The sequence below is a fragment of the Hemicordylus capensis genome, chromosome 3 (assembly GCF_027244095.1).
Source record: "Hemicordylus capensis ecotype Gifberg chromosome 3, rHemCap1.1.pri, whole genome shotgun sequence".
NCBI lineage: Eukaryota > Metazoa > Chordata > Lepidosauria > Squamata > Cordylidae > Hemicordylus > Hemicordylus capensis.
In genome coordinates this window covers 354,577,401-354,720,003 of record NC_069659.1, presented here as the reverse complement: position 1 = coordinate 354,720,003, position 142,603 = coordinate 354,577,401, and the positions used below count along the sequence as shown (strand labels likewise).

At 49.8% G+C, this 142,603-nt stretch overlaps 1 protein-coding gene across 5 annotated transcripts; it reads left to right on the top strand.

Moving 5' to 3' along the window:
- Positions 1–21,529: 21,529 nt before the first annotated feature.
- Positions 21,530–141,410, top strand: TNK2 (tyrosine kinase non receptor 2). 5 transcript variants are annotated; one of them, XM_053307731.1, is made up of 17 exons: positions 21,530–22,130; positions 39,891–40,161; positions 86,652–86,829; positions 87,249–87,319; positions 93,542–93,748; positions 97,391–97,543; positions 98,943–99,220; positions 102,516–102,642; positions 103,076–103,222; positions 105,688–105,782; positions 122,190–122,384; positions 123,913–124,004; positions 127,878–127,922; positions 135,383–136,764; positions 137,434–137,529; positions 139,850–139,977; positions 141,036–141,410. In XM_053307731.1, the coding sequence occupies exons 2-17, from the start codon at positions 40,138–40,140 to the stop codon at positions 141,040–141,042; spliced, it is 3,225 nt and encodes a 1,074-aa protein (XP_053163706.1). In that variant the 5' UTR covers positions 21,530–22,130; positions 39,891–40,137; the 3' UTR covers positions 141,043–141,410. The 5 variants fall into 5 exon arrangements, with proteins under 5 accessions (XP_053163706.1, XP_053163707.1, XP_053163704.1 ...); XM_053307732.1 differs by lacking the exons at positions 21,530–22,130; positions 39,891–40,161 and adding an exon at positions 48,891–48,910; XM_053307729.1 differs by lacking the exons at positions 21,530–22,130; positions 39,891–40,161 and adding an exon at positions 58,407–58,701.
- Positions 141,411–142,603: the final 1,193 nt, after the last annotated feature.

Below are 142,603 nucleotides of genomic sequence, written 5' to 3'. Positions count from 1 at the left end.
CAGGTAAGTACAATGTTCCAATACCTCTTTTCAACAAAAATTCCCAAAGTGGTTTACATAGATATAAATAAGAATGAAGATTAATATAAAAATTAAAGGTTATTAAGAAAATGAAGCAAGATGTGAAATGGGGAAAATGTCCTTTTCTACCAGACTGGCTATAGTTAAAATGCTACTCCCCCAGTTTAATTTCAGAAAACCGATTGATTGAAATATTACCAGTAGCTAATTTAAGGTTGGCAAAATAAACCAGGAATAAAAGAGATTATGCAGGATGATAAAAGTACAGGGAGTTGGGGCTACCTGACTTTAAATTGTATTCTGAAGCAACTGCATTACAATAGATGATGGAATGGGCTGCTATAAATCAAAATCAGAAATCAGGAGTACATATGGAACAAAATTATGTAGTAATTAATACTCTGGCTTCATGAGTCAGAAATGGAGAAGAAGATATATGGAGCAGCAATTTCTGATAAGTTCCTCCAATTAGGGATGGGAAGAAAACAGGGATGCTGGCTGCCTGTGGCTGCCTGGCCAGAAACCGCAGGTGAGTGGGGAGAAGCCGGTTGCTCCTGCCAGCGGTTGGCCGGCTGCTGGGAATTGGCAGGTGGGTGGGAGGATAAGGACCAGCCAGAAACCGCAGGGCGGGGGGGGGGGGGAGAAGCAGGCCGTCTGGGCCAGCGGAAGTGCAAATGCTCTGCGGCCGGCCCAGCTGGTTTTAATTAACAGCCTAGGGAAACAGGTGTGTCTTAAGGGACTTCTAAAAATCATTCAGAGATGGAGAAGCTCTTATTTTGACAGGGAGTGCATTCCAAAGCCCCTGGGGCAGCCACAGAGAAGGCCTTGCCTTCTGTTAAAATTATTTTAACATTACTTCTCTCCAGACCATTTTTTTAATTGTGCAAGTTAAAACCTAAAAAGGGAACTGCAACAAAGAACAAACATTTTGACGTATGTACATCAGCTTCAGTGTTCTGTGTCACACTGTTTAAAACTAACATTCCTATATCCTCAACTTTCACCAATGCAATTAAAGACCTGGTTAATACATAACAGGGAGTGGAGGAGGGGGAGCAGTTTGATGACTGACAGCTGACACTGAGAGAGAGAAAACCTGGGAGAGGGAGGGTATGAAACAAAAATGTTACTTGCACCCTTTAATGGCCCAGGTCCTTAAAGATTTCCTTCATTTCTTCTTCGTTGCCTTTGACCTCAAGCCAGCTCATAGTCCAAGTACCTAGAACCAGGGCGGGGTGGAGAGGAGGGATGAGGATAGGTTAAAACAAAATGGCATTCTGGGGGCAAATGGCTGGGCTGTCAGTGCTTTGAGTATGCAGTTTCCAAAATCAAAGGATGGGGGGTTGGGTGGGCTGGGGTGGGGTGGGCTGAGCAAAGTCTGTAGCTTGGCAAAAGTGAGGAGGCTCTGCTTCCCCTGGCTTCATCCAGGGGTTCCCTCTCTCTTCTTCCCTCCCCCCCCACCATTTTACCATTGCTCTCTTTGTACAGTTTTCCTCCTTTGAACATGTTGAAAATTCCATATACTGTGTGGGGCACTCCACATAAGACTAGCACTTGCATTTGATTGGGGGTAGGGGGCGGGCGGGAGAGAGAGAGAGAGATATCCAGGAGCGTAACAAGGTTGGAGTGGGCCCAGAGACAAGATTTTAAAATGCCCCCCCCCCCGAAGCTCAGCTCATGAAGTAAAGAAATCTTAAATGAGGCTGAATAGTGGTAACAAAAAGCATCGTAAAAATAAATACACACGCACACACACACACATGCCACAATAGAACATCATCCTAAATTATTTTTGCAAAGGTTTTGTAAATGGTGGACGATGCAAGTCATTGAATGGGACTAGAGAAAGACGTGCTGTTCTGGTAGCTCCAGGTCTTAACACTCACATCAATTTCGGAGGATGAATACAACTGAAGGAAGCCTGGGTGGGTGCGCAGCTGGGGGAGTCAGTCATGTGACTTGCCTCGGGGGGGTCCCCAAGGCAGTGGGCCCCCAGACAACTGTCTCCCTTTGCCCTATTAGAGTTACACCCCTGGGATGGGTGATTATTATAAGTGGCAGAGAAGGAAAACAGCCTCCTACACTTGTGTGTCCATGCATTTAAGTCTAGAGACCTAGGATTTTGCTTTTATATTAATTCATTTCTTTTCTGCATTTAATTCTGCATTTTCTGTATTTATTTAATTCTATAGACTTGGTGGGAGGTGGGCGAGCAGGCTGAAACTTTAGGAATGCCAGCTTCAGTGATGCACACTAACAGAATGGTTTGAATTTAAAACATCCCACAAATCCCTGCAACACACTCTAGGAAGCATGTCATACAAGGGACAAATATTTAAAAACTAAAGACAGTTGGACCACATGAGCCTCATGTGATTGGAGCCGACACACCCAAGTTCTGCAGTCACAACTCCAAAGTTCTGTCGCTGAGGTAAATGGTAGCTCTTTGCAACATGAATTGTATAACTGCCTCAATACAGTATGTATAGACTGGGAAGGGTTGTGTCTCAGCAGAACACGTGCTGAAGGCCTGAGCCCATCCATGCCCCAGGACTGTCAAGCAAAAGGATCTTAGAAGGGCAATGAATGGGCATTGCCTGTTGGCTTTTTGGGACATTTCTGTGCTCACAGAAGGGATCTCCAGAAACAGTGCAGATTCAGTCCTCGTAGCAAAGAGATCCCCTTTTGGAGCACACAGTCAGGGGCGTAGCAAGGTGGGAGTGGGCCCAGAGACAAGATTTTAAAATGCCCACCACCTCCCCCCCCACACTGAAGCTCAGCTCATGAGGTAAAGAAATCTTAAATGAGGCTGAATAGGGGTAACAAAAAGCATAGCATGATATATAATTTTAAAAGGTTTCGTAAATGGTGGACGATGCAAGTCATTGAATGGTCCTAGAGAAAGACGTGCTGTTCTGGTAGCTCCAGGTCTTAACACTCACATCAATTTCGGAGGATGAATACAACTGAAGGAAGCCCAGGTGGGTGCGTGGCTGGGAGAGTCAGTTATGTGATTTGTCTCTGGGGGGGCCCCCAAGGCAATGGGCCCCCAGACAACTGTCTCCCCTTGTCCTATTATAGTTACGCCCCTGCACACAGTTGCAGATGGTCTGCTCTCTTGCAGGAGTTCATTCTTCTGACATTACTGCTCAGACTAGTAGGTCATTCATTTTGATGTGTTTAGAAAACCAAAGCAACTCCATGTTTACTTAGAAAACTTCATTCTAACTTAAAGTAACCCCAGCCCAGCTCAGGGACATCATGGCCTCTCATGATCAATGTCATTATCTCTCTCCACTAAATTGTATCTAAGAAACTTGGTTCTCACAAGGTTCTCACTGTTCTTGGCTGACAGTTAAGAAAACAGGATGTAACCAAATAAGGAGTAATCACCAGATGAACATTGAATCATTCGCATGCGTACTAGATACTTAGTCCACCATTTTGTTGTCACGTATACTGTGTTTAGGGTGTCAGCATCATTCAGATTGTATAAATGTGAGATGCACCTGTAACCAAACTGTAATTGGTTTGTGAGCGTAAGCTCACTGATTACCTATTGCTAAACTGCAGTAGCAATAAACACCTCTAAATGATTCCCACTGAGTCTTTGATTGGCTAAAAGGTGGACCCAGGGACGAACCGAACACATCAATTTGAAGCAAGGCGTTAATAAGGTTACAGGAGCTCAGAGAACAGCAGCCATTAGGGTAACGGCAGAGATAGATCTCTCCAGGGGCGTAACTATAATAGGGCCAGGGGAGACAGTTGTCTGGGAGCCCACTGCCTTGCTACACCCATGACCCATCCAGACAGTAAATTTTGCTGGATGGATTTGAGCTGTGGCTATTCTAAACAGTCAGATTTTCCTAACAGATAACATTCTGTTATGCATTCTTAGGAATTTATTTTTAATTAATCACAGTTATAACACAGCAGTAACACCAGCTTAAGTGGCGCAGCGGGGAAATGCTTGACTAACAAGCAGAAGGTTGCCAGTTCAAATCCCCGCTGCTACTATATTGGGCAGCAGCGATATAGGAAGATACTGAAAGGCATCATCTCATTCTGTGCGGGAGGAGGCAATGGTCAACCCCTCCTGTATTCTACCAAAAGAAAACCACAGGGCTCTGTGGGTTCCAGGAGTGGAAATTGACTCGATGGCACACTTTACCTTACCGAACACTGGCTATTTCAGAAGCCACAGCAGGACACGCTATTGCCAAGTAAATGAAGAGCAGGTGGAGGTAACCTCTGAGGTGAGAGAAAGCTGCTACCACACAGGCAGAAGGGACGGAGTTTGTTTTCAAAACCAGAACATTTCCAAAGTGTCCGTGCAGCCATGTAAATGCTGCATCCTGCCGAAGAAGCTGTTTGAGCGAATTACGCTGACTTTCGTTTGAACAAGGGCCATGTTTACCCTCCAAGTGTTTTAAGCCTGTATGTGGGCAGAGAGTGCCTAACCAGACGAGACATCTGCTCCAGGCAAGTGGATTGCTTGGCGGGCTCCTCTGCCGTCACAAGAAAGCAGAGGAGGAGAACAGGCCCAGTCTTGTGACGAAAGAACCCTCAAGGCCAGCCTGTGCAAGGAACAGGTTTGTCGAGGACGTGTGCCTCTGCCACCCCGCAGAGGCACGCACACTTGGGATGTTGTTTTGGCTCTGCTTCTGGAGGCATTGCAAATGCAATATATCTCTTCCACTTAGGAAGCTGGAGACACCAGTGCTGCTGCCTGAAGAGAGGCCCTGAGCCTGTCCTCAGCTGGCTGTCGCTCAGGTAGAGAAATCAAGCACAAACTGCACGTGCGACCTTGTTCTTCTGACTGCACAGCTATTGAGCAGATGGTGCTTTCAGAGCCTCTTCTGCTTGATTTAGGGGAGCTGTTCTCTGCCGTGTCCATAATTGTGTGGGCACTGCCCATAATTGTGTGGGCACAACCAGGAATCTAAGCCCCTGGCAGCCTAAAGCACCGGGGTGTGTGTATGTGTGGTTGTTGTTAATTGGGTTCATTAGGAAAATGTTGTGAATATTTCCCAACTGCTGAAGGCCCCAGCAAGATGGTTCATTTCACAGGACTCACCCTGGGATGTGAAACTGGGTTTGTCTCACTTGGAATGCTTATGCCTCCCTTCATAACTTTCTAAGACTGGCAGGACATTTTATTTTTATCTTATGTAATGGTGGGTGACTTCAGCCGCCCTAACTTAGCCTAGCTCAGTGCAGGTTTGGGTCACAACAAAAAGACAACATTTGTAGATACAAACTGAAGTCCGTGCTTTGGGCCCGCGTGGGTCATGAAATCACTGGGTATTTGGGTCTCCATGAATCTGCAGTTGCTGCTCTGAAATCCCACAGGCAATCGATGAAAGGATCTGTTCTGACAGCTTTTCTCCTGCAGATGACACTATAGCACTGCTGGTTGGCTTCTCTCCCTCACCCCTGGGATTAGACAAAGTACAAGTAAACACATCTGCAGCAGGGGGAACTCTGGCACTGTTATGTTTGCAGCTAAAAAGTGCCTACATGAAACACCTTTTCCTGCATAATATCCTCTTCTGACACGAAGCTGTCCTCCTCCTATACAGAAAAGAAACCTCTAATCCAAGGCTGCACAGGTGTTCGCCCTCCAGGTGTGTTTGGACTACAGCTCCCGTCATCCCCAGTCACAGTGATCTATAGTCAGGGATGATGGGAATTAAACTTCGACTTCTGCCGGAGGGCTGAAATTGTGAAGCCCCATCTTTAATCTAACAGCATATGCATCCTTCATGTCTACCCTCACCTCCTTTTCAACCTCCTTTCCTGTAGGCTTATGAGATCACCCGGCATTCCAAGTGTCCATGTGTGTGTATCCCCCACTATCAACTTTGCAACGCCTGGACCAATATGAACCAAATTGGGTATAGTTGTAGTGAGTGACACAAAGGGACACTTCAGTGGCCTAGTTTTTATGATAATGTCGCCCAGATTCCAGATGGCAGATGTGTGAACGGTTGAGGTGCAAGTGGGCTAACCTGTGAACTGCCTAACCAATTTGAACCAAATTTGCTGCAGCTGTAGGGACACATAAGGATGCCCCAATGGCATAGTTTGTGACGATGTCATTCACCCCAATTCAAGATAGCAGATGTGTGACCATTTGAGGTGCAAGTGGGCTCACTTGTGGACTGTCCAACCAATTTGAACCAAATTAGGTACAGCCTATTTATTTTTATTTATTTATTAAATTTATATCCTGCCCAAGCATAAGTCTCTGGGTGGCTAACCAGTTGTAGTGAGTGACACAGGGACACCTCAATGGCATAAGAACATAAGAGCATAAGAACAGCCCAGCTGGATCAGGCCCAAGGAGGCCCATCTAGTCCAGCATCCTGCTTCACACAGTGGCCCATCAGATGCCGCTGGAAGCCACAGACAGGAGTTGAGGGTGTGCCCTCTCTCCTGCCATTACTCCCCTGTAACTGGTACTCAGAGGCACCCTGCCTTTGAGGCTGGAGGTGGCCCACAGCCCTCTGACTAGTAGCCATTGATAGACCTCTCCTCCATGAAGTCATCCAAACTCCTCTTAAAGCCATCCAGGTTGTTGGCTGTCACCACATCCTGTGGCAGAGAGTTCCACAAGTGGATCACGCGTTGTGTGAAAAAGTACTTCCGTTTGTTGGTCCTAGACCTCCTGGTAATCAATTTCATGGAGTGACCCCTGGTTCTAGTGTTGTGTGAGAGGGAAAAGAACCTCTCTCCACTTTCTCCACACCAAGCATGATTTTATAGACCTCTATCATGTCTCCCCGCAGTCGTCTTTTTTCTAAACTAAAAAGCCCAAGGTGTTGTAGCCTTGCCTCATAAGAAAGGTGCTCTAGGCCCCTGATCATCTTGGTTACCCTCTTCTGTACCTTCTCCAGTTCAACAATGTCCTTTTTAAGATGTGGTGACCAGAATTGTACGCAGTACTCCAAGTGTGGTCGCACCATAGTTTTGTATAAGGGCATTATAATGTTAGCCGTTTTATTTTCAATCCCTTTCCTAATGATCCCTAATCCCCTTTCTAATGATTTAGAAAGTTTGTGATGATGTCATCCACCTCCATCCAATATGGCGGACACATGAACGTTTGAGGCACAAGAGGGCTAACTTGTGGACCATCTAACCAATTTGAACCAAATTTAGTCCAGTTGCAGGGATAGTCAAAAGAAAGTAGGCAGCTTATTTCTTACTAGAACAACTTGTTCTTGATTGTATTCCCTCTGCCAATTTTTAGATTGTATTTTCCTTAGGGCAGGGACCTGTCTCTTTGTTTCTACTTTGTTAAGCACCACACACACTATTGATGATGACAGCAGTGGCAGCAGTTTCCAGCTATTGTTAGCATGGTTATAAAGCAGGGGTGTACAACTCAAATGCCCCAGTGGGGCCAGAAAACCATGGCTTGGTGTGTGTGTGTGTGGGGGGGGTGGAGTGCCAAGCTCAATTTTTAGTGCTCTAATTGTTACAGTAAAATTAATGATAAAAGTAAGTATTAATTAAGGCAATTACTAGTTACTTGTGGGTCTTCCCTCTCCACCAAGGGGCCCACAATTTTAACCAAGGATAGTGGCCAGAAAATAAGCCTTTGCCCTGCTCAGCCAGTGGGGCACCTCTCCTGGATCAGGCCCAGCATCCTGTTTCGCACAGTGGCCCACCAGATGCTGCTGGAAGCCACAGGCAAGAGTTGAGTTCATGCCCCCTCTGCTGCTGTTACTCCCCTGCAACTGGGACTCAGAGGCATCCTGCCTTTGAGGCTGGAGGTGGCCCACAGCCCTCCGACTGGTAGCCCTTGATAGACCTCTCCTCCATGATGTCATCCAAACCCCTCTTAAAACCATCCAGGTTGTTGGTTGTCACCACATGTTGGAAAAAGTTGAAAAAGGAAAAGTTGGAAACTGGCGTATGACATAAGCCTCTCCAATGAGAGAGACCCAGCAGGGTTTATTGTACGCTTCTTTTTCTACTGCACAAGAAGCCAGTGCAGCTCCGCCACCACCAGTTTGTGAGTACCTCCCAAACTTCTTCTAACTGAAAAAGAAAAAGACAGCAGAAGGGAAGGAAAATGAGAATGAATAGAGAACCTGGAGACAGAGAGGGAAGAGGGGAGGGAGGGCAGGAAAATAAGAGGAGGGAGGAGAAAGAAGGTGCCTTGCACAGAATGGATGAGGTTCTCTTCCTTCCCAAACTATAGCTGAGGGCCAAGACCTTTTTTTCTCATCTATTTCTACAACTCTTTTCCTTATTAAACCCCCAAATTCCCAAATGCACACAAGCCTAGTTCCCACTGCACAACATGCATCCAGTTGCACATTAGAATAAAACGGACAGCCAGCAGGGGTGGTGGTTAGAACAGAATGAGGGCCAAGGAGAGATGAGTTCACGCCTTGACTCATCCATGAAACTTGTCACATAGCACGTTCCCTTACACCCAGTCAGACCCTTGGTCCATCTAGCATAGTAAGCTGCCAGGGACCCAACTTCGGCCCATTGGCCTGCAAAGCAGATACAGTACTCTTCTACTGAACTATGATCTTTCTCCTGTGATTTGTGTGTGTGTGACCTGGCACAACTGCAAGAATCACTGCAATCCTGTGAGCTGGTAAATGTGTGAGTATAGTTTGCAGGGATGTTGATTCCAAACCTGTTTGGCATCAAACTGGTTTGGTTCGATGGCTTGATATCAGATCGAAACCTACCCCTGGATTCAGTTCAATATTGAGCTCCCCCCCCCCACCAGCTGTTCAGGGGGTCCCAAGTGCAAACACAAAAATTTAAAAAATTTACTCACCTCCTCTGGTGGGGGGACACTGCTGTGGCTTTGGCAGCACCCCACCAGAGGCATGAGTAATTAAAACAAAACAAAAACGTGACACACACACACACACACCCTGGACTGGAGGGGTTGGGGGGGTGCCAAAACCAAACACGCCTGGTCCGGGCTTGAACCGAACTGGACAAACCGGTTTTGTGTACACCCCTAATAGTTTGCACGTTGTTTCCTGTTCATTAATGTGGGTGTGCAAGGCCAAAAATAGATGTCTGCAATCCTGAGACAATTGTCTAAAAGCATAGGAACATAGGAAACTGCCTTCTGCGGAGTCAGACCATTGGTTCGGGGCGTAGCAAGGTTGGCATGGGCCCAGAGACAAGATTTTAAAATGCCCCCCCACACACACACCGAAGCTCAGCTCATGAAGTCAAGAAATCTTAAATGAGGCTGAATAGTGGTAACAAAAAGCATAGTAAAAATTATTTTATATATGTTAACCTATGTGCCACAATAGAACATAACCCTAAATTATTTTTTAAAAGGTTTTGTAAATTGTGGACGATGCAAGTCATTTGATGGTACTAGAGAAAGACGTGCTGTTCTGGTAGCTCCAGGTCTTAACTCTCACATCAGTTTCGGAGAATGAATACAACTGAAGGAAGCCCGGGCGGGTGCGTGGCTGGGGGAGTCAGTCATGTGACTTGCCTCGGGGGGGCAAAGCAGTGGGCCCCCAGACAACTGTCTCCCCTTGCCCTATTATAGTTACGCCCCTGCGTTGGTTCATCTAGCTCAGTATGATCTACACAGACTGGCAGCGGCTGCTCCAAAGTTGGAGGCAGGAGTCTCTCTCAGCCCTATCCTGTGAGATCTTCCCAGGAGGGAGGAGGAGGAGTGATAAGATGGCCGAACCACCTGTCCACTCAGAACTGTATTCTGAGTTTAGGGTAAAATTTGTAGCTCATGCCGATGTTACATTACTGTTATCGGACGAAAATGAAATCTCTGTTATACTGGACCTCTTCTGGGAAAATGGTAAAATATCGGGCTCAGAATTAAATGCTGACAAAAGTGTATTTGTTAAAATGGACCTCAAACGCCAGCAACTCTCGTGCCTACCCATCTCTAAATGTAAAAGCAAAGGGGCCCCAGAGTCCAAAGTGGATAGATACAGTAAATATTTGGGGGATTGAATATGGGATTAAGGAAAAAATCTGGGGGGGGAATTGGACAGATTGGGAAGAAAAGTAATGCTTAATATCACCATGTGGAAAAAATTAAGCCTTGCCATGTACCAGAAAGCAGTCTACATCCGGACTTACCTGATACCCCCAGTGCACAACCTGGCGGTAAGGGTGTGCATGGACCAGTACGGGGCCATGCAAAAGGCCTCCGGATCGGTCCGGAATTTGGCCGGTTCGGCGTGGTGTGTGTGTGTGTGTGTGTCTTTAAGGGCGGGGGGGTAGTACTTACCCCCCGCCTCTCTTCCCCTGCCCCCCGCCGCTGGACTTTTCTAAAGTGCTCTTGGGGCGGCAGAGTTCCTCCCTGCTGCCCCTGTCCCCGTCATTGTCTTCTTTCCAACAAGCCGAAAAAGCTGGCACCATGCATGCGCCTGCCGCATATATACATCATTGTGACGTATGCGGCATGCGCGCCGCGACGGGCGTATGTGTGGTGCCAGCTTTTTCGGCTTGTTGGAATGTACTACCCCCCCCTTAAAGACACACTCCCCCCAGTCCCGGACCATGCCTCCGTGGTTCCGTGCACATCCCTACCTGGCGATAGTCTACCCTTCCCTGCTCGTTCTCCTTCGGAGAGTTGAAAGCCAGGTCTTCCATCTAGTATGGCACACGGCGTCCTTCCCTTTGGCCCGTGTGGTAGCATTTAAGGAGGTTGAGCGGGGAGGCCTAGCTCTACCAGCCCTGCAACCCTATTTTGTAACTGAATTCATGTCCTACAAGTTTGGAAACTGGATTTTCATGAATGTCCATAACATGTCCAACCTCCTGCAAAAATCCTGGGTTTTGTTTTTTGCTCTATGGTGGCGAAAGTCACCATGGGGCATAGTGTGGTGGGGGAAAGATTCTTTCAATGGCAATATCACACAACTATTGAAAAGAGAACACCCGGACTACTTGAGAGATTTGTTATTCACACTAGAAAAATGGATGGTTGAACCGGATCTATTTAAAGGATCCTCCTCAGTTAAGCAGCTAAGGAAAACAATTTATGGAGAGATTCTAGAAGTGGGTTTTTTAAAACCTGATTTAGAACGTAAAAACTACAAACACCGCACTTCACAGTACTTGTTGCAACCCGATCACCCTATCACTCTCTTTAAGGAGAAAAAGGTCCCTTTCCATTTATAGGGAACGAGGTGGCGTTTATACCACCAAGTACTACCGCTTAATGCGGCTAAGCCATGGCTCCCAGAGGACTAGCAAGAGTGCCCTAAAATCACCTGCAAACAGAAAGCTAGTGAGCTAGGCAAAACATTCAGGGAAACCCACTCACATTTCTTAAGAGTGTGTGGTAGCCAAAAGAGTGTGGCAGGGAGTAAGCAAGTTGTTAGAGTGGCCTGATTTGGAAAAACAGACTTGGGAAGAACTAACCTCGGGTTTGAGTGATAGAAGCTCTTTTCGAGGTCTCAGAAAGAAACCTTCAAGGAAACGGGACGGAACGGGTGCCCTCATACTAGGGAACTGGAACGTTCCCCTTCTCGTAATCAGGTTAGTAAACCTGTATGTCATTTATGCAATGCTCCTGCATAGGAATAGGGAGGGAAGACGCGACCAAGAGGTTCACGTGGATGAGACAGTAAATCTCTTCTGGAAAAGTTTGTATGGTTATGTGCAAAAAGACAAATGTATCTCTTCTAAACAGCAATGGGACAAATTGTGGAAATGGACGTTGGATGTAAACCCCCCCCCCATTACCTGATGTGCCTTTTAATCCATCCACACACACAGACACACACCCGAGTTACAGTACTGCCTGATGGGTTACCAAATCCTTGCTTGTAAATCTTTGTAGATATATGATGTACAAACAACCACTTTGTATATAATTGTGCTTTGGTAACGTACTGTGTGCTTTGGTAGTTTGTTGGTTCAATAAAAAAATCTTGTCCTATTTTAAATAAATAAATAAATCTTGTCCTATCTTGGAGCTGCCACCAGGGAGAGAACTTGGAACCTTCTGCATGCAAGCAGGCAGGTGCTCTCCCCAGAGCAGCCCCATCCCCTGAGGGGAATCTCTTACATGTAGTCTCCTTTTCAAATGTAAACCAGGGCAGACTCTGCTTAGCAAGAGGACAATTAATACTTGCTACCACAGGACCAGCTCTCATCCAAGCAATTGAGCAACACTGGCCGGCGCAGCTAGAAAGCAAAGAGAGCGAAATCCATTCCAGCCCTCTGATCTGCAATACATGAAGATTAAGAGTAGAGGAAGGCTTTCGGCTCTGCAAGAGCGCCTGCTATGCCAGCTTGCCACTCCTGCCACTAACCACACGGGGGCACTTTCCAGGGATTTTGGCTGATTTGCAACCAGACTTCTAAAGCAGCACTGCCAGATTCAGTTCTTGAGTGTGACAGCCCAGGTCCCTCTCTCCATGCCGCAGAGGCGAGTCCGGGCACAGGGATGAAATCATCCCAACTCTGTTTTTCTCTTCAGAGGCTACTGAAAGAAATGCCTTGTCTTTGCATCAACGTTCCCGTCCATAACAGAGACAGAGAGAGCAACACCCGGGACACTTGGCTCGTCTCTTGACGTTCCCAGTGTGGAGCTTATTTGCCTGTTGCAATGCAGTTTAGACTTGGGGGGGGGGGAGTGAAAGGCTACGAAGTCCAGAAGTCTTTTTACTCATGTACCCGAATACAGATGGAATGCGAAGGGACATTATTTGTGTGCAGAGCTGGGATTTTACATGATACATACGAGAGAACAGATAAGGAACTGGAAGTGGCAGGCTGAAGAGCAGAGGGACTCTAACCCCTGGACCTTGGGGCCCCAGTCCATGGCCTCCAAGGTCCGGGGGGCCCTCCAAATGGCCGGAGGGCCTCCTGCAGCCCACCCCGCCATGCCGAACCTCCGGGTTATTTTTAAATTTCGGCCAGGGGGTGGCTGCTGTGTGGGTGTGGGTGTGGGTGTGGGTGTGGGTGTGGGTGTGTGTGTGTGTGTGTGTGTGTATGTGAGAGAGAGAGAGAGAGAGAGAGAGAGAGAGAGAGAGAGAGAGAGAGAGAGAGCCGAGCAGTCCTCCCCCACCACTGGTGGCGGCCGGAGTGAGAATTGGGCCTGTCTGTTCAGCCCAGTGACTCTTACTAAATGTGAGGCGCAGCTACTCAGGTGAGAGATATCTGATGTCACAGACTTGTGACGATATCTCTCAACTGCCTAGGTGCACCTCACATTTAGTAAGAGTCACTGGGCTGAATGGACAGGCTCAACGCTCACTCTGGCCGCCGGCGGGGGGGGCTGCTCGGCTTGGCCATATGGCGGCTGAAATTTTATTTTTTAATGGAGGTTTGGTGTGGCAGGAGGCCCCCCCAAAGTAGGCTCAGGGAGGCCTCACAGCAGGGGGGACCTTGTGGTAGGGGCAGTCTGGGCCCCATTATGACCTAGGTGCACCCCTGCTGAACAGCATGCGGATAAGGTGTATAGGCAAAATTAACTGCATATATTATAATGCAGGAAGGCCAGCCAGATAGTCATCCATTCATTTATTTTTAGAACATTTTCATTTCTTTATTGCCGATACTGGAGGAGTAAGTCTTGTGGTTTTGTAATTTTGTGCAAGCTTTTGAAATGTTGTAATGCCGTTTGATGCTATGGAATCAATAGATTTAAAGAGAGAGAAAACAAAAGCGAAGGGCCACAATAAACTGGGAAGTGCTTTATGAAACCCGCTGAAACGAATAGGAGCTGTGCAAGAGCAGCTCAGTGGTCTTATGAAGCTTTCCTGGATTTTCTAGGGGCAGGAGAACTGCTGACAGGTTGTGTTCAAAGTCCTCCTTGCACAGGAGATGCTTCCAGTGGATTGTGCCCAAAGCTTCTCCTGAGCTGCAACAGTTTTGCAACATGTCCGCTAAGTGCCCCTCCGTATTGCCCGTGTAACGACATCGCTGTCGTTACGCCGTCAGCAGGGTGCCGTTAATATTTCCCATATCGTGTATCAGATTTTATTGATGTGCTGTTGTAAATGCATTGCGGGAAAGTAGCTGTATTTTTTTTGTTTTAGGAGACTTGCCCCATTTTTCATGTGTTGCAGTGTGGTCAGGTGTGGGATGGTTCACTCGCAGTTCAACGATTTGCTGTTTTTTACAGCCCCTTTCCACCCATTCCTGAAATAATGTTGCCACTCATGTAGAATGATTTTTTTAAAAAAATTCCACAAGGGTTCTTGCACAAGGGTGTGAGTGTGCAAGGCACATAGGTTGATTGAGTATATGGTCTCTTCAAGTAAACCCAGAGACCAATCTGTCTTCTGCCTTCTGTACCAATGGTAGTTTCCGAACTACATACAAAGGCAGCCCCACGTAGAGTGCATTACAGTAGTCAAGCCTAGAGGTTAATGTCAGCTGTTCTGACTAAAGTCAAAGCTTTAGTGGGAGTACTTCCAGGCCAAAGTTCATTCCAAGCTAGGTGGGTCATGTGTTCCTGTGTCTCTGGCTGGAGGGAAGAAGAGAAGCAGCATCCAGTGACTTGCCTGCCTGACTTGTCCTCCTGCAGTTCGCAAGAAGCGAGGTCAACCCTGCCTTCAAAAGGGTGCTGGAGTGCCCTAACCAGTCAGACCCCATATTTCCCGTCCACCATGTGACTCCTCCTGGCAAACAACAGCTTTATAAGACCAGCTTCCTAAACAGCTGACATTCGTTTCACAAACACTAAATTACTGGTGGGTGCATACTGAATAGCTAATTAGCTACCCAGAGGCCGGCTTATGCATTAATTAATTAATTAATTAATTAATTAATTGTCTACTGGCTTACCCTGACCCAGAGGGTTCAAGTGGGTAATGAATGAAAACATAGCAATGTATTCCCAGATAGACAGGTCTTACACTGCATCTGACAACATTTCCCTGAAGATTCTGCAACCCTCCAGGAACATATTTTTAGGAGGAGCAGGTGGCTATAGAGGGAAGGGCGGTTCACCAAAAACCACTCCTCCATGTATGTGTGGAAGTACTCCGTGCGCACAACTCTTAGTATGAAAGGAGGCCACTCTGCTTGCTGCCAGCATCTGGTCCTTGGAGAAAGTCTGTCTCTAGCCCTGTTCAAACACTATGTTCAACACTTGTATGAGGAGTGTACAGTGTACACAGGTACAGATCTGTACACAGGCACAGTCATTCACATGTATGCTGAACGCAGGTACAGAAGTACACTTCCTATCAGGGGCATAATCAGAGGGGGGGGCAGGCAGGGCACGTGCCCTAGGTGCCACTCAAGGGGGGGCAAAATGCCACTGACTGCCCCCCATGCTGGGTGGCATCCCCCCCAACTTTTGCCTGCCTGATGCTGCTGCTTGACATGCCGCGCCTGTGTCCACTCCGGCAGGGAGCCCCACAGCTGCCTCTCAGCCAGCCTGCTTACTCCTCATTGGCTAGCCAGATGCCGGTCCCTCCTCCTGGCTGGCACTCCCCCCCCCCCGTCGTGCTTGTGCACCGCACGGCCGGCAGGCAATGAGATTTATCTTTCTTCTCACACGTGTTCTGCTGCCTGCTGTCTGTACCATGTATTTGAAAGGTCTGTATCTAGGCTCACTTTTAAAATAAACACAGGTTAGGTCATTTACATTAAAGCATGTACAAGTGTACAGACATTCGCACACTAATGTCTGACTATGGCACATAACTTATATAGCCATCATGAGTAACCACCATTGCTAAGGTAAAGTCTGCCGTCAAGTTGATTTCAACTCCTGGCTCCCACAGAGCCCTGTGGTTGTCTTTGGTAGAATACAGGAGGGGTTGACCATTGCCTCCTCCCACACAGTATGAGATGATGTCACTTTTCAGCATCTTCCTATATTGCTGCTGGAAACATACCAGCAGGGATTTGAACCAGCAACCTCTGGCTTGCTGGTCAAGTCATTTCCCCGCTGCGTCATTAGGTGGACCTCCTTTAATTTGTATATTTTCCTTTAAAAGTCATCCAGGCTAGTGGCCATCACTACCTCTTCAGGCAGCAAACTCCATATGTTAATTATAAGTTGTACAAATTTGTCCTTCTTTTTGTCTGTCCTGAATCTAGGCAGACTGAGCAGGGTGGGGGGGTGGGGGGTGGACTAGAAGTCCTCTCGAAGACCTGAGGTCTCTCCCAACTCTCAAATTCTATATCTCTTGCTAGTCACTTTCACAGGATGATGACCTCCCAAGTTATAGAGTTAGTGTCTCTTTCCACACTAAGCATTAGCTTTATAACCATGTCTATCCCCTTTTGTTTTCTGTTTGTTTGATTGTAAACTCCAAACACTTTAGTTTCTGTAATTGTTATATATGACATTACTAGGTTTCTGTTGCTTATTGTGTTCTATTTCATATAAAATGCTTCTAAAATATAATAATAATAATAATACATAAAACAAGAAATAATGATAATGATAATGATAATAATGACCATCAATCATGCTCTGCACCCCCGCAGTGATGTAGATAGGCTATACCTCCCTCGCAGCTCAGGTGGAAGAGGAATGCTGCAAGTCCATCAAACAGTAGAGGGGGAGAAAAGAGGCCTTGAAGAATATATAAAGGACAGTGAAGAAGAAGATGCACTTCAAATGATCAATAACGAGAAACTATTCAACACCAATGAAACAAAGCAGGCCTACAAGAAAGAACAAGTCAAGAACTGAGCAGAAAAATGGAAAAACAAGCCACTGCATGGTCAATATTTGCACAATATAACCGGAAAATCAAACATCACCAAGACCTGGCAGTGGCTTAAGAATGGCAACTTGAAGAAAGAAACGGGGGGGGGGGGTTAATACTGGCTGCACAAGAACAAGCACTAAGAACAAATGCAATAAGAGCAAAAGTTGAAAAATCAACCACAAACAGCAAGTGCCACCATTGTAAAGAAGCAGATGAAACCGTGGACCACCTAATCAGCTGTTGTAAAAAGATCGCACAGACTGATTACAAACAAAGGCATGACAAGGTAGCAGGGATGATACACTGGAACATCCACAAAAACTACAAGCTACCTGTAGCCAAACATTGATGGGACCATAAAATTGAAAAAGTTGTCGAAAATGAAGATGCAAAAATATTATGGGACTTTCAGCTACAAACAGACAAACATCTGCCACACAATACACCAGATATAATTGTAGTCAAGAAGAAAGAAGAACAAGTCAAAATAATCGACTTAGCAATACCAGGTGATAGCAGATTAGATGAAAAATAAATAGAAAAAATAACAAAATACAAAGATCTACAAATTGAAATTGAAAGGCTGTGGCAGAAGACTACCCAAATAATCCCAGTGGTCATTGGCGACCTAGGTGCAATTCCAAAACAACTTGAAGAGCACCTCAGCATCATAGGGGCCACAGAAATCACCATCAGCCAACTACAAAAAACAACTTTACTGGGAACAGCCTATATTTTGTGACAATATCTGTAATAATAATAGCAATAACATTGACAATAAAATTCTGGCATCTCAGGTCCTTGGGAAGGACTCGGTGTCTGGATACCAGTCAATAACACCTGTCTGACTGTGTAAACAAGAAATAATAATAATAAATTCATATCATGATCATCCCCACCGCATGTAGGTCATCAGGGGAGGTCCGTCTCCAGTTGCCACTGGTTTGTCTGGTGGCGACGCAGAGGTGGGCCTTCTCTGTAGCTGCTCCTGGGCTGTGGAAGGCACTCTGAGCAGAAATTTGTAATTTGAGATCATTGCTGTCCTTCAGGAGAGCCCTTAAAACCTACCTATTTGGCCTGGCCTTCCAGGGTTTTAAATGATTAACTGTTTTAAACTGTTTTAACAGTTTAAATTGTTTTAAACTGTTGCCCTGATTTTCAGGGCTTTTAGCTGTTTTATTGGTTTTATTGTGTTTTAATAGTTTGATTGTAATTGTTAATTTGTTTTTAACTGTTTTTATCATGCTGTGAACTGCCCTGAGCCATTTTGGAAGGGCGGTATACAAATCTAATAAATAAATAAATAAATAAATAAAGTAAATTTCAACAATATATTCATTTTCTTGCTGTTCTGCTGTTTTTTAAAAATAAAAATATTCTCTTTTCTACTATTGACTGTTTGTTCTTAAATCATGTTGTGATAAGCCACATTAAGTTGAAAATAGCTAAATATGTAGATCACTGATATTATACCCTCTGGCCCCCCGTATGTGCATCCGGGATGGACGCAGAGGACTGCACTGAAAGAGGGACATAATTATTTCAGATCTGAGGTAGTAGGGTAGATCCTCAGCAAAGCCTAAAGGCCTGCTTCACTCCTTTATATCTATCGTAACTAGCTGAAAACCAAGCAGTTTAAGAGAAATGGTTATGGTGACGTTTTTATTCCTCGTGTTAATTATCAGTGTTATCATCATGGAGCACCCTCATTAAAGAAGAGGAGGTTCGTGCCTGAACACCTTGTAAGAGTCTGTGTGAGGGACTCGTGCATTGGCCAGAGATATGGATCTTTTGGAGGACCCGTGTGTCATCTTGGCGACGTGTGAATGGCTCTGCTCAAATTTGTGCAAATCTGCTATTTAGGTCGGGAAACATCGCCCTCCCCGTGAAGAACTGGACGTGCCCCGCACCACTGAAGGTTGCCCAAACCTCTGAAACCCCTGAACAGAAACAAACAAGCCAATAAATAAAGGAGGAGCCCTCGTGCCCTTCGACAAGCGGCTCGCTTCTTCATCATCCCAGGAGCGCGCCGCGCATTGGGCGCCGGACCTGCGAGCGAGTTACTGCGCTCAAGTGCCCAACTCGGGGGATGCAGGAACGGCTGGACCACTCCGGCCGGGCGCATCCTCCTGCGTCCTGCGGCTGCCTGCGTCCTCCTTGCCCGGCGGGCCGCTGGTCCCGAGGGCGCGCTAATGTCTCCCGTCTGGCGAACCTGCGCAGTCATCGCCGCGCCTCTTACATAACCCGGGGAGTGAATTGATGAATGGGGAGATCTGGCTTTCTTGCCGGGCACAAACTCCGTCCGCGCTCTCCTGAACCCCTTGCGGCCTGAGCGCAGCCGCGGCAAGGGGCGGCAGAGACCCCCGAGCGCGCCCCCTTTCCCGGCGCCCAGCCCGCCCCGCCGGTCCGGCGCCCAGCTCCCCCGAGCCGCCGCCTCCGGCTCCCGGCTTCGCCAGTCCCAGGGCCGGGGCTCCTTTAAGGGCCGCGGCGAGGAAGGCGGCGGAGGCGGAGCGAAGCGAGAAGAAGGGAAGCAGCCGAGCCGAGCCGAGCCGAGCCACGCTCCTCCGGTCGACCCGCGACGAAGCCGGGCCGGGTGGCGCAGAGGCTGGAGGGGCACTGCGGCGCCAAGGGCGAGGGGGCCGGGCCGGGGGCCGGGCGGGGAGGCGGGCAGGAGGCGGGCGCGGGAGGGCGGCCAGCGGGGAAGGGGCTGCCCAGGGAGGGCGGCGGGGAAAAGTTTGGGGGGCCACCTTGAGCGGGGGCTGGGGCCGCGGGAGGCCAGCGGCGGGGCGGGGCTGGGCGCTGGCTGGGGTCCGGCGGCAGAGGCTCGTCGTGCGGGGCTTGGCAGGCTGGCAGAGGGGGGGGGGCGCGGGGGGCGTCTCGTTCCCGGAGGGGGCCGCCGGGGGAGATCTGCGAGGAAGGGCTCGGGGGTGCCCGAGCAGGTGAGCCTCCGGCGGGGGGACGGGGGCGCCGCCGCCGAGCTTGACCGCTGAAGGCGAGGGAGCCCGGCCGCCCCGCAGGCTCGAGCTTGGGTCCCCCGGGGCGTCTCCTTCCCTCGAGGCAGCAGCAGCAGCCGGCGGCGGCGGCGGCGGCCCCAGGGGTGGGCAGCAGAGGGCGCCACTGCCAGGAGGCGCTGGGCCTCGGCTGGGGGGTCGAGGAGGCGTGGGGCTTGGCGGTGGGGGTCCAGGAGCAGGACCTGAGCCCCGGCGTGCAAGAGGAGGCCCTGCGCTGGGGGGTCCAAGAAGGGAGGAGGGCCCAGGCGGCAGCAGCGACCCCCGGGGGCTTGGCAGGGCAGGAGGGGTGGGCAGCAGATGGGCCCCAGCCCAGGGTGCCTGCGGAGGAGGAGGAGGAGCAGCAGCTGCTCCAGTGGGGCAGAGAGAAGGCGCCAGTGAGGGTCCCGAAGTTACGGCTGGGGCAGGTGCAGTGGGCCAGTGAGCGGCTGCCCCCAGGGGGCGCTGGAGCGCAGGAGGCAGAGGCGGCTGGGCAGCAGGGCCGGGACCGCCTGGGGGTGCAGGAGGAGCACCCGCCTTGGGGGGAGGAGGAGGGAGCCCCGCGGCAGGAGCAGGAGGAAGAGGAGGCGGAGCCGCCATTGGGGGGCCCCGTGGGTCCCGGCTTGCTGGAGGAGCAGGGGCTGGGCCAGGGGGCGCAGCAGGAGCAAGGCCTGAGCCTGGGGGGCCAGCAGGAGCAAGAGGGGAGGGCCGGGGTGGAGCAGGAGGTTGGCCTGCGGGCCCAGTGCCAGCCCCAAGGGGAGGGGGATGTGACTAGCCCCAGGCCCCGGGGGCAGCCTGGCTGGGGGGCCGAGCAGGCCGTGCCACATTCGGCCTTGCAGGAAGGCAGGGGGTGCTGGGGGGTGCAGGAGGAGGAGGGGGGCCTGAGGCGGGGGGTGCAGGAGGAGCGGCGGGAGCTCGGAGGCTTGGGCTGGGGGGTGCAGGAGGGCTTGGGCAACGCGCTCCGGCAGCAGCCACAGCAAGGGTAGGGCGAGCAGGGCAAAGGAGGGGCCCGGAAGGCAGCCAACCTTGACGCTCCGGAGAACCGGGGAGCGCCCTGCTGCCGTCGCCCGTGGGAACCATCCGGGGCGCTGTGTGGTGACCGCTGCTTCCCTTTGCAACGGGTCCGCAAGGCTTCTGTGTGGGGGCCGTTTCCCCAGGATCGTGCCGGGAAGGCAGCTCCTTGCCTGCTGTGCCCTGGCGACCTTGAGGCCTGCTGCTGCTGCTGCTGCTGGCCCGGGATCCCGGCTTGTCCCCCCGGCACCACGTGGACCCACCTTGCACCCAGAGGCCCCTTCGTTGCGGCTGTTCCTCCTGGAGCCTCCTGCCCCTTCTCAGCAGTCGCAGCCACAGCTCTTCCCCCTCATGCATCGTACAATCGCCACCCTGTGCCGTGGACATGCTTAGCAGCCAAGCAGGGCCTGTTCCAGCCTAGTTCCAGTGGCGTGATGCAACGCACCTTCCCTGCCTCTTCCCAAGCCGCACGCCTCCGGGTGGAGCTTTCCTAGGCCGCCTTGTTCCGGCGCAGCTGGGCAGCATCGCCACTCGGAGCCCAAGGAGTTGCATGCCGTGGGTCGCAAGCTGCAGCATCGCCCCGCCTGGCCTGTCTCCACCGGCTTCCGTCTGGATCGCAGTCGTTGCCCCAGTCTCCCCCCACCCACCCCAGTGTGGTGAGGTCCTAGAAGTGGCGGGCAGTGTTAAGGGCCTACAGTGCTTTGTACGTGGCAGTGTCGCCTTGTCTGGTGTGCTTCTGCCTGCTTCCGTCTGAATTGCGGCTGCAGCCTCTTCTTCCCCATGCTTCGTGGCAGCGTGAAGTTGCCGTGAGTTCTGCAGTTGCACTCGGGAGTGGACTTGCAGTGGACCATAAACCTTTGCACCGTCTGGCCCTAAAGTATCCCGCCTGGTCCTTCTGGAGTATTACAGCAACCCCCTCGATGCCTTCATTGCTTGGCAATCTGTGCAGTGTCTCATCTCAGCCAGGGAGCTTGGCAGCCGAACGGTTGCTCTGAGTCAGCCTGACGGTCGGCCGGAGCTGCCCGCATGTCTCCGCTCTGCCAGCTGCAGCAATGTTGCCTCTCCACCTGCCTGCTGCTTCTGGATTAAAGCGGCAGCAACTTTCCCCAAGTAGTAGCAGCAGCAGCGTTGGCAGCGCATAGCCACAAGAGTGCGCGTTGTCCCCGGCAGTGTGCAGCAGCCAAGCTGCCGCATGCAGTGAGAGACTGCCTCGGAGTGTGTGTGTGTGTGTGTGTGTGTGTGTGTGTCAGCAAAGCCCGGCCCTCCTGGCATATAAGATCAACAGCAGCAGAAGCGTCAACGAGGCCAGGAAAATAATACCGCCACAGAGTGGAGCGCGCACAGCAACTCTGGAGGGTGTCGTTGCTCTTCGCTTGGGAGGGGACGTGGCGTGTGCGTCCAGAGGCAGAACGTGGTGACGGGCGGCGAGAAGCAGAGCCGGCAGGTAAGCGGAAGCTGCGTGCATCTCCTCTTGTCCCACGTTCCTTGCTGTGGTCATTCCTGTCTGGAACTCGGACAACATGCAGGACCTTCTCATGCTGAGCTCAGGGCTGGATCCACAGGGTCAATACCTAGGATTTGGTTTAGGGCTGAAGCAAATTCTGTAGTCCCAGGGAGGTGTTGAAACACTAGTTAGCAACATTCTGATTTGGGTGGTTTTTTGAAGTGCAGCGTATACTCTTCAACCATGTGTACATCTATGAAAATTAAAGCGCTCAAAGCACCCACCAGTTGCAACAGCACGGGAAAACATTCAGTGCAAACCATCAGTTATGAAAATAAGCTGTGGGGGAAACAAAAAACAGGCCAGATCTCAGCAGATCCCCCAAAGCAGTTTCCTTCTGTTACAAACAGCTTTGGCGTGAGCAGATAATTCTTCTGCCTAGTAGAAGCAGAGCTTGGTGCATGTTGTGTGTTTATGGGCAGTATCACACGCGTGTGTGCGTGTGAGATACTTGTGTTAGGACAAAGCGGGCAAAGAAGGGGGCCTGGGGAAGAGGGGTCAAGCAGGGCATCAGAGTACCAACCTGATTTGCTGGCTGCTGGCCATGGACACCTCCTGGAACGTTCAGGAATGTTTTTCCTGATGTGCCTGGGATTCTTTCGTTAGGGCTTCTAGCCAGTTAGGGTAGGGAGGATCCCTAAAATAACAGAGAATGGGTAGGAAAGTTCTACCACTTCCCAGATTTTCTGTGCTGGCTGGTGACAGAAGCCTCTGACTTTAGACCTGATGAGACCTGTGCAAGCTGGCTTCTGACGTTGTGGAGATGATAAGGGATAGGCCTGCCCACACAGAATCTGGAAGTCTGGCCAGATAGTTGTAAAATCAGGCATAAAAAAGCAAGGCTGTAGTCCTCATTTTCACATGTAGTTTAAACACACACACCCCCAAAAACTTGCAGCTGCAGACTGTGGAGGACGTGTGTGTCTTTAGTATAGATTCTTTTAAAGGAATTGTGGATTTTGGAAGTGCCTTGTTTGGACTGGCCAAACTCTCACATGCTCTTTATCTGTGCACCACTGTTGTTGACTACAACTCCCATCATTTCCAGCTGCAATGGCCTTTGGCTGGGGATTATGGGAGTTGCAGTCAAAACATATGGGAATTGCTGTTACAGGGAACACTGCCACAGAGCAGAGAGCGAGCGCCAAGAGGCGGCTTGTTTCAGCTAGTAGCTCTGGAGGGCTCAAGCTAGTGAGCCAAGCTAGAAATGATGGAGCAGCCATATTTGTTGTTCGCATACAAAGTGGGAGTGGGCTTATCTGACTTGTACATCAAAAGGGGAGTTGACTCCTCATCCTCTGACACCCCAGGTGCTTCTGGTCCTGGCTTGCCTCACTTCTGGTAGCTAAGCCAACTGGGAGGAAAATGCCAGGGGCCTTGGAGTTTGGAGCCCGGGGGGGGGGCAGTTCCCCTGCACTTCTCCTTTGATATTAAAACCAGAGCTGTTGCTCCCTGCATCATACACAAAACAGGGCAGGCACATCAAGACGCAACATGGCGGCTCTCATGTCTTGTTCAATCCACACACTGCAGGGGAAGGCAAGGACATTGCTGCTCAACTCAGCTTCCGAAGGGCATGGTTGCACTCTTGTGATTTGGGAGGCAGTCTTGTGATTGCAGCACCCAGGGGGGGTTTGTGGTTTGGTTAAATCTTGCATTTAGCCCCTTGGCTTTGGAATGCCCTCCCCAAAGAGCTTCGCCATGCTCCCTCAGTCACTGTTTTTTTTAAAAAAACTGTTTTAAACCCATCTTTTAAAAGAGGCCTTTAAATGTTTTATCTGCAGCTTGTATCTGGTAGGTTTTTTAGTGCCTACTTCTCAGTTTTTAGTTTTCTATTAAAGGTAAAGTGTGCTGTCAAGTCGATTTCGACTCCTGCTTCCCACAGAGCCCTGTGGCTGTCTTTGGTAGCATACAGGAGAGGTTTACCATGGCCATCTCCCACGCAGTAAGAGATGATGCCTTTCAACACCTTCCTGTATTGCTTCTGCCCAATATAGGTGTTTCCCATAGTCTGGGAAACATACCAGCGGGGATTCGAACCGGCAACCTCAAGCTTGTTAGTCAAGCATTTCCCCCACTATGCCACTTAAGGTGTCTAGTTTTCTATGAATAACTTTTAATTTGAAACTTTAAACATTTGTAATTTTAAATATGGTTTTAGTCTGGTCTTTTGACTTGTTTAACTTTATGAATGCTTTGTTTTACATTGTATGTGTTCTGTTGATATTGTGAGCCACCCCCAGCAGTTGTAGACTGGAGAGGCGGGGTATGAATTTCAATGATAGTAAAATAATAATCATAACAACAACAATATTATTTATTTATTTATTTATTTATTTATTTCATACAGTACCCCATGTAGCTTTCTGGGTTCTCTACCACAGAGAGGGAGCTTCTGTAATACTGTAAGTGGGGGGCAAAGACTAGGGAAGGATCACACTGAGTTATTCCGAGCTACAGTCCTCCTCTTGTAAGTGGCTTGGTGATCATTATGTTCTCTGGGACTCACAGACATTCTGAGGACAGAACTGCGGAGTGGATTAAATGCCTGTATTTAGCTCCCAGGTTAATGCAGCTGCCTGGCCCTTGGCACGGCCTTATGCCCTTGGTGCAAAGGAAAAGGGAGATATATAAGAATCTATAATTAGGGCTCATTGGGTCCTTGGTTCTGCAAGACCTCACATTTTGCATAGCTGTACATGATCCCTGGGGATTGTAGCACAGTGGTGCTCCAGATGTTGCTGCACTAGAGCTTCCACCATCCCCAGCTACAATTTATTGTGGCTGGGGATGTTGGGGAGTTGTGCAATACAACACAACAGATATTATATACCACTTTTCAACAAAAGTTCCCAAAGCAATTTACATAGAGAAATAATAAATAAATAAATAAAACGGCTCCCTTTCCCCAAAGGGCTCACAATCTAAAAAAAGTCACATAAGACAGACACCAGCAACAGTCACTGGAGGGATGCTGTGCTGGGGATGGATAGGGCCAGTTGCTCTCCCCCATCTAAATAAAGAGAATCGCCACTTTAAAAAGGTGCCGCTTTGTTTAGTTAGCAGGGGGCTGAGTTCAGCAACGTCTGCAGTGCCACAAGTTGGGAACCCCTGCTTTACAGTAGACTAGTAAAACGGACTTGTCTTTGCAAGCACTCCTGCTGCACCACAAAATGATGATGCACTCTCCTTTCACTCGTTGCTGGTTGATGTACAGAGTTTATCTATTTGGAGAAACCTATTTCTAAATCCAGTACTTAAGCTTTCTCGTGTTTTGTTTTGTTTTTTAAATTTCTTGAGCAATTTTCATGAAAATCTAACATGGACTGAAATGCAGTGAACTGAAAAAGATGTGGCTTGTTTGTTGCTTCATAATTCAGTGAAAGTCCAGACTTTCTGTCTCGAAAAGTACCTGAGAAAACTGCCAAAGTTTGCCGGAAGGCATAATTCCCCATGCTTTTCCAATGGGAGAGGTTTTTTTCCGCATTTTCTGGGAAATTAATCCATTTATCTGGGATTTTTTAATTTTTCTTGTAGTCTGTGCAAAGTCTGGAATCTACCTGTAAAACGGCATGTTTCTATCTTGAGAGGAGATGTTTCTTTCAGGAGAGGAGAGCTGGTTTTGTGGTATCAAGCATGACTTGTCCCCCTAGCTAAGCAGGGTACACCCTGGTTGCATTTGAATGGGAGACTAGAAGTGTGAGCACTGTCAGAGATTCCGCTCAGGGGATGGAGCCGCTCCGGGAAGAGCAGAAGGTTCCAAGTTCACTCCCTGGCAGCATCTCCAAGAGAGGGCTGAGAGAGATTCCTGCCTGCAACCTTGGAGAAGCCACTGCCAGTCTACGTAGACCAGGGATTCTCAATGTTGGGCCCCCAGATGTTATTGGACTTCAACTCCCATAATCCCCAGACCCAGTGGCCTTTGGTTGGGGATTATGAGAGTTGAAGTCCAAGAACATCTGGGGCTCCAACGCTGAGAATCCCTGGTGTAGACAATACTGAGCTAGTCCGACCAGTGGTCTGACCCAGTATATGGCAGCTTCCTGTGTTCCTGTCTTTCGTGATTTGGACTGGGAGTTTTATGTCGGTGAATGTTTGAGGCCCAGTCAGCTTTATCTATCTTGAGGATGGCATAGCTGCTTCCCTGCATGCGACTGAACTACAGTCTCATGGTTTAAAAAAATAATCATGAGACTGGGGCGCAAATCATGCGATAAAGAACATGCCGTTCTGTTACATCTTCTGACTTGTAATATCTTCTGGCTTCCCATCTTCTGGCTTGTAAAGCTGGGTTGAGTCGTGAATTCTCCCCAGTGCAATGGGGGAATGCCCTTGAGATGGGGAAGCAAAACATATTGAGGAACTGATATTAGTAACATGTTGTGCTCTGGAGCCCACACAGCCATTATCTTTTCAAGCTTTCTTCTGTGACCTTGAGGACTAGTAACTTACTTTTTAGGATTTCTCAACACTGTTTGTCTTGGGAGTTGCTTTTGTTGTGCAGAGTAGCTGGAGTGGAACAGACCTCCCTTCCAGCTCGCTCTCAGAGGGCACCACACAATGTGCTATGAGTCTCAGTTGTACAGAAGGGGACGGTTTGCTCCCTTTGCCTCCAGTGGCTGACCCCCCGTTCCAAGATTCTGTCTTGTCTGGCGGGCGGGCAGTATTAATGAAGCATATTGCAGAGAGGGAGAGCTGCAGTCTGCTGGCTTCTCTTCCTCCTCTTCCGCTTGTCAGTATTCTTGGCTAGATGGGAGAGATGACGGGGGGGGGGATCGTCTCCAAACTGGACAGCGGCAGCCTGCCACTTCCAGGACCACATCCATCACCTTTCCTCTCCTCCGTCCCAAAATCAAAGGTGTCTCGCAGTTGGTCTGTCCTTCGTATGAATTTGCTTGATGCTGAGTCGAGTCATTGGTCTACCTAGGCTGGGCTGGTCTTATTGCCTACTCTGACTGGCAGCAGCTGTCCAGGGTCTTGGTCAGAGGCATCCAGAGCCAGCGTGGTGTAGTGGTTAGAGTGCTGGACTAGGACCGGGGAGACCCGAGTTCAAATCCCCATTCAGCCATGAGACTTGCTGGGTGACTCTGGGCCAGTCACTTCTCTCTCAGCCTAACCTATTTCACAGGGGTGTTGTGAGGATAAACTTATGTAGTACACTGCTCTGGGCTCCTTGGAGGGAGAGCGGGATATAAATGTAATAATAATCATCATCATCATCATCCCCAGTCCAGTTGCCTGAAATCCTGGGGATATCAGGGATGGGGACCAGCAGAGGCAGAAGCCAAAAAAGGACCCATGAATGGGTTCACATATCCCAAAACAAGACACAGGAGAATCCAAGCATATATCTCTCATGTATAAACACATATTATTTAGAAATACAATAGCTATCACATACTAAGAAGAAGTAATTAATTCAAGAATAAAGCCCGTATCGCCACAGAGTAAAAAGTAGGAATATGTCTACACCACAGTTCCGCTGATAGCTAGTCCATGCCTGGGACATACGCCAATATCCTCCTGGTGTCAGTCCGGTCCATAGAGAATCCACTGGTCCACGCCCCTTGTCAAGAAGTCCCAATGCCTTTTTCAGGTCCGATGGACAGAATGAAGTTAGGACCAACGTGGTCTGTACTTTGGAGCAGTGCCCCGGGAGAAGGCCATAGTGAGGCTGAAACACATCAGGCAGTTAATCAAGAGGCAGTTAGTTTGGCATTTGGACTTCTTCCCAGCACCCCTGGGAACGAGGACCTTCTGCATGCAAGGCATGTCGAACACAAGAAGCTGCCTTATCAGACCCTTGTCAGACCCTTGGCCCATCTAGCTCAGTACTGAGGCTGTTCTCATGTGCAGCCTAACCCAGGCTAGAGTAGCCCAGCTTTTTTGTAGCCCGGCTTTTTTGTAGCCTGGGTTAAGGGCTTGAGCGAGCCCTTAGCCCGGGCTCTGGGATCGTGTGTTGTTCACTGGGGCTGTGTCACATACGCCTCCATCCACCTCTACTTTTCAGAGGTTTGTTTCCCAAGGATTGGATGATGATGATGATGATGATGATGATGATGTGAGTCTTCCTCCTCCAAAGACACCTTCTCTCACAGCTGTGATTGCTCAGAAGACACCAGAGGGTTTATGTCCCCTGGCTGTCCACCATAACATGGAGTGCAGGATCCCTCATGGAATCAGAAGAGACAGATCCTGGGGATCTACACTGGGACAAAACACACCCAGGTACCACAACTGCAGCTTCCGCATGCAGAGTTTGGCACAGCGAACTGTCGTGTGCAAGAGGCCATCAGGCCCATGAGAACTTGAATTGACCTGGCTTCTTGTTGCGGATTGGCATAAAAGTGCCTCACCATCTCCTGAATGCGAGCGAATCTGTCTTGTGGGAGGAATGCCCTCTGGCAGTCCATGTCTAGCACAGAGACTGGTGCCTAGAGTGTCTGTCTCCTGGGGGAATGCATGTTGCACAGTGCATTGTGGGACCTCCAGAGGGTGGGATGCGTCTGCACTCTGTGCTGCAGGCACGCAGCATAGATCGTTTGGGAGTGTGGAGCGTGCTCCCAGAAACAGGCAGCAGGTGAGTTAAACCAGCCTCCCCAGCACTGCCCTGCCCGCCTGGTCATGGGAACGACCTCATTGTCTGCACTGGCTGGCAGCAGCTCTCCAAAGTTTCAGGCAGGAGTCTTTCCCAGTCCTACATGGAGATGCTGCCAGGGCACTTTCCAGACTCGACCCTGCAACGGGGTCAGGACGTGTCTCAGAAGTGTGCTTTCACACTTCCTGTGTTGTGACACCGCAGTCCTTACGCGGACGGCAGGGTGCCGTTCACGTTGCCAATGCCTTGTTTCAAATTTAATCGCTGCGATAGAGAGCTAGGACATCATATATCCGATGCAAGGAAGTTGCTGTTTTTTCGGGTGGTTCGTTTCCGCAAGACTGCTCCCCCTGCTGTTTAGGTTTTGAATGCGACTTGCCCGAATGGAGGCATTTTGCTGCTGTTGAGCAGCTAGTCTGGAAAGCGGCCAGGAATGCCACCTGGGGCCTTTTGCCTGCAAAGCAAATGCTCTGCTACAGCTCCATCCCTTAAGGGGTGTCTCTTACAGCAGGTAGTACTCACATGTAGTCATCCATACAAATGCAAACTAGGGTGGGCCCTGCTTACCCAAGGGGCCAATTCATGCTTGCTACCACAAGAGCAGCTCTTTTCTGAGAGTGAGAGAGTGCTAGCTAGCTAGCTAGCTCTGAGCTGTGCTCGGCCTGTGTTGCGGATTGTAGTTGATAGCTCCAGAATCCAGCAGAAACCCAATTCCCAGTTGGACATGCTGTACATGTGTTCAGGTGTCTGTACACAGGCACAGGTTTATATGTGAATGACTGTTCATGATGTGAGCTTGGACCGAATTCCCTCAAGTGCATGAAATAGGAAGGGTACTGCTGTGCATGTGTTCAGCATCACATGGGAATAACTGTATCTGTGTACAGATCTGTACGTATGTACACTGTACACAGATTGTATGTGTGTGAAGCATAACATAAATAGAGCTCCAGTGTGGCAGACTTAAGAACAGCCCTGCAGGATCAGGCCCAAGGCCTATCTAGTCTAGCATCCTGTTTTCCACAGTGGCCCACTAGATAGATGCCTCTGGGAAGCTCACAGGCCAGAGGGGAGGGTGTGCCCCCTCTCCTGCTCTTGCTCCCCTGCAACTGGTATTCAGAGGCATCTTGCCTCGGAGGCTGGAGGTGGCCTGTCGCCCTCCAGACTAGCAGCCATTGATAGACCTGTCCAGTGTTCCCTCTAACAGGGCTTCCCAGAGTTTGACGACTACAACTCCCAGAGTCCCCAGCTGCAATGGCTTTTACTTGAGGATTATGAGAGTTGTAGTCAGCAACCTCTGGGAATCTCGGTTAGAGGGAACAATGGACCTGTCCTCCGTGAATTTGTCTAAGCCCCCTTTAAAGCCAACCAAGCTGGTGGCCATCACCACATCTTGTGGCAGAGAATTCCAGAGGTTAATTATGCATTTTGTGTGGATGGGTGGCGATGCTCTCATACCCTTCCTCGCAGATACTCTGGTCACCCCATTCCATTCTGCCTCCCAAATCTTTAGCTGCCCATTTCCTTTCACACTTTATTTAAATCCCAAGCTTGCTGGATATGCTTTCCTCCCCCTGCTGTGAAGGAGCTCTTCCTCCTCCCCACCCCCCCGCCTGGGGCCTCTGGAACTTGCGGGTGGGGGCAGTTCCTGCTGCTTGGAATCTCCCCCCCGCCACACCCCACTGGGGACCCATATGTGGTGCAGATGTGTCCCCCAGCATTTTCCTGTCTTCCTTTGCTCTTCCTGCCTTTGTTTCGTCTCTGCTTTTTAAGCGGAGAGCTGGGAATGGGATGGTGTGACGTGACTGAGAATCTGGGAGCAGTTTAGCCATCTGGGGGCCTCTGACTGGGAGGGCGCAGATGTGGGTCTAGAGCCTTCCCTTTCTGGGATCTTGCCTGAAGGAGTTGCTCTTGGGTACAGTCCCAACAAAGAAAATCATGACGTGGGGAACATCCCTGGGTGGCTGTTTTGATCACAGCCTGGCACTGCAGCACTGAAATTGGTTAATCCAGAGGTTTTCAGCATTTGTTCCCCAGATGTTGCTGGACTACAGCTCCCATCATCACCAGACTGGGGATGATGGGAGTTGTAATCCAGCAATATCTGGGGACCAAAGTTAGGAACTCCTGCATTAAGGAGGAGGAAGCAGCAGGCTGTAGAGGTGAGAGTGCTGGACTAGAACCAGGAAGACTTTTCATGCTGATGGTTTTGGGTTCAATCCCTGGCACCATCTCCAGGTAGAGCTGGAAAGACCCTTCTCTGAAGCCACTGCCAATGAGGGCAGACAGTACTGATCAAGATGAACCAATGGTCTGACTCAGTAGAGGGCAGATTCCTCTGCATACATGGTATACAAAACAAATTTTTAAAAAATCACTCTTTGTTTTAGTGTTGGAAGCATGTGTTTATTGTGCAACCACCTTGTTCTATTCACTTTCTCCCTAATTTCTGTTCTCCCTTTGATGTTTGGTCTTGTGGTAGCAAGCATGAATTGTCTCTTGCTAAGCAGGGTCCACCCTGGTTTGCGTTTGAGTGGGAAACTACCTGTGTGAGCACTGTAAGATATCCCCCTTAGGGGATGGGGCTGCTCAGGGAAGAAAGATCACCTGCCTGCTTGTATGCAGAAGGTTCCAAATTCCTTCCCTGGCAGCATCTCCCAAGAGAGGGCTGAGAGAGACTCCTGCCTGCAACCTTGGAGAAGCCGCTGCCAGTCTGGGTAGACAATTCTGAGCTAGATAGACCAATGGTCTGACTCAGTATATGGCAGCTGCCTGTGTTCCTATGGTGTGATCAATGTTCTCTCTACTTTTTTTCCATCTGGGTGCAGAATTAGATTTGTTCTGGGCAGCCGTATCATAGGAACACAGGAAGCTGCCATATACTGAGTCAGACCATTGATCTATCTAGCTCAGTATTGTCTTCACAGACTGGCAGTGGCTTCTCCAAGGTTGCAGGCAGGAGTCTCTCTCAGCCCTATCTTGGAGATGCTGCCAGGGAGGGAACTTGGGACCCTCTACTCTTCCCAGAGCAGCTTCATCCCCTGATGGGAATCTCTTGCAGTGCTCACACATCAAGTCTCCCATTCAGATGCAACCAGGGCAGACCCTGCTTAGCTATGGGGACAAGTCATGCTTGCTACCACCAGACCAGCTCTCCTCTCCTATCAAGGCACCGTGTGCACACACACATTCAGAATGGGACCTTCCCATTTCAACCCGAGCGGGATCTAAAATTAACTGAATGGACATTTAAAAATGTGTTGGCACGTGCACACGCCTTAGAGGGAACACTGTGTGTGTGTGTGTGTGTGTGTGTGTGTGTGTGTGTGTGTGTGTGTGTGCCCCCCACACCCCATGGTGCAATTATCTCAATTTCCCCTTCTCATCTCTTGTTATCCTGGTTAGTCCTCTAGCACTTATTTATTATTAATATTTATTTATTTATTAGATTTATATACCGCCCTTCCAGAATGGCTCAGGCTTGCTGGTTCAACCCACCACCCCCCCCGCCCCAACTAGATGCAACAGGAGGAGCCAAATGCAGAAGGAGAGCTGCAGGAAGCCTCTTGCCTCCTGCACTCCATGAGCCCCGGTCATGGAGTGCTCATCACCTGCACATGGCCAAGTGCAAACCTACTTCAGAGTGACTGGAGATCACAGATTCCAACTCAAAATGCTTCTCTGAGAGAGGGCAGCAGGATGCCTCCTTGTCTTAAGCAGGCTATTATTAGACCTTCCTTGAAGAAATCTGCTTTGAATCCCTCAGAGTGAGCTAATGACAGACCCGTTTCCAATCTTCCATGGTTGGGCAAGGTGATTGAGTGGGTGGTGGCCTCTCAGCTCCAGACCCATTTCAAACCAGCTATCAAGAAAGGGAGTGTGCTTCTGCTGATCCTTTTGGATCTCTCGGTAGTTTTTGAAACCATGGACCTTCTGGATCGCCTGAGGGAGGCGGGATTGGGTGGCACTATTTTACAGTGGTTCCTTTCCAACCTCTCTGGTAGATTCCGGATGGTGTCACTTGGAGAATGATGCTCTGCAAAGCAAGAACTAAAGTATGGAGTTCCACAAGGCTCTGTATTGTCTGCGTCTCTTATGCTCTTTAACATCTAAATGAAACCGGTTTGAGAGATCCTCAGGAGGTTTGGTGCTGGGTGTTGCCAATATGCTGGTGACACCTAGATCTATTTCTCCATATCAGCTTCATCAGGAAATAGTATAACTTCCCTAAATGCCTGTCTGGAGGTCGTAATGGGCTGGATGAGGGATAACAAACTGAAGTTGTATCCAAATAAGACAGAGGTACTGAGTGTGGGGGGTTGCGACCTAAGAGATGGTTTAGGTCTGCCTGTTCTGGATGGGGTTACACTCCCCCTGAAAAATCAGTTACGTAGCTTGGGAGTGCTCCTGGATCCAAAACTCTCTCTGGTTTCTCAGGCTGAGGCAGTGGCCAGGAGTGCTTTTTATCAGCTTTGGCTGATCTGTCAGCTATGTCCATTTCTGGAGGTAAATGACCTTAAAACAGTGATGTATATGCTGGTAACCTCTAGGCTTGACTCCTGTAATGCCCTCTACATGGGGCTGCCTTTGTACATAGTCCAGAAACTACAACTGGTACAGAATGCGATAGCCAGGTTGGTCTCTGGGACAACCTGTAGGAACCATATAACACTGACTTTCAAGGAATTGCACTGGCTGCCGATATGTTCCCGAGAGAAATACAAAGTACTGGTTACTCCCTTGAAAGCCCTCAATGGCTTGGGTCCAAGAGAGCACCTCCTTTGTCATGAGCCCTGCCATTTATTAAGATCATCTGGGGAGGTCTGTTTACGGTTGCTGCCGACTGGTTTGTTGGCGACTTGGGACCAGGTCTCCTCTGTGGCTGCCCCGGGGCTTTGGAATATGCTCCCTGTCGAAGTAAGAGCATCTCCTTCTCGGTTTGTTTTTGGGAGGACCCTCAAGTTGCACCTCTTTTCTCAGGCTTCTGGCTGAAATTAATTTTGAACTATTTAATTTGTTTTTAACTTGTCTTATGAGATGGTTTTATCTATCTTCTGAAATTTTAACTGTTCTTACTCTCTCTTACATGGTTGTGTTTTAACTCTGTGCACTGGTCCAAGTAGCCCAGCATTGGCAGCCCTCCAAGGGACCAAAGCATTTTTCTGACCTGGAGAGGCTAGCGCATGGGTAGCCACTCCAAGGTTCTTGGACTACAACTCCCATCTTCCCCAACCACAATTTATTGGGGGTGGAGATGATGGGAGTTGTAGTCCAACAGCACACACACACACACACACACAGAGTGCTCAGCCGATCCTGGCTGGCCTCCCCATAGTTCTGTTCCAAGACGCCGCTGGCTGGAAGAAGCAAACTCTCTGCCTGGTCTGGCTGCTTTAAAAAGAAACCTTAAGTGAGGGAGGAAATGGCTCATTTATTAGCCATGAAAATAATTGGCTTTGGTTGCATTAGGGCTCTGGGGTGGCTGTACTGCTGGTTGGTGTCTGGCTGAGTACTGAGGCTGCAGGCGTGAAGGCAAGGGCTTGCCAGGGCCCTCCTAGGGTGGTGCTGAGGCCTATTGGTCAGGATGGAGAGGGATGCAAGGGTCTCCTGACAAAGATGCTGCGTCTCCAACAGCCAGAAATCCCACAAGTCGGGGGTTCCCAACCTGTGGCACTCCAGATCTTGATGAACTCCAACTCCCATTATCCCCAGCTAGGGGGTATCTGGGGATGATGGGAGTTGTAGTTTACCAACATCTGGAGTGCCACAGGTTGGGAACCCCTGCCGTAAGTGAAGCCTTTCCTGGTTTGGAGATATAATAATGAGGAAAGCTGCACCTGCTGAATTTCTGCCTCCAGCCATCCTCCCTGGGCAATCCTCATCTTCTTGCAACTGTCTGTAGAAGTGAAATCCTTGCTGGTCAACAACAGTTCCCTTTCCTTGTCCATCTGGGAATCTGTCCTTGCTGAGAAACTGGGGTGGGCGGAGGGAGAGGCGGTGGGATTCTGGCTCGAGTCCCTCAGAGCAGGCAGGAGCTGCTGCTGTGTCAGGCCTGGAGTGTGAGTTCGCTCGGCAGCATCTCCGCTTCGAGGACAGGCTGTCCTAAAATGTTTCCAAGAGGTGGGACAGTCTGCCTGGCCCAAGAAGGACGGGAGAGCGAGAGGGCCGTGGGAAGGTCCCCCCTCCCTCTCTCCACCCAAGGGCATGCACAGGGACCCCCCAACAGTAACTCCATTCATTGCAGGCCAAGAGCCGGACTCCGCCAGAGTGAGTGCCTGGTGGGAATGACAAGCCACGATTCGGCCAGAAGAGATCAAGGATTGGCGGGGATTGCACGTCCAAAGGCAAATGAAAAAGGCCAATTCCATGCTAGGGATCATTAGGAAGGGGATTGAAAATAAAACGGCTAACATTATAATGCCCTTATACAAAACTATGGTGCGACCACACTTGGAGTACTGCGTACAATTCTGGTCAGCACATCTTAAAAAGGACATTGTTGAACTGGAGAAGGTACAGAAGAGGGCAACCAAGATGATCAGGGGCCTAGAGCACCTTTCTTATGAGGCAAGACTACAACACTTGGGGCTTTTTAGTTTAGAAAAAAGAGGACTGCAGGGAGACATGATAGAGGTCTATAAAATCATGCATGGTGTGGAGAAAGTGGAGAGAGAGAGATTCTTTTCCCTCTCACACAACACTAGAACCAGGGGTCACTCCATGAAATCGATTGCCAGGAGGTCTAGGACCAACAAATGGAAGTACTTTTTCACACCACGCGTGATCCACTTGTGGAACTCTCTGCCACAGGATGTGGTGATAGCCAACAACCTGGATGGCTTCAAGAGGGGTTTGGATAACTTCATGGAGGAGCAATCTGTCAATGGCTACCAGTTGGAGGGCTGTGGGCCACCTCCAGCCTCAAGGGCAGGATACCTCTGAGTACCAGTTGCAGGGGAGTAAGAGCAGGAGAGAGGGCACGCCCAACTCCTGCCTGTGGCTTCCAGCGGCATCTGGTGGGCCACTGTGCGAAACAGGATGCTGGACTAGATGGGCCTCCTTGGGCCTGATCCAGCAGGGCTGTTCTTATGTTCTTATCCAGAGCAGGAGCCGATAGTGCTGCTTCCCAGCGAGGGAGTCTCTCTCTCACTGCTGCCGTTCAGATTTATTTTTTGAAAGCTTGTATTTATTTTTGATACACCTTCTGTGCATTCCAGAAGCAAAGCAGCATAGTGATAATAATTAGAGAGGTCCCTGCCCCAAGCAAGTTACAAAGTAAAAACTAGAGAGGGGGGAAGACTAACGGAGTGGGCAGCAAGGATAGGGATGGACAGAAATGAACACATTCAGTTGCATGTAACTTGAAGCTTGGCTACAGTTGAGGAGGAGGATAAAGGAGTTTCATCATGGGAGGAGAGCTGGTCATGTGGCAGCAATTGTCCCCTTTGCTAAGCAGGGTCCACCCTGGGTTGTATTTGAATGGGAGACTACATGTGTGAGCACTGTAAGATATTCCCCTCAGGGGATGGAGCCGCTCTGGGAAAAACACCTGCCTGCTTGCATGTGGAAAGTTCCATGTTCCCTCCCTGGCAGCATCTCCAAGACAGGACTGAGAGAGATTCCTGCCCGCAACCTTGGAGAAGCTGCTGCCAGTCTATGTAGACAATACTGAGCTAGATGGACCAAGGGTCTGACTCCATATATGGCTGCTTCCTATGTTCTTACCATCCTTCTCAACTGGATTGTCTGAAGCTCAATGATCCCTGGATTGTCAGACTTGGGTCCCCTGTCCCCAGTCTGATGTACTACAGCTCCTGTCACCCCCAGGATTTGGCCATTGTGGCTGAGGATGATGGGAGTTGTAGTCTAGTAACACCGGGGGAACTCAAGTTTCGCAAAGCTTGGCTTAAGCTTTAAAGGTGAATTTTGGGGAAGGACTGGGGATGGTGGCAGCATCACGTAGGGTCTGCCCCTCTACATGGCTTGTATCAGCGGACCTGCTGATGCTGGCGCTCACATTTGCTAGAATTCTGGCTCTTAGCCAGCAGAAGAGGCAGATGGCAGCGGGGGGTGAAGGGCGTTGTAGTCCAGCAACTGCTGTAGAGCCTCAGCTTGGCCACCACTCCAAGAGCCCCTTCCCTGCACCTGCTACTCGGAAGGCTCCCGCCTCTGAAGCTAGAGAGGTTCTATCTTGCCACTGGCAGCCTCCACGCATTAAAAAAAAACCCACAACATTTTAAAATGTTTAAAAAACATTTTAAAAAACATTTGAAAACCCTTTTTTTTAACCCAAGCTTTCTCAGGTTTTTAATTTTAAAAAAAATACTGTTAGTTTAATTTTATGGTTTTTAAATTATTGTATTGCTTTAATTTTATATGTGTTTTATGTTGAATTAACTTTTATATGTGTTTTGATTGCTGTTGGCCGCCCAGAGACGTAAGTTTGGGCAGGGTATAAATTTGATTAGATAGATAGATAGATAGATTTGCCTTAATCCCTTTCCGAGCCACGCCAGGGAACGCCAGTCGCCCTGTCTTGTGGCCAGCAAATTCAGCAGGCCTCGCGGGCCTGCCTGCCTTCCCTTTGGCTATCAGCTGACTCCAAGGGAGGGTTTGGGCTCCCCCCCGCCGACCTGTTCTCTCTCTTGCCCCTCTCTCTGCCACCCCCGCACACGCTTCCCTTGTTTGTCTCTCATTCCAGCCCAGCGGCCGGGCCTTTCCTGTTTGGCTTGGCACCCGCTCCTGCTGACCTCTGGGCCACCCGCTTGTCCTCCCCTCCTGGGGAGGGGCTTGGCGGTCAAGGCTGATGTTTGGGCTTGAGTGGCTCCTGCAGGGAAGGGCAGGGGAGCCTCCGGTCTCCTTTCCGAGGAGAAGCCGGGCAGGGAACACGCTTTCCCAGTGGAGTCTCTGGGACAGGAACACACGGATTCTCCCCTCCTTGTATATGACAGCAGCCACTCACTGGGGGAGAACCGGTGTGGTGTGGGGGTTATTGCATGGGGGGGGCAGACCGGGACCAAGGAGGCCCTGCTTCTCCGCCATAGGAGAGGAGAGCTGGTCTTGTGCATGAATTGTCCCCTTTGCTAAGCAGGCTCCACTCTGGTTTGCCTTTGAATGGGAGACCACATGTGTGAGCGCTGTAAGAAATTCCCCTTTGGGGACGGGGACACTCTGGGAAGAGCATCTGGATTCTTGCCTGCAGAAGGTTCCCAGTTCCCTCCCTGGCAGCATCTCCAAGACAGGGCTGAGAGGGACTCCTGCCTGCCACCTTGGAGAAGCCAGTCTGTGTAGACAGTACTGAGCGAGACGGTATGGCTCAGTATATGGCAGCTTCCTATGTTCCTAAGCTGCTTGGCACCGAATTGGACCCTCGGTCCCTTTAGCGGCACTGGCTCTCCGAAGTTTCAGGCAGGTGTCTTACTCCAGGGATTGAACCTGGGACATTCTGCGTGCAAAGCTCCCTGATGGTGATGGATGTGTCTTCTGCAGCGTCGGACTCAGTTTTCAATGCCTGCTTGGACCCTCCAGTTGCAGAGGCAGTGTACCTGTGAGTAGCAGTTGCCTGAGAGCAACAGTGAGAGGGGGCTATTGCGGGAATGGCCAAGCGGAGGCTCTCCAGCTGTTGCTGGGCTGCAGCTCCCATCATCTCCTGCCACAGCTGGCGAAGAACCAGAATCATAGCCAACGTGACTGCCAGGGCCAGAGTGTCAGCTGGCACAAGCCACAGGGGCGCAAGGGCAATTCTGGTTCACGTGGTGATGGGACAGGTAGCCCCTCCCCTCACAAGCCTTGTACGCGATGCCACACACACTCTTTTCCTTTCAATACAGTCTCAGAATCCGTCTTTCCCACAAGAACTTGGGCTTGTATTGTCGACCCTGGCCGGCAGCAGTTCTCCAGAGTTCCAGGCAGGGCCTTCCCCAGCTCTCCCTGGAGATGTCAGGGGTCGAACCCGGGGCCGCTGATATAGAGCAGGCATGCTACCACTAATCTATTACCCCTTCTTAGTGTTGGGTGGCCTTGAGCCAGGCACCCGTTTTCAGTTGATCCTACCTTGCAGACTTGCTGTGAGAATAAAATTGGGGGGGGGGATCATTCTCTGCGTGCCCCAGGAGGGCTGGATAAACGTGCAATGCCGAGTTAATGAATTTATGCACAGTTATTTATTTATTTTTACATTTGTATCCTGCTCTTCCTCCATGGAGCCCAGAGGGGTGTACTTGGGTATGTTTATCCTCACAACGCTCCTGTGAGGTAGGTTAGGCCTGGCCCAAAGTCACCCAATGAGTTTCTTAGCTGAGTGGGGATTTGAACATGGGTCTCCTGAGTCTTAGTCCAACACTCTACACCACACTGGCTCTCTAGGGCGCTTTCCAGATTAGCTGCAAAATGCTTCTGATCAGGCAAATCCTGTTCAAAACCTAAATAGCAAAGCGCCCAGCAGGGGGAGCAGTCTCGCCAAAACTAACAACCCGAAACAACAACAACTTTTTTATGCTTGACTAACAAGCAGAAGGTTGCCGGTTTGAATCCCCGCTGGTACTATATCGGGCAGCAGCGCTATGGGAAGATGCTGAAAGACCATCATCTCAGACTGAGCAGGAGGAGGCTATGGTAAACCGCTTTGAATTCAACCAAAGAAAGCCACAGGGCTCTGTGGGCGCCAGGAGTCGAAATCGACTTGATGGCACACTTTACCTTTATACAACATTATAGCACTATCTTGCAGCGATTAAATTCAAAACAAGGCAGTGGAAATATGAACAGCGCCCTGCTGTCAGCCTAGGGACTGCGGTGTCACGATGCAGGAAGTGTGGAAGCCCACTTCCGAGATACGTCCTGACCCTGTTGTAGGGTCTAGTCTGGAAAGTGTCTAGTTGAGGGTGAACGCAGAGGGAGCAGATCATGCAACCTTGTGCAGCCTGCCCTGATCTGCTGAATCTGGCATTGTGGGGAGAAACAAGGGAAGATAATGTTTCAGCCCACCTTTCCCATTGAGCCTGTCGAAGGACAAAACCTAAATACCCGAGAGTTGATCCAGTTGATGGGATTTGTGGATTCTCGTGTCCTCACAAAAGCCTCCTTGGTTCATCCCCTTGCAGGTCCTGCATTCTTCACCTCCCTTGACCACATCACAATGCAGTTTTTTGGGACCTCAGGACCCTCTGTTTGAGCCAGACCATAATACTCTGAAGAAGCTGGGTGCTTAGGCGGTTCCTCGGTGACCTCTTCTCTCGAGACAAATCCCTGTGAAGGTGGGGAAACTTCATAAGGAAAGGTGGGGATACAGCCAAAGGACCGTCCCTGTTGTGTGGACCCCGGGGCGAAAGTGGACGCTGGAATCGGAGGATGACCCAAATAACGCAGCCTCAGGTAGGTCTGCATGCTTGTCAGAGCTCTGTTGTAGTCCAGGCTTTTCGAAGCAGCTGCCTTGGGGTCCAGATCCTAGGCTTGTTTACGCAGAAGTAATTCCCACTGAGTTCCATGAAACTTCAAGGAGGACACATGCATAGGGGTTAACAGAAAGAAAGAAAGGACTGCTGCCTATAGGCGTCCACGAGAGGCATCAGCTTTAAAGGCGATTCATGCCTGGTTTTAAAATGCATCGAGACTTTTTAAATCCCTGACTTTTCTTGGAGGTTCTCTTATTCATTCACTTGTGGGAGGCGCTGTATGCATATAATTTCCGTTTAGTGCTTCAGGGAATAACACCCTAGTCCAGGCCACTGTTCTCTCTGACAAGGATGTTGTTGACTACAACTCCCATAATCCCCAAGCAAAAGCCTTTGCAGCTGGGGATTCTGAGAATTGTAGTCAACAGCATCTGGGAATCCCTGTCAGAGGGAGCACTGGTCCAGGCCCCCATATGTTGTTGGATTCCAGCTCCCATTATCCCCAGCCACAGTGGCCAAGGGCTGGCCATGATGGGAGCCCAAGGCTGAGAGCCCCTCCTGCCCTGGTATTCTGAAAGAGTTTGCTCTTTCAGTCCACAGCGATGAGGCTCAAACCCTGAAAGAGGCCCCTTTTTGAAGTGGCATTTCTCTTTGTTGAGCAGGGGGAGAGCAACTGGCCCTCTCCATCCCCAGCACAGCATCCCTCCAGAGGCTGTTGCTGGTGTCAACTTTATGTTTCTTTTTAGACCATGAGCCCTTTGGGGACCGGGAGCCATCTTTGTTTTTTTTAATTTCTATCTACGTAAACGGCATTGGGAACTTTTGTTGAAAAGCGGTATATGAATATTCGTCGCCTTCGTATTCATCGCATGACCCAGTTTCCCCAGATGCGGTAACCCTGTGCCTAAGGCTGCAGGTCGGAGCTCAGACAATCCCGCCCCTCCTGAGGAACATCTCATCATCTGCATACAGGAAACCAGATACCACATCGAGAGGTTCAAGCCTAAACGGCTTCCTGTCTTGCAGGTTTTTACATGCAGTGAATCGTCTCGAGCTCTTCGGCTGCCTTGGACCAGTGCTCTTGGCTGTTTTTCTGGTGGAGGCCACTTTGGCAAAACACCTTCCCTGTGAGAGCCATTTCCCATCGGGCCATCCTCTGCACTGGACTGTGCTTTTCTCAGTGCTGGGGGCCCCTGGAGAGAGGCAGAGCCCGAGGAGGAAAGGCCTGGGAAGAGCTACACTCTGGGCAGGCCTTCCAGGATGGGACAGAGGTTCAAGAGGGTTCTGTGTTCCTTAAGGATGCCTCCCCCCACACACACACACACAGCACCAGCACTGGGCAAAGGGAATGTGCAGAGTATTCAGCTTCGACCAAAGCTTCACACAGGCCCAATAAATCATTAGTAAGGGGAGCACACTTAGGGGGCTGCTGCTGGCTACTGCTACTGGCCCCAGGGCCTTACAATGAAGAACTTTGCCTTAGAGGGAATTAATGGCTCATTCAACCCTATGACCCGCACCTGCCTTCAGTGCAAAGTGGAACAGTCCAGACACAGATGATCTACGGAATTGAGAATGACGCCTCTCCCTCTGGACTTCTGTTTACGTAACACTTCCCCTGAGCAAGACCATCAAGCCTGGTACCTTGAGTAATGTCAGGTTTCATTTTAATCTCTAATGTTGGCTGTCTTAAAGTGGATGTGGTGGGGCGCTTGTGGACTGGAGTTAATACCTGTAAGATCTTATCCGGTCCTTTATTTTGACTGGTGGGCGGCCATGTGATTGTGTGCACTACTGCTGCACTTGCCGGTAACTGTGCAGATAACTAGAAAAGGCACTTCCGGTATGTGAAAGCAATGCTTTGAGGAAGTCCTGTGTCATAATAGTCTGGCAGAACACGGGCTTGGATTTTGGAAAAAAGCCTCTGAGCAATCTCCACGAGGGCAGGATTTTGCCAAGACGAGTGCATCATTTCCTAGCTTCAGGCACAATTGGCATGCATCGTCGTAACGGGCTGCACATTCACATGGGAGTAGATCCTACTACAGACATCGAGACGGGCTTGGAAGCCAACATGCTTAGGATTTCAGGGCACGGCAGTACGCCTAGCGCTTCCAAGTGTTCAAAACCCTTTGGGCTGGTTTGGATGATACCTTTCAAGCCCACACCATTAGAAAGGGATGTGTTGAGTGCGTGCATCTTCCTGGCACATCTTCTGTGGGTGTGCCAACTATGCCCCCTTAGCACATCTTGGGTGGCCATCCCAACATCCTCCTGGCATGTCCCTGAGTTTATTGCATGCGGGTGGCCTGTTCATCCGCTGCTTTGCGAGAACTTGGAGAACTTCAGGCAGCCATGAAGGAAGGACAGCGGGGGGTGGGTGGGTGTGAGTCCTTCCCGTTGAAGCTCACTCTGGTTGGCCACTAGAGGACACTATGTGGCAGTGGACAAGAACATGCTTGGGGACTCCCAATTACTTTTTATGGTGGAGATCATCGTCAGAATGGGAGAGCTGGTCTTGTGGTACCAAGCATGGACTGTCTCCTTTCTTAAGCAGGGTCTGCCCTGGTTTGCATTTGAATGGGAGACTACATGTGATGTGAGGACTGCAAGATATCCCGCTTAGGGGATGAGGCCACTCTAGGGAGAGCATCTGCCTGCTTGCATGTGGAAGGTTCCAAGTCCCCTCCCTGGCAGCATTTCCAAGGTAGGGCTGAGAAAGATTCCTGCCTGCAGCCTTGGAGAAGCCGCTGCCAGTCTGTGAAGACAATACTGAGCTAGATGGACCCATGGTCTGACTCAGTATCTGGCAGCTTCCTATGTTCCTTTGATTGTAATAATCCTCAGCACTTAAACAGTGCTTTTGATTGTTCAGAGAGCTTCAAGTATGTTATGGGAGTAATCCTTGCCACTGTCCTGAAGGTTAGGCCAGACTAGCACTCAAAATGCCATATAAATGCTCCTTGTTGTGATTACTGGGATTGTGGCAGTGCAAAAATGACATCCTGGCCTTGGAGAATAATGTGCTTGTGGTGCTTCAGAATGTCTTTTGCAGGCCTGGCACCAACAGCCGTGCTGTCGTCTTCCCCCAGTCCTCCAGTTCTGGAAACCTGGTTCCAGGTTCCCTCTCTGGCATCTCCAAGATAGGGCTGAGAGAGATTCCTGCCTGCAACCTTGGAGAGCCACTGCCAGTCAGTGTAGACAATACTGAGCTAGATGGAGCAAGATGGACTCTGTATGAGACAGCTTCGTGTGTCCCTATGTGGAGTATGGAGTTGTGGAGCGCTGCCAGTTTGGATACCCTGTGCTCCTATTAAAGGCTCCCCGTATCTGGCATGAGACTTTCAACCCCTCTCGTTTTCCCGTTTGCAAGGATTTCTGGTTTTTTCTCTGGCTCTCTTGGCCATGCGCCGGCTCCTGCAATTGGCCGGTGCTGGTGCAGATCTCCTCCACAGTTTCAGTCCTGCAAGGAGCCTCACTCTCAGGTGTGAGGAGCAACGACGGAGACCGAGACAGGTGCAAGTCTGTTTGCGTTTCCCAAGTGCTGTGCCTTGTGGGGTTGTGAGTTCCTGAGAATCTCAGTTTGCAAGGAAGGAAGATTCTTGAGAGAGCATGCTGTTTGGATGTCAGGACCCCCTCCAGAGGTTCCTTGATGATGGCCCCTCGGAAAGCTAGTTGTGTCCTTTCTGGAGCACTGTTGCTCAGACCGAGGAGTTGGGCCGGAATAGGCAGTCTTATCGGAGTGGGTGGAATCCTGTTGGGTCCTTGTGTCACCTGGAAATTTTTCACACCTGCCTTTTAGTTCGCATCTCCTCCAGAATGGAGGAGCACACTCCTCCAGAATTCACATATCGGCCAGATCTACCCCAAAGTCCCTGCAAGCTATCAGGGAGCACGTCACACACAATTTGGGTTTTTCACTGTGCATTAGAATGTAGTCTGATTTATATCTGGGGTAAAAATGTCCACTTTTTGCTTCAGTTGGGGGGGGGGCAACTTCGGACTCGCAGTAAAGCCTTGCAGTAAAACCTGCTGTGAGCTCCTGCCCCTTGATGAGCTGGTAGCTGCAATACTAACGTTTGTCCACTTGAAGTGGTGGTGCTGTAGTGCAGCCCAGAGCAGGCCAGGCAGCTTTCTTCTCCACCAAGCCGCCACAGTGTCAAAGAGTTCGGCACCTGGGCTCCCCTTCAAGAGTCCCTGGTTCAAGACGCCTGGCACCTTGCAGTGAAAGGCCACCAAATAGCCCTCTTGATACTGCTGCCGCCTGAGAAATGGATGTTGTGTTGGTATGTATGTGCCGACACATTTAGTTGTCCTCAGTTTTTCCGGTAACAAGGATTTCCAGATGTTGCTGACTACAGCTCCCATCATCTGCAGCTGCAGTGGCCTCTGGCTGGGGATGATGGAAGTTGTAGTCAATAACACCTGGGAATCTCTGTTACAGGTAACAGTGGTCAGCACTTGGATTTTTTTTTTTAAATGATCCGACAGATTGCTCAGGGTCATCACTGTATTGAGGTCAGGCAGTAATTTGCCCCCCAAGTAAGATTAGCTAGTGATTTTTTGCAGGGGGAGGAATTGCTTGTTTGTTTGTGGGCCTTCTTCTGTTCCCATGTAACGTGTGGCTCACTTGATTGAGGTCTGCACAAAGGGGCAAAGCAAGCATAAAGCCACTGCTCTTGCAGAGGTGGGGCCCAAAGGGATGTTTTCCTTTGTTGCTTAACATTGGGCAAAATAAATTCTGAGCAGGGAGGATTGTGTCCCTTCCTCTTAAGCAGAGCTGCACAGTTTTGGTCCTCTGGCTGTTGCTGAACTACAACATCATCTCCAGCCACAGTAGTCAATAGGGATGATGGGAGTTGTAGTCCAAAAGCAGCTGGAGGTAGGAGGTGCAGCTGCCTTGGGTTCTGCTGGCTCTCTCTCTCATCCCACCCTGCCCCAGTGTTAGCGAGAGTCGTGCTGCCTGCAGGCTGGTCATTCAACAGGTAGAAGTGTGCAGGCTGGTAAAGCATGGGATGGGATGGGGGGAGAGGGGAGCAGCCGGAAGCAGAAGCAGCCACCCTGGCTCATGAGGACTGGGTGAGTGGGAGTTGTGCAGCCTTGCCTTAAAGATCCCCCCACCCCTTCCTTGCAAGTGCTTTATTTATGTATTTAGTTATTTAAAATATGTATGCCCCGCCCCTCCAGTACACTACTGCTTGGTGCGGCTTACAGCATTAAAAACTTAGATACAACATAAAATCATTAAAGTTTTAAAAGACCAAGCTAAAACCACATTTAAAGTTCCAAATTAAAAGTTAAAAATGAAAAACAAAAAACTAAGAAACGTACCAGATATGGCAGTGGATAAAATAGTAAAAAGCCTCTCTAAAAAGATGTGTTTTCAATTGTATCTTAAACACACTGAGGGAGGGAGCATGATGAAGCTCTTCTGGGAATGCATTCCAAAGCCGAGGGGCCACAACCAAAAAGGCCCTGCCTCTCTATGCAGGGTCCGCTGTTTCACAGGACCTGAGCTACAGTAGCTGGCATGTGCTGCAGGGAGAAGGAAGGCAACACACCCAGTGCAGCAGCATCTGCCTGGCTGACGTGTGTGTGTGTGTGTGTGTGTGTGTGTGTGTGTGTGTTTGTATGTTTGTTTGTTTGTTTAACTTGTATACTGCCCAAACTTTCGTCTCTGGGCAGTTAACAATAACATAAAAACAATTAAAACAAATATAAAAAGTTAAAACAGTTTAGCAATTTAAAAACAGTATAAAATTAAAACTACACATTTAAAAGGCTGAAAAAGCTTGGGTGAAGAGATGGGTCTTCAGATGTTTTTTAAAAATAGTCAGGGATGGAGAGGATCGCATCTCAGCAGGGAGCACATTCCACAGTCTCGGGGCAGCAGTCGAGAAGGCCCGGCTCCGTGTGGCCACCAGATGAGTTGGCCCACACAGAGCGCATTACAGAAGTCCAGTCTGGAGGTGACTAACAGATGTACCACTGTTTTGAGGTCATTGATCTCGAGAAATGGACGCAGCTGGCGTATCAGCCAGAGCTGATAGAAAGCACCCCTGGCCACCGCCTCAACCTGAGAAACCAAGGAGAGGTGTGGATCCAGAAGTACTCCCAGACTCCCACCCCCCGCCAGCTGTGAAAGCAGAAAGGGAGAATGGGGTCCTCAATCCAGGAACGAGTCTTGGTTGTCCAGCTCCAGACTAAGCCGGCAACCCACCCCCCACGTATATCTGACGAAATCCTAGCTCTTTGCAGGCTGGGGATGCCAGAAGGCTTGTCGTATGGGCCATATGGAAGGGATTTGATGTGGGGAGGGGAAAATAAGCTTAAAAGCGGAGATTGGGGAAGGGCTGGCTGTTCACAGAACTGGAGGAGAGGCTTACAGGTGCCGGATTCCCGTTTCTGGAAGGCTCTCCTCTCTCTCTCTCTCTCTCTCTCTCTCTCTCTCTCTCTCTCTCTCTCTCTCTCTTTTAAGCTGTGCAACTCTAAGTTTAGAAATGTGCTTTTAAAAAAATGGGAGAAGCCAGGATTGCTGCAAGACGGACACTTGTGTGGTCATCCCGCATGTAATGGCACAAGTAGTTGCCTGCATAGAACCAAATTCTACACTTGAAGCAGTGCAGGATATGCAAAAACCAGGATGATGAATGAAAGGAGGCTCTGGCCACTGATGAACCAACCATGGGCGTAGCGTCCATTGAACAAGCAGGGACAAGTGTCTCTGGGCCCAGAGGTTCAGGCCTCCCCCAAGAAGACCTCCGTGCCACACCCCTGCCCTTACCCCGCCTCTGCTTCTTATCTGTGGGCGCTGTGGCTGGGTCAGGCCTCTCTCCCTCTCCCTCTCTTGCCGGCTGGCCAAACTGCGCACCTGCGCAGTTCAACAGTGCAAGTCACATGTCTATAACTTAACGGGCATGCAGCGTCCATAGTTGAACTGCGCAGGCGCATAATTCAGCTGGCAAGAGAGAGAGAGGCATGCCGGCTGGAGACCCCCGGCCCAGCCATAGTGCCCGCCGTCGTCACGGGGGCAAAGACAAGAAGCAGCGGCAGGGCAGGGGCGGCAGTGGGGGAAGATATTTGTTGCCCTGCTCCTTGCGTCTGACGTCAGATGCAGGGCGTGGCTTGTGTTGGGAGCACACACTCTGCACATGTGATAGTAGGAGCCCCCTGCAAAGCTTTTGTCCCTGGGCCCCCAGGGGTCTCGCTGTGCCCCTGGAACCAACGTTTTGTGGACATTGCCGTGGTTTTGTCAGCCTCTGTCGGGTCCCTTCTAGGAAGCTGTCCTGCTCTCTGAGATCATAGGAACAGAAGAAGCTGCCTTATACAGAGTCAGGCCATTGGTCCATCGAGCTCAGTCTTGTCTGCACTGACTGGTGGTGGCTCTCCGGGCCCTCCCTAGTGATGCTGACAGGCAGCCTGCATGCAAAGCAGATGCCCTTCCACTGAGCTCTGGCCCCATCCCCTGTTGGGGGGATACCTTCCAGTGCTCACACATGTAGTCTCCTATCCAAATGCAGACCAGAGGAGACCCTGCTTAGCAAAGGGGACCATGCATGCTTGCTGCCACAAGACCAGCTCTCCTCCCTTGAGACCGTTCTCCATTTCTGCCCTGGTGCAGGAGCTCCAGGCTGGTTCCAGCCAGGTGGTCACTTCCTTTGTGGGTTGGAGGTGACCAGACTTTCTGGGGAGCACTCCGGGTGGGCCAGAAGTAGGACATATTCTTACAGTTGAACTGCGGATAGAAACCGAATTGCCACCTTTATTTGGGGGGCAGAAATTCAATAGGTGCAGTGTTCCCCCCCCTCCACGGAGAGGTGAATATATGAAGTTGCCGTATGTTGAGTCAGACTCTTGGTTGATCTAGGTCACTGTTGCCCACTCTGAGTGGCAGCATTCAGGGTTTTAAACTGGATCTTTCTCAGACCTTCCTGGAGATGCTTCCGGGAATTGAACCTGGAACTTTCTGCGTGCAATGCAGGTGTGCTACCACTAAGCTACCGTGCTGGGTGGAAACACTTCCTGCTGAAATGCCATTCTTCAGCCATTCAATGCACAGAACCTTTGCAGGAGGGAAAGGTGCCAAGCTTACCTGGGCAAGCTCCCCGGGTGTTGCAGTCTCCCCATCTCCAGATGTTGATTTTGCTAGTGGGGCTTCCTCCCATCAGCTCTAGGGTCCATCCTGCACTTGATAAGGTCCAGCAACGGTCCCCCTCCAAGGAGCTTGCAGTCGGGTGTGACCCAGATCCAGGTGCAAAGAAACCCGGAGCCGACGATCCTGAGTGGAGGATCTTCCTGGTCGAGAGTGCCTCTGAATGGACAGAGGAATGTCCTGCCAGCATTCCCAAGTGCCTTCAGGGGGTGACTGTGCGCCTGGCGATGCTTTTTTGTTTTGTTGTTGTTCCTGCACTGACGTCTGAGCATGCTTGGAGGATGCCTCTCCAGGGAAACCCACAGGACCGGCACTGAGTGTGTCACTGAAACTGCCGCCACCCACTAGCTGCCTGCCTCCCTGCCTTGCTGTTGCTAATGAGTGAATGGTCACCTTCCTCCTTGCATGCCAGGATGGGTGAAGTCATTGTCATGTGACTGCCTGGCCAATTGGGAGAGAGGGAGGGAGGGAGGCTGGGAGAGAGAGAGAGAGGGAGAGACTGATTCCTGGCCAGATGTGTGTGACCGGCAAGCTGTCACCTGAGCCTTGAGACATCCCTCCGGAAGGGATGCAGGAGGTGAGTACCGATGAGGAACCTGGCATCCTATCCCTTGGTGGGATGCTGTCAGGCTCTAGCCTTGTTTGGACCTGTGATTTCAAGCCCTTCTCCTCCTCTGGGGCACGAAACTTTGCCTTTCACACCCTCTAGTGGGCCCCAAGCTGCTTTTGAACTTCCTATGAGATTGAAACTGACTCAGTACACACTCTGAAACCTCCCAGGACCACAACAGCGTGCATCGGAGAGGGGTCTGGGTCACTTGGGAGGGCTTTCCGAGAGAGAGGGAATGGGCTCGGTTCCCAGTTTGGAATTGGGTGCTTCTAGTTTTTATCTCTGGATTTATTTGTACCCGTTTGGTATGATTGGTATAATACTTTACACAGGAAGTTTGGGTTTGGATGGTAGAAACGGGGCTCACTACTTTGAAGAATCTGTTTCGTTTTCCTGCTGTCTGCAAATAGATTCAGTCTGTGGCTGTTTCACATGCATTGAATTTCCTGCACAGGTAGCGAATTAAATGCACCCTGTGTGACGAACGAGCACATGCATGTCTGTTGAGAGTGGGTGTGCATGGCAGCTCAGAGCACGAGTCTGAAAATCCTTGCCTTAAATCTTGTTCCCTTAAACTCATGAGGGCAGGGGTGGCCTGCCTGAAACTCTTCAGCTATTGCTGAACTACAACACCCATCATCTGCAACGGTGGTTGTTGAGGCTGAGGGTGATGGGAGTGCACAGTCTCTCTGCCTGTCTCTCGCCATCTCCAGTGTGGGGATGATAATACTACAATGCAAGTCTAGCTTACCAATGCAGGATTGGTAATAATAATAATAATTATTATTATTATAATTATTATTATTACATTTCTATCCCGCTCTTCCTCAAAGGAGCCCAGAACGGTGTACTACATACTTGAGTTTCTCTTTCACAACAGTCCTGTGAAGTAGGTTAGGCTGAGAGAGAAGTGACTGGCCCAGAGTCGCCCAGCTAGTTTCATGGCTGAAGGGGGATTTGAACTCAGGTCTCCCCGGTCCTAGTCCAGCACTCTAACCACTACACCACGCTGGCTCCTTTGAACATTTGGAAGTTTGCTTCACCAATGCTAACTCTGGTTACTTGGGAAGTTATTCATAGGTCTCTTCTCGGGCATTATGTGGTTATTGCTTCCACACAGAAAATTGCATGTACAATTTCCTGTGATGGGTGCTGACTTGGCATCAGTGTGTTAGTTCCCGATGGGCAGAGGGCTCCCTCAGAGTATAACCCCTGCTGACTGAGCAAAGTGGCACCTTTTTAAAGTAGCATTTCCCTTGGAACTGGATCCCACAGTTACTGCAGAGTCTACTGTGGAGGTGTCCAGCAACGACAACAAATAATTATATACCACTTTTCAGCAAAAGTTCCCAAAGCAGTTTACATAGAGAAATAAAAAGAAATAAAGATGGCTCCCTGTCCCCAAAGGGCTCACCGTCTAAAAAGAAACATAAGATAGACCACCAGCCACAGCCACTGGAGGGATGCTGTGCTGGGGCTGGATAGGGCCAGTTGCTCTCCTCCTGCTCAATAAAGAGAATCGCCACTTTAAAAAGGTGTCGCTTTGTGCAGTTAGCAGGGGACTCCTGCAACTCCTCTTATAAGATTAGATTGGATCACTTTCAGTTTGTGACTCCTGAGGATGTGGGAAAAACTCTTTGGAGTGTACGTCCCACCACCTGCTCTCTTGATCCTTGCCCACCTTGGCTTATTTCATCTGATAGTCATATTATCAGAGAGGGTCTGGTAAATATTATAAATGTTTCTCTGAGGGAGGGCAGGATGCCTCCTTGTCTTAAGAAGGAGATTATTAGACCTTATTTGAAGAAACCAGCATTGGATCAATCGGAGTTAGCCAATTACAGACCTGTTTCCGATCTTCTGTGGTTGGACAAGGTGATTGAGCAGGTGGTAGACTCTCAGCTCCAGGCAGTTTTGGATGGTACAGATTATATAGACCCGCTTCAAACTGGCTTTCGAGTGAGCTATGGGGTTGAGATGGTCGGCCTGCTGGATGAGCTCCAATTGTGTATTGACAGAGGGAGTATGACTCTGCTGATCCTTTTAGATCCCTTGGCAGCTTTCGATACCATCGACCATGATATCCTTCTGAACTGCCTGAGGGAGGTGGGATTGGGTGGCACTGTTTTACAGTGGTTCTGTCCCTACCTCTCTGGTAGGTTCCAGATGGTGTTGCTTGGAGACTGCTGTTCTGCAAAGAGAGAGATGAAGTGTGAAGTTTTACAAGGCTCAATACTGTCTCCAGTGCTCTTTAACATCTATGTGAAACTATTGGGAGAGATCATTAGCAGGGTGTTATCAATTGGGTGTTATCACCCAAATCTGTTTTCTGCGTCAGGAAATGGCACAACTTCCCTAAATGTCTGCCTGAAGATGTTAATGGGCTGGATGAGGGGAAACAAACTGAAGTTGAATCCAAATAAGATGTGTTGGGGGTTGGGACCCAAGAGATGGTTTAGATCTGCCTGCTCTGGATGAGGTTACATTCCCCATGAAAAATCAGGTGCATCGCTTGAGAGTGCTCCTGGCTCCAAAACTCTATCTGATTTCTCAGGTTAATTGTTTCTATGCTATGGAATTGTGTTGACTTTTAAAATTGTTTTTACTCTGTTTTCTATTTGTATTTGTTTTTGTTTTTGTTTTAAATGTGTACACCACCTAGAGATACACATATCAGATTAACATAAGAACAGCCCTGCTGGATCAGGCCCAAGGAGGCCCATCTTGTCCTGTTTCACACAGTGGCCCACCAGATGCCACTGGAAGCCTAAAGGCAGGAGTAGAGGGCATGCCTTCTCTCCTGCTGTTGCTCCCCTGCAACTGGTATTCAGAGGCATCCTGAGGCTGGAGGTAGCCTGTAGCCCTCAGACTAGATGGTATATAAATATGATTAATTAATAAATAGATATTTAGCAGGGAGAGAGCAACTGACCCTATCTGACCCCAGCACAGCCTCCCTCCAGTGACTGTTGTAGGCCCATTCACACCATATGTTTAACACTCGTACAGTGTACATAGGTACAGTCATTATATGTTATGTTGGACGCAGATACAGCAGTATACTTCCTATCTGTACCATGCATTTGAAGGGCCTGTATCCAGGCTCACTTTTAAAATGAACACAGGTACAGTCATTCACGCAAACACATGTACGAATGTACAGAAATCTGTACACTTGTACAGCATAAGGTCTGAATCGGTCTTGTGAGTCCTTTGGGGACAAGAAGCCACCTGCTGCTGCTGCCGCCTCCTTTTCTTTTATGTAAACTACTTTGAGAACACTTGTTGAAAAGCGGTGTATAAATATGCGTTGTCATGTATGCCATCTGTGACATTATACACATGGGATCCGCTTCATGTTTCTTTCATGGCATTAATTTCATGTAGGAACACCTAAAGATGTGCTATCGTCCATGTGCTATTTTTGTCCTAGAACACCAAGGCACAACCTCTCCCACACTAGAAGACAGTATTGGTGGTACACATATGAACACACACCATGCAGGTCAGTGTGGCAGCGTGCCATGACGTTCGATTCTCACAGAAGTACCAAGACGAGTTTTCTTCAGAACTTGTGTGACACCCACATGTAGACTGTTGTCATGAGTTCACACACACACACACACACACACACACACACACACACCCCACACACTTCAACAGTGTGTCAAAATACTTGCATGTGTGTTCATGGCACATCAGCTTACAAGCAATTTCCTATACAGAAGATAAAAGAACAGCCCTGCTAGATCAGGCACGAGGCCCTTCTAGTCCAGCATCCTGTTTCCCACAGTGGCCCACCAGATGCCTCTGGGGAGCCCAGAGGCAAGAGGTATTGCATGCCCCCTCTCCTACTGTTGTTCCCCTCCAAATGGCATTGAGAGGCATCGTGCCTCTGAGGCTGCAGGTGGCCTAGTAGCCATTGATAGACCTGTCCTCCATAAATTAGTCCAAGCCCCTTTTAAAGCCATCCAAGCTAGTGGCCATCACCACATTCTGTGGCAGAGAATTCCATAGATTAATTGTGCCCTGTGTGAAAGAGTCCTACATTTCCTGGCCTTCAGTTTCATGGGATAACCGCTGGTTCTAGTGTTGTGAGAGAATTTATCTCTGTCCACACTCTCTACTCGGTGCATAATTTGTCCTCTGACAAAAGGCAGAGGACAAAAAACCAAACAAAAAAAGTTTTTGTTTTGTTTTTTTAAATTGCTATCACAAATTTATTCCACTCTTCCTTCAAAGAGTTCAGGGCAGGTTCTTCCATAGCCTCTGGTTATGTTCACAACAATCCTGTGAAGTAAGTTAGTTGGGCTCAGGGTATGTGTGTGGCCAAGGCCACCCGACACACAGCCCAGCCGAGTGAGGACTTGAACGGGGATCTCCCCAGTTCAATGCCACCACTCCACACTGGATCTCTAACTAGATACTTTTCCCCCTGCTCTTTGCCTTTGACAGCCGGTGACCTGGAGCATAAGCCAGGGAAACTCAGGGCTATGATGTCAGGTCACTGGTTAAGCTGGGCTAGACATGAAGGGGGAGAGAACTCGACCTGGGGCTCCCGGCTTCAGGAGCAGCTTTGTGTTTCTTATGGGGCAGAGGCAGCCAACCTTCGGTCTCCAGATGTTGTTGTACTAAAGGTAAAGTGTGCTGTCGAGTCGGTGTCGACTCCTGGTGACCACAGAGCCCTGTGGTTGTCTGTGGCAGAATACAGGAGGGGTTGACCATGGCCTCCTCCCGTGCAGTATGAGACGATGCCTTTCAGCATCTTCCTATATTGCTGCTGCCTGATATCGGTGTTTCCCATACCAGCAGGGATTCGAACCGGCAACCTCTGGCTTGATAATCAAGTCATTTCCCCGCTGCGCCATTAGGTCAAACTAAGCTTGGGAGCAGGCTTGGGAAGGTGTGGTTACTAACAGGAGATGAAGCGTTGGTGGTGATGTAGTATCTCTCCTGGGGATGCTCCTTTCAACAGTGCAGAGGGGTGAATTCATCTTGGCTCCTCTGCGTAGAGCAAAATGGCAAACGTGGGGCCATTAAAAAGGAAGGCAAGCAGGGCGGGAGTGCCAGGCTGTTGAGTCCCCTCGCCTTCCAGTTAGCACCTATGGGGAAGGGAGTCTGCTGCCGATCAGGCTGCTCTGCCCTACGAAGGGATGTTGGAGGAGGCTGAATGGAGGAGGGCAGAGATTGGCCATTGGTGGGATGGGAGGCCGCTCGGCCCCCTTGCACCTAGAGCCCCTTTGGCTCTGTGCCAGGGGTGGCGAAGCTATGACTCTTGAGCTGTTGGACTACAACTTCCGTCACCCCCATCTGCAGTTTATCATGGCCGCGTATGATGGGAGTTGTAGTCCGACAACAGCTGGAGAGCCATTGGTTGGCCGCCCCACTCCACGCCTTGTATGACATTTTCCCGCTCCTCAGTCAGGCCCAACTTCCTTTCCCACACAGCAGCCGTAATAACGGCCAACGTTCTATGAATGGTCCTTCCCCCCCTCAGCAATTCAAGGACATCCACAAATGTCTCTGAAGACCTCAGCCGGTGGGCACAAGTTGCTTGCTGCCTGCAGCCAAATTTTGGCCCTTTTAATGTATAAGATAGTGAGAACCACCAACTGAGTTGGGGTGGTAGAGGAAATATATTCCCTTTTTTCACTGTTCCTGAGACAACCGATTGTTACCCCCCACCCCCAATTCCTTCCCATTGGGCACTTTGCTGTGAACAGGATCGTGGTGGTTCCAGGGAGTTAGGGCGGAACTCGGGGTTCTCAGCCTTGGGTCCCCAGATTTAAAATCGGTGTAAAAATATGATAAATAAATAAAAAGCCTGAGTGAAGAGAGAGGTTTTCACCTGAGCGCTTTCCAAGTTAGATCCTCTAACGGGGTCACTGTGTATCTCGGAAGTGTGCTTCCACACTTCCTGCGTTGTGACACCGCGGTCCCTACGCTGACAGCAGGGTGTCATTCAGATTTCCAGTGCCTTGTTTTGAATTTAATCGCTGAGATTTAGAGCTAGGACATCGTGTATCCGGAGTAAGGAAGTTGCTGTTTTTTCGGGTTGTTAGTTCCCACAAGACTGCTGCCTTACGTCTCGCATGTGATTTGCCTGAATGGAAGCATTTTGCTGCTGTTGAGCAGCTATACTGGAAAGCTCCTTGGTGCCTAAAAGAACAAAATGTCACAACATCAGGTGAGCCTCACTGGGGAAGCTATTCCATAGATGGGGTGCCATCACCGAAAAGGCCCTTTCCCTAGTAGTCACCCGCCTTACCTCATTTGGGGCCTCTGATCTCTGAATTGGGACATATGGGGCAATCTCTCTCAGGTAACCTCATCCTAAGACATTATTAATTATTTGGCTCTTGTGGCTATGGATGCTGGGAGCTGTAGTTCCAACCATATCTGAGGGCCCAAGTGTAAGAATTCCTGAAGTAACCAATCTTATGGAGCAGTCTTGAGAATGTAGCCTAAATTGTGTAATGAGGATTTCCAACTACAGTAGGAACAGACTTCTCTCTCTCTCTCTGTGCCTTTAATTCATGCATGTGGAATAAAACGCTGTGATTTTGTGAATGCCTTTCCTCCCACAAATGCACAGCAGAACTTCCTAGGGAATGACAGCCCCCCACACACGCACGTACCAGTCCACCATTGCAAGCTTTCTCCTTTATTTATTCACACGCCTGTCTGCTCCTCGTCCCCTCTGGGGCTTGAGAGACTGAAACTGGCAGCCCGCCCGGCCCGCCGTCACTTCCGCCTGCCAGAGCTTGGCGTGTTTCTGGATTCCTGTTGTACTGGCGTGGTGACGGGCATGCGTGGGCAGTGCTGATCCTCACGTGTCCCGCGCTTCAGGGCTTTTTCCTGTCTTGGCTGATGAGCTGAGCCCTGTGGTATGATGGAGAGGCGGAAGCGAATGCCTGGGAACGGGTGCCTTTTCTGCAGGTGCTCCTAGAAGACCTCAGCTCATGCTTCTCGTCTGGGATCAGGCAGTGCTCAGATTAACACATTAGGACAACAGTGTGGGAACCCCATCCCCGGGTCCTCTGCTAGGCATGAACCCCCTGCACAGGGAAGAGGATGTGCTTCCCTTCTGCATCAGAGAGCAGTGTTGCCATGGGGGGACCAGCATCATTTGCTCCGCCTTGTGCCTCCTGCACCTGGGCTGTGGGTCTGTTATGGGAGGAGAGCTGGTTAGGGATAGCAAGCATGAATGATACTTTTTGCTAAGCACAGTCCACCTTAGTTTGCATTTGGATGGGTGACTACGCGGCTAACTTAACCCCCTGCTAACTGAGCAAAGAGGCATCTTTTTAAAGTGGTGATTCTTTTTATTTAGCAGGGGAGAGCAACTGGCCCTATCCAACCCCAGCACAGCATCCCTCCAGTGGCTGTTACTGGGCTCAACCTTATGTTTCTTTTTAGATTGTGAGCCCTTTGGGGACAAGGGACCATCTTATTTAATTTTCTGTGTAAACCGCTTTGAGAACTTTGGTTGCAGGGCGGTATATAAATATCCATAGTAGTAGTAGTACATGTGAGTGCAGCAAGATATTTCTCGCAGGAGATGGGGCCACTCTGGGAAGAGGCCCTGCCTGCTTGCATGCAGAAGGTTCCAAGTTCCCTTCCTGGCATCTCCAGATACGGTCGGGAGAGACTCCTGACTGTAACCTTGGAGAAGCCGCTGCCAGTCTGTGTAGACAATACTCCCCCACCCCCCACAACTCCCCTCCGCAACTGGTATGCAATGTTGCATGCTTTTGAAAATGCTGTCTAAAAAGGTTGAAGAAGACTATTGATCTTGGCTCTGACATGACCAGAGTGATTGAGGGCGTTCATCCGTAGGGATATGGCTCCCCTGCATGACACGAATGTGCCTAGTTTTCCTTCATCACTTTTGCAGAATAAACATTTTGATGAGCAGTGCCGTGTCCACTATTTTGTTTTTGTCCATAGTGGGAAGCAGCAATTGGCCATTCCCAGTGTGTGATCACTGCACATGCATGTGCTGAAATAGCCATGTGCAAATTTGCTATGCAAGCACCCCATTCACACAACCATGTGTACCTGGGCACTGCCTCTGACCTGGGTATGCATGGTTGTGTGAACAGGTTTGTGTGTATGCCTACCCAGGTCAGAGGCGGTGCCCAGGTACATATGGTCATGTGAATGAAGGTGTTGGAAGCATCAGTTTCTATGAAGATTTCCTGCATGGGAACAATTTCCCTGTCGGAGTTGTTCAAGCACAAGGTGTTCCTCACCAATTCTTGAAGAACTGCAAGGACCAGGCACTGGTAAGATCATCAGAATTGCCCTCCTGGATCAGAACAGGGAGCTCTCAGTTCCTAGCAGTGGCCACTGGCCAGCCACTCCCCCCCCCCCAGTGGCTGTTAATGGCCAGTTTAGAGCAATTGCTCGTCTTCATCTCCCTCCATTAACGTAACTGGATTTCCTCCCTGCAGTGCGTGCCTCCCCGCCTCCCTGCACCAGTGTTCAGCGCTGATGCTTTCAGTCCCGGGCTACTCTTCCGTATCCAGCGCCCAGCTCCCGTGCAGAGCGATGGTGGCTGCGGTGCCCCCTTGTCACCGACTGAGGTGTGGGTCACCGTTCACGCCGTGGGCTGTTCTGGCAAGCATCCCTTCCTTCCTGGGCTGATGTCTGCCTGGATTCTCAATGGCTGCTGACTGGGGAGGGCAAGGTGAAGTGTGCGGTCGACTCCTGGCGGCCAGAGAGCCCTGGGGTGCTCCTTGGTGGGCTGCAGGAGGGGGGTTTAGTAGTGGGTGCTAATCCGCCACAGAGAGTAGGGAGCCGAGTCCCTTTCTCCTCGCTTTGCCCTGGGAGGCTCTGCCCGCGCAGGTGAAGAGCGCCGGCTGGTGTGCGAGTGAGTGAGAAGCGGGGCCCCTCCCCTTCTGCTTGGCACGTCGGTTGGATCAATGTTCCTAAAAGGGGGGGGGCTGGACACACTAATGCACGGAAGGGGAAGGTGGAATGAAGGGCAGCCCCGCTGGGGACAAAAGGGTGTGGAGGGCGCCACCGCCCACATGCCGGTCACCCCCACAGGCTCACCCCTGCTGCTTCTGCTCTGAGCCGCACTGACGAGCCTCGTCTTCCTCCAGCTGCTCTCGCCGGGGTCTTGAGGTTTCAGCATCCCTTGCCTGGACCACCGCATTCCCTCCGCCTCTGTTGCCAGGAAGACAGCTCCCATCCCTCCCCATCCCCCACGGCGGCGGTGGCCGTTCCTTGCCTGGCTCCTGCATTTGGACCGGGGGGGGGGGGCGCTTTTCTCTCTCGCCTGGATGGGGAATTGCCTCCCTCCCACCCCTTCTCCCTCACATCGGATCAGCTTGGGCTGCAAGCATCCCCGCATCATGGGAGGCCTCCCCGCTCGCCATGGCAACGGGATGCAGGCGAGGGGGTGACCAGCTGGATGCTTGATACCACTGCAGTGGGGAGCCTCCCGTCAGTCAGCTCGGAGCCCCCGGCAGAGCTCCAGGAGCGGCAGGGGCGGGCTGAGTCACTCCCGGCCGGTGGCATCCTGCCCTTGATCCACTCGGGGCCTGGAGGCTCGGCTTTGGGCCTCTGGATTCAGCACTCAGCCCAGCGCCATGGGGGAGAAGTCGGATTATCAGCGGCTGGCCAGCGGAGAAGAGGAGGAGGCGGCGGCAGCGGCGGTGGCGGGAGGGCTTGGCGCCCCATCTCCTGGCTTCTCGGATGCCCTGCCTCAGGTACCCAGGCCGGGCACGCTGGCGGTGCCAAGCCAGAGGGTCAGTATGGCAGCGGTGCTGGAGGGAGCCCGGCGGGAACCTGGGGGGCGGTGTGTGTGTGTGTGGGTGCATGCTTCACTTTCCAAGAGGCCCCCCTGCTTTTCGCTGGGGAGCCCAGGAGTTCAGCCCAGCTGCCACTTTTAGAAATGAGAAGGGTCCCATTAGGGACAAACATGCCCTTCTGACAGTGGGGAGTTCCTTCCAGCCTGGGAATTCCAGTGGGGGTCGAGCCACACAGCCGCTTTGGGAGCACAGCAGTCGCCCTTGTGTGACCTCCTGCGCTGCCCTGAGGCCTGGCCCTCCCTCCCAGAATGCCACTGTGGTGCCCCCCCCGTCTCTGTCTCTCTCGGTCCTGAGCCAGACCACCGGTCCATCTTAGCTCAGTATGGCCAGCTCTGACCGGCAGAGGCTCTCCAGGGTTTCAGGCAGGGTTCTTGCTCAACCCCCCACCTTTTCTCAACCCCCACCTGCCAGGGATTGAACCTGGGGGCCCCTGCATACGAACCAGGTACCCTGCCACTGGGTAATGGCCCCACCCCCGTCTGGGAAGAGTTTGACTTAGATTTTCACTCCCAACTGAAATGTAGCTTGTGTTGAATACGTTTGCTCATTGTCATCTCCTGTTGTCCCTTCCTTCTTTCTGTTGTCCCCATTTTGATTGTAAGTTCCTTGGGGCAGAGATTTCGTATTCCCCCTTCCTTTTTTTTATTTTGTCCTGCTGTTACTCTCTAAAGTATTGTCTGTGGTGTTGGTGTCATATATAAAGTGGTGGATGATGATGATGATGATGATGATGATGATGATTGTTATTTTTTTAAATTGGCAATCCCATTACTGAAGTGTGGCAATAATAACATCGGAGAGCGTTGCGAGCACTTCACAGAGATTGTTTTAATTTTTTGAAGGGAGCGCTGCTCTAGTGGTAGCAAGCATGACTTGTCCCCTTAGCTAAGCAGGGTCTGCCCTGGTTGCATTTGAATGGGAGACTATGTGTAAAATTTGTAAGATATTCCCCTGGGGATAATGGGGCCACTCTGGGAAGAGCATCTAGGTTCCAAGTTCCCTCCCTGGCAGCATCTCCAAGATAGGGCTGAGAGAGATTCCTGCCTGCAACCTTGGAGAAGCCACTGCCAGTCTGTGAAGTCAATCCTGAGCTAGACCAGTGGTCTGACTCAGTATGTGGCAGCTTCCTCTGTTCCTAACTCTTATAACAACCCTGTATGGGTGGCCAGTATTTTTATCCCCATATTGTGGATGAGGGACTGAGGCTGCACGTGAGAGTGGCTGGCCTGAGGCTACCTGGTGAGTTCAGGGCAGAAGCAAGACTCAAAGTGGGGTGTCCCTGATCTGAATCTTGCCTGGGGGGGGGGCTTCCTGTTTCTTAGCCACTCGGTGCTGCCTGGCGGCTGATCTTGGTCACTATAGAACGTTCCTTTTGCTTCTATCATGGTGATGGTTTTTTAATTGTGCTTCTAATGGGTTTGTGGTCCTTACATGTTGGCAGTGTGCCTGGAGTGGATTGAAAATGGGAGGTTATAAATCACACTTGCCATATCTTGTTTGGAAGGGACCCCAGAACGGCGGTTTGTCGTTTGGTTGTGATCCTGTTGCTGGTTTTGTGAGGGGTGGTGGGCGAGATGTAGTGTCAAGGAAGCAGATGCCAGAACCAGGGGGCTTTGTGGAGGGGAAACCGCATGAGCTGGTGCTGTTGGCGTCTTGGGCCTTCCTGTGAGGAATTCTGAGTTGCATCGGAGGCGGTCTTGGGTGGTCCTTTGTGTGAGAATTGGCCAGACTCAGGTCTGTGTTGCTAGAGAGCTCGGGCGTTATATGACAGTCGCTGTTCTGCTTGAGTGCAGAATATGGTGCTGAGCACAGAATTTGGCTTCCTGACAGCCTCGGCTCTTATTTCTTTTTTAAAATGCAAGTTTCTAGCCCTTATGGCTGGAGTGGAGAGGTGCAGGGGGTGGCTTTGGAAGTCTCGGAAAACGTCTGGGTTGGATCAGTGAGATTTCCAAGGGTCGGGCTGTGGAACTTAAGGGCCTTGCATAACTCCCCCTTCTCTCTCCCCCCACAACTAGCAAAACCAGTATAAATTATGCAAAGCCAAACATATGAGTTTGCATCATTTATAGGGGTTGTGCAGTTTGATTTTCCAAGGTGCAGAATTTGGACCCCGGGGTGCAGAATGTTTTGTCTTTGTACAGAATCTCCCCAGTCTTGCTTCAGGCCATATTCTCTTGTGAAACAGGAAACTGGAATGAATGGATAACCTGCACAGGAGCAATGTGCAAGGGGCGGCGGGAGAGCTGGTCTTGTGGTAGCAAGCACAAATTGCCCTCTTTGCTAAGCAGGGTCCACCCTGGTTCACATTTGAATGGGAGACTACATTTGTGAGCATTATGAGATACAGTATTCCCCTTAGGGGATGGTGCCGCTCTAGGAAGAGCGCCTGCTTGCATGCAGAAGGTTTCAAGTGCCCTCCCTGGCAGCATCTCCAAGACAGGGCTGAGAGAGACTCCTGCCTGCAACCTTGGAGAAGCCGCTGCCTGTCTGTGAAGACAATACTGAGCTAGATGGACCCAGGGTCTGACTTGGTGGAAGGCAGCTTCCTGTGTTCCTTACCTGTGGAACCTATTGCCATGTGATGTTGCTATGGCTTCCTAGCTTAAATAATTAGATAAATACCTGGTGGACTTGTCTGTCAGAGCCATGTACCCAAAAGAGCAACATGGGAGACAGAATGCCTCTTCCAGATACCGGAGTCTTAAGAAAAGGAATGCATGTCATAACTTTGCCGTGCCTGTAGCATCTGACGGGCTACTCTTTGAAGATGGAGTACTGAGCTGGAGTTCATAGCCAGGATTACCTACAATAAATTAGTTACGCCTTCACGTATTTTAACTACATAGTGCAGGGATTCTCAGCTTTGGGTCCCCGGATATTGTTGGACTACAACTCCCATCATCCCCAGCCCCAGTGCCTGAGAATTCTAGCACAGTGTGTTCCGTCAAAGACTATTAGTTATTATGGTTGCATGGAACCTCCATATTCAGAAGCAGGTGTGCCTATGAATAATGGTTGATGGGCAGTAGAAAGAGGAAAGGGCTGCTATCTCCCTACCCGGCTTGTGGGCTTTCTAGAGGCGTCTGGTGGCCCTTCGCTGTGCGAAGAAGCAGGATGCTGGCCTGGATGGACCTTTGATCTGAACTGGCAGGTCTTCATCATTGCGTCCTACCTGCCGTGAAGGTGATTAAACGTAGTCCAGAAACTACAATTGGTACAGAATGCGGCAGCCAGATTGGTCTCTGGGTTTACCCAAAGGGACCATAGAACACTGATTCTAAAAGAACTGCACTGGCCGCCGATAGGTTTCCGCACGAAATACAAAGTGCTAGTTGTTACCCATAAGGCCCTTAATGGCTTAGGTCCAGGGTATTTAAGAGAGCACCTTCTCTGCCGTGAACCCTGTCGCCTGTTAAGGTCATCTGGAGAGGTCCAGTTATGGTTTCCGGCTACTTGTTTGGTGGCAGCTTGGGGCCGGGCCTTCTCTGTGGCTGCCCCAGGGCTTTGGCACATGCTCCCTGCTGAAATAAGAGCATCTCCTTCTCTGTTTGCTTTTAGGAGGACCCTGGAGACGTTTTCCCAGGCTTTTGACTGAAATTGAAATTTTAATGTGTGTTTTTTCATCTATTGTGATTTTTATCTGTTTTTATGAATTTTAAATGTTTTATTTTATATTATGTTTTAATCTGTACACTGCCTAGAGGTTTCTATACCAGGTGGTATAGAAATGCAATGAATGAATGAATGAATGAATGAATGAATAATAAAATTACCACCACCCCCAATTCAGCACAAGCCTTTGGGCAAGATGCATGTGCATTCTAGTGCGCATCCGTGACTGTGTCACGGAATGAGTGTCGGAGTTCCTTTCTCTCCACCGTCCAGTGTAATTAATGTGAAGCACAAGCCTGTGATCTTGTGTTGTCACCACTGAGATGTACTCTGGATGCAGGAATCCAGTGTTGTAAAATCTGCGTGGCCTGAAGGTGTTGTGCCAAGCTGGGGTGTGACCGGGCGGCCCGGCTGCATTACTGACATTCTGCAGGCAGGCAGGCAGGCGGCTGGCCAGGAATCCATCTCCGGCTGAATCCATCTTTGTGAGAGCAGGCAGGCAGCAGTCTCTAGGGAGGTCAGAGCTGCTCCACGTGGCCTTGGCTTGCTCTGGATGGCCTGGGATCGGCCTGACGCATGTCCATAGGATGGATTGTTGGAAGGGGCCTTGGAGGGCTTCTAGTCCAGCCCACAGATAGCCACCTGGCCTTGGTTTGAAAACATCCAGGGAAGGAGATCCCATCATCACCCTGTGAGGCAGACTGTCCCCATGATCGGGCAGCAGTTACAGTTAGGGAGTCCCTTCTCACAGTCTAGCCTGCATCCGTGTTCCCTGTAGCAGGGATTCCCAGATGTCGTTGACTACATCTCCCAGCATCCCCCACAGCAATGGCCTTTGGCTAGGGATTATGGGAGCTGTAGTCAACAACATCTGGGAATCTCTGTTGCAGGGAACTCTGGCCTGCATCTGTTTTCTTGCCACTGCAACCCACTGGTTCTACGAATACAGCGGATATTGGGAGCAGGATGCCTCTGAGTCCCAGTTGCAGGGGAGTAACGGCAGGGGAGAGGGCACGCCCTCAACCTGCCTGTAGGCTTCCAGCGGCATCTGGTGGGCCACTGTGCGAAACAGGATGCTGGACTAGTTGGTTCTTATGTTCTGTTCTTATATACCGCTTTTAAACCAAAGTCCCCAAAGTGGTTTACACAGATATAGATAAATCAATGAAGTGGCTCCCTGTCCCCAAAGGGCTCACGATCTTAAAGAGAAACCTAAGATAGTTACTAGAGATGTGCATGGAATGAATTTTTCACTTTGTTTCAGATTTGAATTGAATTCCAAAAATGTGTTTTGGATTCAAATCAAATTTGAATCTGGTCAAAAATTAGAATTGAATTTGAATCAATTCAACTCTGTTTTGGCACCTTTTAAAGCCAACCAGGGGGCCTGATGGGTTTTTTAAAGGTGCCAAACGACACTTGAATTGAATTTTGAAAATCTGATTCAAATTTCAATTTCAAATTGCCCTTTTAAGGGGTGATTCAATCTGAATTTGAATCACTCAAATCACCCAGATTTGAATCAATTTTGCACATCTCTAGTAACAGCCACTGGAGGGATGCTGTGCTGAGGAGGGATAGCGCTATCGGTCCATCTAGTCCTGCCCTCAGGAGCAACAGAGAAAAGATCCACTCCTCTTTCTTCTCTGTGACGAGCCCCTAGCCTCCTCTTCTCCAGACTGAACACCCTCGGCTCCTTCAATCGTCCCTTCTAGGTTTCTTCCGGCGTCCTCTCCATCGTGGCTGCTCCCCTTTAAGCCTGTTCCAGTTCCACCTAATTTCATCTTGTTCTTATCAGAGGAGCTCTCCCTGCTCACATGCTGAGCTCCAGACTCTTTATTGAGACAGGCAGCTGCCACATACTGAGTCAGAGCATTGGTCCTTCTAGGCCAGTGCCGTCTACACTGTCTGGCAGCAGCTCTCCGGAGTTTCAGCTGTATTCCCCTGCTCTGCCTGGATGGAGATGCTGCCAGGGTCTTTGGCATGCCAAGAAAGTGCTCTTCCATTGAGCTTTAGTCCCTCCACAAATTGGTCATTGTTCCAGGGTGGTGGCTCTTACTCACAATATTTATTTGCCTTTTTTCAACAGAAGTTCCCAAAGTGGTTTGCATAAAAAATAAATAAGACTGCTCCCTGTCCTTAAAGGGCTCACAATCTAAAAAGAAATGTAAGGCAGATACCAGCAACAGCCACTGGAGGGATGCTGTGCTGGGGATGGATAGGGCCAGTTGCTCTCCCCCTGCTAAACAGAAGAGAATCTCTGCTTTGCCTCTTTGCCCAGGTAGCAGGGAATGGGCGATGGGGAAGGCTTGTAGCTCAGAAGCTCCCAGCAGGTTCAATTCCCAGCATCTCCATTTAAAAGGATCCCCCACAGAGGAAGCTGCCACCGATCCAAGTATGCAGTACTGAGCTAAATAGAGTGACTTGGAATAGGGCAGCTTGGCAGTCACAATCCAGGGGCAAGAAAAGCTTGACAGTCCCAGCTGACCTACAGAAGCGCCCAGAACCAAACTGGGTCCACGGGCTGGTTATTCCTGATTACTCTTTTGAAAAGTGTAAACAGATCAAGAGGGGTGAACAGGATGGTCCAGATTCCTCACAGGTTAATGATTGGAAGGGGAGAGGGAGACGGGGTGTGTGCTTTGGTGCTCAGCAGGGCAATGAAGAAAGAAAGGGCTTTTGGATGGAGGCGGGTGAAGGTAAGTGGACATGGTGTTATAGGGGAATCGCTCTCATTTCTCAAAGGGCCCTTTAATTATTCTGTGCTGTCAAATGCCTGCTTCCTCAAGAATGTGGGGCCATATAACTCACTGTTAGAGCACATGCTGTGTATGCAGAAGGTCCCAGGTTCAATCCGCAGCTGGGAAAGAAACTCTGAAAGAAACTTTGAAACTCTTAAGAGCTGCTGCCGGTCAGAGTAGACAGTACTGGACTAGGTGGATCAGTGGTCTGACTCAGTGCACAGCAGCTTCGTACATTCATATATGATACTAATAAAAGGGCTTGCAGTTTGCAAGCATCCCTCCTGTACCACAAATTGATCATGCACTCTCCTTGCTTGTTGATGACCAGAAGAGCTGCTTTGTTTTGAGGATGTAATCGTGTTGCTTCTAGGAACCCTGAAAAATACAAATTCTAGGAGATTGAATGAGACAGACGGATGAAGATTTCTAGTGCAATTAAAAAAAAAATTCTGAAGTGAGTTTGAAATTCAGCTAACTGAAAAAAAATAGTTTGTTCTTTTACTCATCATTCTGTGGAAGTCCAGACTTCCTCTGAAAATACGCAAGAAAACTGCCAAAGTTTTTTAGAAGGCATCATTTCATGCATTTTTCAGGGGGCCCCCCCTTCTTTTTCTGCTAATGTGGGTGAGATCTGGGACCTACTTGTGAAAATGGCACGTTCCTATCCCCTGAGGTTTGGTCTGGGAATTTCATGTCAGTGAGTCTGTGAGTGAGGCCCAAGAACTTTATATATGCGAGGAGTCTCCAGCTTACAAACGGGGTGTGATCCAAAGGTTCATTTGTACTTGGACGTTCATAACTCGGAATGCGTATGGTCCCTGTGAGGGGCGAGTTGTTTGTACGTTCAGGCTGGAGTTTGTAAGTTGGGGGCTTCCTTAATTAAATACGTTACGGGGCTTTGTTTGTAAGTAGGGGTCGTTTGTGTCTCGCTGATGGGTGGCTCTGTTTGAGAGAGGCTGTTTTCTCAATGTGGTGCCCGGGGTGACCCAGCCCAGTTGTAGGGCAATGTGGAGCACCCCAAAGCAGCAGAGGGGTGATGGGCAGCAGAACTGACCCGGGAGGAGGGCTCTCCCGTATGGGCCCCATCAGAATTAGAGGGAGCTGCAGGCTCCAGCACAACTGCCATCGGCTGCAGTGGGGCTCATGCGAGAGAACTTCTCAGCGGGTGTTGAGTGATGAGTGGGAAGCTGCCATTTTGGATGTTCCACCTTAGGCAAAATATCACGCCATGGCCCTGGATTGGTGGCCAAGGAGGTGGTGTTTAATGTCTCCTCCAGTAGCAGGTGGTTAGGCTCACTGGCATGCGTCTGCTGAAGCTGTCTGCTCTGAAAGTCTGTTTCTTAGTGGGAGATCATCTCCTTTGCATGCCGAAGGTCCCAGGTTTGATCCCTGGCAGGGATCCCTGGTGGGGAAAGATTCCTGCCTGAAACCCTGGAGAGCTGCTGCTACCAGTCAGTGTTGACAGTGCTGAGCTAGACGGACCAATGGTCTGACTCGGTATAAGGCAGGCAGCGTCCTATGTGACCGATCTGCATGCTGCTCTTGGAGGACACGGTGATCTGGATGGTGTGGGCTGCCACTGAACTCTGTGGGTGCGGCAGTAGTGGGTTGGCAGTCTCTTCTTGGGCAGGGAGGGGGGTCAGATTGGATGCCCTCTTGCTGCTGTGACTCTGCCGTTTAGGGGGACTGGTGCCAAAGGGCCAAGCTCTAGGCCGGAAGAGCTTTCCAAAGAAGTCTCTTCCCGATGGAATTGGTGGAAGGAGGGGCGGCTTCCATGAACCAAGGCTCTTGTCTTCATATTCCATGGCACAGAAGTCAACACTGTTTTAAAATGAAAGCTCACAGCCCGGTTTCTAGCTTTCATAGCTGCAAAGACAGATCCCAGAGTATTTGAGCCAGGCCTTTTGAAAACTTGGGAGCCAGAGTGGGGAGTGGATAGGATTTCCAAGGAGGTAGGTAGGTAGGTAGGTAGGGGTGTGTGTGTGTGGGGGGGGTGTCTTCGGTGCCTTGTGCCCCTCCACGCGCCCTTCTCATTTGGCTGCAGCAGGACAAATCGTGCGGGAGCCAGGCCAGTTTGAAAAGCTGGCAACCCCCGGGTCTTTCTTCCCTGTAATGCTAAGGAGGTGCCTGTCCTGTATCACAGCTGGTGAATTCTCTGCGCCCGGGGCCAGGCTGGCTGGGCATTCCCTGTCGGCCTTTGGCTGTGTGTGATGGCGCCCGGCAGGCCCTCTCTCTCCCGCCCCCAGCCTCTTAGGCGTACTGTGAATGCAGAGCCCTTGGGAGTTCAGTGTCGCTTCATGACATCATGGGGAACAGGCTGCTCTTGCTCATTCCCAGGAATTCCATCCACGTACGAGTCGCCCACCCCCAGATACAGAACTGATTGTCTGCCTGGTCCAGGGCTTGGCATCCTGGATGGAAGCCTTTCTCAGGTGTTGAGGTTTGATGCAAGCCTTCGTGGCAGCTCAGGAAAGCAGCCGAGAAGCTGGTCAATGACCGAATAAACTTATAACTTACCTTTCTGGGCCCCGTTCCTTCCCCGCTTCTATAACCTCATCAATTCCGTCAAAAAGTTTTCTACGGAACTTTGTCAGCTCTCCCCAGAATAGAAAGAATCCGTAGCAATTGTGAATGGATGATGACACAAATAAAAATGTAGAAATTTACCAGGAATCTGCAGATCACAAGACTGGCTTTCTGAAGTTGCAAAATAGGAAACCGCAGCTCCGTCAGTCCTGATTAATTCTTTCTAGCCACGACTCATCCACCTCTGAATGAGGATCTGCAGCATCTCACAGGGCGGGTGGTGAACAGCCTCCTGTTTCTACAGCTTTCCTCCTCTTCTAATTCCTGGGGCGAACCAAATGCTTCCTAGCAGCTGTGCCCCTGGTGTGCTTCTGAGGGAGGCCAAAGACTTTTCATGCAGGCCACCCACAGGAGAGATGTACATTTTGGGAAAATAGCACAAAATGATAGGTTGGAGCCGCAACCATTCTGGGCACTTTCCAGATTACCCACTCAACAGCAGTAAAATGCTTCAGTTTGGGCAGATCGCATTCAAAATGTAAATAAAGGCTGTTGTGCAAAGCTGCCAGCAGGGGGAGCAGTCTTGCGAAAACCCCACAACCAGAAAATACAGCTATTTTTTGCACCACACATGCAATGTTATAGCACTGAATTGCAGCGATAAAATCCGAAACAAGGAAGTACTTGTGTTGACTTAATTTCCCAGCTTTGTTATACAGGGCAGGTTCTGGGACACTTGAGCACTGGTATATCCCAACTTAAACTTAACCCTTCTTGAACAAGGTCTTGCCTTCTGTCTTTCTGGGGCATTGGGTGCTCCAGTAATTAGAGACAGGAAGTTGAGACAGCCTGAAACCAGAGCAGGCATAAGAAAACCCTTCACGCAACATGTAATTAACATTTGGAACTCACTGCCACAACATGTACTAGCCTAAAAGGGGGATTAGACAAATTAATGGAGAATGGTAGGCCCATCAGTGGCTATGAGAGCTATGAAATGACTGCTCTGCCCCCCTCCCCTTCAATATGCCCTTGTATAGCAACTGTTGGGGACCTACATACTGAGTTAGACCATTGTTCCCTCCAGCCAGATATTGCCTAAAGTAGGGATTCCCAGCCTTGGCTCCCCCAAGTGTCATTGGACTACATCTCCCATCGCCCCCTGCCACAATGCCCCAAAGCCAAGGTGGCAGAGGGTGATGGGAGTTGTAGTCTGACACTGGGGAACTAAGTAAGGCTGGCAACCTTTGTTCTCAAGGACTGCTTCCTGCTACTTGAGTCCTCCTGGACGCTCTATTAGTCACCAGAGTCTTTCCTCCACCCCCTGAAATTGGGTGGCCAGGGACCAGGGCTGCCTGTCAAATGCCCTCCCCTGGGCGTCTCCCTGGTGCCAACTCTGATATCTTTTTTGGTGCCAGGCTATGGTATTCATCCAGGGAACATGAGCTGCTTTTAAAGCTGTGCCGTCAAGTCGATTTCGACTCCTGGCTCCTACAGAGCTTGTCTTCGGTAGAATACAGGAAGGGTTGACCATGGCCTCCTCCTGTGCAGCAAGAGATGACTTCTTTCAGCCTCTCCCTATATCGCTGCTGCCCAATATAGGCGTTTCCTATAGTCTGGGAAACAGACCAGCAGGGATTTGAACCGACAACCTCTGGCTTGCTAGTCAAGTCATTTCCCTGCTGCGCCATTCGGTGGCTATTCAGAGGTAGAATTGTGGAATAAAACCTTTCTTTATCCCCGCCAGCCCTGTTTCTGTTCTAGGGGATAAAGAGAAGCCCATTGAACCTCCCGCATTAAAATGTCCACCCTGAAGTCCAGTAATTTGAGCAAATGTCCATTGCCTGGCTCCTAAGTTTTAGGGCTGGTGCCTAGAAGTGGTGACCCCAGGGGGGAAATGAGGGGGACACAGAAAGGGCGAAGGGCGAGCTTTGGAACCCACAGTCCATTTTTGAAACAGAAGTCATGTTCCGTTTCACATGAACACTCTCATCCTGAACACATTTCCATTGAAATAAATCCTGTTGAGTTCATCAATGGGGGGCGGGGAGACTGCTTGTTGTGGGGTGGGGGTTACCCCCCCTCCAAGCCTCCCCTCTGGAGCTGCCCCTGCTCCTAGATCCGGAGAGAACTTGTCAAGGCCTGTCCTCAGCCATCTTTGAGGTTGGGCAGGAATCTCGCCCTGAACCGGCTAGGGAACACGGGGGGTGCGAGTGGGCAAAGGGTGGCCACCCCCAATTCTGTGTGGCTTGGCTCACTGTCCCGAGTCGCCTGGGGCCGGTTTGCTCTGCAGGCACCTGCTCTCTGCTTGTGGCGCACCGTGCCGTTCCTCAGTCAGAGATGCGCAAAGGCTCCCCGCCGGCCCCGCCATGGGGATCATCGCACTTCACGCTTGCAGGGCTGCGTTTTGCTGAGAAGCCATGGCCACGGGCACACGCACGGCGAAACCCACCCTTCCGCTGAGCCCACGTGTGATTCTTTCAAGGGGGTGGGTGGGGGGGACGTGCCTCCTAATGCACAGAGGTGCTGCCGTGGACTGGTAAACAGGAAGGCAGGTCAGCCCCTCGGATCCTGATCCCCCCCCCGCCCCCCGGCCTGGCGTTTCTCTCCCTCCTCCCGACGCCTTCAGCATCCCTCTCCAGAAGTGTCCAGCTCCAGTTCCGGCCAGCTGTTCTCTCCCGGGGACCCGCTGGAAGACAAGCCAGCAGTGTTCGGCAGCCAGGGCACCGCTGGGGTCGCACTGTTTTCTCCCCGCTTGGAAGGGAGACAAGCCCCGAGCGCAGACGGGAGCTTCCTCCCCCCGCCAGCCATCTGTCAGGTGCACAGACTGGGGAGGGTTCTCCTCGCAAGCACTCTGCCTCGTTCCCAGCGGGCTAGGAAGCAGGATGAGACCCTCCCTGCACAGGCCCCAGTGGCAGGGCTGGCAAGGGGGCCTGGGCTTCCTTACGAGCAAGGGAGAGCAGCTCTGCTCCGGGCGGCCCCCATGGATCCCCCAAGGAGGGGGATTCGCCCTTCCCTTTAGTCCTAGTGGCTGTTCCTTCTGTGGCCTTAGATCCCAGGCAGCCAGGAGGGGTGGGAGGTGGGGTGCGGGATCAGGGCTAGCCGCAGCAGCGCATTCTCAGTGAATAGTGGCCTTCCCTGCGCCTTCCTCCTCTCGAGGGTGTATCTTTGTGGCAGCGCAAGAGGGGGGAAATGGCTGTGTTCTTGTGCTCTAGGCGAAAGTGAGGCACATGCCTAGGCCGTGCTGAAAGGAAGAGGGAACGCAATGGTGCCCCAAGGTGACCCCAACATCTGAATGCAGTTAGCTGTGCACATGGTGGAAATTGAGCGCGTTTTCCTATTTTTGTTTGCTTCACCTACATCATCCTGCATTTGCTAATAATGATGCATGGTGCTTTAGCTCTCATCCCTGAACATTCGGTGGGAGAGGAGAGCTGCTCTAGTGGTCGCAAGCATGACTTGTCCCCTTAGCTAAGCAGGGTCTGCCCTGGTTGCATCTGAATGGGAGACTGGAAGTGTGAGCACTGGAAGATATTCCCCTCAGCAGGGGATGGAGCCGCTCTGGGAAGAGCAGAAGGTTCCCTGGCAGCATCTCCAAGATAAGGCTGAGAGAGAGAGATTCCTGCCTGCAACCTTGGAGAAGCCGCTGCCAGTCTGGGCAGACAATACTGAGCTCGCGAGACCAATGGTCTGACTCCGTATATGGCAGCTTCTTATGTCCCTCTTCTTCTCCGTGTTCTCCACGAAGCCTTGGCCCTCACCCCTTGCTCCCCATGCCCTCAAGTCTAAAGGTTTAGACTTGTGCCCAGGACCAAACTCTGCATTGGACACAACAGTAGAGTCTGTTTCCTACCAAGGAAGGCATGGCCTGAGAAGGTAGATGTCGGCAAGAGGATAAACCAGAACAGAAGGAAACAGGAATAAAAAGCTTTTGTGTGGATTGGGGGTTCCCAGCCGGTGTTGGACTACAACTCCCATCATCCTCAGCCACAAAGGCTGGGGATGATGGGAATTATAGTCCAACACTTATCTGTGACCCAAGGTTAGGGACCCCTGGCACAGACTACTCTGGAAAGTGGAGGTTTATATCAATTTCACCTTCAACAAAAGACTTGCTGTTTCTCAACCTTTTAATAGTACAGCTTATGCTTATCTGGAACATAAGAAGCTGTTTTATACCGAGTCAGACCATTGGCCCATCTAGCTCAGTACTGTCTACCCAGACTGGCAGCAGCTTCTCCAGGGTTGCAGGCAGCAGGAGTCTCTCTCAGCCCTCTCTTGGAGATGCTGCCAGGGAGGGAACTTGGAACTTTCTGCATGCCGATGCTCTTCCCAGAGCAGCCCCATCCCCTGGGGGGATTATCTTACAATACTCAGACATGTATTATTATTTTACATTTATATCCTGCTCTTCCTCCAAGGAGCCCAGAAAGAGTGGTGTAGTACAGACTTAAGTTTCTCCTCACAACAACCCTGTGAAGTAGGTTAGGCTGAGAGAGAAGTGACTGGCCCAGAGTCACCCAGCAAGTATCATGGCTGAATGGGGATTTGAACTCGGGTCTCCCCGGTCCTAGTCCAGCACTCTAACCACTACACCACGTAGTGGCTCACGTAGTCTCCCATTCAAATGCAAACCAAGGTGGACCCTGCTTAGCAAGTGGGACAATTCCTGCTGCCACAAGGGTAATTCTCCTCTGGGTACCAAGAAGGGATCTTGCTGACAGGACAACCAGCTTCCGAGGAATTGGAGGTAGCTTCAGCATCCTTGCTGCTGACACATCTGAATTGCTTGTCCCTGTGAATGTCGGCCACAGAGGCCCCCAGCAAAACCTGGGAGCCCCGACTCCCCCGTGCAAGGAGGAGACCTGGACTGTCCGGCTTGCATCCTGTGAGCCCAGATGAGCTCTGCTGGGGCTCCTCTGGATGGCTCCGTGCAGAGATCGCGTCAAGGACTCTCTTCTGGTGCACACTGGATGTGCCAGCAGCTGAGGTGAGGGCTGTGATGACCGAAACCCGGATATCTGAGGAAGCTCTCTGGCCAGCAGGGTCTGAGCAAAGGGTGGAGGAGCCGGAGAAGTGACTTGAAATCCCAGTCAGAGGCCCACAGGAAATTGCCTCTCCAGCCCGCAGTTAAATCTGACCTCTTGGCAGCCGGTCAGAAAAGCCTTCCCTGCGAATACCATAGAGTCTCTGTTCCAGGCTAGCAGGCAAGCGAGGGAGTAATTCCCTGGGGACCGACTGGAGGAGGAGAGGAAAGGGGAGGAGTGCAGAAAGAAAACCAGCCCCGCACACTCACCCCCCCCTCGCAGTGTCCCGTCGTGGAAGGTGGCACAGAACCTCTCCAGCCGCACAGAGAGTCCCGATCCCCAGCCCGGGGCGGGGGGGGGGTGCCGGCTAGACTCCTCGGACACCAGGAGGCTTCTGAGTGCAGACCCGGCTCTCGGCTGTGGCAGGCAGCAGGTTGGGATTCCAGACAGGCCGGGGCAAGGGGAGCTTCGCCTTTCCTGTCGCCAAGCCCCCACGGAGGCTGCGGCGCTCAGCTCCCCTCGTGGAGCCCGGGGCTTCATGGAGCGTGTCGGCCGTCAAGCTGCCGGGTGGGTCAGCGGCCAGCTGTCTGGGATCTCGGCCACTTCTGCCAACTAGGATGGCGTCTGTGTGGGTCCCTCCGAGATCCCCCTCTCTGGGGCTGCGCGGTGTCTCCCGGAGGCCCTTTGGAGCCTGGCTTTTTCGAGGCTTTTCTGTCTTCTGGATGGCTCCCCTCTTTCCCCTCCGATGTCCTTGGAAGGAATCGACGCTGGTCCAGGTGCCTGACTCCAAAACTCTGGTGGTTTGTGGAACCTTTGGTAGCTTGTGAGAATCCAGGGGTCCTGCTCAGTTTCTGTGAAGCCTCCCCCCACCATCTATGTTGTGGGTCCCGCTTCCAAAAGGGGCATCGGTCTGACCAAGGCAGGAGCAGTGCTGGCAGCAGCGATGCCGCGTTTTGAGGCTTTGCGGCGCACCTTCCCTTTCCTGGCCCGCTTCCGCGTGTACACGGTAAGAGAGCACCACTGGTGGGCCCATTTGCATCCCAGAGCCTTCCTCCTCTCCTTCCAGTGTGGTTCTCTCTGGGTTGCCTCCCCTTGACGACATGTCTGCTTTCCTCTTGAGCATGCAGCTGGGCTGGCTGACTAGAGTCCTCTCTGGCGGTGCCATAAGCGCTGCTCTGCGGCACACCTATTCTGAGCGGAGGGCACCCTCTTGTCGTCTGGCTTACCTAGGTTCATTTCTCGGAAGTTAATGCAAAGAGGATGCTTTGGGCAGGGTCTTGGTCACAAGAGCTTCATGTCAAACCATCCCCCAGTAGAGTTGGTGCCAGAGGTGCTGGATTGGAGGAGGCGGGTACATTTGAGATGCAAGCAAGGTTGAAGGCAGGGGAGAAGTTAGGCATCCCCCTTGTGCACGCGTGGGGTGACACATCCATGCCCTTCTGCACACTTAACACACACGCTGTGGCAGCATGGTTCAGTAGCGTGCTAGAAACTGAACTGGGAGAGTTGAGTTCAAGTTACTTCTCGAGCATTATTTCTCTGGATGACCCCTTGTTAGTCACTTTCTGTCAGTCGCATTTTGTCAGCCTCTGTTTCCTGTTTATGCAAAGGGGACAGCAGTGGTCTTAATTCACTGGAGAAAGTTTTGTAAAAGCAGCGTCAAAGTGATGGTTCATGCTTCCTTTCCAAATTCCGGCCCTGCACTGTCCCGAATATTATTTGCATCCTGAATGCTCTTTAACAGTGCCTTTATTTGCACAGTGAGAAGTCAATAATAATAAAACAGCAGACCTTAAAGAAGAGAGATTTTAAAAAGAAAACAAACACCTTCCGAAATAATAGTCGGTCCAAGCACAAGGAAATTAAAAGGGCATCATGGTTGATTACTCTTTCTTAACTCCTTTCCAACAAAATGAAAGTTCTCAAGGTGGTTTTACATAACAAAAGTGGGCGGGGTGGGTGGGGAGAGAATAAGGAAACCGTCCCCTGTCCCCAAAGGGCTCACAGTCTAAAAAGAAACACAAAGGGAAACACCCGCAGGGGCCACTGGAAGGACGATCCTGGGGTTGTCCTCCCCCAGCTAAATGTAAGAGAGCCCCCACGTGAACAGGTGCCTCTGTGCCTAAATAGAAGGCATTAGTATTTATATAGAACTCTGGGTATTATTTTATTACTGGCCTACCTTGTAGGGTGGTTGTTTTACGGCCTCCATATTGCAGATGGGGGAACAGAGGCTGAGGAAATGTAGCTTGGCTAGATTTGACTTGGAGCCTCCGTGACGGGGTAGCTTGGCCTCTTTACCACCACACAGCTTCCTCTGTCATGTCGGAGAGTGAGGGGTTTCTTCCCAGAATGGCAGCTGCCTCCCGTGAACACCGGCGGTGTGTGGTCTTTCCCTAAGGAGGGGGACTTCGGGATGGGAGCTGGGACTCCTCTGGCCTGCCACCCGGCACCGCCAAAGGGCCGTCCACTCTCGCCCACTGGTTGCAGGCGCTATATTTTTAGCTCCAGCTCCTCCGCCATGAAAAATCTGCATTGTGGTGTTGCAGCTTAAAGTGGCTGAAACCCAAGAATGCCAAAGCAGCCCTTCTCCCCACCCTGACCCCACACAGAGAGTGCCTGGATTCTTCCTCTGGGAAGGCAGGAGGGGAGAGGAAAAGGTGGCACTGCATGGCTGGCGGGGACAGAGGCGGGTTGGCATAGTGGAATGAATGATTACAAACCCACCAGGTATTTCTTGGGAAGGGTGCCCTTCCCCCGTCTGTCCTTTGCATTCCACAGACTGGCTGTTCAGAATCTTTTTTCTTGCTGTAGTCGGACTTGTAAAATGTGCAGCCTGACCCTGAGCGCAAGGGAACTTACGCCCAAGTAAGCATGCTGAAGGCTGCATCCTAAGGAATGCACCCAAGGCTGCCGCCTGAGGTCTGTGGCAGAGAGAGAAGTGAGGGTGGTTCTCCGAAGGTGCCTTGGCGATAGCTGGAACCCGAATCAAAGCATCTTCCACTGGCTAAGAGCCCCTGTTATTGCCCCTCCTGCTGATTCCTGTGGTGGATTCAGTCTCTAGCCAAAGCCAGAGATGAAGAAAGTCGTGGAGACCACGCAGTCTGAAATGTTTATTTGGGGTTGGTGTATGAGCTACAGAGTTGTGGAGTATGCTGTTGGTTGCATCGGGACTTCTGAGCTCTCCACTTTCGGAAGCAAGCCGCCCCCTGCCACTCTGCCCTGCGTCACTGGAGCAGACCCTCCCCCCCCCCCAGAAAAACCCCAACTTGGGCATACTTCAGGAGTCTCCAGTTCTGTGCAAACCCAGGGTGGGCATATGTTGAGAAAGTATAGTGAAAACCAACCCACTAAAATTAAATGGATGTACTCTAAAGAGTGTTAAGAGTATTTGGCCCATTCCGTGTGAAGTCTGGTTACCAAAAGGAAAAGGGTGGGCTGGGCGCTTTCCACATTAAGCCCTACAACAGTGTCTCAGCGTATCTGTGAAGGGTGCTTCCGTACTTCCTGTGTTGTGACACCGCAGTCCCTATGCTGTCCTCAGGATGCCGTTCACATTTCACATGCCTTGTTTCGGATTTTATCGCCGCAGTTTAGTGCTATGATGTTGTATGTCCGTTGCAAAAAAGTAGCTGTTGTAGATTCCGGGGATTCCATTGTAGATTCTGGGGATTGTTTTCCATTCGATCCTGCCAAGCCAAAGCATTTTACCATGGTTGTAGTGGGTAATCTGGAAAGCGCCCTGAATTAAAAGATGTTCTCTATCTGCCACACACCTCATTTGACTGTTAGATCTCCCACAGCAGAATGTGTGAATGGCCCCCACAGAAGAGGGGTGGGCTTGGAGGGTTGCGAGGCAGTTTGGAACCTCAGTGTCTGTGACTTGTTCACACATTCGAGCCTTGTGTGACACTCCTGATGCTGCAACTGATGCTGAATGTCCATATTTGAATTGCATCTAGCCTCAGGAACAAGATCTGCTAAACAAACTTTCCTTCCACTTGGAAAATCTGCCGGCAGAAACTTGGCTTTTTATCTCACTCATCTCAAAAGCTCAAAAGAAGTGACTCTGCTTACGGTAAAAACATAGGAACTCTGTGACCGGCTCTCCTGGGTTTTTTTCACACAGGGCTTTTAGTTTGCATCTCTTCCGGAATGGAGAGTGCATGTTCACATATCGGCCAAATTTACCCCCAGATCACTGCGAGCTATCGGGAACACTTCACATATGATTTGAGTTTTTCATTGCGTGTTAGAATGTAACCCAATTTCTATCCAGGGTGAAAAAAATCCACATTTTGCGTTGGGCTTTTTGGACAACTTTGAACTCGCAGCCAAGGCTCGCAGTAAACCCGCGGTAAAGCCAGCTGTGTGAAAAACGCCCTGGTGTCTTTTCTTTCTAGGGAAAAATTATCATTGAACACGGTGGGTCTCACTTCTGGGTGAGCTAGCATAAGTTTGCTCCTTAGCATAAGCTGCGCCTCTGCGTAACGATGCCTGAGAGAAAAGCCTTTGCATCCTCGCTGCACCAAGAAGCCCTTGATCCCGGGAAACAAGAGCTTTCCCTAGGAACAAGTGCTGCGTCGGAAGGGCTATTCAGCCCAGGAGGCCAAGTTGGAACAGCTGGAATTTTAAAGTCAACCAAATGATGTTTTGAAATTAGGCCCAGATGTTGAACTGGGAGGGCCATGAGCCAAGAAAGAAGGGAGATGCTTCCTTGCTCAGCTTACAGATCAAGACCAGATGCCCCCGCCTTTTTTTTAAAGGAGAAGGAGGAGAGTTTTATAAAAAGGAAATATTATCTCTCAGCAAACGTGCATTACTGTACTGTAAATATACAGGAGATTTCTGAACCGGGACAGTCAAAATTCTTCCCTATGGTGCTTAGTGGTGTTTCTCAGATGTTGCAGAATTGTGGCCTCCTTATAAACTCAGATCCTACTCAGAGCCATTTTCACTGCAGAAGTCTCGTTCAGAAAACCAGCCCATCTCTGAACCTCTTTAACATAAGAAGCTGCCTTATACCACTGGTCCATCTCGCTCAGGATTGTCTACACAGACTGGCAGTGGCTTCTCCGAGGTTGCAGGCAGGAGCCTCTCCCAGCCATGTCTTGGAGATGCTGCCAGGGAGGGAACTTGGAACCTTCTACATGGGATGCTCTTCCCAGAGAGGTCCCATTCCCTAAGAGGAATACCTTGCATTGCTCACATGTGGTCTCCCATTCAAATGCAAACCAGGGCAGACATTGCTTAGCAAAGAGGACAAGTCATGCTTGCTACCAGAAGATCAACTCTCCTCCCTGCCCACCTCTTTGATAAGCCCCACTGCTTCCTTAGCCCTCTGCCCCAAGTTTCTACACACACCTTCTACCTGCCCTGCAGTGTTTTATCTCCAGTGTAGTGTTTTTATCTCCACTTTGCCCCTCCAGTAATTCCAAGGAAGCAGCAATGCATGTTTTGATGAGCTGTGAGCATTTGTAGGCCTCTTGCTGAGAAAGCATGCAAGAAAGTTTGCTTCATGCATTCCTTGCTCGTAGAAACCTAGGATGTCAGGGAGAAGGTTATTGTCTGTTCTTCTCCTTGAATGGCTAGCTTTCTCTCTGAAGGGGGATCATCCAAACATGCATATCCCAAACTACAACAAATGTCTATATACTGCTTTTCAACCAAAGTTCACATGGGTCACACAGATGGTTCCTTGTCCCCAAAGAGCTCACAATCTAAGGAAGAAAAAGGTTATCATCTCTACCCCTTTTAAGGAGATTTTGAGGATGCTTTTTAAAGAAAATGCTGCTGGTGTGCACAGAATGGCACAAGCTTCCCTTCTACCTCCCCACCCTCTTAACTGCTTCTCCAGGTAGTAAACAACATTGCTGAATGTCTCAGAGTTGCAACAGCTATTGAATGGAATGCTACCACTAGATCAGTTGAAAGTTGAACCCTCTATTCAGGCATGGGAAGGAGAAGCTTTTGGCTGGTCTGTTAAAATACACTGGCTTCAGAAGCCATTACAGCACAGGTGGTCAAACATGTTGTTGGACTACAACTCCCATCATCCCCAGCGACAAGGGCTAGGGATGATGGGAGTTGTAGTCCAACAGCATCTGGGGACCCAAGTTTCAGAACCTGTGCGTTATAGGACAGGGTGTTGCAGAGTATATGAGGACCAGGACGTTTTTCACACCTGGCTTTTAGTTTGCATCTCCTCTGGAATGGAGGGTGTGTGTTCACATATCAGCCAAATTTCCCCCAAAGTCCCTGCGAGCGATCGGGGAGCACTTCACACACAATTCAGGTTTTTCATCCTGCATTACAGTGTAGCCAGCAAAAGAATCCACTTTTTGCGTTGATTTTTTGGAGCTCCTGGGCGCTTTCCAGATCGCGAGCCTTACACCTCAAAAAACCTGTGTAAACTTCAGTGTTTTGTGGCGCCGAATTCAAACCGCATTAGAGATCTGCTGTAAGGGGGCAAGCCTCCTACAACGGGCAAATAGAGCTGCTTCTTTTTTTGCAACGCAGATGCAACGTTATAGGGCTGTGACGCAGCAATAAAATCCGAAAGAAGGCGTCGGAATTATGAACGGCACCTTCCTTACAACGCAGGGGCTGTGATGACAAAACACAGGCAATACGGACGCACGCTTAAGGGACCCGTTGCGACACTGTGATCGCGTGCAGTCTGGAAAGCGGCCTGGAGTTTGGGGAAGGGCAACCTCCAGCGATTTGGAATCGTGGGTTGGTACTTGGGCTCTCATCTTTGGTGTCGGGCTGTGTAGGTAAGAACATAAGAACAGCCCTGCTGGATCAGGCCAAAGGCCCATCCTGTCCAGCATCCTGCTTCATGCAGTGGGCAGCCAGCTGCGTCTCGGAAACCTGCAAGCAGGGAGAAAAGCACAGCCTTCCGGTCCTATTGCTGTTCCCTTGCTACTGCTGTTCACGGGCATTTGTCCCCACTACGGATCCAATGATAGCCCCATGCGCCATGGATTTGTCTAATCCCCTCCTACAACTGTTTAGACTGGTGGCTATCACCACATCCCGCGCAAATGCCATATTATTCCAGCGAATTCCAATTAACTGTGCGTTGTGCAAAGAAGTGCTTCCTTTTGTCTGTCCTGAATCTCCCAGCATTTCGCTTCAGTGGATGACCCCGCGTTCTAATATTTTGAGAGAGAGACAAAAGATTCTCTCTGTTCACTTGATCCACACCGTGCATAATTTTATACACCTCCCTCATGTCCCCCTCTAGGACTCCTTTCTCTGCTAAAGAGCTTCCAACGTCTTCGTCTTTCCTCATCGGAGAGTCACTGCCCATTTTGGCTGCCCTTTCCCCCACCTTTTCTAGCTCGACGGTATCTTTCTTAGGGTGCAGTGACTAGAACGGCACACAGTATTCAAGTACAGCCGCACCCTAGATTTGTATAAGGGCATTACTATATTGCAGTTTTCGTTCCAGTGCCTTTCCTAACGACCCCTCACATGGAACTCCAAGTCCCCAAGAACATCTCTCTTTTCCTCTCTGGGGTGAAGAAAGAGATGCCAGTGTCCATGTGACATTTATGCATCTGCAGCCCTTAATGTGTTTGCCTCTCTGTTGGAGATACATTGGGTGGCCATCTCTGGCCATCACAGGGCCTTCTTTGTGGCTGACCCTGGCCTGTGGAACTCCCTACCCAAGAGGTCTGACTAGACCCTTTTGGGGGGTGTTTTGGTGGCTGGCAAAGATTTCCCCTGAGTTTGTCTGCTTTTGTCCCCGCCCCTTTCCTCTTTTCCGTCAGAAGTATTTTACTGTGTTTTGCTATTATATTGTAATGGGCTTCTTGTTCTCATTATTCTTGTTTTTACCTTGGACATAAATCTAGCACATAATCTTTGTAAGAAAGGCAAAACATACATTTTTTAAAAAAACAATATGTACATAACTAAGGCATCATTCATCTTTGGAGAGATCCAGCCTAAAAAACCCAAAAACCTGAGACGCACACTTTGGTCTTTTTAAAGGGCAAGTCTCAGGTCTGTGAGCCACCTAATGGTGCGGCAGCGAAATGACTTGATTAGCAAGCCAGAGGTTGCCGGTTTGAATCCCTGCTGGTACCTCTATCGGGCAGCAGCGATATAGGAAGATGCTGAAAGGCATCATCTCAGACTGTGTGGGAGGGGGCAATGGTCAACCCCTCCTGGATTCTACCAAAGACAACTGCAGGGCTCTGTGGGCACCAGGAGTCGACACTGACTCGACGGCACACTTTACCTATGGAGAGGAGAGCTGGTCTTGTGGTAGCAAGCATGACTTGTCCCCTTAGCTAAGCAGGGCCTGCCCTGGTTGCATCTGAATGGGAGACTAGAAGTGTGAGCACTGTAAGACATTTGGAGCCACTCTGGGAAGAGCAGAAGGTTCCAAGCTCCCTCCCTGGCAACATCTCCAAGATAAGGCTGAGAGAAATTACCGCCTGCAACCTTGGAGAAGCCACTGCCAGTCTGTGAAGACAGTCCTGAGCTAGAAAGACCAATGGTCTGACTCCGTATATGGCAGCTTCCTATGTTCTTACCTTTACCTCAGGTCTGCATGGAATTGCCTTTCCCCAATCAAGGGGTTCTCAAGCTTGGGTCAACAAATGTTGTTGGACTACAACTCCCATTATCTTGGCTGGGGGTGATAGAAGTTGTAGTCCAACAGCAACTGGGGACCAATAGCAGCTGGTTCTAACAAGCCGGGGGGCACTGGTTGCTCCTCTCTCCAGCCTGAGAGCCATGCTGCCTGCAGACTGGCTGTTCCACTTGACGAATCAAGCAATTGATCCCAGGGCAGTTTGCAAAAAGGAATAAAATCAATTATTGGAGAGGAGAGCTGGTCTGGTGGTAGCAAGTATGACTTGTCCCCTTTGCTAAGCATGGTCTACCTGGTTGCATATGAATGGGAGACCAGAAGTGTGAGCACTGTAAGATATTCCCCTGAGTGGATGGAGCTGCTCTGGGACGAGCAGAAGGTTCCATGTTCCCCTGCTGGCAGCATCTCCAAGGTAGGGCTGAGAGAGATTCCTGCCTGCAACCGTGGAGAAGCCGCTGCCAGTCTGTGTAGACAATACTGAGCTAGATGGACCAATGGTCTGACTCAGTATATGGCAGCTCCCTATGTTCAATAAAACACCGGATCCAAATTCACAGTGTGAAAATCCAACCCACGTGTTCAGAACTGATAGGATGTGTAAAGGTCTAGGAAAATAGGAAGGTCTTGGGCAAGAAAAAGGCAACGGTATAAGCCAGGACTTGACACATCCCAGGCGCCAGGGAGCCATGATACCCAAAGATTTAACTGTGGTGCCTAGACTAGGATATTCAGAGGTGTAGAGTGATTTAATAAAATCTTTTCTTGTGCCAGACAGCACTAGCTCAATTCAGACGTTGTGCTGTACGAGTGCACAGATGTCTGTCTGCTCATACATGTGTTTGTGTGAATGACTGTACCTCTGTTCATTTCAAAAGTGAGCCTGGAACAGGCCATTCAGATGCATGGTACAGATAGGAAATGTACTTCTGTACCTGTGTTCAGCATCACTTGTGAATGATTGTGCCTGTGTACAGATCTGTACCTGTGGTCACTATACACTCCTCATACAAGTGTTCAACATAACGTATGAATGGGTCTACTGTTTCTTTCGTAAGTATGTTATTTGTAAAGGGGATAAAAAGAAGCTCATTAACCCACCTCCTCCACCAAGCCTGGTGATCTTGTCTGGTAATCTTGTCAAGTGTCTATTTGTCTGGCTCCTACAAATTTTGGGCAAAGAAAACTTGTCAAGTCCTGTTGTAGGCACTAGTCAGCGTTCCCTGGGGAGAGAATTCCAGAGTTGGGGATCCCTCACCAAAAAGGCCCTGTTCTCTCCGGTTTTGCATCTGCCTCACCTCGGACCTCGGGGGCACCTAGTGATGCAGGCAGACAAGATCATGCCTGTGAAGCTCCTTGAGCACTTGAAAGCACTGTGTAACTTCTTAATCCTCTCCCTTAATTGTCTTTTTTTTTGCCAAATTCAATTTTTATTAATTTTAACAGTAGTAATATTATCATTCATTGCAAATACACACAAAAAGGTGGACTTCCCACACACATCTCTTCGTGAATCATCAGCTATAAAATTTACCCTTGCTATAATAATAATTTAATTCAAACCCTTACAAACATAGCTAATCTACCCAACCTGCAGGTTTTTTTTTACTAAGTTTCAAACCCTGCTGTAAAGTCCATAGTAGGAAAATAACTCTTTAGATACAACAAGAATGGTTTTCAATCTTCTTTAAAACATTCCAAGTTTTGGTCTCTTATTAGTGCTGTAAGTTTTGCCATCTCCGCATATTCCAAGATTTTTATCAGCCAGTCTTCTTTTGAAGGCAGTTCATTACTCTTAATCCTCTCCCTTAATTGTGATGCAGTTCTTTGCATAAAGTACCCTGAACACTAATTGACGTGGAGCCCTTAAATAAAATTATGACTGAATGGAACGACTTGACCGTAGTTTCAGCAAAAGGTACGAATCCAAGGACTGTTAGATTTGAAAGGCCGGGGTGTTGAGACTCATGCTGGGTTCCCAGGCCGATTTGGCAGTTGTGCTCCCGCTGCAGCCTCCCCACCCCTTCCTCCACTTCTCCCCACCCCCACGATTGCCTCTGGTCCCTGTCTGCATTGTCTGCTGCTCACTGTCACCCTTGCCTCTTTGGCCAGATGGTGAGCAGCCACCCCAACACAGTACTGCAACCCAACCAGAGCTGTGTCCTCTAGCCAGTGTGCTTCTCGTGGCTCTCTCGTCGTCTGCGGATCTTCTCGATGCAGGAGCCAGACTCCCTTTGGCTCGGGCATTTGCAGCTCCGACCTTGCTGGCAGCTTGTGAGTGACCAGGATGCGAGTGTGGAATCGCTCAGAGAGAGAACAGAAGCGCCTCTGTCACCCACACGTGCCTCTGGGACGCTGGGAACCGGGCCAGGAGACCCATTATTGTCAATTAGGTGGAGCCGGGGGCTAGTGAGGGTTCAGCTGCCTCCTGGGGAAGGCGAGGGCCAGCTGCCTCCGCTCTATTCAAGCCATTCCGCCCCAGCGCCTGCGACACGCAAGCCCCGGGCAGCGGGGAGAGGGGATGCCCGGATGCAGAGCGGAGGCCTCCTTCCCGACCTCCCCCCAGAGCCAGCAACCAGGTCGTTCCTTTCAGCTTGTCTCGGGGCCCTTTGCCAGAGACAGCTGTTGCAAGCCTTTCTGCCAAGGCCCAGCCCGGCAAAAGTGCACTCCCGCTTGGCTGATTTACCACCACAAAGGTGTTTGAACGAGGGGTTCCCAACCGTGGGTCCCCAGATGTTGCTGGACTACAATTCCCATCATCCCCAGCTGCAGTGGCCAAAGGTTGGGAACCCCAGGTTAAATTTCCAGGTTGCCTCCAGGTACCAGCAGTGGCTGCATCTAATATCCTCACAACTCCTTTGGCGTATTATGAACCAGTAGAACATACAGCCCGCCAGTTCAGAGAGCTGGGTGTAATGGTTCGGCTGAGGCGTTGTGGACTGGGAAGTAGGTGGCCTTGGGCAAGCCACTCTCACCCCCTTCCTTCTGTGCAATAGGGCGCAAATAGGGACCTACCTTGCAAGGCTGGTGTAACATGATAATGTGTGCAAAGTGCTTTGAACCCTCTAAAACCGCAGTGCAAATGCTCAGTGGTAAGGGAGGGACCGTAGCTCCGTAGTCCTGCAGATGCTTTGCATGAAGAAGCTCCCGGGCTTCATTCTCTGGCACCGTCTCAGAGACTGAGGCAAGAGCTTTGCTTTAGAGAACAGCTGCTTGTCAGAGTCGAAAATACTGGACCAGATGTAGTCGTGGGCTAACTTGGTAGAAGTTCAGTTTAGATGTTTTCCAGCCCACACTAGCTCTGTGAACAATACCTCCTTTGGGGTTATGGTCTGATCTGGTTAATCGCATTTTGGTATATATCAAGACAGTCCAAATCTATAACTGCTGGTGCTTCTAGGTAGACTGTAACTTCCCTTGGTCTGTTTTGCTTTATTTACATTACCCCATAAAGCGAGGGTTCTCAAATGGAACCCCTGCCATAAAGGGACATGTGTACACACACACACACACACACACACACACACACACACACACACACACACACTTTTTCAAACTTAAAAAAGTTAAGTTATATAAAATAAAAATAACATTCAGAGATAATTACCTACAGGGAACATTTAAAAACCAACCCACTCATAAAGTCCCCATGGAGTGGAATTGCATTATAGGCAGGTAACTAATACTCTTGCTAGTCCTGACTCGGAATCTTCCCTACACCTGCCGGTGACTGAAACCTAGAGCCCCGGCTCACGACGGAGGGAGAGGTCTACTGGGCGGTTGGCAGGGAAGGCTGCTTTAGCTTACCTTCCCCGCAGACGAACGCTTCTCTGATGCTGGGCGCGCTCACCCAGACGGTCCTCCGTTGCCCCAGGCAGCGTGAAGGGTCAGGACGCATTGTCCCGGCACCTGGAAATCGAATTGTGGAGATCCCCACAGTGACGGGCAGCCACCTGTCACTTCTACAGCCGTTTAAAAAAACAGTTTAAAAAAACAGGGCTAACGAGCTCCCTTAACCTTGTTTCACAATGGGGTTTGGTGGCGCTGGCCTACTGGGATTGGGCCCAATCCCCACAGTTCTCCCGCACAGCCTAACCTGGGCTGAGCATCCCTCGCCTGGTTTAGGCTGCGTTTGAGAACAGCCTCCTCATGTTGTTTTGTAGCACTAAGTGGATGGGGGCCCTGGAGTCTAAAGAACTCTCTGCTCATAAATCTGCCCATTGGCTAAGCTTGTCATTGGAGGTGCTTCTCTGGGGACCACCACCACCATCTCATTCCTTATGGTAGGGGTCTCTGGAGAAGGACTAGCAGATGGTGACTGGGGCCAGGACCCCTTCTGTGGTGGCTCCTCGGTTCTAGGTCACTTTCCCCAGGAAGGCTCTCCTGGCCCTTGGCTTGAGGAGTTTAGGTGTCAGGCCAAAGCCTTTGTCTTGGCTCAGAGCTCATGTATAATCTGATGCTGCTATTGGTTGCATTATGTGTTTTATCCATGAGTTCAAATTAAATCAATGAGTTATATTAAAGCAGCTTTATCTGCTGCTTCTATTGTTTAAGATAAAGGAAAAACGCAAGCTTGCCCTTAAAGGAGGCAAAATGGGGTTCTTCTAGTCAGGGTCAGCACACCACTGTGTCCTGCAGGAAGGGCCAGGCAGAGGGCTGAGGCACTTTTGGGGATCCCCATCATAATTCCTGGGCCTGGGCCTCTGCCCCTCTTAGTCTGTTGCTGGGAATCTGTGCCTCCAGCACTCAGAGATGTTTGAAGCGTCGTATCCTTGGCTTGTGACAGCCTTACACGGATGCCCAGAGTGTGAGGAACTATCCAGGTGAGCCTGAACCCCGGTACAAGAACATAACTATAATGTGAGAGGTACTCTTGGTGGGGTAGGATGACCCCCAGGATTGGAATATAGCTATTTATAAAGATCTAACTTCTTCCCAAAGCATGGATGCGACAGAAAGACGCACCTGTTTTCTCGGGCCTTTTGCTAAAACTATTTTTAAAAATGTTTTTGCTAAAACTGTTTTTAAATTTTTTTATTATTTTGAAATTGCTTTAATTGTTCTTTTAGTTGTGTACACTGCCTTGAGATTTAGGCAGTTTATAAATATAATAGATAAACAAATAAAATAAAATAAAGGGGGGAATCACATGGTATGTAAAAAAAAAAAAAAAAGTTTGTGCCTGCACAGCAATCCAAGAGGGAACCTGGTAGCCCAGCCCACTGGAGAGAGTTGGATGAGCTCCCCCCCTCCCCCGCCACCCCAGTTCTATGATTCTGTGCAAGGCAGTGACTTCTCTGGATCCGCCTGTTTTGCCTGAGATGCAGCTGGGCCCTTCTCGGCCTGACCTTGCTTTCCTCTCTTTCTTTGCAGAAGCTGAGCTGTGGCATGCAGGCGGAGGAAGGCACGGACTGGCTACTGGAGCTGCTCACCGAGGTGCAGCTGCAGCAGTACTTCCTGCGTATCCGCGACGACCTCAATGTCACACGCCTGTCGCACTTTGAATACGTCAAGAATGAGGATTTGGAGAAGATTGGAATGGGCCGGCCAGGTGAGCAAACTGGCTTGCCTCTTCCCCTGCCGGCTCCGTGGCGGAACTGTAGGCGGAAGAGGGCCGCATGAGCCAAGGGCCCACGTGGGTGTTTTACTAGGACCCCTGTGCTCTTCCGGGGTGTGCTAAATGTGCAAAGCAAAAGTGCATGGTCACTCTTAAGGCAGGGTTCCTCAAACCTGGGTCCCCAGCAGTGTTCCTTGTTCTCTGTTGGGTTTTTTTAGATTTATATCCTGCTCTTCCTCTGAGGAGCTCAGAGCAGTGTACATGTTTATTTTTGTCCTCACAACAACCCTGTGAGGTCGGTTAGGCTGAGAGATACATGAATGGCCCAGAGTCACCCAGTGAGTTTCACGGCTGAACAGGGATTTGTGGCAGTCCCCACAGTGCTTACTAACCACGACCCTTTGCTCTCCCAGGTCAGAGGCGTCTTTGGGAGGCAGTGAAGAGGAGGAAGGCCATGTGCAAGCGGAAATCCTGGATGAGCAAAGTGAGTACTAGAAGGGGTCCCACGAGGGCTAGAAACTTGCTGGGGTTTTTTAAAAAGCAAACGTTTGCAAATTATTAGCCTTTCATCAGAAAGTTTTATTAATTTACTAGTAAGCTAGTAGGCCTCTTGTAGACTGAGCAAAATCATTTTGCATTTAAAAGAGTTATCTACATCTCCCCCCCCCCAGCATATTCCAGTATAAAAAGTAGTGCATTCAGCCACTGTAAGTGGCAGGATTGTTTATGCAAAATTTGATATCTGTAGGTAATTGGGAAGTATGACTTTATTTTGCACAAACAAAATCAACTCTTCAAAATATATAATAAATACAATTTTTCATATATATAAGAGATTTTTTAATTAATGTCCTTGCAAAAAATAAGTAAAGTAACAGTTTGAAATTTGCAAGATGTCTTCAACATTTCTGCTAAAAAATACCAAAAGAAAATTCAAACCTTTTCCCCAGCATATGCCAGTGTAAAAAATCGTGCATTGAGCTAATTTGAGTGGCAGGATTGTGTATGCCACATTTGATATCTGTTGACTTTTTGTTGTACAAACACGCCCACAAATAACCTCTTCAAAATATATATAATAGATTTTACTTTTGAATGTATATGTTGCCTTTTGCCTTATGGTCCATGGTGATTTCTTCAGGACTAAACTCAACAAAACGCAGAAAATATGATCGCTGTCTCCTGTTTTTATTTATTTATTTTTTATTTATTTATTATGATGATGTCAACCACATACATGATGTTTAAACCAAATGAAGGGATAGGCCCCTGGCCCAAAGCGCTCACAATCTAGAAACAGATCTATTTGTTTTTGGTTTCTTTTATTGAAATGCAGCTGGAAGATGCTGCAGATTGGACTGGATTGGCAGTGGAGGAGAGCGGATGGTGGAGGCCCCAGGCTAGTCTTGCTCATGGCTAGAAATAGCCACTTTGGCCCTACTCACCTGGAACCCAGGTCTCTTTTAGCCTATATGTCTCAAAAATGGGACCTTTCCAGCCCCCAAGGTTAATTTCTCAGCCATCAGTGGCCTGGAATAAACGGGTGGCCAAGACAGATGAGACACAGTCATCTAGCTCAGGGGTTTCCAACTTTGGATCCCCAGATGCTGTTGGACTACAACTCCCATCATCCCCAGCCACAAAGGCTTTGTGGATTATGGGAGTTGTAGTCCAGCAACATCTGGGGACCCCTGGGCTAGCTGAATGTGTTTGCAATAGGAATTGCTTTCCGCTTGCCAACTCAAAAGAATTCACCACCTCTCTGTCTGTGAGCCATCACCCCGCAGCCAGCTTTTGTGTCCTCCTTCTGCCTAACAAATCACTGGTAGGAACTCATTGCTCCCTGGTGAGTTGACAGTTTCACAGCAGTCTAATTAAGAATGCTAATTAGTTGTTGAATATGTATTTTGTTAGAACACAGTCGGCTCCCTTTGTGGCCTACTAGTGCTAATAGGTGTTTTTGAGTAAACATAAGAAAAGAAATGCTAGTTCAGACCAAAGTGGGTCCATCTAGCCCAACATCCCAACAGTGGACAGCCAGGTGCTTCCAAGGAGTCCACAAGCAGGACATGAAGGCAGCAGGCTCCCTTGTTTGTCCCAAATCAACTGATTCTCAGAGGGACACAACGTCTGAATTGAAAAGTTCAGAACTCACCCACCCCCGCCTCCGAACCGGCTTGAACGCTGGCATTCCGAACCGTTTCGGTGCTCCAGAAAAGGAGCACCGAACCGGTTTGTGCACATCCCTAGAACCGAGAGGTTCCATTTACCTGTTGGGAGAAATAGCTAGTGAAGAGCAATCCTTCTCCATTAGTCTATCTACTTCTCTTTTAAAGTCATCAGAGCCAGTGACCGTCACCATATCTGTTTGTGTGCATGTTTGCGTATTGCATATATGTTGGTGGTGGTGGTGGTTGTTAAACCCACATAAGCATAGCTTGTAGACTGGAAGTGCTTTTATTTATTTGCTTGCTTGTGGGATTTTTTGAGAAGTATCCTCAAGTTGGGGGAAAGTAATAAATAAATAAATATGTAATAAATAAATAAAATAAGTGACCACTGACTGACATCCTGACTAACACTGCATCTGTGCAGCTAGGCCACAACACTAGCTTCACCTCTTTGGAAGAGGTGACGTGTGGGTGCAGGTGTGGGTGTGATTTTAACCTATCTCCCCCTCCCTCGGATGCACCCTGAGGAACCCGGAAATATATCCCTGAGGACTGGGTGGCCCTCAGGGACATATTTCCAGGTTGCAAAGAGCACTTCCAGAGGAAGGGGAGATCGGTGAAACCCCCCCCACCCCCACTACCCAATGTGCATGCAAGCAGCAACACTTGTAGAGTAGAGATGCTGCAGCAGCAGCTGGACATTCTTTTGCTGCATGCACACAGCATTAGTCAGGATGTTGCCCATCCCCCTCCCCTGCACCCATGTTCAGTGCTGTTTCAGGAGAGGCAGAACCTTATGCAAATCTTTGTAAGCATCTGCATTTTTTCAGACCCACACGCATGTCATAATAACCCCCAATTTGTAAAGCTGTGCTCCCCAGTTTTGAAAATGCAAATGTTATTCCAGATTGAAATTCACCGATGCTGCCTGTCCCTCACTCCTTCCTTCTCCCCCTAGTGTGGTCCTTCAGGAAGCATTGAACACCGGTGGTCCCAAATGCAAAGTGTGGAGGGAAAGTCCTGTTCTTAGAACTAGCAATCCAGCTGTTGGAACTTCTTCTGCTATTGAGTTGGTTCAGATGAACCGTGGCCCGCTTTAGCCCTACATACGATAACATCAGGCCTGCCTGACTCAAGACCGTGCAGACGCAATCACGGCATGTCCTTTACTTGTTCTGACAATCACCCCCTCTTGCGACCCCAGGACCTGCCTCAATGGTGTTCGCAGGTTCTTGAGTGACGCAGCCCCAGGGTTAGCGCATTTAGGGCTGAAGCAGACCATTGTTCATCTGAACTGGCCCATTTGAAAACAAACTATGAACTTGCTCTTCCTAGCATCTGTGGGAGAAGAGGATTAAATCTTGTGGGTGAGCCCAAAACCAATACATCACAATGGAGGAACATAGCCAGCCTAATTTAAACATAGAGGTGGTGGTGGTGGTGGGGAGAACAGAAGCTTTTTCTAGTGGGTACTGGAGCTGCCGTTGGTCTTCTGGAATGAACTTCCACTCATTATCTTATGAATGGAAGCACCCCACTAGTGGGATATTCAGGAAGAACAAAAATAGGAAAATTAGTGAGACAGGTGCCCATAAAAACCAGACCATTCACATTAATGACAGATGGGGCTGGGCAGGATCTGTGATTGCAGACAGAGGGGTTTTGGGATCACCAACCATGTTGGTGGGGAACCTGGTGCTAAGTCTTCATAGATGACCTGATTCTGGGTCAGGGTTCCATATGTAGCAAAGCAGCCCCCTCCTTGTTGACCTCTTGAAAGTCAGCCTTCGGCATTAGGTGTACATGAAAGGGGAATCTCTTTTTCTAAGGTGCGGAAGTTGGGAGGGGAGCTGCCTCCCCTGTTCCCCCCACAAAAGCAACTTGCGTGCAGAATGAAAAAGAAGAAATGAAATGCGTGATGAACGGATACACTTGATTATGAGCTCTTTGAACTCAACTGAAGTAAATTCAATTCCGTTGCCGTAATTATCAGGAAAGCATTAAATTAACTTTCATTGCTGGCTTAGAGCCAAGCGCTTCATCTGGGCGCTTTCCAGATTAGTGGCTCAACAGCAGCAAAATGCTTCCGTTCAGGCAAATCACATTCAAAATGTAAATAGCAAAGCGCGCAGCAGGGGGAGCAGACGCACAAAAACTAACCCGAAAAAACTGCAATTTTTTTTATGCCGGGCATACAGCGTTTTATCAATAAATCGCAGCGATTAAATTCGAAACAAGGCATTGGAAATGTGAATGGCACCGTGCTGTCAGTGTAGGGACTGCAGTGTCACGACACAGGAAGTGTGGAAGCGCACTTCAGAGATTCGTCGTGACCCCGTTGCAGGGTCTAATCTGGAAAGTGCCCTGGAGAGGACCCATCGCAAGGGAAATCCTTCTCTGTGGAAACAGTTTGGTGCAGCAACAGAAATGGCCTGTAGATGAACAGTGGAAATAAGGCAAGCGTCCACCAAGGGGAGCCACTGAGAGCAGTTTCCACTGGGTCTCTTTGAGAACATAAAATGTGGATTAGACCAAGCCGGTCTTTTTAGCCTAGTATTCTGTTTCCAGCAGTGGCCAGCCAGGGCTTCTGGGAAGCCCTCGAATAGGCCATGAAGGCCCAAGGTTTTTTGTCCCCCAGCAATGGGTATTTAGAGGCAGACTGCTTCTGAACACATAGGAAGCTGCCTTATGCCAAGTCAGACCCTTGGTCCCATCTAGCTCAGTTTTGTCTACACTGACTGGCAGCAGTTCTGCCAGGCTTTAAGGCAGGAACCTTTCCCAGCCCTACCTAGAGATGCAGCCAGGGACTGAACCTAGGACCTTTTGCATACAAAGCAGATAGAAACATAGGTACATAGGAAGCTGTATTATACTGAGTCAGACCATTGGTCTATCTATCTCAGTCTTGTCTACACAGACTGGCAGCGGCTTCTCCAAGGTTGCAGGCAGGAGTCTCTCTCAGCCCTGTCTGGAGATGCTGCTGCCAGGGAGGGAACTTGGGACCTTCTCCACGCAAGCATGCAGGTGCTCTTCCCGGAGCAGTCCCATCCCCTGAGAGGAATATCTTACAGTGTTCACACTTGTAGTCTCTTGTTCAAATGCAAACCAGGGCAAACCTTGCTTAGCTAAGGGGACAATTCATGCTTGCTAGTACAAGACCAGCTCTCCTCCTACCACTGAGCTAAAATCTCATCTCAGCCCAATTGGGGCTGGAGATGATGGGAGTTGTACTCCATCAAATTCATTCATTCATTCATTCATTCATTCATTCATTCATTCATTTCACAAATTTATTGACCGCCTGACTTCCATAGACTCGAGGCGGTTTACATAAATTAAAACAACAACAATGAAAACAATAGGAAAAAGGGGGGGAAACACACACACACACACACACACACCCCTAAAAGTTTTCAAAAGTTTTCAAATGAAGAGAGCTGTAGTCCAACATTATCTGGGGAATCAAGGCTGAGAACTCTGGCCCAACTATAGCTGAGCCTAAGCATGTGAACGAATCCCAATTCTTTCCCCATTTCCCTTTGGCAGCTCCTGCTTCCCCTTCCTCAGTGGCCTCCTCTGTGGTAAATGTTAGACTGTAAGGTCTTTGGGGCACAGACAGGGGCTGGCCCTTTTGTACTCTGTAAATTGCCAGGCAAATTCACAGAGCAATCATCATCATAACTGAATTTTTGCTTTTGTGGTGAAGGAAATGATTTATTATTAACTGAGAAGTTAGATTCTGTCTCTCTCTGTGTTATATGCTATGTATGTTTGTATGATACTTGTATGTACTAGTAATAGCTAGGAGTCTGGCTGCATCAGAACTTCAGATGGCCAGGTGGAAGTGCCAGAGGCAGTGTGTAATCCTAGTCAGGCCAAGTCACAATCCAGAGCAAGTCAGATGAGCCAGTGTGGTATCTATGTACTGAAAGTCAGGCAAATTATCAGATTCCAAAATGCATCTGTCTTGATGGGCAAGCAACAGTTATTTAGGGCCTGCCAAGCTCCCCAAATCCTTTGGTCCAGCTGGGATTATCAGCTGCAGTACCTTCTCTGGCCAGTATCTGGGTGGCGCTAGAGTGCAGCAAGGACCAGGAGCATTTCCAAACGGGGCTTTTAGCTCGCTTCTCCTCCAGAATTGAGGGTGTGCATTCACATATTGGCCAGATTTACTCCAAAGTCCCTGCGAGCTATCGGGGAGCACTTCACACACGATGTCGGTTTTCTGTTATGCATTAGAGTGTGGCCCGATTTATGTCCGGGGTTAAAAAAAATCCACTTTTTGCGTCGGTTTTGGGGGGCAACTTCGAACTTGCAGTAGTAAAGACTCACAGTAAACCAGCGGTAAAGCCTGCTGTCTAGAAATGCTCCAGGACAATCGTTCCTTCGGTCTGAGACCTGTTGTGGTGGCTCAGAAGGTAAGAGCCCCTTGTTCGATCTCCCTGGCACCTCATCTCCTTTTTAATGCCCTCCCCACTTAGGTCTGTGTATTTGGTTGGCTTTCAGGTTTCACTGTTCTGCCTTCCTCCGTACAGGTGTTCAGTGGGAAGAGGCCAGACTCGGAATTCCAGCCCCAGGGTGTGCTGAGTAAGAGGTCGACCCCACCACTCCCAGAAGAGGGCCAGCAGCAGGCCCTGACCTGCCTCATCAGTGAGAAGGACCTGATACTCTTTGAGAAGCTGGGAGACGGATCCTTTGGAGTGGTGCGGCGCGGAGAGTGGTGTGCACCCACTGGCAAGACAGTAAGCCTCACCTTCCCCTCATTTCTGCCAGGCTGGGCTTCCTTCCATAGGAACATTAATGGGGAAGCAGCTGGAAGGAGGTCTAAAGCTACCTTCTGTTGAATCAGACACTTGACCCATCCAGGTCAGCACTAGCAGTGGCTCTACAGAGTTTTCAGAGAAGGGTACATAGGATGCTGCCATATACTGAGTCAGACACTTGGTCTATCTAGCTCAGTATTGTCTTCACAGACTGGCAGCAGCTTCTCCAAGGTTGCAGGCAGGAATCTCTCTCAGAGAAGCTGCCAGGGAGGGAACTTGGAGCCTAGATGCTCTTCCCAGAGTGGCTCCATCCCCTAAAGGGAATATCTTACAGTGCTCACACTTCTAGTCTCCCATTCATACGCAACCCTGTTTAGCAAAGGGGTGAAGTCATGCTTGCTACCACAAGACCAGCTCTCCTCTCATTCTTTCCCAGCCCTACCTGGTGATGCTGCTAGGGATTGAACCTGTGACCACCTGCATCCAAAACAGGTGCTCTATCTCTAAGCTAGAGAAATAAAGATTTGCTGTGTGATGAGAAAAAGTTTGGTAGAGCACAGCATGAGCTGTGCACAAGGCCCCAGTTCAATCCCTGGGATCTTCAGTTATTTGAGCTATAAGGGCTGCGAAAGTGCCCTCTCTTTCCAGAACCTTGAACAGCGGCTGCCAGTCAGTGTAGACAATACAAACTGTAGAAGCCAGTGGTCTGACTCTGTACAAGGCAGCGTCTTGTGTTCTTTAGTCCATTTGCCATTTTCCCAAAGTGCTGCTGGGATCAGATCGTGTCACTTACTTCTCCCCCGCATGATCCCTGTTCTTCCTTTTTCAAATGTGTTCTAATTTTTTTCAAGTATGTATAAACTCAAGTGTGTAGCTGCTCTGTCATTCATTGCAGGGTCTGAGAGCAGTTTTATATCACAGTATTCATCACCTTTCAGAGACCTAAACATTTCCAATTAATAATGCGTTGCAAGAAATATTTTAGAACTGTGTATCCCACATAGTTGTCCACAACCTTTCCAGACCCAGCTACAACATGGGACCCTTTTGTGCAGCCCAGTCCTGTGAAGGCTTGTTGGCTCCCCCATAAGGAGCCAGGGGGGCACCAAAGGAGGCAGCAGAGGTTAACCACGTAGCTTTACCTGACAGATGGCCAGCCTGCAGGCAGTGCGGGAGAAAGAGGAGCAACCTGAGCTGCCTCCTTTGGCAGCCCCCTGATTCCTTAGGACAAGCCACTGCTGCTTCCTGGGAAGAAAAACCCACTCTACATGGTGGGGTTTACGTTCATGTAAGCAATCATAGAATTGCACCTTTGAATTTTTTCACCATATATGCCCGTCCTTCTCTATTGTGTCTCTCTCCTCTCCTCTCCCACTTCCCACTACAGTCATCCCTCGCCAACTGCAGGCTTCCCAATCTTCGTTTTGAGTATCCATGACTGGGAAAGTGTGACAGGTTTCACCAACCGTGTCCCAAGTATCCACGGTTTGGTGAGATTTTTTTTGCCAATTTAGGGGGGGTTTCTGCCATTTCTGGGGGTCAGAGGTGATTTCTGGGAGTTCAGGGGTGATTTTGTGGGGTTCCTCTTCACTCCTCTTACTGACTCGAGGTGATTTGGGGGGATTTTGAGGGATTTTTTGAATTTTTCTACTGTATTTTGCAGTCCATTCACGACTGCAGTTCCCCTAACTCCTTGTTTGCCATTGATTTCAATGACTCATCAAACACAAATTCGTCAGCCATGAGGTCTTCCCGGAACAGAACCCTCACGGTTGGTGAGGGATGACTGTATTTCTTTCCTCACCTCTCCCCCTCCTTCTCCATTTCCCTTCCCACTATCTCCTCTTCTCTCTTCCATCTCATGATCTCACCCTCTCCTCTCCTCCTTCCCCACCTCTCCTCCTTCCCCACTTCTCCTCCTCCTTTCCCTTTCTGTAATCTCTTCTCTTTTCCATCCCATGATCTCACTCTCTCCTCTCTCCCATTCTCTCCACTCCTCTCTCTCTTCCCATTCTCTCCACTCCTCTCTCCCTTCCCATTCTCTCCACTCCTCTCTCCCTTCCCATTCTCTCCTCTCCTCTCCTCCTTCCCACTATCTATTTCCGCACCTCTCCTCCTTCCCCACCACTGTTCCCTTTAAGACGTGTGCACTCACAAGTTTTCTGATGTCCACTCAGTTAATTTTATATCCCGCTCAGGTTGAATTAGGAAGGCCCCATTTTGAATGCATGTTCGCACCCAGTGCCTTGATACTGCCGCCCAGAACAAAACTCACTCCGCATGAGGTTGAAAAAAAATTAGAGGGACCACTGTTTTCCACCTCTTTTCCTTCTCCTTCTCTTTCTCTTCCCACAATATCCTCTTCTCTCTTCCTTCCCATGATCTCACCCTCTCCTCTCCTCTCCTCCTTCCCACTCTTTCCCCTCCTCCCCTACCTCTCCTCCTCCTCCTCCTCCTCTTTCCCTTCCCACAATATCTTCTCTCTTTCTTCCCATGATCTCACCCTCTCCTCTCCTCTCCTCTCCTCTCCTCTCCTCTCCTCTCCTCTCCTCTCCTCTCCTCTCCTCTCCTCTCCTCCTTCCCACTCTTTCTCCTCCTCTCCTCCTTCCCTACCCCTCCTCCTCCTCCTCCTCTTCTTTCCCTTCCCACAATATCTTCTATCTTCCTTCCCATGACCTCTCCTCTCCTCTCTTCCTTAACAAAACAAAACAAAACAAAACGTGCAAATCAGGGGTGGCCAACTTGAGGCTCTGAAATCATTGCTGGACTACAGTTCCCATCATCCCCAGCCACAATTTATTGCATCTGGGGGTGAGGTGGCTTGTAGTCCAACAACCACTGGAGAGCCTCAGGTTGGCCACACATTCCCTAAACAAATGAAATAAAGTGTTGCCGGTGCCACTGAAGTGACCCACTTTAGGCCAGGGTGTTCCAGTCTGCCAGTTGAAGACTTAAGGGTGGAGACAGATGTAATATCACAAGAGAAGTCACAACAGGCACCAGCAGTGTCTCCTCACTTTGCCGTTTCTGTAAAGCGGATGTACAGACCCATGAACTGAATACCGATGCAGATGTCAATCTGGCCTTTCCCACCATGCTTCAAGCAGGCTTCCCTCTTTTTCTTTAAAAAATGCTTCATCTGCATTTATCCTTCACTTTGTTTTTAAACAGAACCTTCTAAAAACCTGTTCCAGAGATTGTTGCATGTGTGCATCTTGGTGACCTTACAGGTGCCAGCCAATCAGTGCTATGCGGAGCCAACTTTTGCTGCAAATGTGCAGAACTGCATTATTTCAAAGCTGAACCCTTGAAAAGGAAAGTTACTTTTGGAATAAACTCAGTGAAGGCACTCCCGAGCCAACTCTAAAAATGTTATATCTGTCTTCTCCCCGAGCCTCTGAGCCATTTAAAATTTTAGTGTGTTAAGGAGAAGCTATACATCTCAGCTGGCTTGCTTTTGTGGCGGGGTTCTGTATGTCAGCATGGAAATAAAATGTCCTCGGGTTTCTCGTGGCCTTTTGGTTAGTTTAATTATTTGTGCAGTGTCTGAAAAAGAAAAAAAATCTAGGTGCTGTACAGGATCTAATCCAAAATTGTCCCCTTTCCTTGCTTCCCTGCCAGCTTAATGTGGCGGTCAAGTGTCTCAAGACAGACGTGCTGAGCCAGCCAGAAGCCCTGGACGACTTCATCCGCGAGGTGAATGCCATGCACTCCTTGGACCACATGAACCTCATCCGACTGTACGGCGTGGTGCTCTCCAATCCCATGAAGATGGTGAGGGCTCAGTTCCAGCAAGGCTGTGGAAGGCTCCGACTGACATCCCGAGTAACACTGCCCTCGAGCAACAGACAAAGTTGCACACCCACAAGAAGGCCGTGTAGCTGCACAAAATCCCAAAGTTGCCCTCTGGCGCCAACGGTTCTTGCAACATAAACGGTCAGAGGAGGAGGCTGGCTGGCAGGAGGCACACTGCAGGTTGTGCACCTGGTTGTGCCAGCACTAGGATGTTTGCACGGATGCAGCACTACTCTGGAATGCAGGCTCCTGACGTAACAGAGCTTGCTCGTGCAACGTTCTTGCCTTGGCAAAATAGGTTCGCACAGGTGCAGCTTCTGGGCACAACCCACTGTGGGAAAGAGATGGCTGGGGGTGGGTGGTTTGCCTAACTTCTCCAGACATGAAATCAGGAAATGGGATACCTGCTTCCTCTCCTTCCTCCTGGGCGCTTTCCAGATTAGGCCCTGCAACAGGGTCAACGATGAATCTTGGAAGTGTGCTTCCACACTTCCTGTGTTGTGACACTGCAGTTCCTACGCTGACAGCAGGGTGCCTTTCACATTTCCAGTGCCTTGTTTCAAATTTAATTGCTGCGATTTATTGATTAAATGTATGTCCCGCGTAAAAAGGTTGCTGCTTTTTGGAGTGGTTAGTTTTTGCGAGACTGCTTCCCCTGCTGGGTGCTTTGCTATTTACATTTTGAATGCAGTTTGCCTGAACAGAAGCATTTTGCCGCTGTTGAGCGGCTAACCTGGCAAGCGCCCTAATGGACGTCCTCCAGAGCATCAGGAGAGCACCTGGCTTCCTACTTAGCTGGCAGGTACCCTGTAGAAAAGGGTACCTTCCAGGAAGTACAGGAGGGGGCGTGCTTCTTTCTTCAGCACTGTTTGCCACATGCAAATGTGTGGCAGGAGAGCTGGTCTTGAGGTAGCAAGCATGATTTGTCCCCCTTGCTAAGCAAGGCCTGCTCTGGTTTGCATTTGGATGGGTGATGACATGTGAGTGCTGTCTGATATTCCCTTTAGGGGATGAGACTGCAGTGGTGATCTACTTTGCATGCAGAAGGCCCCAGGTTCGATCCCTAGCAGGATCTCCAGGTAGGGCTGGGAAAGAGTCCTTCCTGGAACCTTAGAGAGTTGCTGCTGTTCAGGGTAGACAATCCTGAGCTTGGTGGACCAAGGGTCTGACCAAGGCAGCTTCTTATGTCCCTACGTGTGCAAATTTAGCTGATTCATATCAAAGATAAGCTAAACAGAAATGTCTTTGATTTCTTTAATCCGACGCCATCTGACTGAGATGCCTTTAACTGGATGACAGCCCCAGAATCACTGCTAGATGGGGGGGGCGGGCTCCTTGCACTGTGGTATAATGCCCACTTCGGTCTCCACCCACCTAGGTTACTGAGCTGGCCCCTCTGGGCTCCCTGCTAGACCGGCTGCGCAAGAACCAAGGGCATTTCCTGATCTCCACCCTCTGCCAGTATGCCATCCAGATCGCCCGGGGCATGGCCTACCTGGAGTCCAAGCGCTTCATCCACCGTGACCTGGCCGCTCGCAACATCCTCTTAGCCACCAACGACCTGGTCAAGATTGGAGACTTCGGGCTCATGCGGGCCCTGCCCAAGAACGACGACCACTACGTCATGCAGGAGCACCGCAAAGTGCCGTTTGCGTGGTGAGTCGCTGTGCTGTGCGGCAGGAACAAGGCCAGCAAAAGAAGCTCTGTTGGCGCCCCAGGGCGCTCTCCAGATTAGACCCTGCAATGAGATCACAACTTATCTCGGCAGTGTGCTTCCATACTTCCTGCATCGTGACACCACAGTCCCTATGCGGACAGCAGGGTGCCGTTCACATTGCCAATGCCTTGTTTTGAATTTAATTGCTGCGATACAGAGCTAGGACGTCGTATATTTGGCGTAAACCAGATATACTGGTTGCTGTTTTTTTCGGGTTGTTAGTTTTCGCGTGACTGCTCCCCCTGCAGTTTATGTTGTTTCTCTTGCCAGGGAGGTCTATCTGTTCTCCATCCTGCTCCTTCCTTTAGGAGGCAGATCAGGGGACAGCTGTGTGCCTATTTATTATAATTTAAAGTGGCACTAATGTTTTTGTGCAGACGTGTTTTTTATTTACTTTATCCTCCCTGACAAAAACAACACCAACACTCACTGATATTTTAAAAATATGTACAGCATTGCTGTAAGAATTAGGGACGATATCGGTTGGTGTTGGCACAGGCGTTATTTATTTATCTATTTTATTTTATTTTATTTTTGCATTTCTATCCCACTCTTCCTCCAAGGAGCCCAGAGCGGTGTACATGGTTATGTTTATCCTCACAACAACCCTGTGAGGTAGGTTAGGCTGAGAGAGAAGGGACTGGTCCAGAGTCACCCAGTGTCGTAAATCTGTTAGCTCGGCTAACCCAACAGGATTTACAACCCCCTTCAGCTCTCCCCCTGTGAGTTAACAGAAAGCAGCAGCAAAGCTGCAGGAAGGAAAACAAAAGGCTCACAAAGAAAATAGTAAACGAATCAAATCCCCTGAACTGAACTAGGTAGCCCCCTCTAACAATAACTGAAAAGAAAACAACAGAGCGAGGAATGAAAAAGAACAAGGACACCAGAGCAAGGAATTAACGGAACAAGAACACAGAGCAGGAAAGAACAGAACAAGGGCAAACTGGAACTTGGAAAAGTTGAGAATTCAAAAATAGAACACAGTCTGCAGTCTGTGAAAGTTGCTAACAGCTTCAGTGGAAATCACAGACTGCTTGATATATGGCTCAAGAGAACCAGCAGCCAATCAGGCTTCCCTGAGTCAGCACTTCTGCTTCCTCTCTTGTGATCTCCTGCGCCTGCGTGTCTCCCACTGAGCTTTCCTCTTGAGATGTCTTCTCAAGACAGGTGAAATCTCAGCCTCCTCCTGATCAGCCTGCTCCTGATCAGGATTCATGTCTGGCAGCTGTTCCGATTTCTCAGCGCCAGAGTCTGGTCTCCCTGCCAAATCCTGTTGCTGTGCCTCTGAGTCCTCACGAGCAGGCGAATCCTCCCATTCCTCCTCTGACTCTTCTGAGTCAGAAGTCTGCACCATGACACCCAGTGAGTTTCATGACTGAATGGGGACTTGAACTCGGGTCTCTCTGGTCCTAGTCCAACACTCTATACAACTGTCAACCTTTTACTGCTTCGAACTGAACTAAACTGAAAAAATATTCAGAGCCCTTTTGGAGCTTCTTTTTGGGAAGAAGTTTGTTTCCCCCCTTTTTTCTTCAGAACATGTTCTACAACAGAAAAATATACATGGGTGTTGAGGGCACTGAAGGAGCTATCAAACTTGCCATTGTTTAAAACTTTGTGCCTGTCTTCACCCTAATATCCCATCCACACTAAACATGTAATTGGATTTGAAAGTTGGCTACCTCCCAAGTTCAGAGGCAGGATGCCTCTGAATATCAGTTGCAGGAATGCAGTAGCGTCACCTTAAGTGGCGCAGCAGGGAAATGCTTGACTAACAAGCAGAAGGTTGCCGGTTCAAATCCCCGCTGGTACTATATCGGGCAGCAGCGATATAGGAAGATGCTGAAAGGCATCATCTCATACTGTGCAGGAGGAGGCAATGGTCAACCCCTCCTTTATTCTACTAAAAGAAACCCACAGGGCTCTGTGGGCGCCAGGAGTTGAAATCCACTTGACAGCACACTTTACTTTAATGCACTAGCAGCATGCCTTCATCTCCTGCTTGTGGGCTTTCCAGAGGCATCTGGTGGGCCACTATAGGAAACAGGAGACTGGAGAGGCTTTGGGCCTCATCCAGCAGGACGCTTCCTATGTTCTTATGTCTAAAGCAGACCTTGACAAATTGTATTTGGATCTAGAAGCCAACCCCAACCTTTGGGAGCCAGACAGTAGACACTTGACAGAATTCATGCCGGATTTCATGTCGGACATTGTCGAGGGGGGTAATCTGGCTTCTCTTTATCCCCTTTATAATGTATTTACATATAATATAATATAATATAATATAATATAATATAATATAGCATAACATATTTATAACAGAAACAACGCTGCTGAGGGCAAATAAATATTTTATTTAATAACTCCACTTCTTAATATCCTAGTCCAAGCACCATAGTTAAATTTCTAGGCACCGTGGTTCCCTGATCTAAAGCGCCCTAATGAAGAGGCCAATCCTGGGACACAGAACATAGTGTGAATGCTTGGAAATGTTTTAAATGGACACCCACAGACCCAATTATTATTATTATTATTATTATTATTATTATTACATTTTATATCCTGCTCTTCCTCCAAGGAGCCCAGAGTGGTGTACTACATACTTGAGTTTCTCTTTCACAACAACCCTGTGAAGTAGGTTAGGCTGAGAGAGAAGTGACTGGCCCAGAGTCACCCAGCTAGTTTCATGGCTGAATGGGGATTTGAACTCAGGTCTCCCCGGTTCTAGTCCAGCACTCTAACCACTACACCACGCTGGCTTTTAACACCAAGAGAAATGTGGGGATGGGGGGAATTGAATCCTCCCTTCTCCCCTGCTTATGTGATGGCAGTCTGTAGTGTCAGGCAGTTTCCTCCCACAGGCCAGGTCAGTTAGACATTAGGAAGAACTCCCTAACTGTAAGAGGAGTTTAGCAGTGGAACAGTCTGCCTTGTGCTCCACTGCACTTTCCTCTGATGGAGGTTTCCAAAGAGAGTCTGGTCAGCCAAATGTCAGGGATACTGTGTATAGTTCCCTGCACTGAGCAGGGAGCGGGTAGGTCTGGAGGACCTCCCAGGACCCTTCCAACTCTAATATTCTTTGGTTATATGATTAAACTTGCATAAGTGTAGCTGGGTGAGCATCTCTGCCTGACTGTGCTTTGAATGGTAATGGGGTTTGAATTTCTCACTGATGACCCACATCCCTTCCTCTCCTCTCTTCCCCCCTCCACCCCACAAATTTCCACCAATCAGGTGTGCCCCTGAAAGCCTGAAGACCCGCACCTTCTCGCACGCCAGCGATACTTGGATGTTTGGTGTGACGCTCTGGGAGATGTTCACGTACGGACAGGAGCCGTGGGTCGGCCTGAATGGCAGTCAGGTACGATTGCAGAAGTGGGCCTCTCCCAGGGGTCCCCAAGCGGTAGTCCTCCAGATGGGGCTGAACTACAATTCACATCATCCCTGGTTGCAATTTATTGTGGCTGGACATGATGGGAGTTGTAGTCCAGCAAAGTCTGGAGGACTACAGCTGGGGACCCCTGGCCTGCAGTGCAGACTTTCTTGCCCCCAGATATTGTAGGACTACAATTCCCATCAGGGCCAAAGGGAATTATAGTCCTACCGGGTCTGGGGACTGAAGCTTGGGAATCCCTGGCTTATGAGGACCGATTGGGGGGCTCCATTCCCCAACCCCTTTTTTCTTTTTAATGCCGTGTGCATTTACAGTGCTCTCTGCCCCGCCGTCATCCTCATTAGGGAAGCTTGCTGTTAGCCAGCTTTGGCTTGTCCTGAGCCCTGCTCTCTTTGCCCAGATTCTGCACAAGATTGACAAGGAGGGTGAGCGTTTGGGCCGGCCGGAGGACTGCCCCCAGGACATCTACAACGTCATGCTGCAGTGCTGGGCGCCCAAGCCAGAAGACCGGCCCACCTTTGTGGCCCTGCGTGACTTCCTGTTGGAGGTATTGTCTGGGCTGAAGGGCGCAGAACTGGGGCAGTCAAGGAGAGGCACCCTACCGGTGTGCCTAAAGGAAGCCACGTGCCGAGGATGGGGTACCTTGGGTGTAAGGGAGCCAGAGAATCTGGCATTCGTCCAGTTTCCCCAGGTGTTGACATCAAGATGGCAACTTAGTCTGTTGTAGTAAAACAAGAGCTCACCCACAGGGTCCTTGAGAGTCCCCAGATGATGGTGGACTACAACTCCCTTCCCTTGGTCATTGCTGGGGATGATGGAAGTTGTAGTCCAACATCATCTGAGGACCTAAGGCTGAGAAGCCCTGGATGAGCATATATATTGTTTCATAGGCTTCCATGAGCTGTAGAGTCCATTAGCCCAGATGCAGAAATAGCCAGGATATAACAAATCCAGTTTGAAGACTTGGGGTGCATACAGAAGCCCCTCAAAACAGGAGTAGAAATGCACTCATAGGGTTTTGATCAGATGCACAGGATGAAGCTCAAGGGAAATGAAGCCTACCAGTTTGCCACCAAAGCTGGCCTGTATAGCACTGATTGGCTGGTTCCAGTGATGTTGCCAAGTGCACAAGCTGTTGTTGTTTACCAGCACACTTTTTCAGCTTAAAAAACCTCATATGAAACCAAACAAAAAACTGGTGGGAGCTTCCCCTGTCTCTAAAAATAAGGTGCCAAATGCATGTTTAACGACATAACTGTACAAGTAGTTATCTAAATAATTTTTTTTAAGTATATGTATTATTTTTCTCTGTGATCAAGCATTCTTTCTCTTGGCTTGGTACAGATGTGCGTGTAAAGGTCTATTCACACACACAACGAACATAAAACATACATAAATTTGACATATATAGATGAAACACACAATTACTGAAGAAAGAACGGTTTCGATTTCATAAACCTCAAATGGTGTTGCTTGAAGGTCAGTTATGTCCACAAGTCCTTATTACATGTAGATTCACAAAGTCCTTCCGGATCTTTACTCTTGCAAGTTCTTATTCAAGTTGTTGCTCCTTGTCCAAATGTTACTCAACAGGTATCCTAGGTATTTTTTGCCTGTTTCTTCCTGCTTGAGCAGGACTTCATCAGGAGAAGTGAAATTTATCTCTTCAAAAGTGACTCTGCACTTGCCAGTGGTTTCAAGTTGGAAATCCTACTGGATACAAAGTTGTACTACTTTGTACCCAGTACGATTTCCAACTTGAAACCACTGGCAAGTGCAGAGTCACTTTTGAAGAGCTAAAACTTGAATAAGAACTTGCAAGAGTAAAGATCTGGAAGGACTTTGTGAATCTACATGTAATAAAGACATAATTGACCTTCAAGCAACACCATTTGGGGTTTATGAAATAGAAACCTTCCTTTCTTCAGTAATTGTGTGTTTCATCTATATATGTCAAATTTATGTACGTTTTATGTACGTTGTGTGTGTGAATAGACCTCTACACACGGTATATAGACTATTCTATGTATATGTTTTGTTCCCTTGGTCCGTATATCCTCTACTCTTTCATTTGGTACAGATGTGTAACACAGCTCTTACTCCATGAAAGAAAGGCCTGGCTTTTTATGAAAAAATGGAGGATTGATAGGCACCCTTTAGCATTTTTCAGTTCTCTTTGTTTAAGCTCCTTGCATTTTTGGCTACCTGACACAATACCGTGGTGGCATGTGTGTCTATGGATTTTAAAAGAGTGACTAATGCCCTTTAGACAGTTCTTCACTCTGGAAACTGCGTTCATGGACTCCCATTTCTTCTGGGGGCTGTGAATCCTGTCAGCAGTTCTGACTCGCATTGGATCAAAACGTCCCCACTCGTTTCCTCCTGCTGTTACATCTTGTTGGTTCTTCCTGCCTGTGCAGGAGGGAGAGGCCGGAAGCGGCAGAGGGCACTGAAACTCCTCTCACAACCTGTGGAAATCTGTTTCGTCCCTCTCGTCTGGCTTCTGAGATTTCAGCAGGTGTGGCACCCCCACTGGCGAGAGTCTCTTTGGGCCCATCAGAGCTATGAGCCTGCGTTCTTGTGGGAAAAGATCTCCGGAAGGAGAACAATGCCCCCAAGACCACCTTCTGTGCTTTTTCTGTGTAGAGTCACCCTGCTTCCACACAGCCCTGGGCACGGACTAGCGATTAGCTAGACTTCTCTGGCACAAGATGCCTGTGGACTCCCTAGCATGCTGGGGCGTGCGATGCCAGCAGAAGGGGGCAGCCCACTCATTTGGGGGCCTGGAAATAGCAGGACCTGGAGCAAGCCCCAAACTTGTCCCCTTCTCCTCTAGCTGGCCCAGACTTTGTTTCCTTCTGCACGGACTCCTTTTGCACGGCAGTGGCTTCCCCTTGAAGGGGAGGTGGGGTTGGGGAGGTGCTTCTGTCCCAGCTTCATCAGCAGGGCTGTGGCGGGATCATGTGTGGGCAGGGCTTCACCTCACTCTTCCTCTCTTTCCTCCTCCTCCAGGCTCAGCCCACGGACATGTGTGCCCTGCAGGATTTTGAAGAGCCGGACAAGCTCCATATCCAGATGAACGACATCATCACGGTCATCGAGGGCAGGTATCGTGCAGGGAGGCCTTGGCCAGGCTGGGTCAGGCCCAGTGGGGCTGGGGCTTAGGCATGCCTGGGCTTGACGCAGGGCAGGCAGGCTGGATAACGGCTGCCTCCTCTTCCTCTTCGGCAGTTGATGCTTTGCCACAGAGAGTCCCAGGGCAAGCAGTTGCTCAAGCTGGGGTGCCGATACTGCAACTCCCCATGTTGTCTTCTTGTAAAGCAGCCCATGGGGAGCCCTGGTTTGGGTCCAGCTCTTCCCCCTCCATGCCAGCCCTCTAATTTAAATAGCCCCCTGAAACTGCTCTTAGCTGCAGACGGAAAAACCTGGCGGCACAAATTCATGCCTCTTGGGCTCCCCTCTGTGGCTAATAGATTTGTTGACAAGTCAACGAGGAATCAACACAGGGACAAAGAGTCGAACCACACCACGGCCCCAATCCAGATCACTCCCCACAACTGCCTTTTGCAAATGATTTCAGTAATTCCACTTCCAGAATTCCCACGCCCCATCTGGTTTGGCTGCGGTGCATATATTGGGACTGATGGTGAAAGGTGGCTTACAAATATAAATAAAAATAAGTAAATTGCAGGCACTTGAAACCATTCGCCATGCAGAGCAGACAACTTTTTTCATACTAAAGCAAAACGTTGAATGTTTGTGACTTCCTCCGCCCTTGGTGTGATGTACAAAGTGAGCCACTGTATGCAAATAGCTCACAGTTCAGATGGCCTCCACATTACCACCTGTAAGTAGGCACAGGTCCATAGCCCCAGAGTATCATGCTTGCCTTGCAGCAGAAGGGGCCTTGATAAAGGTTCCTTGCAGTTGCATCTGGAAGATGGGCCCAAGCAGGGCCAACTGGGGCCAACTGTCCCGGGCCCCCACATAGCAAGGCCCCTGCCCCCCGCCTCAGCTCCTATGCTTACCATTAATCTCTACCCAAGCCCTGCTACATTGTTCAACAGAATTCTTTGTAAAGTTCCCATTTAAAAAAAGAAAGAAGGAAAGATGACATTGAATTGCAAAATGTAGACCCCAACCTGACCATGATAAACTAGGCAAGAAGAAGCTACAAGCAAGAATTCTCACCTGTGGACAATCCGTGCAAAAATTCTCACATATGCCCTCCCCCAAAACTTGGTACACACATGCCTGAATCCTTTTAGAGGGGCCCCAATGTCATACCTGCCTGAGGTCCCATAAATCCTCTGGGCAGCCCTGGGTCCAGTATGATCCAGAGTTGTTGGACTACAATTTCCATCATCCCCAGCCAGAGTGGCTGAAGTGTCTGGGGGTGATAGCAATAGCACTTACATTTATATACCGCTCTATAGCTGGAAGCTCTCTAAGTGGTTTACAACGATTTAGCATATTGCCCCCAACTTTCTGGGTACTCATTTTACCGACCTCGGAAGGATGGAAGGCTGAGTCAACCTTGAGCCCCTGGTCAGGATCGAACTTGCAACCTTCTGGTTACAGGGCGGCAGTTTTACCACTGCGCCACCAGGGGCTCATTGGGAGCAGTAGTCCAACAATATATCTTGGAGTCCAGGCTGGGAACCCCTGGTCCAGGTGGAATTAACCTTCCCGTGGGCTGAACTCTTCCGGTTGCATTCACTTGCCAGAAAAATCAGCATGTCAGTGAGACATTTTGACTCTCTGCAGCCCTGAGCCCACAGTATAGGACAGGCTATACCTGGGCATTCCTCTCTGCCTCAGTTCCCCCTTCTTTTCATTTTCAAGACAAGAACATGAATGGTAAGGCAGAGAGGGAAGAGTATCGTAAAGCCAAACACAACAATGATGACCCAGTGGACAGAGTTGGGCTTGGAGTGGGGAATCCTGCGTTTGCTTCTCGTCTGCCATGGCCTTGCTCTATGGCAAGGGTGGCGTGTGTCTTTGCTTTAGTTTGCCATCTGCCAAATGGGCTCACATGAGAGCAAATGAAATGCAGACCGTAAAGCACTCTTCACATTCCACATCCTGTATAAGGCGGCATGAATAATGGCGTTCTTAATCAAGGAGAGCCGCAGGAATCCATTGGGCTGTTTGGGGACAACAAAGGAGAATATGCCATGTGTAAGTGGGGCAGGGCCACAAGTAAGGAGAAGAGCATGCAGAAGGTCCCAGGTTCAGTCCCTGGCAGCATCTCCAGGGAAGGCGGGGAAAGACCCCTGCCTGAAGCCCTGGAGGGTTGCTGCCAGTCCGTGAGGATGGTACTGAGCTCGATGGACTGGCCCAGCTGTTCTCAACCTTGGGTCCCCAGATAAGATCGTAAGAACAGCCCTGCTGGATCAGGCCCAAGGAGGCACATCTAGTCCAGCACCCTGTTTCTCACAGTGGCCCACCAGATGCCACTGGAAGCCACAGGCAGGAGTTGAGGGCATGTCCTCCCTCCTGCTGTTACTCCCCTACAACTGGTACTCAGAGGCATCCTGCAAAACTATGGTGCGGCCATACCTGGAGTACTATGTCCAATTCTGGTCCCTGGTTCTAGTGTTATGTATGTGAGAGAGAAGAATTTCTCTCTCTCCACTTTCTCCACACCATGCATGATTTTATAGACCTCTATCATGTCTCCCCGCAGTCATCTTTTTTCTAAACTAAATAGCCCCAGGTGTTGTAGCCTGGCCTCATAAAAAAGGTGATCTAGGCCCCTGATCATCTTGGTTGCCCTCTTCTGCACCTTTTCCAGCATCTCCTTTTGTAGATGTGGTGACCAGAATTGTACACAGTACTCCAGGTGTGGCCGCACCATAGTTTTGTATAAGGGCATTATAATACTAGCAGTTTTATATCCAATCCCCTTCCTAATGATCCCTAGCATGGAATTGGCCTTTTTCACAGCTGCCGCACATTGAGTCCACACTTCCAACGAGCTGTCCACCATGACCCCAAGATCCCTCTCCTGGTTGGCACCGACAGTTCAGATCCCATCAGCGTATACTTGAAGTTGGGGTTTTTTTTGTCCCAATGTGCATCACTTTACATCACTTTATGTGCATCACTTTACATCACTTTATCCCCATGAAATTGATTGTCATGAAATTTAGGACTAACAAAAGGAAGTACTTTTTCACACAGTGCATAATCAACCTATGGAATTCTCTGCCACAACATGTGGTGACAGCCATCAATCTGGATGGCTTCAAGAGGGGTTTGGATAACTTCATGGAGGAAAGGTCTATCAACAGCTACTGGTCAGTGGGCTATAGGCCACCTTCAGCCTCAAAGGTTTTTCGAAGTTGAGGTTTTTTGTCCCAATGTGCATCACTTTACACTTGCCAGTGTTGAACTGCATTTGCCACTTTGTTGCCCACTCCCCCAGTTTGGAGAGATCTTTTTGGAGCTCCTCACAATCTGTTTTGGATTTCACTACCCAAAAGAGTTTGGTATCATCTGCAAATTTGGCCACATCGCTGTTTACCTCTGCTTCTAGATCATTTATGAATAAATAAAAAAGCACCGGTCCCAGTACAGATCCCCGGAGGACCCCACTTCTTACTTCCCTCCATTTTAAAAACTCTCTATTTATCCCAACCCTCTGTTTCCTGTCTTTCAACCAGTTAGCAATCCACACATGTACTTGTCCCTTTATCCCATGACCGCTAAGTTTTCTCAAGACACTTCAATGAGATGCTGGTGGACTGCCACTCTCAAAGACTAGCAGTGTGCACTGAAATATCTGTATCGAATATAATTTCTACTTATTATTTATTTAGTACATTTATATCCCTCCCCATACAAAAAAGTCCCTGGGCAGTTCACAATATAAAACCATTAAAACATTAACATAATTAAAACAGTTTGAAATACGATAAAAACTCTAAAACCGAAGCTTTAAAACTGTAAACTAAAAAGCCTGAATAAACAGGTTTGTTTTTAAGTCCTTCGTAAAAACATTCAGAGAAGGGGAAACTCTAATTTCATTAGGAAGCGTGTTCCAGAGTCCGGGGCAACTCTAGAAAAGACTCAGTCTCGCGTCGTCACCAACCGATCTGGTGGCAACCGGACCTCCCTAGATGATCTTAACAGGTGGTGGGGTTGATGATGAAGATATGCATAAATCAAGCAGATCTCCACCATACAAACTATACACAGGCCATTTAATACAGAATACAAGTAACTAGCTGAGCTGGAGCAGAGGATCTGCGCCCCTCGTTCTCCCCCCAGCCTCATTTCGTCTGTCCCCCACCCCGCTGCTTTTCCTGGCTGCCGGCCAGCCTGGCCGCTGCTGCTTCTCCCAGCAGCCAGCTCCATCTTTCCTTTGGGCCGGCAGGCAGGCCAGAGAGGGAGTGTGCCGCCCTCTCCACCAGCAGCCTTCTTCCACCTGGCGAGCTGGGCCTTTCTCTCCTCCCTCCACTGCAGTTTACTCGCCTGCCCACCGTTCTTCCCATGCCTTTGACTGTCTTGCAGCTGCTCGTGAACTCTTGCGAGAGCTGCCACACATGGGATTAGCCACAGTTACGTCTTAGAGAATGGAATACAAAGAAAATGTGGAAGAATAAATAGTAACAACATGCACCTAGGATACTGAAGCTCCGAATCCCCAAGTAAGGTGCACAATGCTGGAAGTACATTCAGCACGAGACGACACCATGTCAACAAAGTGAACTGATTCATTGCGCCGTCTTAAGCTTGAATGTATTTCCAGTGTTGTGCACCTTACTTGGGGATTTGGGAATTCAGTATCCTAGGTGCATTTTGCGACTATTTATTCTTCCACAGAAGTTGTGCCAGTTATATTCTTTATGAAATGGTCTTTGTATAGTTCGTATGGTGGGGGATCTGTTTGGTTTATGTATATCGGACTACAAAGCTCATCACCCCCAGCCGTGTGGCGATTGTGGCTGAACTGTAGTCCAAAAACATCTGAGGGCCCAAGCAGTGCTCCCTCTAACAGGGATTCCCAGATGTTGTTGACTACAACTCCCAGAATCCCCAGCCAAAGGCCATTGCAGCTGGGGATGCTGGGAGTTGTAGTCAACAACATCTGGGAATCCCTGTTAGAAGGAACACTGGACCCAAGGCGGAGAACCCCCCCAATTAAGGGTCTGACTCTGTACAAGGTGGCTTCCCATGTAGGCTGGGTGATCTCCAGGCCCTTCCACTCTGCTTTGAAAAGTCCTGCTGACATCTGCTCTTCTCTGGATTCAGGGGTGCAGCTCCTGACTTGCTGCCTGAGCCCCTGGAGGCCCCCCCCCGGTCCCCTGCCTGGCCAAGTGGCCGCCCTCCCCGCTTGCTGGGGCCTCGCAGCCCTCCCTCCACTGAGTCACTGCTCTGGGTGTGCTTCTTGCCCTGCCTTGTGTACCCGTTCAGCTCTTGCTTGCAGCCACACATGCACACCCCCACCGCCGCAGCAGCCGCTCCCTGCTGCCACCCACCCACGCTTATCTGATCCACATGCCAGGGAAGGAGCCGGCCCTGCTCGGCGGGGGATTGTTTTCCCAGAAGAGCAAGCAGCAGGCAAAGAAATGCCTGCGGAGGCCACAGCCCTGTCCAGCCTGGCAGCAGCTGGAGTTGGGGAGAATCTGAGAGAGGAGGGACACCCACGGGCCCTCTCGTCTGAACACACACACACACACACACACACACACACACAGCTCTGAGACTGTGATATTCGGCCAAGCTTTGTCTCAGGGCCTTGAAGAAAAGCTTCTCCATATCCTCATACTGCTGTTTTCTTGCTGAACTCCCCCTTGTAGAGGAGCATGCCGGCTAAGAGAGTCCCTGGTTCGAATCCTGCCTCAGCCATGAAATCCTCAGGCAAGCTGTTGTCTCTCAGCCTCCAGTTCCCGTTTGCAAAATGGAGAGAGCAACTGGCCTGCCTTACAATAAGAAGAGCAACCTTGCTGTATCAGGCCAAAGGTTCATCCAGTCCAGTGTCCCTTTTCCCATCTTGGTCAACCAGATGCCTCCTCCAGGGACTCCTGTTCAGGGGCATACTGTGCCTGAAACTACAGGTTCCACTTAGCTATCTTGGCTAGTAACTGTTGGCACACCTGTGACTTTGTTCAATCCACTTTTAAAACCATCTAAGCCAGTGGCCATCACCAGCACACCATGTGACACTGAGTGCTATAGATGAATTGTGCATTGGGTGCAGAAACCTTTTATTTATTTTCTCTGTCCTGGACCTACTGTCTATCCATTCCACTGAATGACTGGATGGAGGAGAGCTGGTCTTGTGGTAGCAAACTTCCTGTAACTTGTCCCCTTTGCTAAGCAGAGTCTGCCTTGGTTTGCATTTGGATGGGAGGCTACATGTGTGAGCACTGTAAGGTATTCCTCTGCAGGGGTGGGATCATAGCTCAGTGGAAGAGCATCTACATGCTTCATGCCTAAGATTCCAGGTTCATTCCCTGCCAATCTCTCCAGCTAGGGCTGGAAGGTTTTATTCAAATGCTACCGCCCGTCTGTGCAGACAGTACTGAGCTAGATGCACCAAAGGTCTGACTCAGTCGGAGGCAGCTTTCTGTGTTCCTATGACCCTGAGTTCTGGTATTAGAGAGAGGGAGGATCCTAGAACTGGGGGTCACCCCATGCAATGGATCTGCAATAGATTCCAGTTATGTATCACAAGCTAATTGCTTACCTCGCCCCACATGGCAAGAGGGTCACGTGGGCCTTCCCTCCCCCATCTGCATGTTTTCGGCGCAGAGACTGCCCTGGCTCGTTGCAAGCCTTTGATGGAACAGAAGGGGCGTGAGAATTCCTGGGTCAGTCCGGAGCCTCGTCATTCCACAAGGGTGCTGAGAAGTCATTGCACATGCCCGGAAGGGCTCCTGGCTCTTCCTTGCATGACCTCAGGCGGCTTGCTCCTGTCCTCATGCTGCCTGCCCACCCCCGGGATGCTGCACCTGCAGCCAGGGAATTTCGTGGAGTGATAGCATCACCTCGCTCGTTTCCCCAACTGCACACGACCAGGATTGGAAACTCGCTAGGAGGCTGCCTTTTCCTGCTGCAGCCGCCGCCTCTCTGGCATCTTACTTAGGGCCCAGCTGCTCATGGTGGGAACTGAGTGGGTGGAACCTCCGGCTTCTTCAGAAAGAGGCTGTGGGTGGCACTGCTTTGGATCAGGCCCACCGAGGAAGGGTTAAGCCTTCCCCCCCCCCACTGATGCCCTACTTCAGGGGTTCCCAAGCTCAGGTCCCCAGATGTAGTTGGACTACAACTCCCATCACCCCCTGCCACAGGGCCACTGCAGCAGGGAATGATGGGAGTTGTAGTCCAACTACATCTGGGGGGGGGACTTCTGCCTTGCTTAAATGCTCCCCGCCACCAACCCTGAAGCTGCTGTTTATCCCAGAGCACAACTGGCTGGTAAGTTCCCCCATTTATGACTAAGAGCAACTTCAGGGGGCCTGTTTGGGTCAGAACGTGGTGCAGGGGAAAGGGCCTGACCCCCCACACACACAAATACATCCCCAAACCCTCCACAGTCTCAGATTTGGAGCCGCTTTTTGAAAAAGAAAAAGACGTCCCAAATCCCAGTCACAGCATTCCTACCAGTTTGGCCCTCCGCTTTGCTGTAGGGGTGGGCACGCACCCGTTCGGAGGTCCTTTTCCGGACCTCCGAACTAGTCCAGCGTTGGAACTGGTTCGGCAGTGGGGGGTGTTATCTTTAAGGAGCAGGGAGGGTGCTCTTCCCGCCCCCCACGTTTCCCCCACCAGCACTGTGTCCAAATTTGCTGTGCATGGCAGGAGCATACCCTCTTCCCACCCCGATCAGCGTCAGACTGGAAGTAGCCAGTGCGCATGTGCGTGCATGATGTGCCCACATGCACCGGCCACTTCCAGTCTGACGCTGATTGGGTTGGGAAGAGGGTGTGCTCCCGCCTTGCGCAGCAATTTTGGACAAAGCGCCAGTGGGAGGAAAGTGGCAGGGGGGAAGGAGCACCCTCCCTGCTCCAACCCCCCCACCGCCGCTGAACTGGCCCAGCACCAGTTTGTGCACATCCCTACTTTGCTGTACTAGCCACCTTGATATGAATTCAGACTTGGTGAAAACCACAGAGCACTCTGAGAGCGGATGGAGCTGCTGTGACGATTGTCATTATGCAGCGCCATCAGTGGCACTTGGAAGCGTGCTGTAAGCAAAAAAGAGCCTGGTCCCTGCCCCTAGGAACTTACAGTTTACATTTAAAAAGGGAGGAGGAGGAAATGGGAGAGTAACACGAGGTGACTGCAGATAAGTGAAGTTACGGATCTGTAGGCTTTGTTGCAACTGGGGTGGAGGGGGTGAAGGAACAGGGCTAGATGAGAGCTGTGGAGGAAGCGGTGGGAGGGATTGGGAATCGGGGTGGCCCTCCCCCCAATAGGTCAGTGGAAGCACAAGCACTTTGCACACAGAAGGGTCCCAGGCTCAGCCCCCAGCAATTCCCGTTAAAAGACCAGGGTGCAGACAACAAGGAAACTTCTCTGCCTGAGACCCTGCAGAACTGCTGCCGGTCTGAGTCAACAGCACCGGGCTTGATGGAGCAAAAGGTCTGACTCGGTCAAAGGCAGCTAACCTCTGCTAACTGCACAAAGAGGCACTTTTAAAAGTGGAGATTCTCTTGTATTTAGCGGGGGGGGGGGGAGCGGCCATCCCTATCCAGCCCCAGCACAGCATCAGTGGTTGTTGCCAATGTCCACTTTGTGTTTCTTTTTAGGCCGCGAGCCCCTTGGGGACAGGGAAGTAACTTTGTTATCTGTTTTTTCTGTGTAAACTGCTTTGACTTCTGTTGAAAAGTGGCATATCAATATTTGTGGTCTTAGCCGTCATAGCTTCTGAGTCGATGCGAAGAGGGACACAGAGGTGGCTCCAGGCACGCAGTCAGAGGGCTGGTTCCAGGCATCGCGGGCGAGCAGGGGAGGCGGGTGGGGGTCGTTCCCGGGCCAGGCACAGATCTGGGCCTTGTGGCTGCTGAGAAGGGGTGGCGGGGAAGAGTGGTGGGCAGGGAAGGGGTCAGCAGCCTTCTCTTGCCAGCTTCCGCTCCACCCTACCTTGCACCCCGCAAGGGATGCCTGCTGCCTCCAGTTTCCTCGGCCGTTCTCTGCGGCAAGGGCAAGCAACTTGGCTGCTCCACGGTTGTGGAGTGACAGTTCCCATCATCCCCAGACAGTTCTGCCTGGGGGTGCTGGGAGTTGTAGTTCAGCAACAACTGGGCAGCCAGTGTTGCCTGCCCTTGCTCTACAGAGAGCAGAAGCTGGAGGCGGCGGCGGCAGGGATGGGACCCCAGGGGGTAGGCCTGAGAACCTGAGCCTGACCCGGGCAGGCTCTCCCTCCCTCCCTCCCTCCCTCCCTCCCAGGCACCCCTCTCCCTCCGCCTGCACATGAATCACCCCACCGGCATGACTCAGGGCACGACTGCTGGTGTGTGTCTTGAGGGACTCGCTTTCGCGCCTGCCTGCCTGCCTGCCTGCCCAGCAGTGACTCTTGCTCGGGGCCGGGTGCTCTTAATTGCAGGGAGTTGGTTTGTAACTGGAGTCCGGGACAAGGGTGTAGCCGACTGCTGAACCGGCGTGTGCACACCCCCACCCACATTACATCACCGCTGCGCTGAGTGACGGGGCTGAGCACATAAGCAGCGCTTCCCTGCAAGCTGCCTGCCTCGTCCGTCCCGGCGGCTCGCGGAGGTGCAGCCAGACCTGTTTGCTTTCTCTCTCACTCCCTGCTGCCGGCTGTGAGGATGAGCTGAGAATCCAGGGAGGATTTTTCCCGGGCGACCCCCAAGCAGGTGATCCTTGTGCTGGGTGGGCACAGGAGGGGTAGGGTGGGGTGGGGAAGACGGGCTGAGTGTTGCAACCCACCCTGGTTTTATCCCTGGGGAAAGCCCTGAAGCATTTCCTGCTTTCTGCTGTTGGACGTCCTGGTCTCTGGTCCCTGGTTTGGGCTGTGTGAGGGAGCTGCAGAGAATGTGGCCATGCGTCTTGGAAGCGTCTGAGAAGGGACAGGCTGTGGCTAGCTGTAGAGCAGAGCATCCGTTTTGCAGGCAGAAGGTCCCTTGTTCAGTCCCTGGCAGCTCCTCCAGGAGGGCTGGGAAGGACTCCTGCCTGAAACCCCGGAGGCCCGCAGCCAGTCAGGATCGGAAATCCTGAGCTCAATGGTCTGAGTCAGGATAAGGCAGCTTCCTGTGTTCCTAGCATTGGTTCTGGGTTCTAGTTCCTCTGGGCCTCATCTTAGCCATCTGTGGATTGCTGCTACCCATTGCTTTGGCAGGGAAGGCTATGAAGTGGTTCATACTTGAACCAACTGCAGAACGCTTGTTGTGTTGACTCTTCGCACAGTCCAGGCCTGTGAGCAGCAGAGCGCCCGAATCCCCTGCCTGTCTATGTGGGCAGCTGTCGGGGAGCAGTCACTGGGGCACAGGCTGGCCCTAAGGCAGAAAGACCCTTCCCCTAACTGACTGAGGCACAACCCACTAGGAGGGTCTCACACTGTGTGGTTTTCAGTGAGTCCTGTGCAGAATTTTGCCCCAGATTGTGTCATGCTATTGCGATGGTGAATATTGATGTGCCTCTTCAACCGCCCCCCCAAAAAAGTTCTCAAAGTGGTTTCCATGAAAAGAAGAGACATATACTGCTTCTTTGTCCTCAAAGGGCTCACAGCCTAGAAGGTAGGGATGTGCACGAATTGATTTTTTTGATTCGATTTCTGCCCAAATTGAATCACCTTTGATTTGTTATGTGTCCAAATCTGCCCCTCCCCCCCAAATCACCCCAGATTTGATTTGGATTTGATTAGATTTGATTTGGACTCTGATCAATTCAAACCACTTATAAAGGCCCTGGGGCACCAAATTTGGATTGTGGGTAGGTCCCCATGGTTGCCACCTACCACTCAAATTTCAAGGCAGTGGGGCACTTGGTTAAAATTTAATGAGTTTTTAAAAACTTTTTTACTGATATTGTATATTTCCGCCATAGGAAATAATGGGGATTCTAAGTTGCCCTAACCTAACCCTAACATGGATCCCCAGCTTTCATTTAAAAAAAACACCAAAAAATCACCCCTAAGATCTAGCCCTTGTAGACGTGGATTTATGGAGCAAAATAAATGTGTGGACACTATTTTTCAAATGTTTGGATTCTTTGGTGTCTAATAACTTTTCCTCACAATGAATCCCTATGAGGATTCATTGCACATCTTCATTTCTTCTGTTCATTTTGTCTGTCATTAGACACTGCCAATTGCCATGTGCTAACTACACCCCCCCCACACACACACACACACTGGGGTACTCAGTTTATTGTTTAGGATCTTTTGAAGTGTTTAGATTCTTTGGTGTCTTCATTACACACCTTCGTTTCTTCTGTTCATTTTGACCCCACTGCTTTTTGAGTGGGGGTGGGGAATTAGGGGTATCCCATGTGCCCCCAACCTGCAAGCCACTGGGTACTCGGTTTATATTTTTTGAAATGTTTGAGATGTTTAGACTCTTTGGTGTGTAACGAATCCTCATAGGGATTCATTATGAGGAAAGGTTATTGGACACCAAGGAGTCTAAACACTTGAAAAATTTCTAGAACATCAACTGAGTAGTACCCCACTGCCTTGTGGATGGAAGGCGGGTATAGTTGGCCCATGGCAGTTGAGAGTTGGCACTGTCCAAAGACCGTCAAAATGAAGAGTAGAAATGAAGGTGTGTAATGAATCCTCATAGAGATTCTTTGAGGAAATGTTATTATACACCAAAGAAACACTTGAAAAATAGTGACCACACATTTTGCTCTATAACTCCACTTCTAGAAGGGCTAGAGCTTAGCTCTTTTTAAAAAATGAAAGCTGGGAATCTGGGGCAAAAGATTGCAGGAATGTGCATCTCAAATCGATTTGAGTAGAATCTGGTGCAGTTTGATTTGGACCTGAAACTAGCCAATGGAACACAGGGGCAATTTGTTCTGTCTCCAAATCACCCAAATCAGCTAGATTCAGGTACAAATCAATTTGTACACAAATCGATTTGCACACCCCTACTAAAAGGAAACATAAGGTAGACCCCAGCCACAACCACAGGAAGGATGCTGTGCTGGGGTCCGATAGCAGCCCTCTCCCCCTGCTAAATACAAACAAGTCGGCACCGACTCAACAGCACTTTGCCTTTACCACTTTTTAAGGGTGCCACTTTACTCAGCTAGTATTTGAGTGGGTAAGATCTTGCCTGTGTCTCCTCCTTAATTATTGCAACAAGAGCCATATGAGGGGCTTAAGAATTGGACCAACATCTCTTCCTGTTAGATTGTGCAAACTCTTGGGCCACACAGAACTCTTCATCATGCCAAAATGGAAAGGTATAAAAAGTGGTTACTTCTAATTTACTTCATTTTGCATCTCTTTTTATCCCAGAGTTTCAGGCTGGAAAATTGAGTTCTAAATGTGAATATATACATTTAAGATTTCACATATAGGACTTGGGAAAGAGAGCTGGTCTTGTGGTAGTGAGCATGAATTGTTCCCCCTGCTAAGCAGGGTCTGCCCTGGTTTGCTTTTGGACGAGTGGCTACATGCAAGCCCTGTCTGTTATAAAGTATTCCCTTTAGGAGATGGGGCCATAACTCAGTGTTAGAGCGTTTACTCTCATGCAGATGGTCTCGGGTTCGCTCCCTGGCAGCATCTCCAGGTAGGGCAGGAAAATACACACCTGAAACTCTGGAGAGCCACTGACAGTCAGTGTAGACAATTCTGAGCTAGATGGACCAAGGGTCTGACTCAGTATAAGGCAGCTTCTGTTGTTCCTAGAGTCTCTGGACTCTATTTACTCTATTTATTTACTGGCCCCAATTATGAACCCCGAGTCCAGCTACAAAGCCCAGGGCTGTTTCCTCTGAATGATGGCACTGACTTCTCCCTGAGGCCTGCTGGTACCTTTTGCATGCCCAGTGAGTGTTCTGCCCTTCAGCCACGGGTGTTCCTCCCCTCTGCCCTGGGCAAGTTTCCAGAGAGCCTGACAAAACGAAAATGGTCCTTAGCCCCTGTCGGCCGGTTAGTGTTCTTACCTGGAGGTTTTACGCACAACAGATTTTACCACGTGTTTACTGGGAGGCTTTACTGCGAACTTAAAGCGATCACAAAACACTGCTGAAAATAGTGGAGTTTTTTACTCTGGAGATAAATCAGGCTACACTCGGACGCAGTGGAAAACCCAATTTGCATTGTGGACTGCTCCCTGATAACTTGCAGGGACTTCGGGGAAAATTTGGCTGATAAGTGTACTTGCACCCTCCATTCTGGAGGAGATGCGAGCTAAAAGCAAAACCTCTTGCGGTAAAACTGCTGTGCGCAAAACTTCCTGCAGGGCTTCTGGCATCTCAAAGGGCTTGAAGGTGCCATCCTCCAGGAACCGCTACAGTCCAGCCCTGCTGACAAGAGTGATTCATGGATTATGTGCCAGATCTTTATTATATAATGTGATTTAGGCCATTGTCTCCCTGAAGTGACTAAATCTGGCAGCATTAGCAATCAGCATTGTTCTCCCCGCTTTTGAACTATTGTTATTATTATTACTACTACTTTGGATGCCTCATGTCTGCATTCCTCCCTCCCTTCTTCCTCCAAAGTATTCAGAGCAGCGTATCCAGGGTGTCCTGTTTCACTTCTCCCCCATTTCGAGGAACGTGGCATTTCAAAGAGGCAAATTTCCTTGTTCCACCTCTGCATCTCAATGGGAGAGCCTAGAGACTGGCAGGCCCCATCCCTGCTGCCCTCCCTAATTATTGACACAATTTGCTCACTCGTCTTTTTTTTTTACGGAGAAGAATCCCCAAAAGGGAAAGAAGCGGTGTCCCTGTAGCATTCTCCCCCCTCGCTGCCACCTCTGCAGTTCATCGCAGCCCCATGAAACTTCCATCCGGGCTTCTGCAGCCCCCCTGGAGAAATGGGGAACTCCTTGTGTCAGAACTGTGTTTCAAAAGCAGCAAACGGTGAGAATGGGAATGGGAGCGGAAGCTGAGCAGCGAGGGTTTGTGTGCAGGAGACAGCCCCGGCCAGAGTGTGTCTCCTCCTCTGCAGGCCCGGCAGGTGCTCCTGGCTGGCAGTGGGGCCGGCTCAAGGAAGGTCATCCTCTGAAGTCACCCAGTGAGTCACCCGCGTCAGGCCTGGCTCTGCCCTTTTCCTGTTTACCTTCTCGATGAGTCTCCTTTCTGTGCCAGCTCATTACTCAGTCAAGGGGGGGACAGCCGGAGGCAGGGTGGAGCTGGCGCCGCCGCCGCCTCCTCCTCCCTCGCCCTCCCTTGTGAACACGGGCCCTGCGGCCCTGCCCGTACCTGGCTTAAAGCCTCGCTTCCTCCTGCTGACTGAGCAGAGAGGCACCTTTAAACAGCGGCGCTCTTCCCCCTGGACTTCCGGGCCAAAGTCCAGGGCCTCCACACCCCCTTGGGAGCCCCCCGAATCCGAATCCCCCTTAGACTGGCCCGGCGGATGTGGTCACCACTGGCCCGCACTGCGCCAGGCGGCCCAGTGGGATTGTGACCAGTGCCGGGTGCTTTAGAGATGGGGGGGGGGAATATGTGGGGTGGGAAGATGTTACGTTCTGTGTTGAAATGTCTCTGCTAATGTGGATTTGCACACATATACCTGTTTTATATTGCATTCTTGTGAGTTCAGTTGCTGTTGGTGCCCACAAGGACCCACGTGTTAAAAGTACCGTGCGTGTCACAGTGTGTGTGTAGGGGGAGGATGCTTAACTTAACTTGCAGCATGGGGGGGGGTCCAGCAATGGGGGGCCCTCCAAAGGCCTTTAGGTCCAGGCTCCAAAATTACCTAGGTGTGCCTCTGCCTTTAAAAGTGGTGGGTCTCGTGTATTAAGCAGGGGGAGAGCCACTGTCCCTACCCAACCCCATCACAACATCCTTTCAGTGGCTGTGGCTGGTCTCTACTTTCTGTTTCCTGTTAGATTGTGAGCCCTCTTGGGACAAAGAGGCCTCTTACTTATTGATTATTTGTTTTTCTATGTAAACCACTTTGAAAACTTGGGTTGAAAAGCAGTATATAAGTAGTTCTACTACTACGGACATTTATATACCGCTCTTCAACCAAATTTATCAAAGCAGTTTACATAGAATCAGAGCAGTTTACAATTTTTGTTCATCCCTGCTGGAACAGGCCCAAGCCCTATCTCCTCTAGCATCCTGATTCCCACAGTGGCCCAACAGATGCCTATGGGAAGCCCACAGAGGGCAAGAGGTGAGGGCATGCCCCCTCTCCTGCTGTTGCTCCCCTGCAACTGGTATTGAGAGACATCTTGCTTTGGAGGCTTGAGGTGGCCTATATAGCCACCAGACTAGTAGCCATTTATAGGTCTGTTCTCCATGAATTTGTCTCAGCCCCTTTTAAAGCCACCCAAGCTAGTGGATGTGGCCATTGTCACATCCTGTGGCAGAGAATTCCATAGGTTAATTATGCATTGTGTAGAAAATTTGCTGTCTGGTCACTTTCTTAGATGACTTTAAAAGGAAATTATACAAATTAATGAGTCTATCAAGGTCTATTGGCCACAATTACTGAATTAGACCTCCATGTTCAGGGCAGAACACAGAGAGGGCTATTGTTGTCATGCTCCGTTTGTGGGCTTCCTGGTGGCATTTGATTGTCCACCCCATCACTATCTGGGAGCAACCATTAACTTCAAAGTGCTGCATGAGGCTACTTTTTAAATGTTTAATTGCATATGGTCCTCCTCCTCTCTCCTTCTTTCCATTCTCTTTTCTTCTCTGAAATGCCTTTTAATGAGCTTGGTGGTGGCGGCACCATTACTGGGACCCACTTTGGGCTGGGGTGCCATCCAGTGTGGGTCACCGCCTTCGAGTCAATGATCAGTGGTCCCAGCACTTGCCTCATAGGCAAGCCAGTGAACAGCTCGACACCCTCACTGGGTGGACCATAAGAGGGAGAAATCCCGAAATGCATCACACGCTTAACTTGTGAATGCTACAAAGGGAAGGTTTATCTGGAAATAAGTGTGGAGATCAGTCTCTGTTGCAAATTTTTGCCAGTGATAATTGCAAAGCAGACAATACCGTTTTATAGCAATCGGATAAGGTAGGGGAAATGCGGTGGTGCTTAATCAAGTCATGAATGGTGTGGGAGGTGGACAAATCCCCCTCAGCATCGCCTCGCTTGCTCTTTTTCTGTGGACTCCTGGCCTCTTGCTCCTCCCCGCCTTGTCTGGCAATTGCAAACTTTCCGAGCCAGGATCCTGCCACTTCCCTGCAGACGTTTCTCTCAGCCTTGTCTGGAAATGCTGCCAGGGACGTTTGCATGCTCAGCAGATGCTCTGCCACTGAGAAACCCCCCTGTAGGTTCTAGACCCAGGTGCTTGCAGATCCTCAGGCGGAGACGCCCCCCTTTGCCTCCCCACTCCTAGCAGCACAAAAGGCCTCGTGTGTGGCTTCATGTGGTCCCTGTAACCCGGCCTGTTTCTGTTCCCCAGGGCTGAGAATTACTGGTGGCGGGGTCAGAACAAGAGGACCCTGAAGGTGGGCCAGTTTCCACGCAACACCGTGACCTCGGTGGCCGGGCTCTCGGCCCACGACATCAGCCAGCCACTCAAAAACAGCTTCATCCACACGGGCCATGGAGACACCAACCCCCAGCAGTGCTGGGGCTTCCCTGACAAGATTGACGAGTAAGTCAATGCCCAGCACCTTCTCCCGCTGGGCTCTCTGCTTGTTTTCTTTCTAGCTCCCGCAGGGGAACAGCCGTGGGAGGTGCGGTAGCCCCTGGCGTCTTCTGCTTCTTTGGCTAGTGCCTCTGCACACACAAATGCATGGCCCTGTGCCCAGGGCTGGCTAGCTGACTTCTGGGCTAGTTGCCCAAACCCCCTTCCCAGTGGGAACTGGGCAGCTGCTTGAGGAGCAGGACCAGGAGTTGGGGTGGCTCTAATGCACATGCTGGCTGTGTTGAGGGCCATACACATGGGGCCATTCTGCAGGAGCACCAAAACCCAAACACATGTGATACTGGACATAGAATCCAGTTTCTTGAGAACCTTGCCAAGGGTGGGGAGCAGCAAACTCCTAGCCCTTATGGTTAGAAAGCAAACTCCTAGCCCTTAACTCTTGGTGCTTGGGAGTGTGTGCGTGCCATACCTGCTGGAATCTCAGAAACCGGGGAGACTGGAAATGAAGCCCAGGAGTTTAGGGGGCAGGCTTAAAGTGCCTTAAATGGGCCTTCTGTTTGCCCCTCCCCAAAGTCAGTACATGGTGCACAAACAAATAAAAATAGCTGAACACATTATACAGAGCAAGAGGAATTATGCACATAGGCAGAGTTTACCCAGGTTGCAGGATGGAACTGGACATGGGGCAGAATTTGGCTCACTTGCAGAGCTCTGACCATGACCGCAGTCCCTTTTGAGGCCGAGCTGTCCTAGGTTCAGTTTTCTGGGGAAATGCAGGTCCAAGACCTCGAAGAGCCATACACTCACGACCAAGCAAAACTTGCAGGGACGTTGCTCTTTGCCATAGCAATATGACAGGTGCATTTCTCTGCAGGACCGCTAGCACTGCAGGGTGGCTAGAAGTAATCGGGAGATTTGTAGTGCTCTGCAGACAGAAGGCCCATCCACATGTTATGTTCAACACTCGTAGAATGAGTGCACAGTGTACACAGGCAAAGATCTGTACACAGGTACAGTCATTCAAATGAACACAGGTACAGAAGTGTGGTGTAGCAGTTAGAGTACTGGTCTCGGGGAGAACCGAGTTCAAATCCCCATTCAGCCATGGGACTTGCTGGGTGACTCTGGGCCAGTCACTTCTCTCTCAGCCTAATCTACTTCACAGGGTTGTTGTGTGGAGAAACTTAAGTATGTAGTACACCGCTCTGGGCTCTTTGCAGGAAGAGTGGGATATAAAATGTAAACATTAAAAACATAAGAAGAAGTACACTTGCTATCTGTACCATGTGTTTGAAGGGCTTGTATCCAGGTTCACTTTAAAAATGAACACGGGTACTTTCATTCACACAAACACATGTATGCGTGTACAGATATCTGTACACTTGTACAACATAATGTCTGAATCAGGCTTGAGAGTGTGTGGCTTGGGGGCTCTATTCAGTGACTCAGTTAATCAGTACTGGGGAAAAGGGGTAGTGAGAGTGTGTCAGCAGGGGATAACCACGGGTGCCTTTCTTTCTGCGTCTCCCTGCAGACTGTACCTGGGAAATCCCATGGACCCTCCAGACGTTCTAGGCGTGGACTTGAATGCAGCTCGGCCCACACAGCTACCAGGAAGGGCAAAAAGTAAGGTGTTTCCCCAGCTCACTTTCTCACCCACTCCTCTCTACTGGGCGGTGCTAAATCCTGGTTGAGTTAGAGCAGTTGTGAACTGCAGCAGATCTGAAACGCTCCTCCTCCTTCGTTTTCTCCACTAAATTCTCAGGCAGAGAAAACGGAGGACCAATCTCTGCCATTTTGTGGGGCAGAATTTATCAGGGCTGGCAACCACATGCCCCCGCCCTCCAGAGCCCCCTTGGAATGGCAATATGGGCAGGTTCACATTACCAGGCAATGTGTGGAGAAGCAAGAGCACCTTGCTCTGGCCCCAGTCATGGCATCATGACATAGCATCATTCCAGGAACAAAGATGGCCGCCAAGTGGAGCTGGCCACCAAGGACAGGCCTAGTGCTTTCAGGGCTGTTTTTGTTACTGCCTGCGAAGGCACAACATAACGTGGAAAAAGATAATAAATAAATATACACGGTTGCTTCTACCAAACAACAGTAAGCTGCCTGTCTTGAAACCTTGCAAGAAAATCTTGCCCACCCCCAAAATCTCTCTTGTTTTGTTTCTTCCCCCCTGAATATCATCAGAATGGCTTCTGGGAAATTTTTCAGATAATCTTTAGTGTGAACTAGTAGGTGAGCCTGTCATTGACTAGGCAAAGTCATTTTGTGTAGATTACACTTATCGGACAGTTCAAGAAATTAAATATATTTCAAATAATTGTTTATTAATGTGCTTGCATAAGGGAAGTACAAGAACGGTTTGAAATTTTGTAGGATTTCAACTTCAAACTATATTCATTTCATTGAACAACGACCATATATGGTAAATGTAAATCTTAGCAAATTTGAAACTGAGAAAGATCTGCTTTTCTTGGGCATGATGTCATTTTTGAATTATTGATCTGATTATCGACTGTTAAAAATCTGTTGAGAACAATAACAGTTAAAATATGATGATATAAAACAGGTGGGCAAACTTGGCCCTCCAGCGGTTATTGAACTACAACACCCATAATCCTCACCACAACTTATTGTGACTGGGGAAGATGATTGTAATTTAACAACAGCTGGAGGGCCAAGTTGCCCACCCCTGATATAAAATTTCTTCTAAAACAATACCCCCCCCCAAAAAACAAAACACCTTTCCCCAAGCATATACTGGTGTAACAAGTAGTGCATTCAGCTAATTTCAGTGGCAGGATTGTTCATGCAAAATTGAACAATCATTGGGAAGTATAACTTTATTTCTCACAAACAAATATTCTTCAAGGCACAGAATGTTTTTCTCTCTTCTTCCCTATACTGTTGTAGTTTTGACTGGCTGCGCCATTGGTCCACAAGAAAGCCCGGACCTGTGTAGGGTTGGCACATGATGGGCTTAGAAGGTTTCAGAAATTTTTGTGTAGCTAGGAGAGCCTCTGTGGGGTCTCCCCCACCCCCCTAGAGTTTTTGCTGGCTTCAGAATCGTTGCTTGGTTTTCAGCCGGCTTTTTTCCTCCAAGTACCGCCTTTCTGTTGAGCTCTTTCTCTGTGAGTGGGTGCTTCTTAGAAACCTGTTTCAGAAGGGTAGCTGTGTGAATCCAAGCGAAGCAAGTGCTGGAACACCGTTGAGATTAACTGGCTGATTGTGACAAGAGCTTTCCTAAGCAATCACTTACTTCTTGAGATGCTTGAAGTGGACTGAGTGGGCTGCTCGAAAAAATGCACAGATGACTCCCAAAATATGGCCCGTTTGCCATTTTTCTCTTGGGAATGTACCTGGACTTTTCTCTCACCTTAAAAATATGTTAGGCTGCAAATCAAAATTACATAGCATTTTCCCCATTACACAGGAAACCACAAGAAATTCTGATGATATTGTTATACTGAAAAACGTTTATGTACATTAAAATTAATATTATACTTTGGTTCCCCAAAATCAATAAATGGATGCTAGGTTTTTTTTAAAGTCATATTTCTGTCTTCCATCCCTTAATGCAAAGGTACTCAAATGGGTCCCCAGATGTTGGGGAACACAACTCCCATCATCCCCAGCCAGGATGGCCTTTGGCCAAAGTTTCTGGGCAAAGTACAAAGTGCTAGTTATTACCTGTGTGAGCCCTGAATGGCTTAAGTCCAGGTTAGCTGAGAGAGCTCCTGTCTCTACAAGATCCCCACCACTCATTAAGATCACCAGGAGGGATCCGTCATTGGGTGCCACGAGTTCATCTGCTGGAGACCTGGGATCGAGCCTGCTCAATTGTTGCCCCTGCGTTGTGGAACGTGCTGTCTGTGGGATTATCTTCCTTGGAGGCTTTCTGGAGAGCCTTAAAAGACCCATCTTTTTAGCCTGGCTTTTAGTGTTATCTAGTTTTAATTTTAATCTGGTTTGATTTTTTTAAAAATTGTTTTATTGTGGGTTGGGTTTTATTTTTTTTAAAATGTGAACTGCCCTGAGCCACTTTAGGAAGAGCGATTTATAAATTGAATGAATGACTATTTGGGGACCCAGGTTTGCCACCCCTTGCCACTCCACACAATTTGGATATTTCAGCAACATACCAAACTTCACAAGCTAATCTTGTGCCAAGGATATTATGAGGGGTACCACCCGTTTTGTGCACTACTAGTATGTACCTGGATTTCTGGTTGCTCTTTCTTTTGCTGAGGTGCACCTTAAGTTTGGGATCTGTCTGAACATCCATAACTTCTCAGTCCACTCCGAGCACCTGATGGCTTAAGCCTGCTACTGCCTGGGACAACTCCCGCTGCAGTAAACTAGTTCTGTGTGGGGTGCTCACAAGGTCTGTGTTTTCCAGAAAAGGATGCTATTTCATGGCATTGTGAAAAGGTTTGTAGCCTTCTCCTACCTTCCACAGTTCCAAGGCATTTGTGCACCACCACCCCCGCCCCGCCATCTTCTGCTCTTACCATCTTCTGCTTGGATGGTAGCTGTATGTTGTGCCTGATGAAACATGTGGCCAATTCAGAGGAATGCTTCATGGGGAAACGGCGTGGCAGAAGGTCTAGGCAGCCCCACCTGCACTCCAGTGTTCCTCATCAGATTTAACCTCTCCATTACAGCTAGGGGTTATGGGAGTTGTAGTCAATGACATCTGGGACTCCCTGCTACAGAGGGAACACAGGTCCCGGCCATGCACCTTGTGATGCCAGGGCATTTCTTTTCTGGATTCTCCCTGCGGATCAGTGCAACCTCCACATGGATCTGTGCGCCTTTGGAAGGACGGGCCGTGCCACATGAGTGCACCAGAAACTTGCAGTGCCTACCATGCCGCCACGGAGATGACCTAGCAGCTTTCCCATGTGCATTCAGAGTAGCACTTAGCAATAGCAATAGCAATAGCACTTACATTTATATACCGCTTTATAGCCGAAGCTCTCTAAGCGGTTTACAATGATTTAGCATATTGCCCCCAACATTCTGGGTACTCATTTTACCGACCTCGGAAGGATGGAAGGCTGAGTCAACCTTGAGCCCCTGGTCAGGATCGAACTTGTAACCTTCTGGTTACAGGGCGGCAGTTTTTACCACTGCGCCACCAGGGGCTCCAGAGTATGCATCTTTATTAGGACCGTGGTGGGTGTTTCGGCTCTGCAGCCCTTTGTGGCCGAACCTTCAGCCGGGAGGGGGTTTCCTTCCAGAAAGAAAGCCTAGATTCCTTCCCTAGATGCCTTGCACATGCTGCAGAGAGGGAAGCTTGGGAATGCACCGAGGAGCTCTGGCTAGCGTGGATCTTTCTCCCCCCCTACACTCTTGGCCGCCCTTTCCCTAGCTGCCTGCACCGTCTTATACGCAGTCTCTGCCCCCTGCACGTTGCTGACTAACGCCCTGCTCTCTCTCTCTCTCTCTCTCTTCTGTGGGATCTCTCTGTTTTTCTCTTTCCTGCAGGAGAGCCGCCTCCTCGGCCACCTCAGCCTTCGATCCTTCTAAAGAGTAAGTGGGGCTGCTTTCCGGGCTGCCGGGCCTCCTGCTGCACCTGCCCTCTCTGCTCTCTTTTAGCTCCTCTCTTCACAGGTACCTCGGGGGGGGGGTGCTGTGAGCTTCCTGCCCCTGCGAATGCCTGCCTGGCCGTGTGCACAGCGAACCTGGGGACTGCATGAGGGTCTCTGAGAGGCGCTTGATGCTCCGTGCACAAGCCCACAAACCTAAATGTCAAAGACAGAGAGCAGCAGCCTCCACAGGCGGATTCTTCCACATCTGAGTTGTTGGGAGTCTCCGCTTTCAACCTCTGTTATAGCCTGTTGGGGCCCTTCCTTGTTTAATTGTCCTTAAACCCTTCTAAATGTGCAGTGCTTTTGCAACCTTGTTCCATAACACCCGATCGTCCTGAGTACAGCCAGCTGTTTATAGCCTGTTAACGACGAACTAATCCGTTTGAATGTCTTGATGGGAACCAAATAGCCTTATTTTCCAATCTCTGCTGCCCTCTTGTGGAGGAATGTGGATGTTCCCAGAATCTTGGTTTGTGTAACTCAGGTGTTCCTGCGCATGGGCCCCCAGATGTTGTTGGACTACAACCCCCATCGTTCACAGCCACAACTATTGCGGCTGTGGGTGATGAGATTTGTAGTCCAACAACATCTGGAGGCCCAAGCCTGGGAACTCCAGATGTAACTAAGTGGAGGCAAAGTATACACAACACTCCACCCAAAGCTGCTGCCACAAGTGTGTGCCAAGTTCTCCCCACGCCTTCGGACATGCAGGCACACTTTCCCATATCATGGCAGGGTCCTGCTCCACAGCATTGGCTGCTGCTGGCGGGGGCAAGGAAAGCACGTGCATAGAACTGAATGTTCCCAGGGGCGAGGGATCAACACAGAATTGCTGTCTTCAGTGGCAGCTGCCTGCTGAGTGGACAGGTGAACGCCTGGGGCTGTCTTTAGGCTGCATCAGGCTAAGAGGAGATGTTGTTGCGGGGCTACCAGCCAGGACTGGCTACAGGGCACGTAGCTCACACCAGCGCTTAGACAGCTGCACTGGCTAGTAGTCTCTTCTCAGACACAAGTCAGTCGCTCGTTAGCCCTCTTCAGACATTATACCAAAGGTGCCCTGCAGGAATGTTTTATTTATTTATTTATTCAGTTTCTATACCACCCTTCCAAGATGGCGCAAGGCGGTTTGCATTAAAACAAAACAACTAAAATAAATTAGCAGTTAAAGCAGTTCTAAATTAGAAGTAGAGTTAGAGCTTCTCGATGAGAGCAGAACCTCTAAAGCAGGGCAGGAAGTCCCGCCCCAGCCCTGTCAGCCGTCCCTGTATACGCCCCACTCACGGTTAGAGTGGCATCCATCTGAAGAGGTGAAGGCGCCATCCATGATGGCAGGCACGGGGCCGCGCCTCCCCATCACAGAAGCACCTGTTATCACAGATACGGCCTTCGCCTCTTCTGCTCTAACGAATGCTGCTCTAACCATGAGCAGGGCACTGAAAGAGATGACTGTCTGGTCCGGGGCAGGGTGGGACGTCCTGCCTCATTTTAGACACTCCTATCGAGCATCTTTTGGGCTTCTGTGGCCCTCGACAACCAGCAAGGGCACTTGAGACCTGGCTGTCTGAAGGTCCACCTTCTACCCCATGAGTCTGTCTGGGCCCTTCTGAGATTTGGTGGCTTGTGACCAGGCAGAAGATCATTTTGGCCGTCATGGTGCCCCATCTTGGGAAGGCTCTCCCCAGAGAAACCCTCCTTGATGTATTTTCTGTGCCAGTCCAAGAATTTCCTTTCTTGTCCGTGTTGAGTAGCTGGCTTTAGTTCTCATTTTGCGATGCTCCTGGATTTGACCTGCTGTTGATGGTTGCTGCTCCCACAGTTTTATGAAGTTATTTTCTTTGCATTGTGCTTACCCTCGGCTTCCTGGAGAAAGAGGCACTTTTTAAAGTGCGGATTCTCTGATGAATAGTAAGGAGAGAGCAGCTGTTTCTATTCAGTCTAGCACAAGGTCCCTCCCAGTGACTGGTGTCTCCTTTGTGTCACTTTCTAGACTGTGTGAATCCCTTTGGGAAAGGGAACCATCTTCGATCCCTCTTCTGTCATACAGTTCTAGAATCCGCCCCAGCAGACTGTGCAAAGGGGCACTTCTGTTATTGTTGGAAAATAGCATATTATTAGCACATGTAGTTTTGTTATCATATATTAGGGATATGACTAGTGTTCATTCTCTGATACCCAGCTTGCTCGTAATGTTGGCAGGCTTTCATCTCCATAAATCAGTGGAACAGCTACTGCTTGCTCTGAAGAAAGTCCCAGGTTGAACTCATAACATCTCTCATTAAAGTGATTTCATGTGACAGGGCTGGAAAAAAAAATCCTTGGAGAACTGCTACAGTCAGGGTATACAGAAATGAGTTAGATGGCTCAATGGGTTGACTCAGTGAGTGTTTCCAGTCAAAGAAAAGACTCTGTTTTAAAATGGAAGTTCTAACTGTTTTTCTATTCAGCGTCCAGATGACATTCTTGGCTGTTGTGCAATTTCACAGTGCCATCTGCTGGCCATTTGCTGCCAGTCCATGGAGTCAACAGTTTTTATTCTCATCCTGCATTGGCAGCAAGTGGCCAACCGATGGCAGTGTGGAATTGTGCGATGGCCAAGGACAGTGAGCAAAAAGTGGTAAGAACTTCTGTTTTAAAATGGCGCATTTAGTGTAAGGCAGGTTCATGTGTTCAGGCCAGTCATTGTGGATGCCAAACTCTCTCTCTTGATCTCCACATTTTACTCAATCCTCCCCCACACCTGAGGTGTTTGGGAAGGTCCTAGTTGGAGGTTTTAGTTACACTGAGCTGGGCTGTGCTGCACCATGTACTAACTTTGTTGCCCAATGGAGGTAAGATCTGTGGGTGAGAGAATGCATGGCTGTGTGTGGGGAGGAGCATCCTTGTGTTTCGTGTGTGGGGTGTGGAAGCAACAGAGGAGAAGGGAGGGCAGCTCAGGGACTGGACTCCTTCGACAGTCACCCTGAGCAATTTGCTCCATATAGGCTTTGCATCCTGTGTCAGCATGTGCATTTAAAAATTTTAACACAATATTTTAAAGCAGCATTAAAGCCATTAAAACAATATTAATTGAAAGCCTGGGTGAACAGATGCGCCTTTAAAGACTTTTAAAAAGCTGTCAGAGATGGGGAGACTCTTATTTCACTAGGGAGCGCATTCCAAAGCCTCGGGGCAGCAGCGGAGAAGGCCCGTCCCTCAGTGGCCACCAGACAAGCTGGTGGCAAATGCAGACGGATAATCTCAGTGGTACATGGGGGTCAAAACTGTAAACAGCCCTTTGCAGCAGGGATGCTGAACCAGAGGCTCCTCAGTTGCTGTTGGACTACAGTTCCCATCATCTCCAGCCTCAGTTTATTGTGGCTGGGGATGATGTGAGTTGTGGTCTAGCAACGGCTGGGGAGCCTCTGGTTGGCCGTATCCGCTCTATGGGATTTGAATTCTGCCTTTATGACCCAAGGTGGGTTCCCCAACCCCAACATTCTCTCTCTCTCTCAAATAATAATAATATTAAAAAAAATAAAAAAAAACCCTATCCTCAAATCAATACCTAATTATGCAGCAGCTGTTAGCAGTTTCAGAGAACAAGGCAGAGAAGAATCGGGACCAAAGCAATGGGGAGTTTGGACTGGTCTGGGGCTGATGGGCTAGAACCGTAAAGGGCCAGTAGCAAAATCTGAGGAGTTGGATAGAATCTGCAGGAGGTGGAGAGAGGCAGACCATATGGGGAAGGGTATAAAACAGGCACAAGAGATCAGCTCAGGGAGGGATTCTGAGATGATGGAGAAGGTCAACCAAGGGCAACCAAGATGATCAGGGGCCTAGAGCACCTTTCTTATGAGGCAAGACTACAACACCTGGGGCTTTTTAGTTTAGAAAAAAGACGACTGCGGGGAGACATGATAGAGGTCTATAAAATCATGCACGGTGTGGAGAAAGTGGAGAGAGAGAAATTCTTCTCCCTTTTACATAACTCTAGAACCAGGGGTCACTCCATGAAATTGATTGCCAGGAGGTCTAGGACCAACAAACGGAAGTATTGTTTCACACAACGCATGATCCACTTGTGGAACTCTCTGCGACAAGATGTGGTGACAGCCAACAACCTGGAAGGCTTTAAGAGGATTTTGGATAACTTCATGGATGAGAGGTCTATCAACGGCTACTAGTCGAAGGGCTGTGGGCCACCTCCAGCCTCAAGGGCAGGATGCTTCTAGTACCAGTTGCAGGGGAGTAATGGCAGGAGACAGGGCATGCACATACCTCTTGCCTGTGGGCTCCCCAGAGGCATCTGGTGGGCCACTGTGTGAAACAGGATGCTGGACTAGATGGGCCTTGGGCCTGATCCAGCAGGGCTGTTCTTATGTTCTTATTTCGAGGGACCGCAGCACCATGGAGTTCGAGAGGCCCAATTTCAATTTTTTCAAAAAAAAATTGGGTCCAGTCTAAAATGACGCATAACAGGGAGTCACTGACAGCATCTCTTCCCCGCGTCTTTCCGGGATCACCCAGTTGAATTAGTCGTGTGGTATGACGACATTGCCCTCAGTGCCTCTTCCTTCCACCCCCACATACACTAAGTGGCAATTCATACCCATGCTTTTAACTAGAGTTTTAATGTGAATTTGTTTTCAGCTGTTTTAATTGCTGTTTTGATTATGTTCAGATCACTGTTTTGATTATGCTCAGATCACATCTTTATTTCGGTCCTTGACCTGCAAAATTTAATACATTTAATTGCATTATATTTGTTGCAAACCGCCCAGAGATGCAAGTTCAGGGCGGTATACAAATATTCTAAATAAATAAATGAAATTATTTGATTAGTTAAGTAAATCTCCTTTCCTTTTTGTTTCTTTTTCTTCCCTCCCTAGTTAATGCATCTTGTCTTGGATTTCTTTAGATTTTGAGTCAGAAGGGAGGGACGGTGTCATTTTTGTTGGTACAGTGCCATTATTATTATTGTTTATCCCTATTATATTATTTCTTGTTTACACAGTCAGACAGGTGTTATTGACTGGTTTGTTTTATCCAGACATCGAGTCCTTGCCAAGGACCTGGGATGGCTGGATTGTATTGTCAATGTTGTTGCTGTTGTTATAGACATCGTCGGAGAATATAGGCTGTTCCCAGTAAAGCTGCTTTTTGTAATTGGCTGATGGTGATTTCTGTGGCCCCGATGGTGTTGAGGTGCTCTTCAAGGTCTTTTGGAACTGCACCCAGGGCGCCAATGACCACTGGGATGATTTGGGTCTATTTCTGCCACAGCCTTTCAATTTCAGTTTGTAGATCTTTGTATTTGGTTATTTTTTCTATTTCTTTTTCTTCTATTCTGCTATCCCCTGGTATTGCTAGGTCGATTATTTTCACTTGTTTTTCTTTCTTCTCCACTACTGTTATATCTGGTGTATTGTGTGGCAGATGTTTGTCTGTTTGTAGTCGGAAATCCCATAATATTTTTACATCTTCATTTTCTTCAACTTTTTCAGTCTTATGGTCCCACCAGTTTTTGGCTACAGGTAGCTTGTATTTTTTGCAGATGTTCCAGTGTATCATCCCTGCTACTTTGTCATGCCTTTGTTTGTAGTCAGTCTGTGCGATCTTTTTACAACAGCTGATTAGGTGGTCCACAGTTTCATCTGCTTCTTTACAAAGGCAGCACTTGCTGTTTGTGGTGGATTTTTCGACTTTTGCTCTTATTGCATTTGTTCTTAGTGCCTGTTCTTGTGCAGCCAGTATTAAACCCTCTGTTTGTTTCTTCAAGTTGCCATTGCCAGGTCTTGATGATGTTTGATTTTCCACTTATATTGTGCAAATACTGACCATGCAGTGGCTTATTTTTTCCATTTTTCTGCTCGGTTCTTGACTTGTTCTTTCTTGTAGGCCTGCTTTGTTTCATTGGTGTTGAATAGTTTTGCATTATTGACCATTTATTAGTAGTATTATTAGTATTATTATTATTATTCAAGTGCAGCAGCCAATACAAAGGTGCAGGGGCATAAAAAGGCTGGAAGTGATGGTGCCATGTCACAGGTCTGATTCAGTTGGACCTGGTGTGTACAATCTGAGGCCATCCAACTGTTTTGAGACTACAGTGCCCATTGCCCCACACCACAGTTTATTGCAGTTGGGGGTGATGGAAGTTGTAGTTCAGCAGCAGCTGGATACTCTCAGGTTAGCCACCCCTCAGTCATATGTTATCAAGAGATTCAGGGTTATCAATGACAGCCACATTTTAATGGTAACATCTCCTGTGGCTCTTAGGGTGGCAGAAACACTTAAGAACATAAGAACATCCCTGCTGGATCAGGGCCTATCTAGCCCAGCACCCTGTTGCCCACAGTGGCCCACCAGATGCCTCTGGGAAGCCCACAGGCAAGAGGTGAAGGCACACCCCGTCCCCTGCCGCTGGTATTCAGAGGCATCCTGCCTCTGAGCCTGGAGGAAGCCTCTAGCCATCAGGACTAGTAGCCATTGAGAGGCTGGTCCTCCGTGACATTGTCAAGGCCCTGCTTAAAGGTCTCCAAACTGGTGGCCACCACCACGTCCTTTGTGGGCTCAAAGTGCTGGTCATCCTTATGGGAAAAGAAAAGCAGGAAACGATGCAAGGGTGGTTGGTTGAAGACACCAAGTCCCAACGCATTTTCGAGGTTAAGCAACTCTTCTTCAGGGAAAAACCTTCATATGATGAATGCAAAGCTTCTCACAGACTGCTCTATCTCTCATATGAGGCTCTCACTTCCCAGAGGCATCTAGTGGGCCACTGTGGGCAACAGGCTTAAGTTAAAAGCATGGGTATGAATTGCCGCTATGTGGTCTATGTGGTCGATAAGAGTCAACACCGACTTGATGGCACATAATCAATCAATCAATCAATCAGTCAGTCAATTGCCGCTTATGTGGGGGTGGGAGGAAGTGTATGTGGGGGGTGGGAGGAAGAGGCACTGAGGGCAATGTCGTCATACCACATGACTAATTCAACTGGATGATCCTGGAAAGATGCAGGGAAGAGATGCTGTCAGTGACTCCCTGTTAAAAGTCTGGACCCAATTTTTGGGGGGTGGGGGGGATGGAAATTGGGCCATGCAAAGCATCATATGAGAGTGAGCAGTCTGAGAAGTTTTGCATTTCGTCATATGAAGATTTTCACCAGAAGAAGAGTTGCTTAACCTCAAAAACGCGTTGGGACTTGGTGTCGTCAACCAACCACCCTTGCACCGTTTCTGCATTTCCTTTCCATTGTTGTTGGGATGGTGCTTCCCTCCTTGTTTGGTTTCGCCCGATTAGGAAGGCAGATCCCATGTCAGGAGGAGGAGACTCCTATTCCTGGTGCCAGACCCCCTCTGCATTGCAGCTGCTGGGCGTTCCCTGCCTCCAGGTGGTCACCCAAGCCCCTTTGCCTTCCAGAGCCCTCGTATGACCCTGTGAGTGAAGAGGACAACCCGCTCTCCTCGAGCCTCAAGCACCTCTGCCTGAAGAAGCCCGGCCCGGCCCGTGGTCTGCGCCCTGCCAAGCCGTCTGCCCGTGTCTCTGGCACCAAGGTGGGCGAGAGGCTGCTGCTGCCCCGTGCCAAGGGGGGCATCACGCCTGGCAACGAAGTGACACTGATAGACTTCGGGGACGAGCCCGTCCCCACCACCCCATCCCCTGTAGGGGAGCTCTGTGCGCCATCGCTGGCCAAACTGGCCATGGAAGCTTTCTCCTTGTTGGACAAGACCCCCCCTCAGAGCCCCACACAGGCTCTGCCCCGGCCCCTCCACCCGACCCCCATCGTGGACTGGGATGCTCGGCCTCTGCCTCCCCCACCGGCCTACGACGACGTGGCTCAGGACGAAGACGACTTTGAGGTGTGCTCCATCAACAGTGCGGAAGGCCTGGTGGGGCAGCAGTCCGGCCCCAGAGCCTGGGAGAAAGGGGAGACGAACAGCGGGTTTGTGTCCGACGGCGACCACGCTGCTCTTCTGCTGGAGGACAACCTCTTCCTGCCGCCCAAGGAGGCCAAGCAACCCAGTCCTGCCCAGACCACGGAGATCTTCCAAGAGCTGCAGCAGGAGTGCATGAAACGTCTCAATGTGCCCTTGGGGGCCACCTCCGTAGCTTCCACGCCCAGCCCAGGGGACGACAAGCCCCAGATCCCCCCTCGCGTGCCCATCCTCCCCCGGCCCCTCCGCAGAAACGAGCACGGCCGCTGGTCCGGGGAGCTGTCGCCAGCGTCTGGTGGGGAGGAGGACCGGCCGCCCCAGATCCCCCCACGAGACCCCTTGTCCCAGCCCGGCTCCAGGACTCCCAGCCCAAGGGCACTGCAGGGGGGGTCCCCACAACCCCGGGTCAACCTGTGCTCGCCGCTGTCCCTGGGCTCCTACCTGTCCACGTCCCCCGGGAAGCAGTCCATGCCCACCACCCAGAGCTTTGCCCTGGACCCCAAGTATGCCACGCCCAAAGTGATCCAGGCTCAAGGGAAAGAAAGTGTGAAGGGACCGTGCATCCTGCCCATCGTCAAGGACGGCCGGAAGGTCAGCAGCACCCACTACTACCTGCTTCCCGAGCGCCCGCCCTACCTGGACAAGTACGAGAAGTTCTTCAAGGAGGCCAAGAAGCCGGAGGAAGCTCCACCCCCAGCCAGAGTGGTCACCACAGCTACCGTGCGGCCCATGGTCCAGCAGCAGCCGGACTACAAAGCCAACTTCTCTTCCAACAATAGTAACTTGGTGGTCAAAGCTTGCTGCGGTCTCCAGAAGATCATCTATGATGGCTCAGACGGCCCGAGGCCCTCCGATAAGATACGGCTGGTGAGTGGCTCTCCTGGGGGTGGGTGGGGGGTGGGTGAGGTGGGCGGGCCCCGCTTCCAGCAGGGGTAGGCCACCTTGGCTCTCCAGCTGTCATTGAACTACAACTCCCATCATCCCCAGCCTCCATGCAGCTGGAACGCCAAGGTTGCCTACTCCTGCCAACAGAGTACCCTGGAGTTGTGGTGGGATGGTCTCAGAAGCACCTCACATCTGCATCTGCTCCGTGCTATAAGGAAACCCAAATTCTGCACTACAGTCACCTGCATTCTCTGTCCAGGAAAATGATTGTGGCCACATAGCTGCGTTTGTGGCAGGTGTTTGCCCCAGAATTCTGTGCAGGGCCAGAGAGAATGTTTTTATTCCTTTATTTATTAAAGGGCTTCTGTATCACCTTCTATCTGTATAGGCCAGGAGTTCTCAATTTCGGGTCCCCAGAGGTTGTTGGACTACAACTCCCATCATCCCATGTCAAGGCCATTGTGGCTGGGGCAGGGGATGATGAGAGCTGTAGTCCAGCAACATCTGGGGAGCCAAGATTGAGAACTCCTGGTATAGATAATTGAGGCGGTTAACAACAAAGTGAACATTACGCGTTCTCTGCATGGTAACTGCCGGGGTGTGTAGAGAAAGGTGATCATCCTCTCTCTGCTCCTGGGTTTTTCACTCCAGGTCCAGGAAACAGTGCACGGTGTCACCACGGAGGAGTGCCAAGCAGCTCTGCAGAACCATGGCTGGAACGTCCAGAAGGCCATCCAGTATCTGAAGGTGAGGGCAGCTGGGGAGGGCTCACCTTCTGCCTTTCCTCTCCCACCACAAGGAAAAGTTTCCTCCCCTTTTATTTTAAGCATAAGCAATACAAACAATAGTAATAAAATAATCAGATAAATGGGGGTGGTGGTGGTACAAATATAGTCACTCCCCCCTTAATCTTCATCATCTAAATTAACATACACATCCCCATACAGAAGAGGAAAAGCGGGAGAGAAAAGCACAAAATGGGGGGTGGATCTAATCAAAACAAGCATACCCCCTTCTTCTTTTAAGAATGCACATCTTCAAAATCCACATTAAAGTTGGAGCAAATTGTGAAAAAACTTTCTTCCGTCGAAAGAAAACATGTTCAGACACTCCCAAGAGACACACATCCACAACCCAGAGCTGTCAATCAGGAGTAAATTTATCCTTCCAAGGTTGTGTAACAGTACTTCTGGCAATTCCCCATGTTCGGAGATTCCATAGTTCTTGATTCACAGGACCACAAGGAAAGGTTGAGCACAGATATCAGCTGCCACTGAGCTCTGTAGCCCGAGAAAGGGTCCATCTAGGCCAAGCTCAAACCAAAGGTCAGCAGTCGGGTATCTTCACTTGGGATTGGTGTATGTTAGAGTCTGGGTACAGCTGAGTGGCATTTCCCAACATGCAGCATACCCAACCGAAAGGATCTCAGGTCTGCCAAAAGAAGGCTGCCCAAGACCCTGAAAACTTTTTGGGGTCAATGGAAACATTCCATCTTGTTCCTAGGGAAGAGCTCCTGTCTGGCCCAGGGGCTCCCAAATGTGGGACCCCAAATGTTGCCAACTCCCGTAATTCTCTGCTACAAGAGCCTTTGGCCATTGCAGCTCAGGACAATGGGGTTTGTAGTCCAACAATACAGGGGACTCACATTTGGGAACCACTGGGCTGGATGGACTATTGGTCCGTTGGTTCATGGACTCAGTAGGCATTAGTTGAGTGGCCCATTGGACCACTCAGTGGCCCATTGGACCACTCAGCTGCTCATTGGTTCATTGACTCAGTAGACAGCAGCTCAGTCAGTCCCAACCTCTTCATTCATTTTTGTCTTTCTGTTGCAGAATTTAAGCCCTCCCGACGGCCCGTATCAATTCTGCACAGCAGCTAGTTACTGTTATTGTTATTATGGAAATCTTAATGCACATAATCACAGAGTTTCTTTCCTGTTCAGAATTCCATTGTCGGTACAAGAAACTCTGTAGGCCCAGCTGGAAGTCATGTGCGTCCAGGCTTCTCCTATGAAGCAAGGTCTTCTGTGCATGCACAAAGTGATTCCCCACTGCATATGCCCCGTGGCCTCTTTATGCACAGACAAGAATGTAGGCTGTGTCAACTCTGTCTGCCTGCTGCTCAGACAGGACACAGCCTCTTGGAAGAAGCCCCAGGGAGTTCTCTCCGGGCTGGCTTGGCTGCTGGGCACAACCGGCACAGTGCCTCGAGCTTCCAAAGCTCCCAAGAGCCCATGAAAACGTTTTAGGCCCCATCTAAAGGGGCCATTTTGAGGTGACTCAAAAAATGAGAGAAGAAAACTGCTCAATCAAACTGAAAGTAATTCAATTAAAACATTATTTTTATCTTATTTATTCATCCATCCATCCATCCATTCGATTTCTATACTGCCTTTCCAAAAATGGCCCAGGGCAGTTTACAATTAATAACAAAACAATTACAATCAATTAGCAGTTAAAAACAGATCTTGTAACACATCATAAAACCATTAACAGATAAAACATTCAAAACAGTTTAAAAACCAGGTTACAACTTAAAACCATTTACAACAATATTAAAAACCCTGGAAGACCAGACCAAACAGGGCTCTCCTGAAAGCCAATAATGAACTCAGATTACGGATTTCTGCCAGGAGTGCATTCCACAGCCCAGGAGCCACCACAGAGAAGGCCCCGCCTCTGAGTTGCCACCAGAGGTACCGGTGGTAACTGGAGACGGGCCTCCTCAGATGACCTTAATGTGCGGTGGAGAGCATGCAGAATTTATTAACAGCATACCAAAATAGTACACCTTCTTATGAGGAATACAATACGTCTTCTTGGGAGGAAATTATCCAAATGGATAGTCCAGCCTTGTGGGTGCCCATCCTGACCCATTCCACACATCATGGGCCACATTAGGGGACCTATAACCTTGAGCACAATGCAGATATTTCTCTCTAGGTCTGTCTCGGGGGGCCTATGGCTACGAGAGGGCCTCGGGCCTCCAGAGGCATAACTCCAGCCCTGGGCTACGCCAAGCCTCACCCCCTCCCACTAACCCCTGTGCTATGCCATCCCCACAGGTGGAGCAGCTCTTCTGCCTGGGCCTCAAGACACGGCTGGAGTGCCACAAGGTCCTGGAAATGTTCGACTGGAACTTAGAGCAGGCCAGCTCCCACTTGCTGGACCCCTACAGCGCCTTCAGGCTCAAGTAAGAGCAGTCTGCAGCTTGGCGCCAGGTTGGACCCATCACGGGCCGTCGGCTCTCGCGTTGGGCTCATGGCCATGGCGCCCCTCCCTGTGGGTTGGGGGGTCCAGGGGTAGCCCCAGGGAAGCAAGAAGCCCACAGAGTCAAAACTTTCTGCTTTGCATGCAGAAGGTCCCAGCTTAAATCCCTGGCACCTCCAGGTACAAAGATCTCTGGAGGAAGCAGTGCTTCGGCAGACAGCCTTGGGGAGCATTATCCAGTCAGAGCAGACCCTGTTGAGCAGGATGCGACCGTGGCTTGACATGTCTTCATATGTCCAATAGCATAAGGAAGAGCTGGTCTTCTAGTAGCAAGCATGCATTGTCCCCTTTGCTGAGCAGGGTCCACCCTAGTTTGCCTTTGAATGGGAGATGACATGTGTGAGCACTGTAAGGTATCCCTCTAGGGGCTAATGGGGCCACTCCAGGAAGAGCATCTGCTTGCTTGCTTGCATGCAGAAGGGTCCTAGTTCCCTCCCTGGCAGCATCTCCAAGATAGGGTTGAGAGAGACTCCTGCCTGCAACCTTGGAGAAGCTGCTGCCAGTCTGTAAAGACAAGTCTGAGCTAGATGGACCAAGGGTCTGGCTCAGTTCATGGCAGCTTCCTATGTTCCTATAAGGAAGGATGAGGAGGGGAAGCGAGAAATATGATTGTCTAGGAGGAAGTCAATAGGTGGGGCAGCCTGAACAGTGCAATTCAGTAAAGTAGCCTTTATTGAGATGTTTTTGGTGTCAAAAACATGTGCAGTTCTGAAAGGCCACATGCAGAGTTTTAGAAGGGGGAGGGACCTTGCAACTCTTCTAGCCCAACCCTCTGCTCAGTGCAGGAAGCTGGAACCGCATCCTTGACAGGTGGTTGCCCCCCCCGACAGGAAACCTCTCGGGAGGGAGAGTGCCCCACTGAGGGGGGCAGTCAGGACATCCTTCCGAATGCCTAGCCTCAATCTGCTTCCTTGTCATTTCAAATGCCTCCCTTGAAATGGCAGCCAGCCCCATCTCCACATCCTCTCTTTGTCCTTCCAGGCGATGACCAATGGCCGTCCTCCGAAACGGAAGTATTTGACCCACTGTGGGCGCTCCCAGGTGGCGCTCCCCCGAGGACCCTCTTCTTCCAGGCATATGGACCGAGAAGCGGCTCCGAGGCAGAAGATGATGGGGCCGAGGCAGAGGCAGAGGAGGCTGCGGCTGGGGCAGCTGTGAATGGCCGGGCCCAACCTGTATCGCTCCCCCATGCCAGCAACTGTCCGCTCCTTCCTCCGATGCAGGCAGCTCCGAGTGGGCTTGTCTTCCTCTCCCTCCCTGCTTCCAGCTGTTATTCCTGTCGCTTGCTGTTGGATTTATTTTGTAAAGAGAAGTGTTACATTAATATATAAATATTCTATTCTATTTTGGAGAGAACGGAGTCGTTGTCAAATGCAAATCTGCACCCACAGAAGCAGGGATGGCTGTGTCACAGGGTGACAGGGGGGCGTATTTTGGCGAGGGCTTTGCCGGGAGTGGGGAGCCGATGGTATTGGAGTCCAGGATGAGAGGAGGGGGACGTCTTGGGATGGGGTATGTTTTCTCTTCCCATAATTCTCAGCCTAGACCAGAGGCACTTGTGATTCATGCCACTAGGCCTGTATTTGCAGCAACGTAAGATTTGAAGTCAGATTCCGATGGTGGTTTGTTTTGCATCTCTGGAGAGCATAAGCATGACCAATCCCAGCTTCTTTCCAGCCACAACTGGAAACAGAATCCTTCCAAGACTTGCACTGGCTGGGAAGGGGGAAGTGTGCGTTCCAGAGTGCACTGTGTGTCGTCTTGTGCATTGCGTTATGGGTAATGTCACTCTTCCAGAGGTGCTGTGCTGTTGGGATGAGTGGCCTCTGGCATCAGAACTGTCTTTTCTGTCCCTGCTTTGGAGGCCAAGATGAGCCCAGAATGAGTTCAGACAGTGTCTAAAATGTGTTGTATCCACATAGAGCGTCTAAAGCAAGACCAGAAGCCCCGCCCTGGCCCCATCAGTCATCCCCTTCTCCACGCCACTCACAGATACACCAGTGTTCATCTGAAGAGGCAAACGCCATGTCCATGAAGGCAGGTGCTTCCGTGATTGGGAGGCTGGGTGGCCCATTCACAGGGACAGCATTCGCCTCTTCAGACTAACATTGCTGTGTCTGTGAGCAGCACACTGCTGGGCACCAAGGCAGGAATTTTGGCCCCACTTTAAATGCTCTCTGTGAATACAGTGTGTTTTGGATGAACCAATGGATGGATTTAGATGGCTTTTTGAGGCCTACATCTTAATACGTCTCTGGTGCCAGCACAGATGTTAACAGACCATTTATTTACTTATTTATTGCTTAATCTATATACTGCCTTTCATTAACATAACCCCAAGGTGGTTTGCCATGTAATTAAAACAATGCACAATGGAACAATACACAATGAAAAGTAAAAATATTAAACTTAAATATAAAAATACTACGTCTATAAAAAGTTTAAAAACCTATATAAAATAAAACAGCAAAACACAGAGCAGCAACAGCAAAACACAGGTTTCGTTCCCCTTTCACTGTGCACAGTCTCTGCATTAACCTGGGGGTCAT

Excerpts from the sequence above, each read along its gene's own strand:
- TNK2 (XM_053307729.1), top strand. The coding sequence starts at position 58,543 with ATGGGGGAGAAGTCGGATTATCAGCGGCTGGCCAGCGGAGAAGAGGAG. Across the intron at positions 102,643-103,075 it reads TCGGCCTGAATGGCAGTCAG|ATTCTGCACAAGATTGACAA; the intron begins GTACGATTGCAG and ends CTCTTTGCCCAG. Across the intron at positions 137,530-139,849 it reads AGGCCATCCAGTATCTGAAG|GTGGAGCAGCTCTTCTGCCT; the intron begins GTGAGGGCAGCT and ends CCATCCCCACAG.